At 38.9% G+C, this 143,054-nt stretch overlaps 2 protein-coding genes across 2 annotated transcripts; both read left to right on the top strand.

The window, feature by feature from the left end:
- Positions 1-5,114: 5,114 nt before the first annotated feature.
- On the top strand, positions 5,115-79,899 carry LOC139739847 (huntingtin-like). The gene is made up of 58 exons (XM_071650442.1): positions 5,115-5,298; positions 9,289-9,372; positions 10,333-10,453; positions 14,514-14,573; positions 15,100-15,246; positions 15,773-15,844; positions 16,310-16,451; positions 16,826-17,007; positions 17,899-18,109; positions 18,679-19,218; positions 19,778-20,002; positions 20,782-20,946; positions 21,784-21,878; positions 22,525-22,664; positions 23,528-23,588; positions 24,021-24,118; positions 26,116-26,389; positions 26,986-27,155; positions 28,089-28,249; positions 28,912-29,123; positions 30,100-30,229; positions 30,828-30,946; positions 31,360-31,467; positions 32,465-32,542; positions 33,753-33,973; positions 34,568-34,637; positions 34,982-35,143; positions 35,560-35,615; positions 36,475-36,623; positions 37,547-37,683; positions 38,156-38,272; positions 38,876-38,998; positions 39,726-39,934; positions 41,425-41,579; positions 42,684-42,829; positions 43,332-43,523; positions 44,945-45,048; positions 45,967-46,100; positions 46,811-47,009; positions 47,962-48,088; positions 48,549-48,674; positions 49,487-49,939; positions 59,629-59,806; positions 60,106-60,177; positions 60,816-61,136; positions 62,772-62,863; positions 63,801-64,024; positions 64,433-64,547; positions 66,090-66,344; positions 68,635-68,790; positions 69,833-70,020; positions 70,733-70,850; positions 72,289-72,434; positions 73,718-73,900; positions 75,618-75,780; positions 76,664-76,824; positions 77,250-77,340; positions 78,422-79,899. Exons 1-58 carry the CDS (start codon positions 5,183-5,185, stop codon positions 78,506-78,508), a joined length of 9,141 nt encoding a protein of 3,046 aa, XP_071506543.1. The 5' UTR covers positions 5,115-5,182; the 3' UTR covers positions 78,509-79,899.
- Positions 54,147-58,701, top strand: LOC139739903 (uncharacterized). Its single transcript, XM_071650503.1, has one exon. It carries the CDS (start codon positions 54,147-54,149, stop codon positions 55,524-55,526), a length of 1,380 nt encoding a protein of 459 aa, XP_071506604.1. The 3' UTR covers positions 55,527-58,701.
- Positions 79,900-143,054: the final 63,155 nt, after the last annotated feature.

A 143,054-nucleotide genomic window follows, 5' to 3' on the forward strand; every position in this document is an offset into this window, starting at 1 on the left:
AAGCAATGTTTCACCACCATCGCCTGGTTTAACATCTTTCTTTTAAATTCTCGCTCGCTTGCACTGATTATCAACACCTAGGATATCGTCAGATAGTTTCGTCTTTTGTATAAAAGTTCAAAGTAAAATGTCACAGCGCCACATTAAGTAGTGTAAAATCAAACAATCAGAACCAAGAAATTTGCTCGATCTCAAAAACTCATAAAGATTGAATTTTCAAGATCCTCATTTTTTGATGGTAAAATATTGACGTTGGTCAAAACAGCACATTACTAGTATGCAAATTAGCTGAGTTAACGACGTTACCTCGAACGCCTCTCTCTCTCATTGATTTGTCCTTAAACTCCCATGAAACATACCCTGCAGCGGTCATTGATTTAGCAACTATATGATACAACCGCCCTCCCTCGTATAATGTCATCATTGTTAGCTTATTAATCATTATGGCTATGATATTGTCATCTACAAGAAAAAATCAACTGGTAAATAATAATCATCCCACCAAATAAATATAGAAGAGAATTAACTTAAAAACAGTCAATAACTTTGTGATTTCATTTCCGTGTTCTGTTTGTTGGATTTCACTCTATTCCTTTTTAAAGACAATATTCTATCACGCATATTATGCAGCGTTATGATAACACTATAACTTATACAAACAAGCGTTAAATCAATATTGACTTCTTACAGTAGGCTTACACTGCAAAAAGTCCGGTGTTAAATAGTGATCACCGAGCTGGTGTTAAATTTTCGGTGCTCATTTATGGTGTTAAATTAACACCTCCGGGTGTCATTTCCAAATTTTAAACTGTTTTTTGAAGAGTTTCTTAGTAACTGCACTTCTCGTTGATTTTTTATTTAAAGAAGACGATCAAGAATTTTACATTAAATTACTAGATTTTTGAAAAAATGTGAAAATAAATTTACACCAAAGTAACACCAGCTGGTGTGGTCTCTTATTTAAGCTGGACGGGTGTTAAACCATTGATATTAACACCAATGAATATCAAATCAACACCATGTGGTGTCATTGTTTAATTAACACCAGTACAGTGTCAAAATAACACCAGGTAGAGTGTCAAATTAACACCACGAAGTGTCAGGTGAACACTTTTCAACACCATCACAGTGCATTTTTAACACCTGTGGGTGTGGTCCGATATTGAAGTTTGATCGGTGTTATATCAATATTGACTTCTTACAGTAGGCTTACGATTGGTATTACAAATTGCCCTCAATGCTGAACCCATTAAGCATTGCTGATCATTTTGAAGTGGAATGATATTCTGATAATCAGAAAGAGTTGATAAAAGAAATTGTCCCTTTAACTCTGTTAGCTAAACCGTCATGTCTAAAAATCAAATTGAAGCAAACCGAACATTAAACTTGTTTGCTTGTTTGTGTATTTGTTTTTTATTATTAGAGATAAGGTTTCACTTATATTTTGGAGTAGGCACCTATATCATAACCCCATGATAAGAAGATTTGCACCAGTTTTGATTAAAAGTATCAAGTGAAAATGAGCATGCGATCACATTCAATTCAAGTTACGCACACATTACATCAAAATAAACACAAAAATAGCATCGTACATTGAAACAATTTTTTACTTCTGTATTTTCCTGTGAATGATCTTTCCAAAATTCTTCAAAAACATCGACACTTGATTATAAATTACTGTACATAAATGTATCTTTATGTATACATTGTACTGTTTGTGTATGTAGGTGTGTGTGTGTATATGGGGTGGTATGTGTGTGTCCGTCACTGGTGTGTCTGTGTATAGCAGGTCTAAGGGCATTATGGATTACGCTTTTCATGCGGAAGAGTTAAAATATATAATTTTGGGTGTTTGTGTCTGTTTGCCTGACTATCTGTCTGTCTATCTGTCTAAGTGTGCGGAAAGGAGGTAGGATAGGAAGACGTATACAGGCTGTGCAAGCTTGCCGGTTCTTCTAAAGAAAATATAACATCATACACTTTAGTGTACAAACAGGTTCCGAAATGCATATAGAACAGCAGGATAAAAAGATATACAGTATGAATGGAAGGTAAAAACTGATCAGTTCGAGATAATCTAATATTGTAAATGCGTCACGCTTAGACACAATGATAGCGCGCTTTATGCAGACTGAGGATTCAAATTATCCATAAAGAGCTGGGATCAGGAAAGGGCTTGTCCGGAGACTATTATACAGATATGCCAAGTATTTTACTAGTCGCAATATGAGGCTACTTGATAGCAGCAATGCTAATCTAAATAATGGTGATTATTTTTAATTGTACTGTTAGTATTACCACTAATATTAATAACCATTATAATGGTAATGAAAATAATGATAATAACTCAAAATGCACTACGAAAAGTGATAACGATGCTATAATGACAATGGTGATGGTAATGAGACTAATAATAATGATAATAATGAAAAGATAGTTATAGAAACAATATAATGATAATAAGAACAATATAGTTATAATTGTACCCATATCATTAATTATCATTATCATCATCAGGGGCGGAGCCAGGAATTCCGTAATTCAGGGGGAGATCATAGCTCCAATTTATGAAATCCCCCGTACGAGTCGGTGGTCGGGACGCCAGGGTTATTATAATAGCGCCCTCTAGTGGACCACAGCCAACATTGAAGAGACTGCCATAGGTAAAGAGATCTTAAAATAATTCAAATCAGTTTAATTCAATAACAATTGTCCTAGTTTCAACAGTACGACAAATCAGATATTTTGGACATATCGAAGTGAAATGGGTGAAAACGACAAGACCTTGAAAAGCACAGCTTATGTGTAAAGGTCCATCATACAAGCAACAAAATTTCAACACTTAAAATCGGGAAAACAAAACCACTGTAAGCAGTAATGACATAAAATCAGCCAGCATATTCACACAAGAATATCAATGATTAGCTAAGTACAGGCTATATGTAAATAATGGTATTTAATACACATAAAGAAGTAAATTGACTGACAAAGGAAGAGAAGTTTGAAGTTTGAAGTTTTTATTAGCAACAACATTTTGAACATGTACATATAAGAATCATAACACACTTGTATCTACGTACATATGTGAAAAAATATATACTTATCTGTTACTCCTTTACAATAACATGATTAAATGATGATATTGAGAGTTAAATATGATACATGTAACATAATTCTACAAAGTTATTGTTGTTAACAAGGAAACCAAAAGTTAGCACAAGTGCTAGTCGTGATTGGTCACCTTGATCTTCATTCTAAAAGCTAAATACAAAAGAAAAATTATTACATGGTTAGTTGAAATGACTGTGAATATTTATACAATGTACATCATTAATTTTCTAACATAGAAAACTAATAATACTTGATCCAGTATAATATCTATTAGAGTAGGAAATCTTCGAGGCATTTACGAAATGTAGATCTTTTGCTTTATTCACGCATTTCTCGTGGCAATGTGTTCCAAAGTTTTGGTCCTAAGTAAGAAATCGAAAATTGTCCCTGTGTGGTTTTAAATTTTGGTAAGTACAACATTCTTTTTTCATTTGTTCTTGTCCTGTAAGTATGATGCACAATTTGGCAATAGTCATACAGAGGGTGCAGAATAGTTCCATTACAGAGATCGTATATAAATGTTAAAACTGAGAACTTATGTAACCTAACAACATCTAGAAGTCTGAATCGTTGGAACAATGGTTCTGAATGTGTTCGTAAAGACGAAAATGTTATAGCTCTCAGAGCCATTTTTTGAGAAATATGTATACAATTTAAATGAGATTTATAAGTACTGCCCCATACCTCAATACCATAATATGTGTGGTTGTATCAAAGATTCATACAAAAGCACAAGAATGCGCTGCGGAACATACCGTCTTAATTTATACAATACACCTACTTTCCTTCGAACACATTTATTTACCAATTGAGAGAACTGGAATGGGAGAGGAAAATGGAGAATGTGAGCTAAAAATTATTATGTCGCTGACTACAATCTTTATACTGACAGACGTGCCAACAAGATATGCAAACATTTAATGTAACCAAAATTTAATGAAGCAAAACATATCTTTGAATAAAATTGGACATTAAATTTGCGTTCAAATACAGACAGACTCGTGGGCGCTTGAGCAAAACTTGAATCAAGAGAGTTTAAGTATCTTAGTCCAGTAAATGCTAATGACTATTACTGTCCATTATTCCTACTTCTCAGGTGCACAGGTATTATCAACATTATTCATATTCCGCACATACTATGGCAGGCAGAACACCGTGTGATCATCTTGAATTGAAAGGTCACCATAGCCGCTCATTCTCAAAGCTTGGCAAGGTCCAAAACACCCTCAGGTTATATAGCTGAGCACGTATTTCTTCTTGGTTCACGTGACTCATGGCTGTTCACTCTTTGGCAAGGTAAATGTGTCATAATTCCGCTTTGTACAATTTATTTAATCTGTACCAATATAATGCTGCTGCTGCTGCTAACAACTGCTGATGTTGATGATAATGATGATGATGATGATGATGATGATGATGATGATGATGATGATGATGGTGATGATGATGGTGATGATGATGATGATGATGATGATTTATAAGCATAATAGGCCTAATCTGTAACATTGGTGATAATGATAATGATGAAAATGTGATTAACGAAAATGTTATTATCTGACTCTTGGACAATGATTTCATTATCAAATGAGGTTGTTTGGCTTTTTGTTTTGTTGTTGTTGCTTTTTTTTTTACAGGCCCTAATCATCTTGAGCAGTGATTGAAGTAGGCCCCTACGTCGTACTTATTGATTTTCTGCGTTGAATAAATCATATTTACTGCATATGATATCAATCATTGTTATCATTTTTCTTCTTCAGTCTGATTTGAGTATTCTTGTTTTGAATGACCATGTCATTTCATCGATTTATTTCTTCCTGTATGTGTGGTACATGACATTTATATTCAAGAAAGGCAAAAACAAACCTGACATCACTCACTCGTAAATATTGTATACAACTTACTACTCAGAGTTCCCCGTCTAGCTCGAGTCTCGATGTCTCGCGTGCTGCCGCCCTCTAACGACGCAACATAACTAGTAAATTGATAGTCTTCTCGCTGTACGGATTTGTGAAGCCAGCTACTATCATGGATTTCGTAGTGCTTTTGCTATTTTAGATAGTAATCACACAAGATGAACCGAACGGTCAGTGTATCCAACATGGAGAAACTGGCCAGATCATTTGAAGCTCTCAAAAATCATCAACAGAGCTCGACCACATCCGAAGATGCAGCCGCCAAAGATGCCAAGTGAGTTGTGTGTTATCGCACCGTAAACCATCGTGAATCAATGGGCCCATAGAGTTGCGTGTATTATGTCTGTGTTAATGTATAAAGAGATTTACATTGTGCTACATACATGTGTGTGTGTCTGACCCAGTAATAGGGGCATGGGGGTGGATCGTCAGCTCAGGGGAACAGAATCCTTTCAGGGCATCTATTTCCAGGAATCTGAAACCGCATTTCCAGCACTCGCACCACAGATGGGCGTAACTCGAGCTATACTTGAACTTGTACTTGTCATGACAATTATCTTTGTGGGTAATCACAGACATACCGGTACATATTGTACAATACAAATGTGAAGTACGAGAACACATTTTGTTCTACACTCAACTACAGCTAGTACTGTATACAGGCTAGAATCTAGTAGTAGTATTCGGTAGTAGTACAGTAACACTTGTCTTAACACTAAACAGAGTACTATCTGCTCTGACTGGTCAACACTTGTCACCAGAGCAGAAGTAGATCTAGTACTATAAACTAGGGGTAGTATATGTAGGGTGCCTACTTGTACGTGTAGCAGAGCTACCAAGTCTCACGCATTCTGCGTGAGACTAGATCCTAGCATTTTATGGGCCATCTCACGATCTCACACATGATGCCCATTTTTCTCACGCATCGGGCGAAGTCTGCAACTTGGGCCTATAAGTATGATAATGAGCATAGCTCAAAAGATTATAGTAATAGTTGCAATTGAAGGTATATTTCCCTTTTGTCTTTCAAAATAAGTAAAAAATAGTCACTTAAGTATGCACCTGATCGCACCATTAGGAGCTAAAAATTGAAAAAGCTCCCTACCGTGGGAGGAGACAGGGGGGGGAAACCCCTCCCATACCCTTGCTCGCGCGCACATTTGCATGCCGAGATGCAGAGTCATCAAAATCTCACGCATAATTTTTTTTTGAACTTGGCATCCCTGTTGTAGCGCTATCTACAGTACAACAGATTACATCTGAAAAGAATCTTAGCTGACAATGCATGTAAAGTGCTATCATTCCTTAATAATTTGTCTTCTTTAATCATGAGAGAAATGTGTTCCCTGAATCATGCCGATTGCTCTTTGTACATTGGCTGTAGGGAATGTTCTGAAAATTTGATGGGTTTGTGTGTGTGTGTATGTGTGTGTGTTTGTGTGTGTGTTTAAATATCCACATCACTGTTTTTATTCTAAGTAGAAATACACTTGTACTATACACTCAGTTTAGTGACTGTACCATCACCAACTGTGACAGCACATCCCATCAACTGATCATCCCAGTTTAGCTTGGGAAGAACTGCTTCAGGAATTATCTCATCAAGGTTCAAGATAAAGATTTAAAAACACCATTCATGGTTACATTCTGATACTCATAATCATGCTAAGGCCGCAGGTGGGGATATGGCTCAGTTGCTAGTGCGCATATGCCTTGCAATCCAAATGGGTTCAATTCCCAGTGAATCTGGCAGAGCAATGCTGAATCTGATTATGGTGTACACTGTAGGTCATCCCCTCTGCTATCTAGTAGGAGGCAAAAACACTATCTCTTGGATAGAATATTTTTGGATGTCCCTTGTGTTTGTGTGTTTGTTTATTTATTTACCATAAAATCACAAAGTAACAATGATACTGTACAACTGGAATATATATGAAGATAAACGGATGGATTGACCTGCTCAGCTCTGCCTTCATGTTCGTGCTGGTCTTCCGAGGGGTCCAACTTCACATGAATAATCACATTAATTGAAACTCCATACAATGAAACTAATTATACACACACACATCTAGACATCATACAAACACAGAATTGATACATCAGTACACATGTACATCAACTACAAAACAAGGGAATCATGACTCGTGCATGTATAGTAAAAGATCCCACACTTCATTCATTCATCGCAAAGAGCAGGGTGCTAATCTATCAAAATGGTCAACACATGATTATACCTACACCAGAAAATGGGAAATGATGCTGACTCCTCGTGGTTTGCCCCATGTGACTGGCAATGGTCAGCAAAAAAAAAAAAAACAGTACAAAGAAGAAGAAGAACACGTTGGCACACTGTACATGTAGTTGGGTCCAGGAATACAGTGCACTCCTGTTATAACGAACACGATTATAACAAAATTTTAGTTACAATGAAGTAAAAATTTAGGCCCCAGCATCTTCTTCTTCTCGAGTCACTACGCAGAAAGGAATGTTAGATTCTTCCAATCCAGTGTTGGATGCACTGCCTGGCACAGGGCGTTAGAGCTGCCAGATCTTCCTTTGTGCAAGGCTCTGGTAGAAGTGGACAGACCAGGAGATGTTGCATAGTCTGCTCCTCTCCACACAGGCAGGTGGTGTCATCATTCTCACTATACCCCCACTTTGCTAGGTTAGATTTGCTGCGGCCGACAGCACTTCTTAGGCGATTGCAGCAAGACCAGAAAGGCCATGCCTCACTAGCGCCTGATGGTGTAGTTTCCTTAGGGCCGGTAGTAGACACTGTATGCGGTGTATGGCCCCAGCATTATCCACTCTATGTTTTTTATTGTTTATTTGTTCGGTTATAATGAGATTTCAATATAGCGAAAGAAAACTGCCGTTCCTTAGGACTCCGTTATAACGGGAGTCCACTGTACTTTTTGTAAGAGCACAACAACAATAACAAAAAGATGCTAACGAAACCACAGTGTGTGGATGGGTCATAATATAGCTAATGTATACCTACATATATACAATGTGTATTAAAGATGCATGTGTGTGGCCTGTGTTGTATACTGTACACGTGTGCTATTATCGATACAATGGACCTGATAATTTAGAAGCAATAAGGATTGAATTCATGCAAGCATATCTTGCATATCATTAAGCACAGCATTTATTCAGTTGAAAAATTTTATGAACACCATCAATTATTTGTTTGCTTTTTCTTCACAGCATGCTACAGATATTTTTTCCATGTGTTTTTATTGCAAAAGGATGTCATTTATATTTCTAAAACAGAAGTCTCCCTTAGCCTCTTGGTCCACTATAACCCACTCACTCTGAGCTGGGTGCATTTTGTTGTGTATTGACTTATATTAAGAATTACGATGTCTTTGTAGCAATCAATTGAGATTTGAATGCTTTACACGCAAAACAGAGATTATATTTGATTTGTACCTATAGAAATATTATCAAAGGTATCCCATATTCCTGTTGGCTAGTAGAAATGACAAATACAGCCAACTACATAGATTTCTTCTTGTATGACAAAATATTATACATGTGTATAAATGTGACACTACAGAAGTCAAGAGTTGATTATAGCCATTGACAACATTTGCAAACAGATAAATGACTTTCCACAGAAGATAGAACTGTCTCCATGTGTAGAATTATTCCATACAATGTCGTAATGTTTGGCTATCATGTATCATAGTATAAAGCTTAGAATCAAAAGCTGAATACCTGGCAGTGCAAAATTGTAGTTACTGTTTTAAAACATGTTTTTAACCCGTTGAGGACGAGTTCCGAGTATGCTCCGGCAGGTGTCTATGGGAAATGCGTGTTGTAGCAAAATCAGTCCACCCTCAACAGGTTAAAGTGGGCTGCTATTGTTTTGTGAGGTTTTAGTGTATGTTGCATGCATACAGTATTTCTACAACAAAAATGGCATTATACAAATGCTGTGGATCATCATCATATTGAAGATAATTCAGCATTAATCTTGCTAAGGTGTAATCCTCCTTTAGGAAGAAAAGTAATCCCCTGAATAGTGTCGAATAGTGTATCACGCACAAAGAATGTGATGATTATCTCCCTTTCTGATTTCATGCATATTTGGCTTGAAAAATAAAATGATGTGCTGATGTGCTGATGTGCCATGTTTTTAACCTTCCTTCCAGATGTAATCAAAATGTAGATGTGCTGGTTTGAATTTCTATGTATGTTAATGTCCATTCGGCATGTTTTCATGCAAGTTTACAAAATTTTAATGTTTGTTCTACAGGAAAAAGGATACAACTCTAACAAAAAAGGATTACATTGCCAATCTGACCATAATCGCAGATGGAATATCAACGGCAAATTTCCGGTGAGTTATCTTTCTGAATCATTTGCTATGAAGAAAAATAGGAAAGACATGGATTTTTGTGGTTTATTATGCCAAATACATTTTCTTGATCTGGATCTGGATGTTTATGATGCAGGGTTCTTCTGGCACAAATGCATTAGTTGAAGCATAAACACATATTTGTCAGTTTTCTCAATATTCTAGTGTTTGTTCACCTATAAAATAAATTTGAGAATAGTTACACTACATGTACTTTTATTCAATGTACATGCCTTTGATGAGGTTGCATAGTGAGAAAGATATAAATATAAAATGAGATAAAACAGTCTGTGTTTTGCTATTTTAAGTATTTGTCACTTAAGCTGTTTAGGATTGAATGTGTGATGTCACAATATCCCTTATATCTCATGTAATAGTAATATCATTTGTGTGACATACTGTATTATATTTCTCAATGTCTGTTACTGTCACATTGGGACAAGTACTGGAAATTGAAATCAAAATGTGCTGGTTTTGCTTTATAGACAGTATACATGTTTGGATGTATCTTTGGAGTAGTCAGTCATGATGTTCTTGCTAACAGGTGACTACATTTACTATTGAAAGTGTCACAAAATGATGAGGCAGCAGCACAAAGAAGTGGATGGAATCTCTCAAAGTCTACATCATATTTTGAGCCTTAATCCAATGTAGAAACTGCCAGATAAAGATACATTGTGTATGAGAGCAAAGATATTGCAGAGAATTAATTGCATTACTGTATGTTAAAGATATTGCCTACATGATCTACAAGCATGACCTATAAGAAAGTACAGATTATAAGGTTGTTACAGGATTTGTCACATCAAACATTTCATGTTCTCTTTCATACTAACACAGAATGTAGTGTATACTCATGTTCTTTGAATATGTATTTTTTTTAAATGGCAGTTTACAAAATTATACAGAATTTTGATTATATAATATCATGTTGCTCTCTAGTTCCCTCAGTGAGTTCCCCAAGTTTCTGGGGATCGCCATGGAGATCTTTCTGTTGGCATGTAATGACAATGAGTCTGACATTCGACTGAAGACCGATGAATGTCTCAACAAAGTAATCAAGGTAATGCCATGCATAATTACCCATTATATTGTTGTTGTTGAACATTGTTATTACTATTGTTATAATTATTATTATTATTATTATCATTATTGTTATTATTATTATTATATTTATTATTATTATCATTATTATTATTATTATTATTATTATTATTGTCATTATTGTTATTATTATGATTAATTACCTCCGCCAAGGGAGGAGGTTATGTTTTTGTTACCGTTGGTTTGTTTGTTTGTTTGTTTGTTAGTTCGTCCGTGTGCAAAATAACTCAAAAAGAAGTTAACGGATTCGGATGAAACTTACAGGAAAGGTTTAGAATGATACAAGTAACAGATGATTAAATTTTGGTAGTGATGCGAGAATTTTTTGGGAATTTATGGAGGATTTTTGATATTTTGGCAGGTAGGGTCAATGAACTTGGGAGTTCAGGCTGCGCATATTTGAGGTTTGCATGGGTGCACTAAAGTGCGTGCTCTAGTTTCTGCTAGGGCGAGGTGCGCCGCTCAGCTGAGGGTTTATGACGTAACAAAGGCTTCTATATATTGGGAAATCAGACAATTTTTCAGCATGCATACGTATGGGTGGAAATCACTGATCTCTATGGAAGAGCCCAAAGAGCTTTTCTCCAGTGGTGGAGAGGAGAAAAAAATCTCTTTGGGAAGAGCAAGATCATCGGTGGAAATTTGTAGCTGCTTGGTGGAGGTCTGCGCTCTCAGAGTGCTTTTCTAGTTATTATTATTATTATTATTATTATTATTATTATTATTATTATTATTATTATTATTATTATAGATTGTGATACAATTAATTGGGCTACCGGGGCAAGGAAAGGTAAACTTTATTACCTTTCACCCCATCAACTATGTCAAAATCTGTACACAAAATAGTAAATAACAGTCACAAATGAAACATGAAGTCATATGTCCAGGAAAAAAGGGAGATGGGAAGGGCAAAATATATTATATATGAGCATCATTATGTTAATCTTTATCACTGTATTATCAAATACCAGTAAGAGATTGCTGGTAATAATTTATGTCATTGGCACCTAAATATGTTTGTCCTTTATGTACACTGTGTCTGTGGATGGGAGGTTTTTTTTTTGTTTTTGTTTTTTTGAGAGTGACTCCCATGTGGGGGCTTGATGGATTATAAACTGTAGTTCAAGAGGTGCTTTGACTTGACAATGAATGATTTAGCAAACATCATATTATATGTTAATTTGATAGTCTCATAAACAGAAAAAAGAGCCTTTATGTTTACAAAGGAAGGATATATTACCCACAATCAGAAATTTCTCCATAGATGGCATTTGTGACTTTTTGAACTACTGTTTAGAATATAACCAAAACAACTCTTTAGTTTTTTGGTTTTGTTTTGTTTTGTTGTTTGCTGATAAAAAACTTCATACACAAGACCAAACAAAGGTACTTAGTGAGATATTTAAAGAACACACACACACACACACACACACTCACACACACACATATTTGATACTGTACTCTTTTTATTTGACAGGCACACATACTTTATAAGCTGTTATTTTTGCGTACCAATATTTTTGTGAATTAGGAGGTCACAGACATTTTTGCGAGATGCTGTTTTCGCGAATTGACACCGACATTATCTTACATGCATTGTTACCTTAGTCCACGGTGACATTTTTGTGTGTTGTTAAATTTGCGATCCAACTGTGATTTGCAAAATTCGCAAAAATTAAACCCTCGTGAAAATAACTGCTTATAAAGTGTAGTTAGGGCTGCACTTGTAATCATGCAAGTGGCATGCGCAATTCTTATTGATAGTATTGCTCATTATGTTGCTGGAGCCTGCCTTCTTTGACACTTCAATTGAGACTTAATAACATCCCTCAGGGTCACGATAGTTCTAATGATGCACCTGTGCCACACATGCATCAATTACTCAGTTGCGCTCTGTTGATGTGGAATGCTGCACTCATACCTTTCATTTAGAGTATTTTTGTAATATGAAGATATTTCATGCAGAATAAGCAAATTGAGTTACATGTGAAATGGAATGGAACCCTGTAGAAAGATTAGTCATTACCTGGTACTCCTTCTTTTCCATCGTACACGAGTATGGTGTGTGCTGTACTTTGAGGTAATGTTTGGCTATGTGTAGATGCTGTGGTAGTTACGCATAAAACTACCAGTAGATTTTTAGACCTGTCTGTATTATTGCACTGTTGCAATGCATTTCAGTGCAGTCGTGTGTAATTGCACTATTGATGATGGAATATGGTTCAACTCAATTTGGTTTAGGATGTTCTTGCACTGAATTTTATTAACCTAGAGCAATGCTCACATGATCAGCAAAAAGTCTTTAATCACAAAGTATGTGTAGGTGAAAAGGAAAATGACTTTTATCATGAAGCTGTTATACAAATTGCAAATGCCCACTCCAAAATAAGAAGTTGTCCTTTTTAAGAGCACGAATGATAGCTAGGCAAGTACAAAAGGATCCAGAAATCAAGACATGTAGAGTATCCTTTAGAAAGTCAAATTTGCTGTATTTGTCTAGTTAAGTAGTTATTGCTATGCGAGGAGAGGGTTATAAAAACTGTTAAATCTATTAATTGGTAGTACATGTATGTTGACTGAAGTTGATGTGGATGAAGCCATTCTTGTTTGCTTGGTTGGTGTAAAGGCTCCCCTTTCGTAGGATCTTATTTGCATATGAATGAACATTATATTGATTACAGTGTATGGCTGAGTCATTGACTTGGCTGTGGTAATCAGTGTGTGGGATCTCACAAAGAGCGATTCAATAGCTATGTCAGTGTGTGTGTGTGTGTGTGTGTTTGTGTGGGTCTGTGTATCCATGTACAAATTATGTGTGTATGTGTGTGTGTGTGTGTACATGTGTGCAAACAATGAAACCACACAAGTAGAACAGGTACCGGTAGTAATTGTTATTGTTAAAGGTTTTAAGATGCTCAAAAGGAATTGCTAAGAAGCAGACTGCACCAGAGTAATGCAGTATTTAGATACATGAGATGACTGTGTTCACAGATCTTGTACATGTAGTGTACTGGGTTTGCACTTTTTGCCCTCAGTTATCTATCATTCCATCACCATTGTGATAAATCCCAAGCATTGCAATTTAAAGAGAAAATTAATCATCATTTACATTCAATAAATAGCACAAATATTTAGTAGTAACTTGTAAGAGAGCAAATTGAAAGTCTAATATAGGTCAGAATGAAGGAATCATGTTTTGACACCTGACGTCTATGTAGAGTGTTTTTTGTTGTTGTTTTTTTTAGATGCGCAGCATGAATGAATGAGATGCTTTTTTAATGAGAAAGTGTTTATACAAGTTTTTGGTTGTTTTTTTTTTAGTATGTTTTTGCCTGATTCACCTCGATTTAACTCCAATGAAAACATGATAGAATTTGTGTGAGAGCCATGGCTTACATGTAAGAGGGTTGTTGTCATTATATTATGTGTGTGTATCACAACCATCAGTAAATCGTAACCATGGCCCAGGTCAACCTCAAGCAAGTGGGCACATTATAGTCTACGTTTGTATGGAGACAAGTTGAAGTAAGTATTTGTAGCCTCGAATATCACTCTTCATGGGTTGATGCACTTTCTGGAGATCTGTTGCATCTGATTTGAGTGAGAGTGGATAGTATCTGCCTGTTGGACCCCTGTATTTTTGTATTTCAGCAGCCATTATAAACTAATGATAGCACCACTTACTGATGGTTTTTCAGAAACTCACCAGTGAAAAGTAATAAGATGTGTACAGCATAAAATGCAAATATATACATAGTGTACCAATATGTATCATTATCTGTAAGAATATGTACCCATCAACCAAAGTCATTTTATGGTAAATTCCAGTACCAAGAATATTCATCAACTGCCTTGATGCAGCAGGAAAATATTAAGCTTTTGTTGTCTGATGTACAATGTAGATGAAAAGTTATCAATTATGCATGTATATCATAGTCATCTAAAATCTTCTTTTTTGTCTCATAAGTGCTGTGTATGTTATCATTTTTGTTTTTAATGTCTACTTTTTAATAATGTAGGCATGTATGGAGAGCAGCCTTGGTAGGCTTCAATTGGAGCTGTACAAAGAAATCAAGAAGGTATGATTTTTTTTCCCCTTGTATGTATGTGTGTTTACCAAGTTCTTTATGCCTGCTTCATGTGTCACAGCCATCAATATAAAGCAAACATGGACCAGGTCAACTTCACAAACATAAAGACATTTGCATGGCCTGTTTGTATTCATAGTGGCAAGTGGAAAACAGCAACTGCACTGTTAGATTTTACTTTCATAGGTTGATACACTTTCTGTTGTTCCTGTGCATTTCATTAAGGGTTATTATCAACTCTCAGAGAGTTGTCATTTTTACATGTGTACATTACAGCTTTTAAAGTGATCACTGTCGATTTCTGATTGTAGAGTAGTTTGAAAAGATTTCTATAATTGTCATACAGCTCTCTGATGCTCCTAGTGTGAAATGCATCCCTTAAATGCCTGTATTGTTGTTATTGTTATTGATTTAAAACAGAAGAAAAATCCCAAACTGCATAGAAATGTAGATAGTACAAAAACATAATTGCAACCTGTTACTGACATTATTTACGATAACTCTTACTTGAACTCAGAATGGCCCTTCTCGAAGTCTTCGTGCAGCTCTCTGGCGTTTTGCAGAGATGGCCCACCTGATTCGCCCCCAGAAATGTCGGCCGTACGTCATCAACCTCCTTCCCAGCATCGCAAGGATATCCAGACGGCCCGAAGACATTGTCCAAGTTCGTACCCAGTTTTCCTTTTGTCTCATTTATGACTAGTGCATGATATATTCATTCTTTCATGACCAACTTTAATTCTTTGGAAGACATTGATCAAGTTTGTACCCTGTTTGTTTGTTTCTTTATAGGTGTATATATATATATATATATATTTTTTTTTTTTTTTTTGGGGGGGGGGAGTGTGGGTGGGGGGCTTGTTTATGAATGTTTGTGATAGATTCAATTCCTTCATGTCCAGCTTTGACTCCTCTGAAATATTTAAGGATCTCTGGTCAGGCGGTTGTTGAGTTTGAATTAAAGAAAAAAAAAGAGTCGTAGTCAGCTTACATCCAATTTCTGTTCAGAATGTTGTGTAGGAAACATATGATTACTATATTTATACAGGGAGGTGGAAGAAAGGATTCCACCTCCCTGATTTATATAACCTCAAAACCTATAAGGATATTACACTTTTATGCACACTCTTTCTTTGTAAATGTATTTTTCACCTTTCTTACTCATTGATATATTTCTGTTTCTGTTGTAGGAAGCTCTGATGACATTTCTGGTCAAGACTCTTCCAGTGCTGGGTTCATTCCTCACAGACACGGAGGTCAAGGTACAGTAGCTTTAGTAATCCACCCACATGCCTGCGTGTTTTGCTTTCATTATCCATTGTGTCAGACTAGCAGTTATCTCCTCAAAAACATTGTTTGTATAAACGGTATGTATGTTTGTTGAATTACAATTGTATTAGTGTTTTTATTATTATTGTTGTTGTTGTTATTATTATTATTATCATCTTTATTATTATTATATTATTATTATATTGTTATTATTATTATTATTATTATTATTATTATTATTATTATTATTATTATTATTATTATTATTATTATTATTATTATTGTCATCATCATCATCATTATCATTACTTTTGCTATATACCAATCTATGCATTCTGATTCAAAATCTTACCTGCTTTGTTTATGCGAAGTATTATCCAATTGCTCTCTGTATAACCAAAAAAGATAAATTGAATATGAGTTGTGTGTATGTCGTATTTGGTTTTCCGTGGCCTTAGAACCTGATGAAAGTCCTGTTCCCAAACCTGAAGCACACATCGGCCACAACCAGGAGGACTGCTGCACGCTGCATCGTTCTCATCTGTCAGCACGGACGCAAGCCCGCCCTCTACTTCTCGTGGCTTGTACAAGCTCTCCTCAGTGAGTCCAGACGTGATGCTTCTGGCATTGCAGTTCACAAAATGCAGACATTTTTTATTCAAATTCGCCACTCTTCCCACTTCTAAGAAATACATGTAGTATGAATCACGTTACAATTGTTTAACAGAGTACAGAAAAAAACAGTGACATATGAAGAGGCTAAATAGTTGCGTGCAGATGTCTTCCACCCTTGTCTGTGAGAAGAATAATAAGTGTTTTAAAATTCATATCAGCATTGAGTAATTCATGCATCATCTGTACTGACTTAGAGGAACTCTAAGTTTTGTAGTATCAGTGACAGGATGTGAGCTAAAAATAGTGATGAAAGACATATCCATTCTTAGACATTAATATCAGTTTTATCTGTCTTCCAGTGTTTGTGATCCCTGTCAAGGACAGTTTTGCTGTCCAGATCCACCTGGGTGTCCTACTGTGTCTGCGCTACACCATCCCCCACCTGGTCATCCAGAAGTCCAAGGAGCAAGGGTTAAAGGGCAGCTTTGGGGTCACCAAGAAAGAAGAAGAGACGGGAGTCAGAGATGAGCAGCTTGTCAAGGTAAGCAGAACTTTTCTAGGAAACACTTTCTTGTAGCCCTTTAAAGGGATGGTATAGTTTTGTTTGAGATGGGAATTCGGGTTTTCACTTTTTGCAAGATGATTAGAAACCACTAATGAAATATGGAAGAGCATATGATTCTTAAAGAAATTCAAAGTTTATTTGATGAAATTTGGTTTTTAAATGGCTGAGATATTCAAAAACAAATAGGTTGTAATGAAAGGTGGCACCCACCTTTTATAAGGACCACTTTGTGTTGTTTTGCTTTTGGATATCTCAATCATTGCATAGCCAATTTTCATCAAATAAACTTCAAATTTCTTTTAGAATTGGATGCTCTTTAATATTTTGTATAAATGGTTTCTGATTATCTCACAAAAAATGTTAGAACCTGAATCCCCATTTCAATCAAAACTATACCCTCTCTTTTAACTTTTAGTGTGCTTTGTTCCGCCATTTGGCATGCATGCTGGAGTGCTTCTTTTGCCGCTTGGCACTAATGTCTTGAAAATTTAGTTGCCTGACTAAAGTCACCAAGAATAAATTCTGTTTTGGGGATTCCCTATAAGAGCAACAATTTTGAAGGAATGCTGTGGGAGAGTGGGCTCAAATCTTGCTTGGTTTGTTCGTCTCTAAACAAAATATTTTGCTGACAATATTCCTTTTGACCCAAGTATATAAAAAGTGGATACTTTCCAATACTAGTACAGGAATTATAGTTGCAGAGACCGTGGTATACCAGTGTTAACACTGAAGAGAATACCCTGACTATCACAAGTGTAGTAAGACCATATTATTTCCATGGCAGGTATTTCTTGTTTGTTCTGGTGTGTGGCTGTGAAGTGCGTGATTTAGAAAAGCTCAAAAAGATTTTTGTACATACTTTCACAGATCTATGAGTACCTGGTCCACTGCACTCGGCACGCTGACCACAATGTGGTGACCGCCACGCTGGAAGCACTGCAGCAGCTGCTGAGAGAGCCTCCCAGACCACTCCTGGACATTCTGATGTCCAGCAAGGGCATAGCAAGGGTCAGCATCTATGAGGAGAAAGGGAAAGAATCACCCAAGGAGGGAGATGGTCCAGCAGGCACTACCACTGGTGAGATCTGGGTGGACTGGTGCTAGCAAAATTTATTAAAACATAGATAAATATGTAAAAGAAAGAAAGACTGAATGAATGAATGGATGAATGAATGAATGAATGAAAATGAATGAATGAATGAATGAATGAATGCATGAACAAAGGAACGAATGGAAATGGAATGGAAATTGAAATTGGTAGCTTGTGATACCAGGAGCAAAAGGGTATCAAATATGTCAGAATCTGGTAGACTGTAATGATCGGCTTTTTAACCAACAAATTATTGTTGTATGATTTAAAGGTAAAATGTGATGAAAGCACTGGTGTACTGATATACACTTTTTTGTCATTCACAGATTATTTGATATGATTATTACAATTTACTCTGTAATGAGAGTGCATTGATTTCAGGTAACGATTATTGTTTAAGCCAATGTATATTTAGTTTTAGGCTTTGACCTCAGAGGCAAAGGAAATCTATGGGTCACAGCTGGATGCATGGGTATAGAAAGGGTCATGGTCATTCCTATAATGAAGAATAATGCCGTTGATATAAACACACTGTTTTTAAACTGTGTGTCAAATAGATTCTGAGGAGAGTGCAAACTTTGCTCCCGACTCTGGTCTTGAGGAAGATCAGTACTCGACATCCGTTCAGTCCACGTCTTCTGAGACATCATCTGGACTGGTCTCAACCCCCACCTCTGCCGGCTACTCTACCGGTAGCTTGGAGTCACTCCCCGCCTCTCTCTACTCGGAGACGTCACAGCAGGACAGATCCTCCCGCGATCTGTCCGGATTTGGCGACTCGAGAACGACCAGCTTTGCGGAAACAGAGACCTCAGAGATAGTGGTTGATGATGGCACGTCAGAATACACGAACGTTGCCATCGGGGGCGTGGAAGAAGATGGCGCCTACGTTCCCGAGAGTGGTTTCAAGGCGGAGGAGGACCAGAAAGATGCGGTGCAAGAGGAGGAGGATGGGTACATGGCCACGTCGCCCTCTAGTGATGAGGTTTTGGACAGTCCTGAGGGAAGGGAGGATGTCAGTCCCCTGCGTGAGAGAACAGTCACGGTGGATGAAGGAACACCAGACATGGAAGTGAAATATAGGGTTGGCGACGTTGGTGAGTCTGGGCAGAGCCAGAATCGCCCTGAATTAATGAATGCTACCTCTTCATTTCTTTGCATTTTAACATCATTTGCTTTCATCAGTATTTAACTATTGTCTGATTTCATAAGAGATGGTGGATTTTTTTTTTTTTTTTTTTGTACATAGAAGACTGAAAAGGTTTTTGTAGGTCATAAATATTTTTTTCCTTGCATGTGATAGTTAGCAATTCTGTCTGCTGGAAAGGTATATTTATCGGGGTAATATTATTGTAATAATCTTCATTGCTGCATTGTAGGTTATGAACCAAGTTGAGAGGGGCATACCTTTTTTTTTCAATTCAATTCATTTATTTTTCATTCTTCTTTTTCCAACAAAACATAACACAAAATAAATCAGGAATTACATCATTAACACAAACATTTGCTTTTGCAAAAGATAAATGATACCTTAAGAGCACTTCAGAGCCACTTTGACTGTTCATACAAAGTGTAGGCCACTACAGGAGTGCTCCTGGAGTGCTTTCAATGTCCTGTACAATATGAATGGGGTATCTATTTCCCTCCTTCTACCAGGATCCTACACCGATGAGGACCTCCCGCTACGCCACCTCCTGCGCCTCCTTGCCGGCTCCTTCCTCCTGACTGGCTACCGGGGGTGTCTCGTCCCCGACCGGAAGACGCGGGTTAGTGTGAAGGTGCTGGCCATGGGCTGTGCGGGTCACATCGTGGGCATGTACCCAAGGGTGTTCTTTGACAGGCTCTTCAAGGAGGCAGCGGAAGGAGAGGAGGGTGTGGCAGGTGAGGCTCTCTTGACCCAACTTGACCACCTGAGCGGCTTGACCCTGGCTTGACCCCGGCTTGACCCAGGCTTGACCCGGCTTGACCCCAGCTTGACCCTATTTGATTGGCAGCATAGAATATCAGATACCAGCTTGAGCTTCTCTCAATGTTTTTTCTTTGCAGTAGTTTGACCATTCTGTTTTTACTCTGTGAGAAAAAAAAAAAGGACTAGAGATATTGATTCTTCCACAGTGAGTGCCGTGGGCAGTGGTCAAGCATTTGCATTTTTGATGAGTGTTTTAATGTTGATGATGCATATATGAATTTTTATGCTTTGTGAACTCGTGATATAATAGTGTAACACGCTGAAGCTGGAATGATATTTTGAGTCTTACTGTAAAGGTGCAACCAGCTTGTTCCACAAGTAAATTTCTAATTTCAAACTTATTCTTTAATTAATGCATCATTTTTCATGTATACTTGTTTGCTGCTTATGCCATATTTCTACAGTTCACATTGTGGAGTACAACATTTAACAAGTGTCGTTATAAGCTGTTTTAGTGACCATCTACCTAATGTGGTCAAGTGATTTATTATGTTCTTACAGGGAATCAGTTGAGCATGATGAAGACCCTGTATATAGTGGCCATTTTGTGTTATGCTGAATATCGGCCACTTTATACATTGTACATACTTTATACCTCACATGGTTCAAATTTCCTTCACTGAGAGTGGTACCTGTAGGCAGATCTGACTCTCGGTATTAATTCGCCGCAATCTTTCATTTCTTCCTGCAGACGAGCAGTTCCTTCGAGACCTCCTGCTGTACATTGACCACTCGGACCCCCAGCTGAGGGGACAGACCCTTCTGCTGGCTGGTCAGCTCGTCAGAGCATCGCTGATGGAGTCCGACTATGAATTCAGTGACTGGTGCTGGCAGTTGTGTCAGGAAACAAACTCAGGTGAGTCCACAAAACTTACTACCTTCTGTCACAATTATCCTGATATTGCTAGTTTGCTTCCTAATCATTCACATATATGGTGGACTCTCGTTATAAGGAAGTCCTAGGGGCCAGAAGTTTCTTTCGCTGTATGAAAATTTTGTTATAACCAAACAAATAAACAATAAAAAAACAGAGTGGATGATGTTGCGGCCTGAATTATTACTTTGTATTAACCAGAATTTCATTATAAGCTTGTTCGTTATAACGGGGGTGCACTGTATTTTTTTTTTCCAGCTTTCTGAATTTCGACATGTTGATCAAACAACACAAATATATACATGCAGTTTTTAACTTGTTTATAAATATTTGCTGTCATACCCACATACATGTGCATACACACATATTATAACATTAAAAAGGGTGCTTGGATTTGCATACTTGCATTTATCAATGGTTGTAGTTTAGTGAATGTGACTTGTTTAGTAGATAAAGTGATACAGTAGATATTGCCTGCAATAATTCATTCAGTTAGTTTGTGATCTTTTATAAGAACATCTGAGGCCTCATTAATGTGATCCTAAAGGTGATTTCACCTCCAAGAAAACAATGATATGGTGATAGCAATTAAAGGAATAAAATTAGAGATCTAGATCTGTGAAACCATGAAAATGTAATTGAACAAAAAATAACAAAACAATTAAATTTGCATATTCATATTCATATTTATTTCCCTGAAGGAAAACTGAAGTCTTATAAACAACTGCCACCAGAACAAAGGCATTTAAATCAAGAGTTAAATTTAGATTATGATAACCCATGTTTTCTTGATCATCTCTAATTTTTTTGTTGTGACAGAGCCGATGAGTATAGACTACCTGGTGTCCCTCATCTCATCAGCTGTCACTGATGAGTCTTCTGTCACGGCAAGAACTCTCTGTCAAGCAGCCAAGGTAAAGCAGTGCTATGCCACAGTTATATGCCGTCGTAACTTTTTTCTTGCTATTGCTACGTTTTCGCCATGTTTTGGCGGCCACGACAGGCCCTGTTCACCAGAAACATTGTGCACCTTTGGCAAGTGAGAAATTCTCCTTTTTTTTCCTCTCTCTGTGTTCTTGTTTTGTTATGAGGGTATCCTCACTCCAGTGAACATATAGCTATCAGACACGTACTGTTCTCACGGTGTCTGGTCAGACTAGACTACGCATACTTCCTGTCGCGTCCCACTACACACTGCCTCAAAGTTTTGTTATGGCCTACTTCCCAACAGCACCTTGACTGCTGTGGCAAATTTTTTGACAGTTTAAAAATCTGACACAGCATCCACGGCAATCACGGCTTGTCACATTTGCCCATCCCATCATCCTGCATTGTCTCACATACATCCTGTTTTGTCCATGGTGGCCTGAAAAGTGATTGCCATGGCAACCGGGAACATGGTGTACATATAGCATTAATTGCAACTACTGGTATATCATTCCTGGGGTTACAAAGACTGGTACGATGTATCTCCATTGACAAACATTAAAAGTCAGTAATTAATCATTCCTGTGAACAGTTCATTTTAACAGCACCTTTATATTTCACTACCCTCATCAGCTTTGTCTTCAAGAGCTATGCAAGAGTTGCCACGGTAACCTTGGCCTTGCCTTGACCTACGAACTAATGAAACTCACCAGGACGACGTATTGGCTGGTTCAGGTTGAACTGCTAGACCTCATCAGTACTTTTGATTTCAAGTGAGTATCAAGCTTCAGTTTGGGATCCAAATGAATATTACAAATCCATGTAATATAGGCTTCTCCGGCTGTCCCTTTGGCTGTTTGAAACGATATAGTTCATGAATGGTTAGTCATTGTTGAGTATATTTTCTTTGACACTGAATGACGTGATAAATATTTGCTTTATTTAGGTCTCTGTTCAATTTACAGGAAATTTGGTGCATGGAGATTCAAGTGTTGTCATTTATTGTAAAGTAAATTCTTACCACCACAATGTTTGTGAACCTCAGGAATATTCACATATCTTTATAGCACTTTTCTGTAATTGGAAATACTAGTACATTGGACCTACCTGGTGTACTTTCAAGGATGTCCTGCATGTTGAACCAGTAGAAGCTTCAATAGCAGTTTCAAAACTGAGCAAGAGAGAGCTTTTATATTGAAAGGTTTTGAAAGTCGGTGAACAACCGCAAATGATTTAAAATGGTACCCTATTTAATAAAATGATGTGTTCAAGACATGTGGTGTTCACCTGAAAAGTAGAAGACATGACTAAAAATCGGGATATTCCTTGATGTATATATGGTAATAGATATGCTTCTGTTCTCCACTTTTCATGTTAACCTGTTGAAGACGAGTCCTGAGTATACTCAGTACTCGAGCAGGTGTCTATGGGAAATGTGTGTTGTAGAAAAATCAGCTCAGCCTCAACGGTTCAATTTGCTCAGTAACATTAGGGTTTGTTTGACAGCAAGGTGGCATAAAGAGGTATAGTTTGTAATTCAGGTTTCTAACTTCCTATATTGCAATATATCTCTATCTTATAAGATGCCTAGATTATTGCTTGGACTAAACATGCACGTTTTTCTTAAATGATACAGATTGCTTCACTTCCTTGAGACACGCCAGGCTGAGCAAGAAAAGAAGGGTTTTGTCTTCAAGGTAAACACCTAGAGTCGTCTCTAAAATCTAATCTCTCAATCTCAATTTCATTGCATCACAGTGCGTTATAATTATTAAGTGATCATGATTTAGATACAAAATCTAGAAATATTGCAAGGGCAAAATGGCATGACAAAGATTTTGATATACCAGGTATGCCTTTGTTTATAAGAATTTAATATTGTGGATAGCATGTCCTTTTATGGTCCTTTTATGGCTGTATTGCAGAGGTACATGTAGATGGAAGAACAAAATGCACTGTTCTGTGAAGATGCTTTTGCATAACTCAATACACTGCATTTGATTAAATGGCCATGCATTGTCTCTTTTTGTATTGATTATTGCTGTCCTCGTGTTGGGTCCTCCCTCTCATTTATGTCATTCTTATTCAAATCCTATTCTATCTCATCAAAATAATGACGACAACAACAGAAGGATGATGTACAGAAGACAGTCCTGGAGATTCTGCTCAGGTTTCTGTCGAGTGAGGACGGCAGAGTGAGGACAGCAGCCAGTGATGCTTTAGTCAAGTAAGTGTGAGGGCTTGATATAGGATTGTTAACATTTGCACCGTAATGGTCATACATTTCTTTCTCATTTCTGCTTTGGACTGACTTTTATAAGTACAGTATTCATCGCATAATCGGGCATCTGATAATCGGGATCCTCGCTTAAATGATATACGCTTCCCAGAAACATTTCCAACGCACGTTATTTTCATTGGATAATCGGGCGGGGACCTCTGATAAACGTGACAGTTTTTCTTCAAGCGATCTTTGATTTTGTTAATATTTTACACAAAAAATCTACCAAAATACCACAACAATATTTCAAAGATTCCGTATCAGTTGTCGTTTACAACAAACTTACAAAGCAAGCTTCGGATTGGTGTGTTTTGACCTCCGTCCATCCAGTACACGTACATGCATAGCCACGAAAGCGCCGTGTATAAGTATCCATGCCATTGCAAAGCACATGCCTTCGCGAACATTCTTCTCCCCTACATAAGCAAAGCCATGTGCTCGCACTCGCTTGCAATTCCTACTCGATTCACATCCAATAAAAAACATGCCTCACTCATACAGCCCAGGCTGTGTGCGTTGTTTAATCTCAGTCATACACTCTGAGGGCAAAGTCCATTGTTATCGCGTGCCTTCGTATCTTGTTATCTACTGTCTTTGGTTTCAACTTTCAATACAGCTGTACACTGTGATCTGTGTGTACGTCACAATCTTCCTCAGTTGTGACTGGGCAAAAGTTACGTGATTGAAATGAGGGCTATGAACAGTTACGTATTCAGTGAAATGAGGGAGAGAATGGGAGGGAGAGCGTGAAAGATGAGAAGGGTTCAATGTATGTGCGAATACGTAACGTTTTATGAATCTAGACTATGAGCTGACATTGATTACGTGTACACGCGTGTTTGACAGAAGAAGAATCGAACCCGGTTGCGATTACTCTACATCATTGCGAGAATGCAGGGAGAGCTGGAGGGTCGCACCGAGGGGTAGCGTGTTGTGTATTCATGTACATGTACAGTACGTCAGTATGCATGTGTGTGTGTGTGTGTGTGTGTGTGTGTGCACTACATGTACATGTCGTATGCCGTTAGTGTATGGTGAGTACTCATCGCGAAATCGGGCACCTCGCTTAAAGGGGCCGTGTTTGCTACTCCCAACCTGTCCCGATTATGCGATGAATACTGTACTAGACAAGTATTAGCCCTTCAGATTGTCCTTCAATTCAGTGTGGTGCAAAATAATGAAACATCAACTATATTAATGGCGTTTTATCGTTTCACTACTGTAGTGGTAGATTCACACAGTAGGGAGCTTTAGATTTGACACATGGTTTTAGATGCCGATTGCGTTGGCCGTTCTCCTCTCTCCCTGCATCGTGTTGTAAAGTAGCTTTAGATTTCATGAAGACGCAGCCTATACAAATGGCGCCCCCATATGATCATTGCATCAAGTAGCTCTCTGCGTCATGGATTGAGCAGATGCAAAATAGCCCAGAACCGACCGTAAAGACTCAGACGATTTGAGATTGATTTTGATTAGCAATTTTACACTTTTCTTTTGCAATTTTTTCCCTCTGAATGTCCGTGTTGCGAAAATCTTAAGCTCCCTTATAAACTAAATATTCTTACCAGGCTTTTCTGGTCAATGGGATGTACTGTATCCTTTCTACTTGTTATGAAGTATCTTGTCTACAGCACACTTGTATTGCAACTGATTGACAAATTGCCCTACATCAACGTAAATAAGTTTATGTACACAAGTATATTTAGTTCGTACAAAATAGATTTGTCAATCAGTTGCAATAAAAACATCTTGATGGAAGAATTTCATGAATTTGAACACTTTTATTTGTTTTCTGACACATATCTGCTGACTGTATTCTAATAAGTACATTAAAGTTTAATTAGTAAACTGCTCTTAGACAAGCATTTAGTGGAGGTATGGCAAATTGTGGAGTAGGAAAATCAGTCATACCTTTCCTTCTGTGTCCCCACTTTCCCCTGTAGGCTGATCCCCAGGCTGTTCTATCCAGTGGACCACCCCCACCAGGGCTCCATCTCAGCCCTGGCCAGGGAGCATGTGGCCCGCTACCTGGAGCCAGTGATGAGGGAACCGCAGCCCTACACTCCGGCCATCACGGCCACCATGGAGGAACTGACCGTCTTCCAGAAGTGGCCGCTCCAGGAGGGGGCGGCGGGGTCCTTCTCTGAGTCGGCCCTGTCCAGGATGGTGGCGGTCGTCTTCGACACGATGAGCAACTCAAACTCGCGTCACAAGACAGTGAGTGGATGTCGGAATATTGGAGTTCGATTTTGAAGCTTGCCAACAGTCTGTCATAGCATGAGCTTACTCTTAAACCAAACTGCCGAGTACAAGGTGTAACTTTCACTCATTCCACTTGCATTTACCGGTGCTCCAAATCTTTCTGCATATATAGGTTGCGTTGGTCTTTCTTTTTCTGAAAAAAAATATATTCTGCATTTACACAAACACTTCATCAGACTATTGAGTTTCTCCAAGAGAAGAAAGATCTTTCCTATATGTGATTTGTGATGACATGATACTAAGCGTGGAAGGGAGATTTTGCCATCTGTCGAAATTGTTACTCTCCAGTTCGCTTTTGCTCAATTTTTTTTCTTCTCACCATCACCCTATTTGCTGATTTTCTTTTTCTTTCCAGTAAGATATTTGTTTCGATGATGTTAACAGATGGAATGAAGTTTTGAAGGTCTTTCCATTTCTCTTAAACAGCTCTGAGCAAAGATAGTATATCTTTCTTCTAATATTGGCAGTAAAAGAACAGGTAATACCCACAATATGAAGATTACCCTCCCCCCATCTTTTTGTTCTAATTTGCCTGTGTTCTCTCCCTCCAGTATGGTTGTGTGCGTGCTCTGGCATGCCTATCCGTGGCGTTCCCCATAACAAGCCATCCGAACGCATGGGGCTGCTCGCAGAACCTGTCCACCCTCTCAACTCAAGAGGGCTCCCATCCTAAGCTGCAGCGACAGAGTAGTCTCAATTACAAGAGCGGCTCTGGAACAAGGTAAAAATATGGTGTCTTCTTATCATAATAGCCAAGATACCTACCTGGCAACCTTTCCCATGTAGAGGAAGTTGAATGAACAAGCTACTCTGGCATTTGACAGCAAGGATTGCAGCCTTGTTATTGAATGCTAAAGTGTAGAAGAAATATTCGTGTATCAATATCAACAACTGAAGTTTAATGTGATGAACGTCAGTGTGAATATTTACACAATGATATAGCAAGGCTGAACAATCACTTTTTTTTTCTTTTTTTTTTGCAGGTGGCTCATTTAAATGGGCCACCAAAATTATGAAAGTTAATTTTTTGGTGGCTTGACAATGAAATTGGTGGCCTGTAAAAGTCAAGACAAACATAAGAAAGTTGATCTTTAAACAAAGCTTAGAATTAGTGCAATAAACAATGATATTTATGGGATACTTGGCCAGTATGATAAAGTGCTTCAAATGCCACATATTACTGAGGCTAAGAAGTAAGAAAGAAAAACATCAAGATGAAGTAATTCAATAAGACATGAAAATGATCATAAACCTGATAATTATGTGGAAACTGGCAGGTATGATAAAGGGCTTCAAATTCTATATACTGTTACTATAATGACAGTTTGTAAGTTAAACAAAGTCAATACTGAATTGAGGCATAAACATAATTTCCATGACACTATGTATTCATAAAAGGATTATACTTAATGTAGGGGAATATCTACTTTTAATATTTTATTGAACAGATAAAATTTAGCAGTGAACTTTTGCCATGAAAAAAGCAGTTTGGCTGAAGTTGGCTGTAGAATAGACCAAAGTTGGTGTTGAAGACTATAGCTTCCATCCTGAAGCAACAACAATATACACACTCAAAAATTTTTGGTAGCCCGATATGGAGTCGAGTATAGTGGAGTATCTTTATTTGTCCTTGCACGCTGACCCGGTCAAGCAGTATTGGGAGCACGGGGAGTGGGGTCAGTGCAGAGGAGCTGGCCGGAGGGACAGGCTGTGGCAGTCTACCGATCATCACTTCGCTGCTGACTTCCTCCGTCACCATGCTGGATATGGCAGTGCATCATGACATGCTTCAACTCGCAACCAACATGCTTCTAGGTGAGCCCCTGTTGACCACAATATATTATCCACATTTTGAAGGGTAAATTTGCCACATTCTCAAACAATATGATTAAGAATATCTAAAGAAAGTGGTAAAATTTTTGAAGGGGTAACTATTCAAACAGAATTTGACAACTCTGTGATGCAGCATGTTAGCTCACCTTTCATTAGCCCTGTGCATAAAATTCTATTAAGTCTTTGTTATTTCTTTGGTTATTGGTGACAGAATATATTCCTTGATGCAGAGTTTGTATAGAAAAATGTATACAATAATTTATAACTGAAAACTTCCGTGATGGAAAAATGAACATTCCTTATTCAAATGAGCATTCCTTATTCTATAGTACAGAAGAAATGGGGTGAGCTCACATGTGACTTCACAAAATTGCCAATTTGTGTTTGATTGGTCACCGTTTCAGAAAAAAAAAAAGTCATATCTTTCTTAGTTGTGATCACAGTGTGTTCAAACTTTCACTGTCCTGTTCCTCTAATTTTCTGCTTCTATTGACACAAACTAATTTTCAGGGTGTACTTCCCCTTTAACCCTCAGATTCCTCAAGTCACCCTCTGACATAGCAGATTTACACAAACATGATGATTAGGGTAATGCGATGGGTGAAAGTGAACCAGAGCACTGTTATTAATCTACATCCGTACAGGTGCTGCTGCCAACTCACTCAAGAGCAACTCCGGAGTCAAGCGTTCCATGCCTTCTTCCCAGGAGGCGGAGTCCGGTGGGGAGAGCTGGCAGTGTCTCCGCAATCGCCTCCTGGTCCCTCTCGTGGACCAGGTGGTCCTCCACATTGTGCGCCTCATTAGCATATTCAGTCATGTGATCGAAGGCAACCAACCAGGTCCGCCCAAATCTCAGGTAGTGTGTGTTTTCATGTTTTGTCTGAGGTTTCTTTTATCTCCAATGTTTCTAATGTTGTGTGTCATTAGTTATATAATAAGTGTTCAAAGCATGTCTATATCTTTCTAATAGGACAGGAATTATCTATTGCATACTGATGATTTTAAAAAATACAACTCAAGGATATTGAGAAAATCATTTTGTAGTCATTTAGTGTTCCGGTCTTATTTTTAATACATGATTCAAAATGATGACTTTTAGTTCAATTCAAATTTGTTCACAGATTACTGTTAGTGCAGCATGATGAAGGAAATGTTGTTGCCAAAGTACTAGTAGATAAACTACGACATACTATTTACTTTTTTTAATGTGGTCAATATTTTAAGATTTTTAAAACCTAATGTAGACACAGGCTTCTGGACATGATGCCATTGATGTAGTATATTCCCTTGTCTTGTTTGTATATGTTTGAGACTTTATTCATTATTTATCATTCAATAAGCAAATGGTGTATCACTGTTATATATTTAACTATATTTTTTTATCATTTTGATTTGCCTTATCATGTGGCTCAGACAGTAGTGCATCTGCCTTGCAGTTCATAGCTCGTGTCAGATTCCCAGTGAGTCTTTCTGAACAATGTTGTGTGTAATCATGGCATCCCCTCGAGTAAGAGGCAAAGACACTCCATCCCTCAGATAGGACATTAAGTGGAGGTCCTGTGTGTGAAGGAATCATGACTCATGCACATAAAAGAACCCACTGTTTTCATTCGAATGGTCCAGCCACATATCCCGCACAAGAAAAAGGGCAGATGATGCTGACCCTTTGTGGTTCGCACCAGGTGACTAGCAATAGTCAGCAGGCGGTATTGACCAGGCACATCATGCCATACGAAGAGGGAGAATATGTATTCCAAATCTCTGCAGTTGTTCTGTAGCATTAAATCCTAGTGCATTGGTTTTATTCCATGTTTCTTTCCACGTCACAACAGACTGCCCTGCCTTCCCTGCCAGCTGGCCCCTCCCTCAGCCCCATCAAGAGGAAGAGCAAGCTGGGTAGAGACAAGGACACGCCCGACCAGTCCCCGGCCACGCCCCAAAACCCCAGCAAACCAACTCCAGGTAAGACATTAAGTAGTCATTTCCAATAACACATAGTGATCAATCTGTCCCATGCCTTGTTTAAAGAAAGAAGGACCCCCTCCCCCCCCCAAAAAAAAAAACCCAAATAAACAAACAAACAAACAAACAAACAAACAAACAAACAAACAAACAAAACGAAACAAAGCAAAAGTAGGTGTTTTTGAATGCAGATAGAATGTAAAATGCAAATTCCCAAATGTTTTGTTCTGACTTGTCGCTTGCTGTATATTAGTTCATTCATGACACGTATATTATAAGAGCTCTATTTTTGTCCTCATTTGTGCTTTGTACTTTTGTATGATCATGAATTTAATCTCGACTTGCACGAAATTAAGACTTGCTGAAGTACTACAGTACAGTACAGTACAGTACAGTACAGTACAGTACAGTACAGTACAGTACTGAATGCATTGTTCTGATGTGTCAAGTCAAACAGGACTGTCAAATGATACAGTTTCATATTTAACCCAACTGCTGTCATTCCTATATTCATACTGCAAAATCTTCCATACGCATTAGCACTTGTCTCTGTGTCTGACTTTATTGATGATTTAATTTTTTGTGCATTATTTTCCAGACAAGACAGAGGCTGCTGAGGAGAAGAAATCCACCAAGTCAAGCTTTGCCTCCTTCTACCAGCAGGCTCATTATATGAGGATCTATGAGGTCTTGAGGGGAGCCTACAAAAACTACAAGGTATTATGGGTAGAAATGAACCGCCAGATTCTCTTTCCTGCTCCGGTTTATCTAGACACGGCTTTTTCCTTGGGAAGGCAGTGTTACTGGCTAGTTAGGAGTCTTAGAAACCCAGAATGACATATTAAAATGAATGAACTAAACTAGATATCTCTGTGTGGGAAATTTTCAAAGAGGGCTTGCACAATGTAATTTTTCATGATGAAACGTTATGCTTTCTCTCAGATCGAAAAATGTAGTGTGTTTGTATCAGATATCTGTCATTGTTAGTCCTTATTTTATATTTCTTATTAACAGGTCACAGCCTTACATCTTGCCTCACTCTAAAGATTAAACAAACAGTGCAGCTTTTGTATGTTGGATTTTGGCATTGTTAAACTTTTGAATTCTTTTTCCGTCTTACCAACAAACAGGTCACACTGGAGCTAAGTAGGCCAGACAAATTCTGCTCACTCCTGAAAATGGCTCTCTCATGTCTAGGGCAAGTGCTGGAGTTAGCATCCATCAATGAAGTTGGGCAGGTAAGCTCATATCTGCAGAGCCTGTTTCATAATTGGAGAAGTTAGAATAAATGTAATGACCTCTGCAGTGACTTTTCTACAAGGCTAATTTTCATGAGGCAAATCTCTCGTTTGAAGAAGCTACACCCCTGTAGACAATGCCAGTGTATATCTTGGCAATCAAGGACTTAAAAACCAAAGATATAAAACACCTGTTTCTTGACCCTGGCCTAATCGAAGCATCAGTCACCGCCACAGGGGGGGGGCACCCGCGAGAGGAGGAGATTGTTTTGGTTTTGGCATGGGCTATGTAGCTCCATGGTGCGTGTGTGTGTCGATAAACTTCTACAATGCTCTCCTCCTTATTCCTGTATTTTTGTTAATTATGGGTCAAATTTTTTCGTTCGAAATTCAAAATGGATGACTATAGAATTTCTCAATAGAATATAAAATCTAAAACTTTAGAAAGAATAGAGAAAATTGAGTGCACTTTGAATGGTCTGCCACAGGCAGATATCCTTATCATGCTCTTACGTAATATGACAGCTGTTGCGGTCATTAAACCCTGGCTTGGCCTCCAGGTTTGCCACGCCTGAGTAGAAAGTTATTTTGCAGTGGGCAAGTACATCAACTCCCAACCCTCAAACGACAAATCGTTAGGGGGGTATAGCACCCCATCAGCTTCGTTTGGTTATGGGGTCTCGCCTCAAACGGGGGTTTGACGGCATGTGCTCTTCAAACCCAAGAATATGACATGCAGTTAGTTTCAAGGTTTTGTGACTGAGTACAGATTATATCAGGAAGATAACAGCACTCGTTAGTGAACTCTAAAAAACAAGATGGATAATAAACAGCATCAGATTTTCATTAATATTCTATATAAATCATCAGTAATGTTACTTTACTAATTTGTGAAATGTGTTTGTTTTCAGGAATGTATTAAAATAATGCATCTTTCTTTGTGTGACTCATTTTAGTGCTTGGATATCTTGATATGATTTCATAACTCTTGTTTCAGTATGTGGAGGAAATCCTGGGATACCTCAAGTCCTGTGTGACCATAGAACCCACGATGACCATCTTGTGTGTAGAACAGGTGAGTATCCAACCCTGCTAATGATGTACAGCAGCAAACACACTCATTCACTCAAAGAACTGAGTTTTACCCACTGTGTACACCATATTATGTGTGAATTCAGTGTTCATGTGCATTTTTAGTCTGAAGATGATCAATATATGACAGAATGAAGATTAGATTTGGCCGTATGATTTGCTTCTTCCCTATTAAAAGTATCAATCAGTGATCAACCGTATGATATAACTTCTGAGTATTGCCATCATCACAACTTAATAAGTAGGGGAAAAAGATTTTTTAAGAGAGCATGAGAGCAAGATGTATTCCTGATGGAAGTTACAATACCCTCAACATTTCGCGCCACGATTCCGCGATGCGCAAAGATTTTGCCACGTCGTTTCATGACTTTTTGCATTGAAGTCTCGCATATTTTAAGACCAAATTTGGGACGTCCGGGTACATTGTTCTGAAGTTACGTGATGTTTTGCATATGCATGTCAACCCGAAAACAGCTCAAATTCATGATATCGTGTGCAAATCTGTGTGTTTTTGTTTTTTTTTAATTGATATGAATTAGATTATTTCAACTTTTAATCATAGAAATTAATCAATTCTAATGTAGATAAGCTTGAAAAAGTCCCTGCAACAAATTTTGGCAAAAAACAATAGAAAACAAAAGGTCAAAAAAACAATAGAAAACAGAAGGTCGAAAAAACAATAAAATACATAAGAAATTAACAAAACGATAAAAAACAAAAGAATTTGATTTTTGATTGTGCTATTTTTTTACAAGAAAATTGTTTGATATGTCTTGACGAATTCTGACACAAAACTTTAGCAATCCTTCAGCCTTTTTGATGGAGTTAAAGGTGAAACAATGAGTTCATGCATAAATTTGCATAATTAATTTACTAAAAATAGAAAGTCGATATTTTTCTATTGTATGATCATGTAATCTTGTAGATGACATCCAGCTTTATGTTCAGGCAAAATTTTATCTGCAACTTTTCACTTCACATCATACACAGAGATTCATGTCAATCTGCATCTGAGCCAAGAAACCTCATTAAAATGAGAAGTAAGTAAACCCTTTCTGTGCAAGAGACTTTGGACAGAGTGTACAATGCTATGGGTTTTTCTGTGACAACCTGAATTCGAAGCACACAAAGGGTTTAAAGTTATGATGAACGAAAAGTGAAAGGTAATGATCAATGTGTTGTTGCCTCCACAGCTGCTGAAGGCCCTGTTCTTCACTAACCTGGCCAGCCTCCCAGAGTTCTCCTCCCCACACCTGTCCAGGAAGCCGGGCAAGGCGGCCCGTCTCACCTCCAACATGAAGCCAGGCCTCTACCACGACTGCTTCATCGCTCCTTACACTCAGTACACCCAATGTCTGGCCTCCATGGGGCCCAAGCTCACCACCACCCCCGATGTAGAGAGTGAAGTCTCAGGGTAAATACTCCATATTGGCATCTGAATGTATTAATAAAGACACAAATACAGGATATGCAATATTTCCATTAATAATCTTTAGCATTCCTTTATAGCATGTATCACCTTCATTTTTCCTTTGATTTCTTTGAACATTCTGACTTGCTGGGTGTGAGTGCATTATAAATGGAGTTAAGATAATCCTTTTATCTTTGTAAGTTGCAGTTTTTGCAATGGTAGTGCTAAAAGTAGGAGCCATTGTACCATTTATAATGTGAACTGTAATAGCAAGTTGTTGTTCTTAAGGGTTAATGAACAGTGATATGTAGTGGAATGCATTGATGGTATTACAAAGATCTGTACAATTTAAGAAAGGCAAGTAAAATCATGGAATCATTTCTCATAAGGCACTTTATAGCTTGGGATACTCCTCTCCTGTTGCACTCTTCGATCAATTTGATAACTCAGATATGAAGTCATGAAGATAAACTTTATAGAACATCAGAGAATAGATTATATTGATATTAGGAAATAGTATCTTATCAGTAGATATAGTTGCTATTGAATCTAGCCAATATTGTGATGATCTGTTGGAAAAAACATTTCTCTTTTAAGGATCTTTGGCTGGATCAGGACACGGGCTGATCGGAGGGCCAGCATGTCCTCCAAGAGTAGCAAAGACAAGGTGAGCCATGTTTGAATGCCATGATAAATGGTTTGTTGATAGACATTAATTTCCTGTTTTCCTTGCATTATGTGTGTACATTTTATTAAATGTTTCATTAATGGCCCTGATATTTCTTGTGCTTGTAATATCTGCAATCTGTCTTTGGTTTTTCTTTTTCCTTTTAATGAATTGATATTAAGAGATGAAGGCAACATAGTCATTACATTGAAGTGAATGCATCTGTTCTTCAAGTATTGACACTGAAAGAATAACTAGGATTCAGCCAAATTCTTACATTCTTGTGGCAAGTAGATGCCTTTGAGTCACACTGCTTGTTCCTGATTCTTGTCTTCCTTTGGCAGACTGCAGTGCAGAACTACATCCGGCTCTTTGAGCCGCTGGTAATCCGAGCCCTGAAGCAGTACACCGTTAGCAGCTGTGTGGTCCTTCAGCAGCAGGTGCTGCACCTCTTAGCCCAGCTGGTCCAGCTACGGGTCAACTACTGCCTACTGGACTCCGATCAGGTATGGTTTCTATCAGTTACACTTTGGTATTGTGTCATACACTGACGGTAAATCAGTTCTAAGAGTCCAGAAAGTTACAGTGTCCAGTAGTTCTGTTTCAATATTGTAAAGCCCTTTTATAAATGGGAGTCTCATCAGGTTATGTTAAAGCCCTTTTTACATTCTTGTTTCATTTTCTGCTGTTCAGTAAAATTGATAGCAAATACAGAGTGCAGGTATCCATAGCAACCGCCAGTCGTAGGAAGTCATTTGTACCTTTGCCTGAATTGTTCAGAATTATTGGAATTATTCAAAGTAGATCTATGTATATGAAGTGAAACCCACATATTGAGATCTTGTACTGATGTAAGTTGTACTGTGAGTTGTAACTGTGCTTTCTCTTCAATTTCTTTTTGATGTTGTTGTTCTCGATGCAGATATTCCTCAACTTTGTGATCAAGCAGTTTGAGTATCTCGAAGAAGGACTCGTCAAGTGAGTTGATATTCTTGTTTCCTGACCACAGTAAATTTTGTGTAGCCATACTTGCACTCAATTTTTTGTTGTTAAGCAAATGCAGTGAAAGAAGTGAAGTATGGAAATCTACAAGTTTACTTCAGCAAATAACATTGCAGCAAACTTTGTTTGAAGTTGTCATATATTCTTACACTTGTTAATACTACAATAGTCACTATCTGAGTAATCATCTGGTTTATTTTTGCTTTCTAAACTTTAGACCAACAGTCTCTTCTGCTTCATCAGTATTAATCATCATATCTATTATCATTAAAACTTCAAGCTCCAGAAATGAAATTTCTGTAATTTGAAGCTCTGTGTTTGTATTACAAAATTGTATAATTGTTGCCAGTCATTGTTAACATTTCATGATGGAGAAGAAAATCTTCTTATTAAATGTAGCGTTATTTTGGTCACCTACCATTTTCATGTTTGTTGCACAATTATCAAACACTATTAAATCAGAAAATTGATAACTCATCCTGAAATTAGCAACACTATTTTTTTTTTACATGCTGGATGCAAAAATTATCAAACACTGGTAAATCATAACATTTATAACTCATCCTGAAATTGACAACACATTTTTGAAAATTAAAGTTAGTGTTTTTGTTTTAAACTGGCATTTATAAAGATATATTCTGTAATTTTATGAAGATATCTTATGCAATTATGTAGTTCAACCAATCTTTCTCCATTATAAGCCATGCAGTAAAAATCAGAATTGGCATTGTAGTAATGACAAGCTGATGATTTGTGTAGTAAAAATGCCTCCAATATTTGATGAGTTAAATGCTCATCAGTAGAATTCTCTTTGCTTGCGTCGTCTGCCAATCAGGGGCTACGAGGTCCTGATCCCACACATCTTCAACTTCCTCGTCCTGCTGTCGTACGAGAGATTCCACAGCAAGCCGGTCATCGCCATGCCAAAGATTATCCAGCTCTGTGATGGGATTATGGCTAGCGGTCAGCAGGCGTCCACACACAGTGAGTTGGCTCTCTGTTTTAGGCTCCAATAAGACACAGTACTGTAAAATGAGGAATGTTTGTGTGCATTTTAATTTTGTGAATTTTGGGTGAGCCGAGTTTCGTGAAATTAAAATGCACACTAAAGATCTTCTCTAAACTATATGCATTGAATGTTAGAGGCAACTTGCGAAAATTTTGAGCTGCGAATAAGCCTGTCAGCTCCCATTCATGAAAATTTCATGTCAAGAAAATATTGTGTTTTACAGTATTTGGTATCTGGGTGTAGCAGCCAAAGAATTCACCATATTGTTGAATTGGGGTATTACTCTTTTTTTTTAGCGCTGTGCAATGGGTTATCAAAGAATGGGGGAAGTCAGTGCTTTCTGAAAATTGATTTTGTTATGTTGATGATCATATTCAACACAACAGTAAATGAATGATTATACATCAAATAAATTGTGTATTTTTTTTCTCTCTCTGATTATGGTACCAAACAGTATAATGCTACAGGCAGTGCATGCTTGTGCAGCTCAACATCAGCGCTCAACAGCACCTCCAATACTCCTGCACTAGGCTGAGTTTATGGCTTTAGATGGAGTTGATATCTAAGCTTTTTCTTTGAAATCATTAAAAAAAAAATGTTGTATTGTCATTACATTAAACACCTCGAAACAGGGATAAATTGCTATTTGTGGTTTTTTAATGTACCCCAATAGGCAGCGAATGAAGATTGATTCAGCTTAGCCACCCGTGAGTCCCCACATTACCAGGTCCATACAGCCTGGCATAAATTGACTAAGACTTGAGCTCACAGTCAACAGACACATCAAACTAAATAATCAAATTTTTTGGCATGGAACATTCTCATGTAATTCTTAGTGTGAAATTGTTTGTGAACGTTTGCCTCGATTGTGATCTTTTTCCTATCACTATGTCTTCAGTTGTTCCTGCTCTCAAGCCCCTCGTCCATGACATGTTCATCTTGAGAGCCAGCAACAAGTCGGAATCAGCCAAGGAGCTGGAGACACAGAGAGAGGTGTTGGTATCCATGCTGCTCCGTCTCATCCATTACTACCAGGTAGGTGGGGCTGCGAGGAGGGCGACCCCGCCCTCGTCCCCTCCGTTCAATGTTCCTCTCATTAAATTGCATCGAGGTTAACGGTATAATTGTTTACCATTGGGAGCAGCAATTTAAAAAATATTTGAGTTATCACATTTTGATGCATATGTGTACAATGCAGGTCAGTTGTTTCACAAAACATCCTACCATATAAATTTTACAGTAAAGCCTAGAATATAAGGAGATGTCACTATTTTACACACAAGTGTACTAGGGCAAGTGTCTATTGGAAATGCGTGTTGTAGCAAAATCAGTCTGTCCTCAACAGGTTGATTTCACAAATCTTGGCTCTCGCAAAATTTGTGAAATTGAAATGCATACGAACATTTCTGGTTTCACAGTCTACATTCATTGGTCAGCCTGTCTGCATATTATTTGCTGCTTATCATCTACCTACAAATGTGTAAATACACATTTCTGTTATCTTCAGGTTCTAGAGATGTTCACGGCAGTCTTACAACAAGCTCACCGCGAGAGCGAGGAAAAATGGAAGAGGTTATCAAGGCAGGTTGTCGATATGATCCTACCCTTGCTGGCCAGACAACAGGTAAGTCCTGTACTATGTTTAGTATAACTAGAATGGTATTACCTTGATCTCTGACCATTTCCTTTCATATAATACTCTGAAAGTTATCGCTAGTGATGAGACTATTGCCATTATATTGTGAGAATATCAGTCTTTGCAAGTTGGCCCTTTGTTACACTGTATATTATCATGCAGTAAGTTCTCGCCTGGCATTTATGTTTTCATTTTGACTGAAAATAATGTTCCACAATGACTATTAAATGAGTGTTTTTGTAATCTAGTATTTACAAGTTTCCTGGTATTGAGTCCCCTGGTTGCGATGGCTTGGCCCCTAGGCAAGGCATATGATCCTCATTGCCTGACCCTTTGATAGGAAATTTAAGATGTCAGTCCACTGGTTGCTGGCTTACAAGCATTCAATGCTTCCATAGTAGGCATGTAAAACTAATTGAATCAAATTAAAAAGAGTTTCAAGTTTTTATCATTTTCTGTAAATATATGGGACATACTCTTTATAAAGTTGGCATATGGGTACTGAAATAAGTTTTAATGTGTCAATGATTTGTTCTCACATATCTCTCTCTCTCTCTCTCTCTTCTTGTGTCGATACTGCTTGTGTCACAGCTAAATCTGGACAGCCTAGAGGCCCTGGACACCCTCCACCACCTCCTGGGGACAGTAGCCCCTAGCTCACTCCGTCCTGTTGACATCCTGCTCAAAGCTCTTCTCCTGGTTCCCTACGATCAAGTAAAAATTTCAAAAATTTGAAATGACTTTTTTTTTACCAGTATTTTCATGTTACTGACATTTACCAATGTTAAATTTGAAAGCAATCGTGTGACTTTGTGATAGCAAGGAAATTGACTAATAATGATTGGATGATAATAGAAATAATCAGATGATAATAAAAATAATGCTGAGTAATTTCAAACCTAACAATTTCCACTTCTGTACTCATTACTTGGAAAATCGCAAGCACGCTCACTTTGTTATTATTAAATGTGATTCTGTTTTTTTAAATTTTTTTTAATGAGATTCAATGCTGCACTGCATCACCTGTATGGGATATTTTATATTAACTTACCCTCTGCTTGTTCACAAAATGTGTGCAAGTAATCAGGGTCTGATGCCATATATTCCATGAGGCCAGAAGCCAAGTTCATAATTGCTGCTTTCTGCTAGCAAGTTATAATAGAGTGTAACAATTCAAGTGTGGGCAGTTGCGATGCATGCATATATCAAGAACTATGCACAACATGAAATATACTGTACAGGGCAATGACCTCATTCACAAAATACAGGAAACATTCAGTGGATGGTTGTTGACCTAGGAGATTACAGAATTCATGATCAATAAGAAATGAAACATTGATCCCATTTGCATGAAATTGTTCACCAAAACACTTATTCGCCAAGCCCCATTTAACCTTTTTTATCTGTCTTATCCCCCCCCCCCCCCCCCCCCCCCCCTCAGACCAGTGTGATCTCAATGCAGCGCTGGTTAGCCATGGCCCTGGCCCTCCTAGGAGTCCTCACCACCCAGTCCAAAGAGGAGACCATCCTCTCTAGACTCCAGGAGCTGGGTTTGACCGCTGACCTCTTCATCTGTGTCCTGGACGCCCAACACACCAAGGAGGATGCCCTCAATGCCAACCTCATCGCACCTGAGGAAGTCCTTGCCAGGTAATGTATTCACCGTATTTCTATATTTCATTGTTAATTTCTACGAATTTCTCGGGTCAGGTACTATTCGTGAATTTAACAGTACTAAAAGATATTAACTTTGATCCGACATGAGTACTGTAAAACATGATATATTCGTGGCATGAATTTTTCGCGAATTGGAGCCGATGGTCTTTCTTGCGGCATGAAATTTTCTGCCACTGGCATTCAATGCACATAGTGTAAACAAGAACTTTCACATGCATTTTAATTTCGCGAATCTTGGCACTCGCGAAATTTGCGAAATTAAACAGCACGCAAACGTTCCTCGTTTTACAGTATGCCATTCATGCGTACATTTCTCCGTCCATTGCTGTACTCCATGATTTCGAATTTAACCTATCACGAAATTGTTGGGAAGTCCAGATTCGCAGAAAGCTGCTAGATATATTCTGTATACAGTATTCGAGTTATGTTTCATGAAGAGGTATGCTACTGTATCTGCGCAAGTTTTATAGTGCCATCTGCTTTGTAATATGACAATATTCTGTCGTGGATTCATCAGTGAGGATGTGTAATTCTCACAAAGCTTATAACCAACCATTTATTCACCTGCTGCAGTGTGCATGAGGTCTAGATTGTCTTGTAGGGTCCTTGTATAAAAAGGCACTGTTTAACGATGCTTCCCGTTTGAAAAATTTGAGCTGGATGCATATAAATGCTATCAAAGTCTCTGGTATCGTGTAAATATGAAGATATGAAATATAATATTGAAAATAAATGCTCTGTGCTTCAAATAATTTAATATCTGTTAGCAAGCAGATTTCCCATACTCAATGTTGCTCATAGAAAGTGTTGTTAAACCATTCAGTTGATGGTTTATTAACATGGTGATATTTGGTCATAGATGTCTTGATCATGACTACGTAATTTTCAAAGTTGTTGGACATCAGGAGGTCATAGGTTCGAATCCTGCTCGAGTACATACACCCATGATCTTTTCTATCATGGCTACTACGAAAACACTGATCAATTCGGTGCTTATTTACGTCGATGTGAGGCAATTTGTCAATCAGTTGCCGTGCTAAAGTGCTTTTTTCATGCATTTGAATATCATCATACAGTTCAGTCAGCAAAGTTTGAAAAGTTCTGAAATTAACCTGTTGAGGACGGACTGATTTTGCTACAACATGCATTTCCCATAGACACCTGCCTGAGTGTACGCGGGACTCGTCCTCAATGGGTTAAACCACAACAGTCTTACCCCTTTCTGTGCTAGGGACTTTGAACAGTGTGTACAATGCTATGGGGTTTACTGTGTCAATAAGCACTCACAGCACCAAAAGGGTTATATACGGTGTCTTTGATTCCTAATAATTGTTGCTGAAAGCGATGCACATCAGAAGAGACCATAGCAAGCATCAGGAGTTTGACTACTACCAAAGTGCATTATGGGAACTGCCTCTGGTATGATCACATGCTCCCCATGATCCTCTTTCTCCTCCACCCAGGTTCCTTCTCCAAGTTGTGGGATTCACAGTCACCGCAGTACAGAATATACGAGCCAAGAGCTCCATACAGGCATTGTCAGGTGACATGTCACATGACTACCTTCCCCAGGAGCTGTCCAGACTCCTCCTATCCATGACACACATGTTCAAATCAGGTCAGTGTACTTTTAACTTCTATAGAGTATCAAAGTAATGATGTCACAGTCTTTTGTTTAATAGCTTAGTACTCTTTCCAAATAAGACATCCATGCACAAGGCTGCTGGCAGTGGTTGGAACAGGGGATGAACGTGATGGCAACTGTTCTGTGTTCACAGATATTCAGACTAAATGAGGTTGTTTAGAATCAGTTTCCATGGCGATAAATGCCTATGACTCCATGTAACAGTGATACTCAGCAACAGCACTATGTGGCATTTCATTTCAGTTACATTCTATTTCTGAGTTCCATTTTCAATATGATGTAACAAAATTTAAGAAAGCATCAGCATAACGTCATCATATATATTTTTTTGCATCACTACACACTGGCCCGAATTCACGAAGGTGGTACAAATGAAACCATGGTTTAAACTATGGACAAAAACCGTAGAGCGCCAAGTGTTGCATGGAATATTTCGTTACAAAATCAGTCATTTCGTCAATGAAATGATTAATCATTTTGTAACGAAATGACAACATTTTGTAACTAAATGAACATTTCGTCCACGAAATGATAATTTCGTCAACAAAACGGTCATTTTGTCGACGAAATGACCAATTTCGTAACAAAATATTCCATGTGACACTTGGCGCTCCATGGTTTTTGTCCGTGGTTTAAACCATGGTTTCATTTGTACCACCTTCATGAATTCGGGCCACTATGTAGTACAATTTGATACAGCTTTCTGTACTATTATGTGTTGTTTGCTCCAGTATCAGCAGGGCAGTGATTACTGAGGAAATGAGTGATTCCATTGTGTACTACAATGAATTTTGGCTACCTGACATTTGATAGCTTTAATCTGCTGTAGTGCTATATTCCATAGGCATTTAGTGAACGGTGATATTTCTCTGTGTAGTATTTCAGTGTTTAGCGTAAGTGATTTTGTTAAATGCAAAACAGTAAAGTCATTTTCTGTAATGTCCAGTCCTTCAAGGGCTAAAAAGTGATGTGAGCAAATTAATTGTCTGTTTTGCAAGCAGATAACTGCTCTGGAAGTCTAGAAATGTTAACCCTGTTCATGACATGTGTGCTCTTGTTTTGGTTTTGTTCCTCCAGGGGCATTTAGAAAGGTTGGCATGGTGATGACTAGCCTCATCTCAAGACCCCAGCAGTCCAAATGCTGGTTCTCTCTGGACCAACTCAACCAGGCATTCCACTCACTGATTCAGACAGACCCAGTACTAGTGCTACAATGGTGTCAGGTGGGTGAGATCATGGAGTGATACCTAGCAATCAGAGGTAGCTTCTCATATTAAAGCTCTGTCTCCGTCCGTTAGATGATTACTTGCAAATATGTAAGTCTTTCTTCTCTTCTCTCTCTCTCCATATGGCTCATATGATAATAGGGGAAAGGGATATCCATGATTTACATCATGATTATGTTCGTGATGGGATGCTGTTGATGTGAGCGAGAAATTTAACATTCCAAATTGTGTTCTAAGTGGTATGTTTGGGTTAATGTTTTCATTTTATGTGTTTTTATTGTTTATTTAAAACTCATATATCTTCTTTTCTTAACCAGTGTTTGCTAATAAAACCCCTCACATATTCTTTTGTATCACATGACTGATTTGATAGGACTTGTGCAATGTGAACTCATTCGAGGCACCCCAGCCCCCTCCCCCACCAAAAATAGATAAATAGATAAATAATAAATAAAGTAGGGGAGTATCTCTGACTCTCCTTTCATCCTAACCTCTGCAGCTGCTGCTGTTGCTAAATTTTGACTCAACGGAGTGGTGGACCCAGATCCTGCACACCCCCAAGAGACCCCCTCTCTCCAAGTCCCTCTCCTCGGGCAGTCTGGACAACCTGGAGACCAGTCCAGAGCTCCCGCTGTCCAGCTCCGAGGAGGTGGTCAAGCAGGGAGCCTTGGTCCTCTTCTGTGACTATGTGGTGAGTGTGGATGACCGCTTGACCAAGGCATCAAGTTCAGAGATTTAGGCTTATGTGCTCGACACGCACCTGCCTGTGGGAACTGATAGTTTGATACAGTTCAGGATTTTCAGAAAAACTGGCATTTAAAAATGTGATGCATGTTGAACAAAATGACATCACAAAAGGAAAGGGTTTGTAGATGTCTTTGCCATGACAAAGTAGAAATCTTAGATACCTGTATACATGATGTCATCGTACTGAGTGATATGTTGTATATGGGCAGGTATTCAATTCAATTCAATTTATTTCACATCTTTCAAAAAAACCAAAATGATAGACATATGTATAAAATGTACAGAACAGAACACAGAAATATACACAAAACAAAGCATAAGCAGTACAAGGACAGTTACAGTGAAGTATAAACACAGTAAAAACGGTAAGATCTGCAGCAGATGTGTGGAAATGACAAAAGGCCATTGGCCTGTCAAAGGTCAAACCCTTGATGGACTGCATCTTACAAGTTTGCATTTTAAAAATTGTGTGTAAATCACAGAACATAAACGGAGACAAAAAGAAAGACAGTAGAGAACATGGCAAGAATAAGATAGAGAGAAGTAATGACAAGATTTACATGTGATAAACTCAAAAGACAAATACAAACAAGCTAATGAGCTACAACAATAACAAACAATACATGAACAAACAACAGGCAATCAATAAAACTTGAAGATACCTCATAATATATTGTATATTATTTTTTCTGTAATAAATAAAATTTATACTTCCTTTTAAAATCACTTAAAGTGGAACACTGTTTGAACTTATCTAACATATTATTCCAAAGTACAGGACCTTTATAAGAAATCACTGTTCTTGAGAATTTATATCTATAAAAAGGAATATACATTTTAAGGGAATTTCTAGTAACATACATATTCACATCAAAATTATAAATGAAATAATCATTAAAAGCATATTAAGGTAATAACTCTTTGGTGAAGGAATACATAAAAGAAGCAATCTGAAATTCATTAATACTATAAATATCCAGGTAGGGATCATGTATGTCTCTTTTATGCATTGCAATGTGAGAATATGATCAAATTCAAGGGCATATTACAGTTTATAGAAATACATTGTATTACTGCAGCAGATCTCTTGCTTAGTGTGAACAATATTTAATTCGCATCATTCATGTTTAATAGCAGTGAGATATCACTTTCTTTTTCTTCTATCATTATTTTGATAGCATACAAATTAAGTGGTTATATTTTAGTGGTTTAGAATTTGCCCCTTCTCTCTACTCCTGTTTTTTTTTATTTTTTTTTTCAAACTAGTGCATGGCATTAATATGTCAATCTCCCATGTTTAATTCTTTGTTTGTTTGTTTGTTTGTTTGTTTGTTTGTTTGTTTGTTTGTTCGTTTGTGTACATAGTGTGAGAATCAAGCAGATGCCGAGCCTCTCACCTGGTTGGTGGTGAATCATGTCAATGACATCGTCCAGCTGTCCTATGAACTTCCAGTCCAGGATCTTGTAAGGTACTTAAAATAATTTTTTTACAAATTCCTATTTTAACTATCTTTATGTGTCTACCAGATCTAGCAATGCAACTAAAATAAATCTACAGTGTAGAAACAGGTAAGTTATCAAGTTACTGTGAGTCGGTTGATAAGCCCATGGACTCATAAGTCATAAGGTCACTAGTTCAAGTCTCCTGGCAGCAACAGTTGTGCCCCTAGGCAAGGCTCTTTATCCCCATTCTCTTGTCCTTTGGAGGATACCGGTATCTACAGTTTCGAAGGGAGTAAAGGCCGTGGATCCCATGGCAGCTTGCTCAAAGCCATTTATGTGTTTCCTTTGTAGCCATCTTAGATTTACCCCAATTTATTGAAACACTACAGTACACAACAGTGATGTCAGCACCTGATTTTAACAGGATTGTTTTGACGAGATGCATTCTCCTTCCGAAGTTGGAAGCCATAAAAATGTTTTTTATGACTCACGTTGGTCATGACGCAGTCAGGAACTTCATCAAATATCTGTGGGATCTTTGACAAGAGATTCTCTCTGGAAATTCATGTCCTCCTCGACTTAACTGAATACCATGTCGGGACAGTTTGGTGTTTCACATTTCTCTTTAAACCCGTTCCTTACGGGAACCTGGTATGCCAGGTTCCCGTGGCGGCAACTGATATATGGGAACCTAGAATACCAAGTTCCAAAAGTGTAGACAAGAGTGCCTGCATTCGTTGCCTAAATTCATGATTATGTGTGTTATATGCCTGGAAAAATGGCTATGATAGAAAGATTAGAGTTTCTTCCATCAGCATTTGTTCTCTTTCTGTAGTAAAACTGTCTATATTACAGTATTATTTACCTTTTTCTGATATAGTTAATATTATCTATTACACCCACCTCTTATCATGCCTCTCATTTGTGCATATTTTCCTACACAGTGCAATTCATCGCAACTCAGCTGCCAGCGGCCTCTTCCTGCGTGCAATAAACATCCGCTTCAGCCACATGAACAACCCCTGCCTGGTCAGGCAGACACTAAGATTACTTGAGGGCATTCACCTCACACAGTCTGGTGAGTTCAACGAACTGAAGCACATTGGAATGTCAACAGAGCAGAATGTGTCCTATTTCTAAGATGAGATTTTTTGTGTGTTTGAATTTGTAATAATAGAAAGAGGATCATTACAATAGTATTGCTTTTAACTTTTTTTTAGTGAGAAATTGTGGGTTTTGTGAAATAGTGAGGACTGAAGGACCAAGTATTTACTGATGAATTGACCTTTATATTTCCGAGAAAATTATACACAATTGAAAAAAAGGTATTATATGTCTGTCAGAGTCATTTTTCCAAGTGTAAGTCTGTTCATTTGTTTCATATCATTTTCATTACTGAAATGACCAAATTTTTATTCAACCAAAAAGTATTCTTGTCATCTTGAGCTCCCAGAGAGTTCGCAAGTTATTGGAATAGGAGACTGTCTACCATTACATGTCTTCTTTTATGTGTGTGTTTCTGTATTTACCTCCTTAAGTAGTTTTTCAATCTTTCTCTCACTCTTGCTTACTCCATATGCCTGTATGTCTGCCTGTCTTTCTTTCTATCTGTTTGTCTGTCCATCCATCTGTCTGTCTGTCTGTCAGTCTCTATCTCTCTGATTACCTGTGTGTCACATCTAATCATTGGCCATATCTCTTGCACTTCCACTGTATCACTTTATCAATAATGATATGAGTCCCCTTCAAGTTTCTCTCTCTCCACGTCAAATCTCTGGCTGTGTGTAGGCATGCTGCTCACCCTGCTGGTGGAGAAGTTCCTCCACACCCACTGGCAGTCCGTGGCCCGGGTGACCGGCGGTCTGGCCTGCCAGCGGGTGGAGATGCTGCTGGCCGAGAGAGTGGACGCCAGCTGCCGCGGTCAGCTCAGCCACGAGGATGTGGCCAAGCTGGAGCAGTTCATGATGACCAACAGGATAGCCCCAAAGTAAGTTTGCTACCTCATTAAACTTACAGAGATATTGCAATTACATTTTATCCAATGTACTGTAAAACCAGACATATTCACGCCATGAAATTTTAGCAAATTGCCACTGGCATTCAATGTATAATAGTGTAGACAAGAACTGTTGTGTGCACTTCAATTTTGCAAATCATGGCTCTTTGCAAACTTTGCGATCATTTCATGCACACAAAAATTTATAGTTTTACAGTTCTTTCACTCAAGTGCAGAGTTTATGTAGCTAAAATGTCTAGGTATTGTGACTCAAAGGCGTGCATATAGATATTTTGGGATATTTTTGCAGCAAGACACACCAAAAAATTAATTGAATTGTGGTCAATTAGTTAAACTTATGTATAAGGCTGACTTTGTATTCCCATTTTTTTACATAAATGAATTCCTACCAAATCTGAGTGGAAATAACTTATACCAAAGTCAACGGTGAGCCAGTAATTGCAGTGGATTTTTTTTTTCACTCATTCATTTTTATGAACCTGGTAATAAAACTTGTTATCAACTATTAAGAATATTTATTAACTTGCCTCTGTCTGCATTTACTTGTTTGTTTTTATTCTGTCTCGACTTGCTGTTAAAAGAACCAACATCAGTCTAAGGCTGTAACTTGCTGTGACACGGATTGAAAGATATTGACAGAGTACAAAAACAAAAATAACAGTCAAATTAAACAATATTACAGCATAGAAAACACTTGAAGAAAATAATGTTAAAGAAAAGAAAAATACAAATCCTATAGGGCAAATGTACGTGTAATACTGACATTACACCAAAGAGTTGGACTAATTGTGGTATTAGATACACTACATGACTGATGCTGATGCGTGTAGCACTTATTTGGATGGGATTTAAATACCCAAAGATTAAAGCTAATTGTCTCAGTATTTCATGAGTGTTCTGTCTGATCATATACCATGTGTAGATACCAGAGACTAATGTCACTGCTGAACCGGCTGAAGTTTGACCTGACAGTGGAGGAGCCCTCCCCTTCACCCCCTGACCTCCCCAGTGACCTGCCAAAAGATCTGAATGAAGTCGTCCTAGACAAGGTAAGAAGACAGTAACCAGGATGCATGCATTGTAATCTGTGGGAACTCTTCTATTCTAAGCAAATGGATGCCATCAGATGATAAATGAATTATATAACCTGAGCTCTATTGCGTTAAAGTTGAAATCAAACGTAAGTCAAAACAAATCAAACGTAAGTCTTTGAATGCTCAATTGTAATTGGCTGATGTCTTACTTATGTTTGATTTTCTGACTTAAACTTGATTTCATATTTTTTATGCAACAGGGCCCTGCTCTCGTTTCAATACCATGAAAAGCTTACTGCAATTTTTGCAAGTTGATCACAAGGTATAAACATTAAGATGTCAAAAAAGTGCTGTCCACATCTTGTCTTTCACTGTTAAAAATGTGGTAGTAATTTCCAACACCATTTCTTTTTGAACGATATGGAGCAGAACTGAAGTGATGTAATCTTGACGTTTCAATCATGCTCTTTGGTAGGAGTGGTTCCTGTCTATAGTGCAATCCTGTTGCTATGGCAACACCATGACGACATCAGCCAGGGAGTGTGCTAGTCTGCTGTCAAGGCTGGGGTACGATGACATCATGGCTATAATGACTAATGAGGTGAGCGGAACCTGCAAAGCGATGTCTAACCGATAATCGCAGGTTTATGTTTCCCAAGAGGTTCTTCTAAAAAAGATGTAGATAAATAGAAAGATTGAGGCTGCAGTGGTTTTAAAGCTACCTGAGCATGTCTCATGGTTTTGTTGTGAATTTGTTTTCATTAAAGCCGGGATGATACGGCACGATAGTATTCTCTCACATTTTAAAAATGACAGATCAGAATAAATTGTTATATTCCACTGGACTTTGTGAGAGATCTTAAGTATAAATAAAATATGACATTTGTATCGTAGGTGCTTTTATGTACATGATTCCACTTGAAATAGACTTCTTTGCTGCATGAGTGCTGCAGTCGTGAGCATTGGGTCATGATTATGTTGACTCGTATTTTGTATGCAAGACCCATTTCATTCAGAGGTTTGCACTTTTTGGTAAGTTGCGAGTGTAGATACAATAGTTATATATGAAATACTCACAGCTGATTGCCTGTCTCCACCTTCTACAATGTAAACTGCAATTTTGTATTTTGAAATATCAATAAGGGCTCATCGAAATGGGGCCCAGAACTTATAATGAAACTTATCTTTCAGTCAGTGTCACTCAATGTGATATGCAGCTATCAATTGTATCATAGATTGATAAAAAAAATGATTCATGTATAAAATATGTGTGCTGACTATACGCTGAATATGCTGAATGTGGTATGCAAGTATCGGTTATATTATAGTTTGATAAAAAGATAATTAATGCGTAAAAATATATTAATATTTCCACTGGTCCAAAATAAGTAGGAATACCTGATTTGTTGGCAGGAATTTGACCACACCCTGTTGGCAGACTGCATCAGCTTGGGCGTGGCACGCACCCAAGTGGGTGCCCCAGATCACCTACCCTCCCAAACTCCGTCCGAGGAGTCCACCCCTGCTGGCGTGGCTCCGTTGCCAGGCGGCGACCGCCCTCTCCAGCAGGCCTCCGTGGACCCGCTGCTGCGGGCGGCTGCTGAGGTGCTCCTCTTGCACGTGAAGGAGTTTGCCGCCCTCGTGCCGCAGCCGCACCAGGTCCTGGAGCCCGATGCAGAGAGCCGCGCCGCGCGGGATTACCACGCCAAGATGATGGAGTGCTTCCGGGACAGCGACTGGTGCGACCAACTGAACGACGTCGTGGCCGCCCTCGTGCAGTACTTTGTTGCCAGCCGGACGCTGAAGATAGAAGTAAACAAGGGGGCCATGGATAGCATCCTTTGCCTTGCGATTACGTCATTGGAGGTTAGTGAGCACACATTTAGGATGCTCAGTAATAAGGTCTTAAATACAAACTTAACCCTTCGTGTGCCTTTAGTGCTGATCAGCACAGAAACCTATATAGTTTTGTACTTACTGTCCAAAATCCATAGCACAGAAAAAGTTTGAGGTCATTTGCCAGCATTATGTACACTTACAAGTAATAACATGAGACAAATGATTTATCACTAATTACCAGGTGTGTGTCATGATTGTATTGACTCATTATATTTTGTACCCAAGACTCATTTCATGCAAAGGTGTTCAGTTTTTGGCAAGTTCAGAGAGTTTATATACTACAAATACATCTGAAATACTCGATCAGGCTTCACTATCAATGTTGTATCGATGTTAATATTCAGATGTAGAGAAACCAAGCAGATCAAAGCTACAAGTTTTTTCAACTCATTACAGAGTAATCTCTCTGGAATTATTATTTTTTTCTTCTTGCAATACAGATTGCGAGTGACTTTGTATACTGCACAAGAGCCAGTTCTTAGTTTTGCACATTTCACCTCTACAGTCCACTATAAAACAACATTCATATTAAAAGGATGGTACAGTATTGGTGGAGATGAGAATTGGGCTTTTAACTTTTTGCGAGATTCCAAGAAAACACTTATGAAATGGTACAGAGCATACCATTTTAAGAGGAATTCAAAGTTTATTTGATGAAAATCGGGTTTGGAATGCCTGAAACATCCAAAAACAAAGTAAAACAAAGCGATCATAACAAAAGATGGGTTTCACACTTATTAGAATCGCACTGTTTTGGATATCTCAGCCATTTCAAAACCAATTTTCCATCAAACAAACATTGAATTCCTCATGGAATTACATGCTCTTTCATATTTTATAAGAGGTTTCTCATTATCTCACCAAAAAATGTTAGAAACCTGAAATTAGGTCTCAACCAAAACTATACGATCTAGTCTAGCGGATATAGACCACATATAGGGTGAATCATGCACATTATGGTAAAAGCACCATACTTGGTACACATGTACATGATGCCAATACAAGTCATTTCTGATATGGAAGCCACTCTGATTCTGCCTGTGGCGGCCGTGGCGGCCATTTTTCAAAATGGCCGCCATGTGATATAGCAATGCTGTGTATTTTGGAAACTGTAAGTCCGATTGTCGTGATTCTTGTACCAAAATATAGGTTTTGAGGGTCAAGGATTCCAATAAAATAATTTTTGAGAGGATAAAACCATGGCAACCTACTTATTGGCGGCCATTTTGAAAAAAATATGGCCACCATGCTAGATATAACATATCCTTAAAACGTATGGACCAAGGGTCATGACTCTGGTACCAACTTATATGTTTTTGGGGTCAAGGATTCTGATAAATTCAACTGTAAGTGAATATGAATCGTTCCATCCTACGTTTTGGCAGCCATTTTAATAAATATGGCTGCCATACAACAGATAATGAATATTGTATATCTTCGAACTCAAAAGATATATAATCACGATTCAAGTGTAAAAGTATAGTTTTTGGGTGAAGGTTTTCAATAATGATGTTTTAGCAAAGTGAATAGGTTCATCACATCCTTTGTTTTGGCGGCCATTTAATAAATATGGCCTCCCTCCAGTTAAACATGGCTGCCGCTCTACATTCTATTCATATATCTTTAAAACCAATGGATGCATCTTCATGATTCTGGAACAAAAATACGTTTTTGAGGTTCATTTATTTAAATGGATACATCTTTTCGTGTATACAACCATCGCATCCTATGTTTTGGCTGCCATTTTAAAACATGGCCACCGCAATATATACTTTACTGTACGTCTTTGAAACTAATTGGGGTCAATGATTTTAAACAAGCATTTGTTGATGAATAGAACTAACACATTTCGTTTTCATGTCCATTTTGATAAATATGATTGGGGCACTGCACTACTTAGAGTATGCACACACACACACACACACACATATATTATATACAGTGTGGCCTAGAATTAACGGAAACGCGAGTTTTCGCAAATATCTGCACATTTGCATTACTTTGATGCCAAAATGAATGACATAGAGTTGTAGAGAATTTATCTAGAAGAAGAATGACACCAAAATCATTCGATTTGGTTGAGTAGTTTCATTCTACAGATGTTTTTGTAAAGACGGGTCGAGCGTAAATTTCTTAGCTCAATTCAACAAATTTCAGCATCGAACAAAAGCCACTGCCTTGGGAGACTAACAAAGAATTGAGGCCGCACATCACAATGTGGAATGCTTGAATAGGATTATTGTCGAAAATAGACCTTCAATTGTTGGGTAGTCTCCGTTGCTGAGCTTTGATAAAATAAAGTAAGAAATTAATGATTAACAAAAACATGTCTAGAAAGAAAAGTACTCAACCAAATTGGACAATTTCGTTTTGGTTTTGAAAAAAATATTCGTTTCCATTTTCTGAGGGGCCAACCTGTAGTGTATATATTACATATACACCCTCACTTGCCATATGTATTGTCCCATTGACAAGAATCGTTCACCTATTATTGGTAAATGAACCTCCTATGTTGTTGCGGCGTTTAGTTCTTTATTGTTCATTGATTGTTGTTGATTGACCATACCTCTATCACATTCATTATTCAAGTAGGTATTGAACATCACATAAGTACAATTGTTGCATACCTGGAATACTAAAGATAATTATGTTGAATATCAAAGGTAGAATGAAATGGTGAGAATGGAATAGAAGACTTTCCCCCCAATTTTGGATGCATAGACAGGAGAGTACAATTAGTGTACTGTCATAGTTTCCAGCCACAAAGACATGATAATTGCAGTCTTATATGACCTACTGATTTCTAAAGTTTTTTTCAGTTCTTGATCATTATTTCATAGTATGACCCTTGTCAAAATTGTTACACAACATTATGAGAAATCATATGAAGGAATCGAATTAGCTCTGACAATCCAAAACAATTATTGTTCCTGATCATCCATTGATGAGCGGTGATGAACGTGAATGCATATATAGATGCAGGTGCGCTTTAGAGAACTTCTTCATTATTTCTACTGGTGCCGGTAAGTAAGATCGATTTACTGAATATCTTATTCTGCAGTTTTATCTTTCAATAATTATGAACCTAAAAATTTGTATTTCTTTGAGGTTTTCCTTAAATTCATAAATTAGCATAATTTTTCTTGTAAAGTGTAGTTTATATTTTGCTAGTAGACTCATGTGGAGCTGCAAATGACAATTAGATGTAAACCTATAAAGATGTATTGTATAATACCTATTATATTTGCCGGAGAGATGATGAACTACAACACCTAACCGCCTTAGGGGTTCCGCTCCGGATTTGGATAAGGTTTACTCCCTAGCCTTTGATTAACCAAAAAACTGCCCGCAAGGCAGCGGGAGACTCGTGGAGGGCGGGGACGTCTCTCTACCCGTACAGGACCAGAAGTCCTGCCCACTGCCACTATTTACTTTATCGTTCGATGTATGAGATTCAGTGTAGTTATAAGTATCAGAACAGCCTGGTCAATCATGGATTTTATAGACATACATATAGTGTGTTTACATTTGATGTAAGTGACCCAAGAAGTTTTAGAAGTTTTCTCACACTTAGTGTCATGTTTCCAAAGAAAACAGATATACTATATTGGTTGGAAACTATGATTTTCATTCCATAGTCCAGGGACCAGAGAAAGCGAGAGTCTATATTTCTAGAAAATGTATAATCTTGATTAAAATGTACTTCAGACATGAAATTGTGAAGATCATGTTTTTCACATGCACTGTCATACACACAGAAATCCTATAAAGGAAGTTGAGCATATTTTCCAAAATGCTTACAAGTTAAATATGCCCAGATGTTCCACATTAGAATACTTAAAATGAGTGAACAAGTAATTGTTGACCCCTCAAACAAACGTTTACACCAGAATCAATCCAAAATGGGCATCCCGCTTTCATAACACTCGTACGCTATCTATTAAATGGCCGTCAAAACAAAGGATGTGATGAACCTATTCACTTTGCTAAAACATCATTTTATTACGTAAGTCTCCGATCGAGACTACATGTCTCATCGGGTGTAATATGAGATCCCGCTGGTCACGTGTGTGGCAATTCGTTGGCGCGTTTTGTGTGTGTGAAAAGGATTTTTCACAACCCTCGAATATTCAAGAATTTCGCGGAAATTCTTCCTTTCGGACTTATCAGAATAATGAAAGAACAGAAGGATAGAAGATCCGCTGGCGTGGCCGCGGAAAAAGAAAACAAAGAGAAGAAAACTGACCGCGCAGCGGCAGAATCTTCGGGCGAAAACAGAGCAGCAATGGAGTCACAACAGGCGGTGAGTGCTAGCCAAGCTGACCGCGCAGCGGCAGCGAAAGGTACGGCTGCCAACACGGGCCGTGGACGGGGAGTACTGGCGGTGATGGAGGCTGGCGACCGCGCGGCGGTAGCGGCGACTCGGCCTCGGATTGCTACGAAATCCAACTCGTCAAAGTTGACAAATGATAACTTTGGGACCGTAAACAGTCGTCTTGATAGACTCGAAGGCTTGCTCTGTCAGTTCATGGAGGCTCTTCCCAGTAAAAGGGAAGGGGTGGCAGGCATGGGACATGCACAGCCAGACCGACATCTTGATCGCAGTGGAAGTGATTCAGCCTCTGCTTCAACTTCTAGCGTTAGTGCAGATTATGACTTGGCACATACAGAAGAAATGGATATTGAGGATGATGACATGGTGCATGCCTTGAGTGCAGGGCATAGCTCAGAGCTGGAGTCGTGCGTGGATAGGGCAGAAGCACAGACAGTACCAGCTTTTGCTGCTAAATTTGCGGTGGCATCAGATATTGGACAGCCTCTTGATGAGGAGCTAGCAAGCTCTGTCAACTACTTGATGAGCCATCATCTGGAAGAGAAAGTGCTCGATGAGACAAGTAGCAAATACCCAGTGCCGTCGAACTGTCGAGGGATCGACACCCCGAAAGTGAATCAGACGATCTGGGACAACCTCTCTGCCCCTGTTCGTACGAAGGATGTGAAACTTCAGAGGGTCCAAAAATCCCTAACAAGAGGTATCTCGGCTTATGTCAGCCTGCTCGATCCAAGCAACATATCTCCCGAACAGCAAGACGTTCTAGCTTTGTTGTGCAACGCAAACTTTGAGATGAATGCTCTTCGTAAAGAATTGATCAAGCCGGACCTGAACACGAAATTTACTCATCTCTGCAAACCAACAAACCCTGTAACCAAGTATCTCTTTGGGGATGACTTGGGCAAGCAAGTAAAGGACTTGCAAGACCAGCACAAAGCGGCGGCCGGAGTGATGAGAGGCGGGTTTAAAAGACCCAAGCCGGCCTATCACCCCTACCCAAGCCAAGGGTCTCAACGCAGATACAAGGAAGCTGGTTGGGTGTCGCGGACATCCTACGCGGATTCATCAGGGAGCACATCTAGGCCTTTTTTAGGCCAACGAAACCAGTGGAGGAAGAGGACCCCACAAGCTCCCCATACGTTTACCCCGACAGCGTCTCGAGAGGGACGCCAAGCCCCACAGTACCGGAAGCTCGGCCAAGGGCAGGGCAGGATGAAATAGAGCAACTCCCAAACAGTGATGAGGTAAGGGAGACAATAACATCTAATGTCAATGATATTGCAGTCGGAGGTCGACTGAAGCTACATATGCACAACTGGGGAGAGCTTACATCTGATACATATATTTTGCAAGCTGTACAGGGCTACAAGCTTGAATTTGACCCAGCTAAATATCCCCCTTGTAGGGAAAAACCCCTTCATGAATTCAAAAGAAATTCTGAGGAAATGGCCTCGATTCAGGAAGAAATCAACAAGCTGGTTGAGAAAAATGTCATAGAAGCATGTGAACATGTAGAAGGGGAATTCATATCAAATATTTTCACAAGGCCAAAGAAGAATGGCGGCCTCAGGGTCATCTTGGATTTGACAGAATTAAACAAGAGTATTTTGTATCAGCATTTTAAGATGGATAATATCAAGACAGCTCTACCGCTTATTTCTCCGGGAGATTATTTAGCTTCAGTCGATCTCCGAGACGCATACTTCACGGTTCCTATCCACCCAGATTCTCGAAAATTCCTGAGATTTACATGGCAGGGAAGGTTATGGCAATTTCAAGCACTTCCCAATGGGCTTAGTTCAGCACCAAGGCTCTTTACAAAACTGCTAAAGCCTGTTTTGGCAACGCTCAGGGAGCAGGGCCACATTGTAATTGCATATCTAGATGATACACTTATCATTGCAAAAACTGCCGAGGAAATGCAGGCAGCAGTGAGCGCAACTACTAAGTTGCTATCAAATTTGGGGTTTATTGTTCACCCTGAAAAATCAGTTTTAGAGCCTACTCATGAGATTACCTTTCTGGGTTTCAATCTGAACACTCTGGATATGAGTGTTAGGCTTCCAAAAGAAAAACAGGAGAACATAAAGCAGTCTTGTAAAGAACTGTTGGCTACTGAGAAACCTGTCATCAGAACAGTTGCAAAGGTTATTGGACAACTAGTGGCATCATTCCCAGCAGTACAATATGGCCCTCTCTATTATAGAGCCTTAGAGAAAGACAAGATTCTTGCCCTTGCAAGGAACAAGGGACATTTCGATAGGCATATGACCTTGTCAAGAGAAAGCATCCATGAAATTCAGTGGTGGATATGGAACCTTGAGTCACAGTTTAGCCCAATGCAGAGGGCAAAACCAGATGTGGAAATCCACACAGATGCCAGTGGTAAAGGCTGGGGGGCAACAAATCTGTGCACTTCAACAGGTGGCAGATGGAATAGTGATGAGTTGAAAGAGGCAAATCAGAATAAAATTAACCTGCTAGAAATGGTAGCAGTTAGTCATGGGCTAAAAGCCTTTTGCTCAGAGAAAAGGAGCAATCATGTACTTGTTAGAGCAGATAACATAACGGCTGTCGCATATCTGAACAATATGGGTGGCACAAAATCTCCTGAATGTAATCAAATGGCCATTGATATTTGGGAATGGTGTATTAGTAAGGACATCTGGCTTACAGCTGCTCACCTACCTGGGCGATTGAATATTGAAGCAGATCGCATGTCTCGAAAATTCTCGGACAGCACAGAATGGATGTTGAATAAGAGCATATTTCAACGAATAATCAGGAGATTTGGTGTGCCTGAAATTGACATGTTTGCCTCCCGCCTAAATAAACAGGTAGACCGATATATTTCTTGGAGGCCTGAACCAGAGGCCTGGGCAGTAGATGCCTTCACAGTTGATTGGAGTCAGTGGGAGTTTTATGCCTTTCCCCCATTCAATCTAGTGCCAATGTGCTTGCAGAAAATTCAGAAGGATAAGGCATGTGGGATTTTAGTGGTGCCCAATTGGCCAACACAGGTTTGGTACCCTATCCTTAAGAGTATGCTGGTTGAGGAACCCATGTTAATTCGAAAGAGTAAGACATTATTATGTCAGCCAGTTTCAGGCACCCCACATCCTTTGAATAATCACTTGTCTCTATTATGTTGCAGGCTTGGAAGGGACTTTACGTAGAGCAGGGCCTCACACAAAGGACAATAGACATCATAGCTGCGTCGTGGAAAGGATCCACTAAAGCACAGTACCAGGTGTACATCAGAAAATGGAAAAGATTTTGTGCAGAGAGACACATTAATTATTTGAATGTCCAAGTTTGTGATGTCCTTGCATTTCTTACAAATATGTTAGACAAAGAAAAAGTTGGATACAGTAGCCTGAATACAGCCAGGAGTGCCCTTTCCACGTTTCTCATAGTTGATGGTGGACGACAGCCTCTTGGGTCGCACCCACTTGTAAATAGGTTTATGAAAGGAGTTTTTCATTTAAAGCCGCCTGCTCCTCGCTACTCTTCTATCTGGGATGTTAAAGTCGTCTTGGACTACCTCAGAAAGCTGTCTCCATCCAAGGCACTTAATCTGAAGCAACTTACTCAGAAATTGACTATGCTGATAGCACTTGTTTCTGCACAAAGGGTGCAGTCTCTTCATGTTATCCACCTGGACAGGATGAGGTGGAAAAAATCATCTGTTGAGATTTCTTTTGAGAACACACTGAAACAAAACAAGCCTGGAAATACGGGATTCAGTGTCACACTAAATGCGTACCCTCCAGATAGGAGATTGTGCATAGTGAATTATATGAAAGAGTATGTGCAGCGGACACAGAATCTAAGAGGGATGGAGAGACATTTGTTAGTAGCTTATAAGAAGCCTCACCGTCGTGCATCAAAGCAAACAATTGCACGTTGGATTAAGACTGTCCTACATGACGCTGGTGTCGATACACAGATCTTCAGTGCTCACTCCACAAGGGCGGCCTCTACGTCAGCAGCACAAAGGAGTGAGGTGCCTGTGTCAGAAATCCTCTCAAGGGCTGGATGGGTGGCTGAGAAGACATTCCGCAAGTTTTATTGCAAGCCCTTACAAGATACTAACCAATTTGCCCAGGCTTTACTGAAAATGTGACTTGGCAACTTCAGTCTGCATATGGAATGGCAGTCTGCACAGAGTGCACAGGTATGTCTGTCTGTAGTGATGCCGTTGATGGCTTACAGATGTATTGTTCTGTACGTGACTACAGGGCTTTGAAATCTCATATTACACCCGATGAGACATGTAGTCTCGATCGGAGACTTACGTAATAAAATAGGAAGATTAAATGAGAACTTACCTGTTTGAAATTTAATCTTGATTTTATAAGTAAGTCGTAGAGAAGAGACTACATCCCTCCTCTTCCCACCCTGCGACTTACATAGCCTTATGCAGGTAAAGTTCTCAACATCTTCATCTTCCTATCAATATATCCTGTAGTCTCGTACAGCTTTAAAAGATTGCCACACACGTGACCAGCGGGATCTCATATTACACCCGATGAGACATGTAGTCTCTTCTCTACGACTTACTTATAAAATCAAGATTAAATTTCAAACAGGTAAGTTCTCATTTAATCTTCCTATTATATTGAAAACCTTCACCCAAAAACTATACTTTTACACTTGAATCGTGATTATATATCTTTTGAGTTCGAAGATATACAATATTCATTATCTGTTGTATGGCAGCCATATTTATTAAAATGGCCGCCAAAACGTAGGATGAAACGATTCATATTCACTTACAGTTGAATTTATCAGAATCCTTGACCCCAAAAACATATAAGTTGGTACCAGAGTCATGACCCTTTGTCCATACGTTTTAAGGATATGTTATATCTAGCATGGTGGCCATATTTTTTCAAAATGGCCGCCAATAAGTAGGTTTCTATGGTTTCATCCTCTCAAAAATTATTTTATTGGAATCCTTGACCCTCAAAACCTATACTTTGGTACAAGAATCACGACAATCAGACTTATAGTTTCCAAAATACACAGCATTGCTATATCATGACAACATGGCGGCCATATTGAAAAATGGCCGCGAATGCCGCCAAAGGGAGAATCAGAGTGGCTTCCATATCAGAAATGACTTGTATTGGCATCATGTACATGTGTACCAAGTATGGTGCTTTTACCATTAAGTGCCTGATTTTTTCTATATCCGCTGGACTAATCCCTTTAATGGCTGAAATGAAAGTGATGATAAAAAGTAGCAATAGCAGACCAGTCCAAAGTCCCTGGCACAGATAGGATTACTGTGTTTGCCTCCATCCTCTGTCACACACAGTTGGTAAGCTGGAGTATATTGGAGGGTAAAACAATCTTCTCTACACAAGTCCTGCATTCCATTGAGTGTGTCGCTGAGGTCCTCCAGCAGACCGACTTCTTCTCTGTGATTGGTGAAGCAGATCACATGACTTGGGTCTGCTCTGCCATTGGCTGCCTGTATCACCTCATACAATCAGGTGAGTACACTAAAGTAAAACTCTAAACAATATTTTCATTCGTCAGCAATTAAATGGACCAAGATGAAATCAATTTTCAACTACAATGAAAATTGAAAAAGGCATTTGCCAAAGTATGTATATCATGAAGAATACATTTGCAGCACTGCCAAAACCAAATTCTCGTCTTTCAGATTATAATGTCCTTTTCGACTGTCGAAAATCAAGTTCTTATCTACTTTAGATTACAGTATATTCGCTTTGTTCATTTTCTCATGCCATTGTTGAGCAGTCTTTCTTTTTGAAATTATTTATTGAAGGAAAAGTCTGGAAAGAAGACCATGAAGAGGTCGACCTGCCGATATCAGAGAAGAAACAGGAACTAAGCCCAGGTAAGTGATATTGACAGAAATTTTGTTTCATTGAATTGATCATTGTTGTAAGGGGAAGGATGTAGCCTTTACTTTATCACTCATTATTAAAAAGTCAGGCATAGAATTGATATGCAAATGCCATGAAACCTGTTTCTTTCATCTTGTAGGAAAGAATTGAGTCTTGACTTATCCATTTCTCTTTGCTGTTATTTTTTAAGATATAATTTACCAGATTACATATGCAGTTTCCTTTTTGTGGGCATAAAAAACATTGTCGAACGTGAAAGCTTCCGTATTAGAATTGGATGAAACAAGTATATGGACAAAATTAGGTTTCTTGATTTCGATAATGTGCCTGATGACAGTGTTAAAAGCATTGGTATGTCTGTATTGTCATGATTTGTAAGTTTTTCCAAGTTCATTGATGAAACTGTCTCTCATGTATCATGACATTCAAAATCAACTTTTCATGTAGTACTAGCTAGTACATCATTGTCATCTGCAAAGGCTTGATGGTACGTTGTTGTCTGCCAAAAGTCATCCAGCTTTCATACACTGATGAGGAATATTGAAATAAACCCTTGTTCCCTCACTCAAGAGATGCTGATGTCATCTTAAAAATGTCTCCATCTCCCCCCCCCCCCCCCCCCAACCAGGATTCGACCACCGTCTCCGGGCGTGTCAGGTCATCTCGGAGCTGCTGGAGCTGCTCAGCGGAGACTCCTCCCACAGGGGCCACCAGGCTCTCTTGTCCAGGACGCCGCAGTTCCTCCACCAACCCCTGCAGAGGGCCATGGTGGGCCTCGCCCGCCTGCCCATGGTCAATGGCTTCGCCCGTACCCCGCCTTTCATCTGGAAGATGGGTTGGTCCCCCAGCCCCCTGGAGCGCTCCCAGACCGACCTGCCTCCGATCCCCCTAGACTTCCTGAAGGAGAAAACAGTACTCAGGAGCTTCATCCAAAGATTCAACCTCATTGGTAGGAAAGCAGAAGTGATTGTTTTCACCTTTCATACCTTTCCCTTTACAAGGAACCTCAATGGTATAAAAATGAATGATTGTTTGCACCTTACCCTTTCCTAGTCCATGGGCCAGGCCAGATATTGGTACCATCTGAGGTGGCAAAATCTTTTTGGTGTCATTTTGTTTGTCGGGCATAGATATGCTTATTAAGCTATGATAGCATTTCCAAATGAGTAGCTTAGTCATAGTAAATGAATTTTTAACCAATTTGGTCTCGTTGTTATATCCCTATACTTCTGAATCGAAACTAACCGCTATACAAAGAAGAGCACTGTCTTCTGTATGTTCCATAGAGCTGTAAAATGCAGCTCTATGGTATGTTCACAGGTGTTCTATTGTAAACGCGGTGCGCTTAGTCTTTATTCAAGGCAGCGAAGGGAATATCCAAAGGTTATGATGTCCACAGCGCTTAGTCTTTATTCTAGACTGCGAAGGGAATATTCAAAGCGTATGATACAGTGTGTATCCTTTTATCTAAAAACAACAACAACAACAAAAGCAATTCCTCGTGAATTTTACCGTATCTTTCAATTATTTATCATTTTCCGGCGAAAACGCTACGGTGAAAACGCTGATACCACGCAAATGTCGCTTTATTTCCCTCCAACAATATAAGATATGCAAAAACAATGTACCGGTACACTACAATACATTATAATGAATGATATTGTAAATGAACAGAGTGATTTTTGTTTAAAACTGATGTATTTGTTGATAGGGTAGTATAAAAACAGTATAGATAATCCCTTTTATGAGGAACTTTAGATATGATAACTGTACATTGGTCTAGATAAAGACTAAGCGCACCGTGTGACAGCTGTGGACATCATAACCTTTTGGATATTCCCTTCGCTGCCTTGAATAAAAACTAAGCGCACCGCGTTTACAACAGAACACCTGTGGACATACAGAAGGCAGTGCTCTTCTTTGTATAGCGGTTTAGTTTCGATTCAGAAGTATAGGGATATAAAAACGAGACCAAATTGGTTAAAAATTCATTTATTATGACTAAGCTACTCATTTGGAAATGCTATCATAGCTTGATAAGCATATCTATGCCCGACAAACAAACTGATCTATGCCCGACAAACAAACTGACACCAAAAAGGTTGTGCCACCTCAGATGGTACCAACAACCCATTTTTCGGGTCTTGGCCCATGGACTATTCCCCTCTACAAGGAAGATGTGTATCAACCACACTGGTGAAAGTGAGGATGATTATTTTCATCTTTAGTTTTGCCTCTGTAAGCAAGATGCATTTCAGTCAAACAAGAGCAGTGGCTCACTAAATTTGGAATTTCCCTCCAGATTATGCCACTTTCTGCCTTGCATGAAGACATTGCTGTAGATGTAACTCCAAGCAAGCCGACCGTAGTTTTACGTTGACTATTAGCACTGATCCTGCAAAACAAGACTATGTAGCTTAGTGAAAAGAATTACCCAGACTGCGATCAAAGAGCATTCTATTGTGCTTTATTTTCTACATTTTCATTTCCGTGACAATTCTCTTGGTGCTATATCCAGAAGAATTCTGTATGTAACTGTGAAGATCAGTAAAGTTTTGATTGATGTCATGACCTCATCACTTAGGATGGACGAGTCGCTGCCAGTTTGAAGAGACCTGGGCATCCCTGCTTGGACTTCTCAACCCAGCAGAGATCCCCGAGGAAGTCATGCGGGAGGTAAGTTGTGGCTTTCTGCAATGAGAGAGGAATAATCCAAGCATCCTGCAGGCATGGGATGGATATTATATGGCAGTATTTCATAATTGTGTGATTTGTCACCGTGTGATGGTAAAACAGGCACAGATATAAAAACTGAGAAAACTGCTTATTGAGGTAGTCTGGCTGAATCTTGAGATATTTGGTATTGATTTTAAAAAAATGAAGTTTGATATTTTAACTGCTACCTGACAAAAAGGATATTGGAGCTGATTTTCATGATCTTTTGACATTTTCATCTTCTTGAAAACATGTTTCTTCAGTTTGTCCAAACTTTGCGGGAATCATCTGTTGGGGGAGGGGGTTATAGTGTGCACAGACAGTGGTTACGCCCCCACAGGGGGTGCTAAGGTGTGGCCCAAATACCCCAAATAGTTAATTTGCATAATTTTTGATATTTTTGTTGTCTTCATGAAACTGGTGGCTGGCTGGATTTTGACCAAACTTTGAAGGAATTATCAATGAGGGAGGGGTAATAGTTTGTACAAATAATGGTTGTGCCCCCAGGGGACACTATAGGGAGGTCCCAAATACCCCAAATTAGGAGGATGTTGCCCAAGGGGCCTCCTGCAATCCCTGAATCTCAGGACTTACAAAATAGTTTGCCTCAGGTGGGGTGATATAGCAAAGTGTGCTGTTCTAGTGAGCACTAGACCCGGAGGTCTCTTGTGCATTTGTTTTGAGAGATTGCATTACAAAGTTGAAGTCAAGATGAATGGAATATATTTTTTTTATTCCTAGATATGTCATCATCAGATCTTCTGAGACAAGAATACTCTGTTTGTACAGAAAGTCAGTTTGTAATCTGGAGTTGATGCTGTCGCTGATATTGTTGTCGTCATGTTTGCTGAGGAAACAGAAAATATTTGCCAATTTTTTGTGATTGTGAATTTTGCAGGAGGAAATTGAGCAAAGTGAACTCATTTGCCTGGCTGTGAGAGGAATCACCTCACTCCTTCTCAACACCATCCTCCGCCCGACGGCTGGCAACCCCATGACCAGCCGACCCCTCTGCATTCCCCGCCACGACAGCTTGCCCTTCCTGGCTACCCAGAAAGGTCAAAGGTTGGCTCGTCTGAGGGTGTTGGTGGACAGAGAGATGCAGTCCATGCAAGCAGCAAGGTTTGTCACGGTTTACGGTTTCACCATGTAGATACTGAATGAGCTGTTATTTCTCAATGGTTTAATTTTCGCGAATTTCGCATATAATGTTTGGCCCATGAATTTAACAACACACAAAAATATTGCGACCTCATCTTGATCACATTAGATTTACAGACAGACATTGGTGCACTTAGGATAGCCTCGGTGTCAATCATGAAAACAGCCTGACTTCCTTATTTGCAAAAATATCTGTACACGAAAATAACAGCTTTTACAGTTAACCCCTAGTCTTTGTAAGAACCAGAGAGACAAAATGAGTAAAGTGAAAAAGAAAAGTAGGAGAGGGAGGGTAGTGTTCAGTGTGCTTTTGCTTGAAATTGACACTTTCCTAGCAGTTAACCATCCTCTCTGTTTTAATATGTCCAGGACTGGGCAGTCGTTACAACCAGCCACCAGTACTGCCATGGAGGGACCGTTTGACGAGATGCTGACCGCTAACATGGAAAATGTGGGCAACCAGGGCCAGTTCACACTGGGACAAGTGAGAATGCTCTTTGATAGTTGTCTTTATACTGTAAAAGTGAATATTTTTGTGCGAGTAGTTTTTCGGGCTCTGCCAAGTAAGATGGATTTTTAAAATTCTGTGCAATCAGGATATTACATAGTGGCACATACACTGTGTATAACAAGCAAAAATATTTACATACTTTAATTTTTCGTGCTAGTTTGTGGTCACATGAAATGCACAAAAATTTCTGCTTTTACAGTATTTCATTTGTGGACTTTGTAGTCATATTTCATGAAGGCCAATATTCAACACTCTATTTCAATTTCCTTCTATCCAAAGTGATGGCAGCATATTTTTTCTTCTTTTTTTCATTTATTATTTCCTCTCTTGCAATACAGGATAAAAATTTTTGTTTTCAAAGAATGATTGGTCATGCCTGTTAGGCTGTATTGTGTATTTTGCTCAGTGCTGTATTCTCTGAGACAACTATATTTGATTGCTATGGATGACAATTTTTAGTTTCAGAAACTTTTAGGGTGTTCTCCAGTATAAACATAGATGTCTATCTGTCTGTAGATGCATGGTGGGACAGATACTTTGACAAACAGACAGATGGATATGTAGATTGATAGGCATTTTATAAATGTGTATGTGTTTGATGGGAATTTAGGGAAATCCCACAATCTTGTGTTAAATAAAGCTTTAACCCTAAAAAGACTGGGCTATTTTGGTAGCTCGAAAGACGGGGGGGGGGGGGGCCTAAAGGGCCCCCCCTTAAGATCTCGGCCGTGGATCGCGCGATCGCCGCGGAAATTTGCACAATGGTAGTGTGCGATGTAATCTACAAGATCGTATATCTAAATTTTCCAAAATAGTCTTCTTTTATTTTATTTTGATTATTTATGCTAATTTATGCGAGAAATCAGACTTTTTAATCTAAATCAGTAAATAAAGCTCCAAAAGTGCTCATTTTTGGTCTAGATATTCTTTGTAGCATTCTTAGCAAATGTACTTGAAAAAAAAATCGGTATCAAAATTATTTCTTATTTATTTTATTGTTTTATGAATTTCTTATGTATTTCTTTGTTTTTTCGACCTTTTGTTTTTGTTTTTTTTTTAAGCAAAATTTGTGGCAGACCCTTTTTGAAGCATAATACTACTAAAACAAATTGATTTTAACCATTGAGAGTAAAAATAAGCATATTTATATGAACCATGTGATAAAACTCAATTTGTATTGACTTTGTACACAAAATCACATTTCTGAGCCATTTTCGGTCTCACGTGCATGTACAAAAAGTTATGTAACTTCAGAACCGTACCCCTGGGCGTCACAAATTTGGTGTCAAAATGTGCGAGAAACTCGAAAGAAAAAAGTCATAGAGCATCGCGGCGAGAGCGTCGCATGTTGCTGAGTAATCGCACGAAATGTCGAGGGGGGGGCCTTTTAGGCCCCCCCCCCCAGTCTTTTTAGGGTTAATACATCGGTAACAGATTGATTTTGCACAAATTGTTAATCTAATGGATAAACTGGAAGATGTTCATTACCTGCCTCTATTCCTCCCATGACCCTAGATCTCTGTCCATGGGATCTGGGCCATCAACAGCATGATTCTTCCCCTGGTGGAAGACCAGAGCCAGGGCGGGGCCGAGGCCGCCAGCATCGTGCCCATGAGCCGGACGGCCATACCGGCCGCCCTGGGCCGGACCCCAACCAACCTGGACGTCCACTCCTGCCTGGTGCTGCTGCTGGAGGTCTACGGCCAGTGGCTGGCCCCTGGGGCGGCCAGACGCACCTCACTCATGCTGCTCTGTGAGACCATCAAGTCTGTGAGTTCACGGCTGTGTGTTAACCCTTTGTATGCTTTGAGGGCCAATTGGCACTGAAAACCCCACATTATCCAAAGTTCCTGGCATAGAAAGGGTTAACCCTTTGAATAGTATGATTTTTCTTTTTTCGGATCAGTAATGATGTTTTGACAACTCCTGATGGTTAACGATAGGCGGTATCAGGGCAAGTTGCAGATAAATATTGTCAGGGATATCAGAAGGAGATAAGTTGCTTTATTGCAAGAAAAGAGACAATAAGATCCGATGGACTTATCTCTTGACATATTTCATATTGATTTTTTCATTTTTTATTTAATTTTTATTTATTTTACCATGGTAAAAAGCCTGCTGTCAGCTTATAAGCTGCTTATCAGCAAGGGTGTGCATAAAAAGTTGCAAAACTGAATCAAGAACAAAGAGTAACAGGTACAAGAATGAAAAAAAAAGAAGAAACAACAAACAAGCAAACAAAGTTATTTTGCCACCTTGAGCCTTTCCTGAAAATGAATATACAGTAAACCTCGGATAAGTCGACGTCGAGTGAGTCGAAAATCACTTAACTCGAAGCAAAATAAAAAGTCCCGATTTTTCCCTATGTATTTTCTCTAAGAAATATTTGGATAAGCCGAAGTACGAGAGTCGAATTTCGGCTGTGTCGAAGTAAAACATTCAGTCCCTTTTGTACAAAATACACGTAGTTTACATCACTTGAGCCGAAGAAGATTTGTCTGGCATTCTCATTACATTTAGAGGAGAACAAAAAAATCGGCATGTCGCTGACCTGCTGCAGGTAAGCATGCACACTCACCGTAACGCTCCGCACGCATGTCGAATACATACACAATAGATGTATACATGTATACACACAGCACATTGATCCATACTTTATCCATACACACAGCACATCCATACTTCATTCATGTCAAGCCAGAACTCCTTGGTCAACCAATTCGCTGCTTTAATATTTTAGTGACAGGCCAAGTGGGCTGGCTGTATACTAGTAGTTTTGTTGAATGGAGGTGGGATGGGCCTGGGAGAGTGTTTGTCTCAGGGTAGGTTGACAGAGATGGCTACCCATGTTGTAGCCCCGGAGACCGCGCCGCCAGGCGCGGTCCTGGCGGCTTCCCCCCAGTTTCGCTAATGTGAGAGCTCCCCTATTCTGTGTGCTTGTGCGAGTGATTGTGAATTCTGTGAACATCGGTGAGCTGCTTATAAGACATCATTTTGTGCATCACAAGCAATGAAATGCCTCAAACAGTCGCCGATGATAGTCATTTAGGTTTCATCGACCCATGTAAGTATTCCTAGTAGTTTCTGTTGAAAATTTAAGGAAATATAGCGCCGCAAAGGCACCCGTTTGTTCAACATGAAGATCTGAAATGGGAGCACGGCGCAGCCGCCACACTGCGTGTGGCGGCTGTCGCAGTTACCCATGTTGCACCATAGACATAGCACATGCACATTGCCACATTAGCGCAGACATTCTCAGAACTACGTTTACTAGTAACTACTAGTATTGATACAAATTCCATGTTCAATTTAGAACAAAATAAGAACATTATCTTCAAGAACAGACAAATTAAATTGAATGCAACACACACACGCACGCACACACACACATTCAATTCAATTCAATCAATTCATATTTATTCGTCCAATAAAAAGTATTACAGGAAACTCATCGCGGGATTTTCACATATAAATGACAAAGCATAACAAATACAATATATACATAAAAAAGAACAACATACACACACATGCATGCAAATGTACATGTACATAACTGTGAGTCGAAAAAAAAGTCGACTCTCGCGAGAGTCGAAGTTCACTTAAGTCGACGCATTTTCGTCAGTCCCGAGAGCTTCGACTCATGCGAGGTTTACTGTATTTCTTAATGTCCCTATAAGAGAATATGAAAATCTCCCTGAGTCAGGAAGGCAGGTGTCTTCCTGATTGCTCTTTTGAACCTGTATCTGATTTTTATGGGTGAATGCAGGTAGCTGTATGATTTATCATGTTATGAGTATTCCAGGTGTGTTCTTTTGCATGTGCATATGTGTGTGTGTGCGTCTGTGTCTGTACCTACTGCGTGTATGATTTGCAGTATTTATGTGTATTTGTTGCATACAATCATATGTTTACAGTGTGTTTTGGGATTTGCGATATGCCTGTTCATGATCATGCGCTTCCCTATGTGTTTGTTTATGATGTGTGTTAGGATTTTTGGTGTGCCTTTGTCCGTGTACCAATCCGTGGTCTGTATGTCTGTCTTTGTCCCCTTGGAATGCAGGTGCTGTTGATATCAGACATCTTCACAGAAAGAGCCCAGTTTGAGTGGATGTATGAAACTCTCCTGGAACTGAACAAGATTCACCCGGTGGAGGATGAGTTGGTCTCTCAATATGTCATCCCGGGCATCTGCAAGGCTGCCTCCGTCCTTGGAATGGTGAGCCAGTCTATAAAGTACCATAGTGATTATGTCACTGTCTTTTGTATAGCTTGGGTTGGGACCAGGTGCAAGAATGGATAGAAACAATAGGTTTCACATGAGAGCTTGTGGGTAAGGTTATTTAGAACCAATTTCCATGGTGACGAATGGCTGTGACATCACACTTTGGTTCTCTATTAACCCTAGCTAGGCCGCGACATTTCGTGACTTTTTTCTTTTGAGTCTCCCGCATCTTTTGACACCAAATTTGCGATGCCCCGGCATGTGGTTCCAAAGTTGCGCATAAATATGTACGTGCATGTCAGAACAAAAATTGCTCAAAAACGTGAATTCGTGTACAATTTCAATGCAAACTGTGCTTGCAGGCAAATTTCATGAAAGCATGATTATTTGGTGGTTTTATTGATTAAAATCAATTGATAATATATATTCTTGTTCGGAACAATGTCACGGACAAGTTTTAATGAAAAAACAATAGAAAACTAAAGTAAAAAAACAAAGAAATACATAAGAAATTCAAAAAACAATAAAATACTTAAGAAATTTTTCCTGATGGCACAATTTTTTTCTCTTATATTTGCTCAGGACATTAATAAGAATATTTACACAAAAAATGTGCCCATTTTGAGCTTTATTTAGTGATTTATACCATATTGCCTGATTTCATGTATTATTATGCATGAATTAGCATAATTTAGCATAAATGATTATTTTTTAAAAATTTAACTTTATGGTACTTTAGATGACGGCCGAGATCCCCCCCCCCCCCCCCCCCCCCCCCCCCCCCCCCCCCCAGCTCTATGATCTACCTAAATATCCCGGCCTAGTTAGGGTCAAGCTGCTGCTAAACACTAGAGACATTTTTTTAAGCATATACTGGAATTTGTTCACTTTCAGCTCGTCTAAACAAAAAAAAAAAGGGGGAATCTTGCACTTGTTTTACAAAGAGAAATGAAATGTCAAACAAAAAATTTTGCTGAAGTCTCTAGCTTTGTTGCTAACTCTCAGTGTTTCTTTCTCTCAAATCTCAACATGGTAGGACAAAGATGTCTCTGAGAAGGTCAGCAAACTTTTAGAGGTCACACTTCGCAGTACTCACCTCCCCAGCAGGGTGGGGGCGCTCTACGGAGTGCTTTATATCCTGGAGTCTGATGCGGTGGAGGATATTGAAGTCTTTGTTCCCATGGTAACAGACTACATCATCAGAAACATCAAGGCAGTGTCAACGTAAGTGCATCAAAATGTTATGTCCATGAATGTATGAGCCTTATATTTCCTTAATTGTGACTTGTGAGACACTCCTATGGGGGCTGAATTTGCAATGGTGGATTGCAAGGAAGGAATGAGAGATATCATATTCCCCTTTTCAAGAGAAAATGAGTAATTTCCCACCTGTGAAAAAATGAACATTGCAGTTCTGTCACAGAAGATGATATATTGTGAATCCTAGTCAACTGATCATATTTTTGAAATTGAAAATACCACAGAATATGTGGTGTATACAGTAGTTGGTAAGCCTTTAGATACCTGTATTCATAAACACTTGCAGCATGCCAAGTCTATCTGTAAGTCAAGGAAACACTAGCATCATTCTCTTAAAGTCTGTTTGAGTTATATCATGGTATTGCCTTTATAATCCAGAAGAGTGTTGTTTGACTCTTATATCTATTTATACACTTGCTTCATATTGAACCAAGGCTACTGTCGTAGACCTAGACTTAACATTTTCATCAACTCTGTCACATGACTTCAATCATGGCCTCAAAATAAATCTACCTTTAAGAAGTAGTGTTGAGTAAAATAATGTGTTTGCAAGGAGGAGGGGTGGGGGATACTACCAGAATATAGAAAGCACCCATTTAGACTGTCCAAATTTCTCTTTAATGCTGACAGTTTTTACGAGATGTGTCTTGTCCTTTGATACTGATGATCTTTGTAGAAACAGCAGTGGGGCCAGCCAGAAGCATGTCTTGGTGATGCTGTCTGTAGCATTCTACATAATGGAGTACTACTCCGACCTCACGGCGGGAACAGAGTTCACCAAAGTTATTCTGCAGGTAAGAGACACACTGCCAACTTTTCAGTGGGATGACACAGATTCTGTACCTCTGGATTCCAAAACATGGCATCAATAGCAGAAGTGTTCATGAGAAAAGCAAAGTTGTTGATGTTGATGTTAATCATTAGATTGTTTTCAGCAAGGTAGAGGCTCTGTTGATGATATGATTATGATATGAAGTGACCTGCTTACTCCTGAGTTTTCAGTTTTCAGATTAGAGCCAGACAGGCATTCAATCTTTTGCCTGTATGATAAATAATAAAATTTCACATCTTTCAGTATCTGTCTGTCAACCTACGTGTACTGTGAAAGTGGACATTTTCACGGTGTTGAAATTGTTTGTGTATTTCGTGCAACCAGAAACTAGCACGAAAATAAAAGCACGCAAATATTTTTGCTCTCTATACCTACCACTATGTTAAGTCTCAATTCTGTGGAATTAAAAACATGTGAAATTCATTTTACTCGGCAGAGGACGAAAAATTTGAATTTTTACTGTTTATCTTGCCATAGCATAGATACAGACATACTGTGAAGTGGATAGATTGGCAGATGGATAGAGACGTGAATTAACCTATGGATTGAGGAGTGCCAGTAGATTAATAGATGGTTGAATGCATGGATGTACAGATGGATTGATAATGGATAGAAAGATGAACTGATGTGTGGATAGAAGAATGGATGAATGGATGGATAGATAGATGACCCCTCAGTCAGTGAAAATTATCAATTGGAAGTGCTGGAGGAGTGTGCTGTCTAACATTATTTCGGATATCAATTGACTCTGCAACTATGCAAGATATGGCAACCAGATTTTGTCTGATTTCAGAAATACAGATAAAAGATAAACATTTAAAAAAGAAAAGAAAAAAGAATGCCTTGATTTCATCATGGGCAATATGACTGGAATTTACAAATGTGTTGTAAATTTAGCCCATAGATTGTGCAGATTCTGTCTGTGTCTGTGATACATTGCATATGCCAACTGACATCCAATGATGAATGTACACTGATACATGCACAGGGAATAATTTTCCTGGTATTGCATCGTAATTTGCTATGCATTTTTTACACCACTGCTACACAAACTAACTTTTGTGTCGCAGTTTTCTTCCATAGAAATGTACAGGATACCATTTGAAATATTGTACATCAGCTGAAATTGCTAATCAGATTTGAGTTGGAAAATTATTCCCTGATGCATGTGAGAGGTATGCTTATTGAGTGCTTGTTTTAGTCCATGTACAAAATTCAAACCTTGGATTTGACTTTTAACTTCTTTGTGTTATGAGTTTGGGCTTATGTGTCCTGATAGTCCCAATTTATTTAAAATTATGATGTGTGATACCAGATGCCAAAATCTCAGCTTATTCCATGACACCCCATTCCCTTTTACCTAAATCATGGATTCTCTTTGTCTCTTTACACCCCTCCAGCAATGCATCACCATGGTACTGATGAGTGATGAGTCGACATCGTGGCTGGTCTACGAGGCCATCATGGTGGGATTTGAGAGGCTCCTGGTGGCCCGTGCACTCAGCTCACAGGAGAGGGACATGCTGAAGAAACTCGGCGTCGACAGGTGTGTTACCAGCTGTCTCTTATACACTTCTCTAGCGACATAAGAGTATACGTTAGGAAGTTATGGGGAAGGCCAAAGTTATATAACATTCGATGTCTGGAAATTGGAGCAGCCAAGACTGTATGGCACACTCTGAAAGAAAGATTTGAAAAAAAAAGAACAACAACAACAACAATGTTATCATTTGGAAATGAAATCAGTCATGAACAAACAGCATAATATGTATTAAGAAATGGTACCATTGAAATTAAGTAGCTTAGAAAAATAAGTAAATGAAGGAGGACACTGTCCCATTGCAAGCAAAGATTTTAACCTTAGTCAACCCATTCTATGCCCATGTAGTACTTAATTGATACTAACTTACTCATTTACTGTTTAGTATTTACTACCCATGTAAGTGTAATAGTTTGATATTCCTACAAGAACTCCATTGTGATGCACTAGGAATTAGGATTATGCAAGGCTCATCCACTCATTTTGTGCATGGACCCTCAACAGTTGAACAGCTGTGTTGTGTAGGTTCAGCTGAGTAGACAATCCAACTGCGTTGTCATATCTTATGTTCAGTTTATGCACACTGATCTTGTTGTTTTTTATGTAGAAAATGAATACTGTAAAACATAATATATTTGCGGCATGAAATTTTCACAACTTAGAGCCGACGGCCTTTTTTGTGGCATAAAATTTTCTTGAATTGCCACTGGCATTCAATGCGTAAAGTGTAGACAGGAACTTTCGTGTGCATTTTATTTTTGCGAATCTTGGCGCTCGCAAACTTTGCGAAATTAAAATGCTCTTGAACATTCCTCGTTTTACAGTAGATACAAAAATATAAACACTAGTACTCAGAATTTTACTGTTTCTATGTCGATTGGTGAAAAAGCTTTCCTGGAGATCAACAAAGAGTGTGCAGTGAGGGTTACATACACTTTTGTAGGTCCTTCTCTGTGAGTGATATCTTTTCATTAACCTTTACGATGCTTTATCCACCGATTGTCATGCATGCTACAGTGATTTCCTCACCAATTGGCATAGTAGTCTTGAAACTAATTATCAATGAATAGAGATTACCTGATCCCCCTTTTGTGTCACCATGGCCTTCCTGTTGGACTGAGGCACATTGCTACACCTGGGTGGGCTCACTAACTGTACAAATAGGTCAACTTTGGATAGATGGATTACTGAGTACTGATTAAAAAGCTGGGCAAGTCCAGCTAAGCACCTAAGCACTCAAAGGGTTAACTTAATATTCTTGTTTCCATTCACACCTGCTGTCTCCCCAGGCTGTGCCTACCCTCCCCCATGCATGCCCTCTCTGCCCTAGGGGTGCTCCTCACCAGCATGTACACCGCCGGGGAGGGGCGGGGCTCCGGTAGCGAGGAGGAGGGGGAGGGGCACGAGACTCCGCCCCACGACCCGGAGGAGATGCTGCAGGCCATGGAGAGAGTGTCCGTCATGTTTGACAGGTCAGTGGTGTTGATTTCGCTGGTCAGCAGCAAACATAAGCATGTATAGGAATGCACCTGTAGTGCAGCAAAGGTCCCTAAAACTGTTTCCCCTTGTAGCACAACTCTCATTTGTAGGCATTAATTACGGAATCTGCTGTATTTGTACATAGATTACCAAATGGAAATCTGTTCCTCCCAAGGAAACTGTTTTTCAAATTTTTTCAACATATTTAAACAAGAATCATGTCATTATACATCTGTACCTCTTACCCTTGTAGTACAACTGTATATCATATTATTCCACAATATTTCAAAGTATGTAAAACTGCAGTAAAATCTGCATAAGTCATCTTTGTGTTCTGATAAAGGAAGAGCATTTTTAAGAGTTAAGATATCATGAAAATGTAAAGAAATTCTTGACGTGTGTTCATAATATAAATCAACAGCATGTATACAGATGTATTCTTTGGAAATATGGCAACAGTGCTGCCTAAGCTGCATCACGATCTTCATTACTGAGAAAAAAAAAAGATGCAATAGAATGTTATTTCAATCAAAACTTTTGTTTGTGTGATATATGCAGGGTAGGTTATTGTTTGTGCTGCTCTTTGTGTTCAAGACTTTGTTCTATATGTGACCCTGCACCTCAAAACAAACAAAAAGTCGCCAGACATGAATTTTTAGTTAAGACCATATTCTGAAAGAGCAGACATTAAGCTTTAAAATGATGTATAACTCAAATCAAATGGACTCTCCTAACCTATCTAAATATTGGAAAGAAAGCACAAACTCAGGAAAAGTGTGAACTGAGAAAAGAGGCTCTGAAGTACAGTGTCTATTCAAGCGCTTAATCTTTACCAAACCGTGCTGGCTGTGCGATGAATGGTACAAAAAACAGGAAGTAAACCACCAGAGTAACAACAATGAAGGGATTATCAGATCAAGCTGAAATCAAGTATGCCTCATTAATACATTCTGTCCATAATTAATGCCAACTTTCAAAGCAGTGGCACTATCCTTTCAAAATTCATTAGAGTTGAAAGTGAAGAGTGTGGACAAGGTTTTTCAGAAATGAAAAAGGGATTCTAAAGACACACCTAATCACACTATTCTACCAAAAATATTCGAGATAAACTGCTATTAAAGAAAACACACTTTCCTGCCCGTTTTATGACACCAAATTTTAGCATAATGTAAAAGAAGACCCGCTCTTTCAGAAAATATGAAAAAGTCAAGTTCGGCTAAGTTGACCCATTTCACTTATTTTCAGTCCTCACGCAAAATCAGTGTGTGCGACTTTATGTTCGTTTTGAGGTGCACGGTCACATATATCAACGAAATTGGGACAGAAACAGCAATTAGTAGCTGATGACAAAAAAACAAACAAACAAACAGTTGGTCTTTTGATTGCAGAAATAGCATTGTCTGTAAGTTGATTAATTTATTGGATGTTACAGAGTTTTTCATTGGCACACTTAGTAGTCCCATATATTACTATGTCTGTTGGTTAAGCAGGTGATTCACTGGGTTGGAAGACAATGATTTGGTTATGGTAGCATACAGGACACATCCCATATTGACTGCTTTACTTCTTGTAAAAGCAGCGCGGCCTTATCGATAACCAATAAGGTATTTACTCAAGAAAACTGAGGTAAGGTAGCCTAACATCAAACTTATCATTCAGAAGCATCACAGCTTTGCTTCCTCTCATTCTTGTGTCACCATCCACATGAAGGATACGAAAGGGTTACCCCTCGGAGGCGCGGGCCGTGGCCTTCATCCTCCCTCCGTTCCTCAACGACTTCTTCCCACCCCAGGACATCATGAACAAGGTGATTGGTGAATTCCTGTCCAATCAGCAGCCTCATCCGCAGCTCATGGCTACTGTCGTCTTCAAGGTGAGTACAGGGTCAGTGGCGGATCTAGGCGGGCTCCCCCCCCCTTATTTTTTGTTAAAACAAAAGAAATTAAAAGAAAAAAATGGAGGTGGTGTGTGCGCTTCCTTTTAATTTTGTAAAGGTCCCCCCCCCCCTTTACGAAATTCCTGGATCTGCCCCTGAGGGTCCTGTCACATGTTGATTATGGGATATATTGTCCAGATTCATGTACATGTATAGAAGAAGGAATTTACTGCACCTCTGGTGGCATGGGGCACTGGGGAAATCATCTTAAAACTGTTGCATTTTGATATCAGGTCAGAGAAATTAATAGATTATCAACTGTCCAGAGTAGAAACTGGGATTAACATTGAAGTATACAATGTACCATGTGTTTAGAGACTTGCATTCATTCTGCAGCTATTGCTGGTATTGACATGGTCCCAAACTTAGCCACAAGACTAGCAGCAGTCCGTGTGCAGTGGCCAGAAATGTTAAACCCAGAACTCTGTGACTGATGAACAAGCTTGGGTGAATTTTCCAGAGCCCCCAGGGTTTTTTGTTCAACATTCTGTCTCTTTTTTTTTTTTTTTTTTTTTTGTTGTGATAAAAACATACAAGCAAGCAATCGTGTAGCACAAATTTAACCCATCAAGGACGAGTCCCTAGTATGTATACTCCGGCACGTGTCTATGGGAAATGCATGTTGTAGCAAAATCAGCCCGCCCTCAATGGGTTAAGAACCAGAGAATATCTTTTTGAGCCACTCAGCAAGAACATTTTATTGTGCAAAAAGAAAGACATTTACAATCGGTAGCAGAGCCTGAAATCTCAAATTTACCTCTTCCTTTAAAAAACAAACAAACAAACAAATAAACAAACTTACCTCTTTTTCATGCTACAGGTGTTTGGCAATCTCCATCATCACGGACAGACTCAGTCAGTGCGAGACTGGGTGATGCTGTCCCTCTCAAACTTCACCCAGAGGACACCCGTTGCCATGGCAATCTGGAGTCTGACCTGTTTCTTCATCAGTGCCTCAACAAACAAGTGGATCAGGGCATTGTATCCTTTGCTTATCATCCCGAGCATTAGGAGGAGATAAGATGACAATATTAAAAATAACTGCCATGGTTGCATAATCAATTGATACAAGAAAAATAAGAATCCATTATTTGCTTACTGTACTTACCTGGGTACTTAAATTTCTTTAGTCTGCTCATGTCCCAACTTGACTGCAATTATGTGATTTCAAAACACAGTTATCCTGAATTCTGTGATTGATGCGACTGATCTTTTGGCTCACCCTACATTTGCATAAAGTTCTTAATATGGGGTAACCCATTTTTGTAACCAGCCTCTTTAGATCACACATGTATTTTGATTCAAAACTGTGTTGCTGCGTAGCTTTATTCTTTAACTGTTATGCCACAAGGTGCCATCCCCACCCTATCCCCCCCCCATTATTTCTCCTTGACCTCTGACCTCAGATTGAGTCACGTGATCAGCAGGATGGGCAAGTTGGAACCCATGGACCGCAAGTACTTTGTGCTGGTGGCCAAGGATTTCTACAACACCCAGGTCAGTGCTAGCATCTGCGGTGCCCAATAACCGCAGTCACACTAAGCAACACTGCCTGTAGATAGCTTCGTGATAACTTCCAGAAGTTTGAGCATGTGGTCAAACTATAGACAAAACTATGCATAGTTTCAGTGATGCAAAACTACCTTTAGTTTCAGTCTGTAACACACATGCTCCACATAGGCAGAAACCACACATCCTTTTCAGGTTAAAAAAAAAGCAAATGTACAACAGTGTAAAAACACATGCACAATGTGCATAGGCAACTTGACAGTGGATCTTACATTTAATCAAGTGACAAACTTCTTGACGTGTTAGCTGTGCATGGACACACTACACAAAACTGTGTAGTTTTAACGACATGTAAAAAAACTGCCAAAGTGCATTCAGTGAAAGTTTTGTGGGAAGTTTTGCTGGAAACTTCCAAAAAAGTTTGCGGTCACACTGCCAAAAACTATATGAAGTAGAATATGGAGCAATGAAACTACTCATAGTTTGACTTAGCGTGACCATGGTTATTGTACTCAAATTGCTTCCATTCAGGCATATTTCTGCAAAATGAGAAATGCCCAGGTGCCCTGGTGAATAAAGAGAATGGACATGTGTTATACCCTGTTCTTATTTCTGATGAGCATTAGAATATGTGCACATCTCTGGAAATGTGGCAATCACGCCAAACAGGTTTTTATGTCGATGGATGCCAGGGGCATTGGTTTTATGGGGTTGTGCAGTTGTTTGTCCGTCCCTCTGTATCACATCTCATGATAGCAATGTGAGAGAAAACACTCAAATTAATTTTCTTGGTCCCCAGCCCAGGTATAATACATGATGTGTTGGTGTACCAGTTAGACTTGGGGCCAAATCTCTCTAGGTCATTGGTCATAGGTCAAGAAAAAAATAGCATATCTCAGATTAAACTTCTTCTAGGAATGTCCAGTGGTAATATCATTGGGTAGGAAGAAGCAGTAAAAACAAAGACATCCAAATCGAATCTGTGCAGAGGTCGAATTTCTATCCTTTTTTTTTTCCAAAATAGTATATCTTGCGAAATAACTGAAAGCATATCTGTTTGCCTCCATAGGTGATGGACGAAGCCAGCCGGAGGGCATTCAAGGCCACCTTCCAGGCTGTCAGTGCCACGGATGCTGCCTATGCACTTCTGGTCTAGACCTCCCCTCCCCATCCCAATACCCCTGTCATCATAATCACTTCCCCCCGACCCCCCAAGAAGTGTGAGTCTCAGCCAGACTGTTGATATTCAACACGGAGAAAATGGTTCACTCCCCTACTGAGTAGTATGTGAATGCTAAGGAAACCCTATCTATGTGAAACTCAGTATTTCATCTTCTAGAGAGGACTTCTGAACATACGTGAGCATGAATATTCATTATTATCATGAATAATGAATAATGATCATTAGTAATGTATCCCTCAGCATCAAATGCGGTCAGAGGAAATTAATATTCGTTGAATCTTATAAACTCATTTACCCACATTAGGCATGCCGTGATGACTATGCATATGAAAATGACAGTCAACTACATTTTAACTGCAAATATTCATGTTCATCATTTAGAGACAGTCTAAATCAATTGAAAATTCATGAATCGGGACTCTTGCCTGGCACATCAAAGATTATGTGTTTCCACGGAAACTTGTGATCACATGTGTGAAAAAAGTTACGAGAGCGTCAGTAATTATATAGCTTTAGGGGAAAAATTACATAATTGATTTATGGACGTACATGGCTGTGTAAAGAGCTCAGTTCATGTGCCATTGCACAGTTGACATGATGAAATGTATAAGTTACACATTATTCCTGTATATTCAGGAAATTTTTCCACATGGGTTTCACTGCTCCCGATGTGATTATGAATGTGAATGTATTGTGTAAGTTACACATGATTCCCATACATTGCAATTCAGGGAATCTTGCTGCTTGGACTTCGCTGCTCCCGATGTGCTTTGAAAGCATGCATGACGGATGAAGGCAAGCCAACTTCAGCCAACGGATATTCAAAGATTTTGATGTATGAATCAGTGTGTCCTGTATTGTTCATCAGAAACAGTAGGGTCAGGGTTATACACGGGGTTATGGCTTATGCATGAAGTTGCAACCATGTCCATATTGATATTTAAAAACAACCAGGTTTTAAGGTCTCCAATGTTTGCAATTGTTAATTTTTATATAAATTAGAGACTTGCCAAGTATTATACCTCTAGGAGTGTACTCATGTAGAACATAATATGTACAGTGACTAAAGAGAATGGTATTATAATGAAATTAAAGATGGTGTGTCATCATCCTATCATAAGATCATTCAAGGATGACATGTGGCAAAGAGGGGGCAAAATTTGCATCCAAAGAAATCAAATTTCTGTGCAGAAATTATTCAGTGTCTAATATGCTCTTGTGTGTTTATATCATGAGACCAAAGTTTAAAGACAAAAGAAACTGTCATAGGAATGAAATGAAATGGAAATATGAAAAAAAAAAAGATTTTCACAATGTAATCAGAGTCACTGTATACTGGTGTGCTTTTTATGGAAAAGCATTTAAACAAGACATATATACAGTCAAACCTGCCTTAGCGGCCACCTGTCTATAGCGGCCACCTGTCTATAGCGGCCACTGCAAAATCCCCCCGAGAGAAAAGCCCTGTTTAAGACCCTGTGTATAGCGGCCACCTCTCTAACGCGGCCAGCGGCCACAAAGTTTGTTTCCCGGGGGAGATATTAACCTGTCTATAGCGGCCAAAAACCCAATGGAGCCGTAGCCAAGCCGATAATTCAGCGTGTTTTTCTGTTCGGTAGCCGTGCGGGCAACGTTCAGTGATCGCCACCGCTGCATTCATCCCTCATTCAGTCATAATAATGCACGATTCTTCACGACAATAAACATGCTACTATGCAACAATTTCATATACACCGGCATGGTTAAATGCATGAAACACACTACACGGTGTATGCATACGTACACACACACATGTACATGTAAGGATACAACGATGATACACGTACATGTAAGCAATGCACACACAGTTGGATTACCTGTCTATAGCGGCCACCTGTCTATAACGGCCACTTTTTCCGTCTCCCTTGGGTGGCCGCTATAGACAGGTTTGACTGTAGTATGAATGTTATGACTGCTAATTGCAGTAATTGTACGTTTGTATGCTGTGTTATATTGCTTATTATGCTTGGGAGAGAGCTGTCAGTTTGGATCCAGGACAGCAATTACAATAATGTGATGATACCTGACTGTTAACAGTACTTCTCCTATAGTATTTTTGACAAAAATGGCATTCAGGTAAGAGACGTGAGTGCATGGATTCAAGATATGCCATAACAACAGAGGAAGGGTGAGCATTGCAAAATCCAGACACCCATGTATGTATTGTAGTGAGGTTTTGTCTTTCGTAGCAACTAAAATCCTTCATGCTTGATAATCAGTGGAACAAGCTGCTCTGCAGATGAGCTATGGGACGACAATTTATAGAACATATGGAGCTGAGGGACAAAGTTGTGAGTGAGCACAACACACTTCTTTCAGTGAGGCTGATTGCATGTGCACTGCTTTTATACTTCATGGGATGCAGTCCGTGGGTTTGCCCTGCCACTCATAGATACATACAATTCCTGCTGATAATCTTAGTTATAGAGGCTTGTCATTTAGTCCAACACCATTACCGTTTGTTTGTGTTTTTGTTGTTTTTTTTTGTTGGGGGGGGGGGGGCATTTGATATTAAGTGTTATGTCTTGATATTCACATCACCAAGGACATCATTCACAAGATTGGTGCTTTACAGGAAAAAAACAAATACCAGTAGCAAAGTGGCCTGTGCAGAATCCTTTCCCCGCACAATTTCTCCTTAAGACAGTTTCCTTCCCTAACAAGCCATCTCAACCCCCTCCCCCCCCCCCAACACACACAGGCTCACACAAACACCCTTCTGGTGAAAATGGAGGTTTCTACCGTAGAGATAGGCTTCACAGGAGTGCTTTAAATTCAAGATAAATGAGTTGACGTGCTAGAAACTTCAGAGGTTGGCATTTTTAGCTCACAGCAGATTCCTTCATTTCTTCTTTCCCATCAACAGCAAAGATAATTTCATAATGCATACGTAAAATGAAAAACACAGTTTTCATATGAATGCATAGACTGTTGATTTTTGCTCTAAAATGAGCAAGGCATATGCTTCAAGAGATGTGTGAAATGATGCTGTTATAACACAATTTCATTTTGGCAACGCCAAAAATGCAATATATCACCCCAAAAGTATTGCAGTCTCAGAGCATACAGCTGTACCTGATCATGGTTACTACGTAATGTTTTATAAATGAAGTACACCAATTGCATATATCGGGCCATAGTAATATCCATCACACGAAAGTGAATGACATACAGCCAGTGAAGTGAATTGCAAGCAGCATGTTAGCTGCATGTGATTTAATATTACTGCTGTGACCTGATTCAGTCATCACGCACTAGTGATGTTCTACTTACCCACTACTGAACGGGGAGGGTGATTCAGGAATAAACATATTTTAATCTCAAAATGCTGGTACTTCAAAACAACTCAAAATCCAGGCAAATTGCTCCGGCCAGACAAGTTTTGTGGTAGACTCTTCTGATATATTGCAAGCAGATTCCAAGTAGTGGAAGATGAATACTGAGTCTATCTTAGAACTATGTTTTAGCTCTGGCAGATACTAAATATATGATAAGAGTGTTTCATTTCCAAGCCCTTATGCTCTCATATGTTCTGCACTTTCTTTACCGATTCACATGCTGAGCTTGCTTATTTCTTTATTTATATGTGTATATTCATTTACTTTATATACATATGTCTCTCTGTCATTTGATTATTCCTTTGTATACTTACATGTCTGAATTAAATATCCCATGTAATCTTTTTTTTGAGACCTTTGTTACAAAACTTATTTACCAAAGTGTCATCGCTATACAAATTACAATGTAGTACAAACAGTGGCAAGAAAGGGTTTTTGTTTGTTTGTTTCAGGACACTCATATTTTGTAATCATGTCCCAGTATGCAGTTCTGCAGTCTTGATGGTGTTAAGTGTGATTTCTGGGTATTTTTAAAATCAAACATAAGTAATTCCAAATAGAAACTGTGAGAATACATTTCGTGATCCTCATCAACAGTGATGGAATTAATTGGCATTTGAAAAAAAAAAATGGGTGAAATGGCACTGAACTAATTTTTTTTTTCTCCCAAGGGAATCATGAAATGACTTGACATGCTTACTCAGGAAGCTCGTCCAATCGGTTTGATGACATCTTTCTTTAATGAATGATGTGTGATGCATGAAAGGGCTTTTCTTTGGGAGCTGCCATTTTTTCCTCATTAATAATGACTTTGACCTGTTATCGTGATTGGTCCAAAGCAATTCTCACAAATGGTGAATCAAATATTTCTGCTAACTGCAATCAAATATTTCTGCTAACTGCAGTATGCCATGGACGTTATTTACTGCTGTGCAGAGTTGAAAAGTTTCATTTTCCTGGGAGTGGCAAGACCTCATTTTTCAAAGTCATGAATTTTCTGGAGAATAATGACCACAAAAAAAAAAAAAAAAATCATTTTTGCAACAGTTTCCCAAAATAAGCGTGAATTTTACTATCGAATTAAGTAGAAACATTCTTTTGGACTTTATTATCAACTGTCAGCATGCGTTTATGGGTGGAAATGAGCTGCTTTGGGGAGGTCTGCACTTTCCAAGTGCTTTTCTAGTTTATATATTTTATGCTGTGAAAATACTGTAGCTGTGTTTCACTCTATAGTCATAAACCAGTGTTTGAGAGGTGGCGATACATCATCATGTAAGCCTCGTTCGCCTATTTCTTGGAGAGTTATTTTTCCTGTCATAGTTTTTGTTTTGTGTCACTCTTTGATCAGAACTATGAATATTAAATGGTCTACAGAAATACTGGCTTCTGATTGGTCATAACGCAATCATATGAGGATGCAGCAGGGGGACCAGGATCAATTACAATATCAATCGCATTTGACAACCAGGATTGTCATATTGTGAGCAGGTTAAATTATTCAAGAATTTGACTGCCTGCCAATGGAGCTGGAATAGAATGACCTGTATTTACGTAGACCATATAAGAATGTTGCCTTGTCTATTGTCGTAGTATAACACTTGACAGTCCCTTCAGAGTTACATTTTTTCCCCTGGATATAATACTTTTACCCGGGAAGACTTAACTCCTGCAAGGGGGGTGGGGGAGGGGGGGGGGGGGGATGGGGGAAGTTAACCCATGGAGGATGGACTGATTTTGCTACAACACGCATTTCCCATAGACAGCAGCCCAAGTAATGTATACACAGGACTCATCTTCAACGGGTTAAGTGTTACATTACACTTTTAAAAAGGTAATATCAGTCTTTTATAAAACAAGTTTAAGAATATAACCAATTATTATCACTGAAATGAGTCATTTGTGCTGTCTGTGTGGCAAAAAGGCATAAGTGCATGGCGTGTTAATCCTACGACAGATTACCATCTGCTCCGTGCATGTACAACTACAGTAGCTGTGCGCATGGCAAGAAATATTAGTTCCCCCCCCCCCCCATCCCCCTCCCCCTTTACAGAATAATTCCTGGATCCGCTCCTGCAGAGTGTTGCTTTATCTGCTCAGGGACCACGATAAATTCCACAATTCTATCCATGGCACTATCAATTTATGTGCTGGAATGATGTGAAATAATATCAAATTACCTGGAATGCCCCCTATATCTAGTTTTGGTCAGTTGATTTTATCTTAGGAGGAGGTGATATGGCCTCGGAAGTGTATCTGGTCTTGATTAACAACTTTCAGCTTGTGTGTCATCCTATGTTTTGTTTTGTTTGGAGTTGTTTTTTGTTTGTTTCTTGGTTTTAACCAAGTAGCTGACAGGAGGTGACAATGTCTCTGGTATAAGGGAGATGCTGTGTGGATGCCAACATGCAAAAATAGGATACAATATATCACTCTGTGGGAACTGTGTGGACTTTGCAAAAACATATGTGCCACAAGCAAGGTTGCTGATTTTGTGATATTTTATGTATAAGTATTAGCTGCAAGTCTAGATTTGATACTGGTTTGGTTCGTTTGTTTGACTGACGACGATAATTATTATAGTAAACAGTACACAAATTCGTGTCGAATAGAATTTTTCTTGTAGTCGGTCAAAATAGAATGTAACAACTGAGATTATGATTGTCATGTTTATGAAATACTATCGCCCATATGTGAAGGTTTCAACCAAACCTTGTAATCATGAATGCATATATTCAAAATTTATGTGAATATTGAATAAATTGTATATGTTGATAACATATACATCAATAATGATAGATGTTGTCCATATTTTCCTTTTTTTTTTTCCTTTACTTTGTATTTTGTGCTGACATACGTGTAACCTTTTTTTTTTCAGACCTCTCTCTTTAAAATCTAGCTAGGTCAGTAAATTTATTCATGCAGACGTAGTAAGAGTCAGGAAGTTGTTGATTTGTCACAGAGTCATTATACTCCCACCCACACATAGTGTGTAAGGGGGTATATGGGAATCACTCTGAGGTCGGATGGCCGGGTGGTTGGTTAGTCGGTCGGTCGGTCGGGTGGTCGGTCCGTTGCAAAATCTTGTGGATCAAACTACTCTCTCATTATACCCGTTATGCACTAGTGTAGGAACAACGTTTGGTAGGTCGGTCGGGCGGTTTGTTGCAAATCTTGCATCGCGAACTCCTACAGATAAGAAGCAAATTTGATGAAACATGGGTTACATGATGATATTTAAGTGTAGATAATGCAACACATTTTTTTTCTGTTTGTCAGAGAAAGCGTTGCCGTGATAACCTCAATTTCCCCAAAACCTTGTGGAACGAACTACTTCCACAGTGTTTAAGCAATTTATTTCAAATTCATTATGTAGGGCCTATAATGGTCTATAGGTGTAGTTATGCAAGACACTGTGTTTGTACTTGACAAGGAGTTGCCATGGTAACTGTATATTTTCTTCAAATCTTGTGGAGTGAACTACTTCCACAATTGTGAAGCAGTCAAACTCACCAGGTACTCACAAGGTATTACACACATGTATACACACAGCCAGACAGACAGACAGACAGACAGACAGACACACACACACACACACACACACACACACACACACATAACCTTTTATCAAACCCAAGTTCAAATCTTTTTATAGGAATCTGGGCTGCGGGAGTGGTGTTATCAATCACCTTTAGTGATACTTCTAGTTTTTTGAGCAATTGGCACCAAATTTTGCATGTGTAACCGCTATCTAAGGTAGATGTGCAAAACACCATTACTTTGTTAGTATCGCTTAATGCAGCATTACCATGGCACCGACAAATTTTCCTCGAATTGTGTGTGGATTGAACTACTCTCATATTTTGAGCAATTAGCCCCAAATTTGGCATGTGTCACCGCTTTCAAAAGTAAATGTATAAGACACCTTTTCTTTAGTATTGCGTAATGCATTGCCATAGCAATGGCAAATCTTTATAAAAATCTTATAACATTTTGTGGATCAAACACTCTCCGTTTTACAGCAATTCAGTCAAAAGTTGGCATTTACACTCAACGAAAATTGAAAGTGAATGCTTTTTATGCCTCCACCCGAAGGGTGCCGGAGGCATTATGTTTTCGGGTTGTCCGTCCGTCCGTACGTCCGTACGTCCGTCCACATTTGTTTACGTGATACCTTGAGTAATATTGAGTGGATTTGTACCAATCTTGGTCCAAGTATAAAGTATATGATAGGGCATTTACTTGATAAAATTTTGGGTGAAATCGGGCTAAGGTCAAAGGTCAAGATCAAATCATGAAATTGTATCCGTCTGTGCAATAACTGGAATAGCCCTAAGCAAATTTCACCAAACTTTGTCCAAAGATGACTTATGATGGGGCAATGACTAGTACTCGCATAGTTTTTAAGTGAAATCGGCCAGAGGTCAATGGTCAAAGGTCAAGGTCAAATCTCTAATTTATCCGTTTACACAATAACTCAAGACTAGATGAAGCAAATTTAACCGAACTTGGTTCAAGGATGACGTGTGGTGGGGGTAATTAATTAACTTGTTTTTGAGTGAAATCAGCAAGAGGTCAAAGGTCAAAACGTTAAGGTCAAATGCTCAAAATTTCATTTTTCCCCCATATCTATTCAATGCCTGAAAGTATTTTCTTGAAACCTAGTGTATACATGAACTACCAAGTAGAGACTCTCCAGGGAGTTTCAGGTCACGAGGTCAAAGTTCAAAAGGTCAAAAGTCAGATGAAAATGTTAACATTTCACTTTTTTTCCATATCTCGCAAATGGTTCAAGGTATCTCCCCCGCGTTCACATTGGTCCCCGCGACGCGGGGAAAGTCCCGAGCTGTGGGACTTTCTCCTCCAAAACTATAATGTGAACGCTCACTGGGACTTGTCCCCCCGTCCCCGCCAAGCAAGTCGGGTACGGGGACAAGTTTTGGAGGGGAGAGTGACCTTGGGGCGAAATTGATAGCGTCCAGCTGTGGTCATCAAATGTGCGCATGCGCTATGCCTGGCAGAGCTCGCCCCAAGCCCCAATTGCCCCCACAGCTCGGGGACAGATGAGATACCAATGTGAACGGTCAGTCGTAAAAAAGATAAGATCTCTTATGGCTGTCCCCGCGTCGCGGGGACCAATGTGAACGCGGGGTCCATGAAACTTGGTACATATGCACTGACTGACAGGGATTATCTAGGGAATTTAAGGGGTAGGGGTCAAAGGTCAGGGGTCAAAGGTCAAGGTCAACCCCTCAAAATTGTATTATTTCTCTCATATTAAAGGGGTCAAAAGTCAAGTAGAAATCCTCAAATTTCCAAGTACGTGTACCTGCACTCTTAGACAATATAGCAAACCTAGTTCAAGGAAAGTGAACATTCAACACATTTGTGACAAACCTGTCATTTTAATATTTTGACAGTTATTAGTATCCTAATAAGAATTGATAATTAATATATACACACACACACACACACACACACATATACTGTATATATATATATATATATGCATGAGTGGACGAAGTGGTGCCTATCAACTTTTCGATGCAAATGCTCAAGGTCAAAGGTCAAGGTCAAATGCTCAAAATTTCACTATTTCCCCCATTATGCTATGCCTCGAGGTATTTCCCTGAATCTTACTACATACACAAATTACCAGAGGAAGATTCTTTAAAGAAAGTTTCTGGACCTTAGGTCCAAAGTCATGTGCTAAAATTTCACTTCTTTCTCCATATCCCTGGAATGGTTCAAGGTATCCTCATGGTTGTGCATGTACTGCATGACAATGATTCTCTTTGAATTTGGGGGTCAAAGGTCAAGGTCTACTCCTTAAAATTTCACTATTTCTTTCATATCTATGTAATGTTCTGCTGGATTTTTCTTGAAACTCAATGTATACATGTACACGTGTATTTTTACCAAAATAGAAATTCTCTGGGAAAGTTTTTGGCCAAAAGTGCAAATGTCAAAAGGTTAAAGGTCAAGTGAAAAGGCTAAATTTCACTTCTTCTTCCATACATCTCGGAAGTAGCTGAAGGTACAGTGTATCATCATGAAACTTAGTACATAGGCTTTGAATGAAAAGCGTCCCTTTTGCAGTTAGCATTTGATATGATACTTCATCAATAATCAAAGGGCTTACCAAAGAAGCATTTCGGTGATCAAGAGTTTTGGGAAAGTTTTAGCTTTATTCAACAATTGAGACGTTGAATCCACTAAGAATGTTACAAACTTAGTAATGTATGGTCGACTGTTGTTTGTCTTCATTCGAAAAAAGGAAAACGTATCAGAAGGGGTTCATATCCTGAATGCATTTACAATCAACTAACCATTCAGTGTGAAGGCATTTAATAAACGTCATTCAGATGACAAAGATAATCAGCTCATTCGGGCAAGCTAATGCCATCCAATCTCAGTTGATCTACCATGGAACTTACAACACACCCGTTGTAGCTCCATGATGTCACAGTGCAACGGCTTCGGATACGAGTAGGACTCCTGCGAGATGTGAAAGTATCCTCCGGTCCAGTCCACGAGTCCGCTAAGTGTAATTAGATTTCACTTTTACACTGCGTCACCGATCGGCAGACGCACAACGTCGGAAATCCGATTCGCGGGAAGGCTCTCTCGACAAGGCTGTGGGCATCTTTGATACCAGGTGACTTCTCCCATAATCTGAAAATCACATCGTGCCCGTGAGAGGCAGTAGGCCCTACTGCTCACGAATCGTTGTAGCAAGAACCTGAGGCAGCAAGTCTGAGAGAGGTGGAGAAAATGTGGTGGATAATATTCTTTTTCAATCTTTTGACTGGATTCATCATACCGACGTTTGGAAACGGTGAGTCGAGAACATAATCAACACATCATCAGTGCGGTGTCGCCTCTAAGATCCTGTTGCGATTTCTTTTTAAATTATCAGAGTTGAAGTTGCATTTTTTTTTTTTGGGGGGGGGGGGGAAATTGATATGCCTGATTCTGTTTTCCAGTGATCGAGATTAGAATTTTTATGGTATGCAACTTGTATCGAGGATAACTCAAGATCCGCCGTCAAAATATAATACGCCATGTTAAGATAAAAATCCTTTCAGGAACATTTGAATGCCGTTTGTCTTCCGAAGCAGGGAAATAACGCTGCACTTTCGTCATTATTAGTAGAGATTGCGTGTATTTTCGTGTGGGCTTTCCTGTTTTGCCTGGGGAATTTGTTTCAGACAGAGGTAGTAACAAACAAATGATACAATTCCCCAAATTCGGTGTGATTTAAAAAAAAAGGCCCGAGGGAAAAGATGAAGGATTTCTTTATTTTGCCGCATGAAATACGAAGATGAAGGAAGCAGCGACAAAGTACAGGACAGATTATTCCTAAATCTTCTGTATGATAAGATCAGGCTAGTTCAGCGTAACCTATGTCTGCTCGTTCTCCTTGCCTGGTTATATCAAATAATTGTAGCAATAAAACAAGTGTGCTCGTGAAGACCCAGAAATTTTCATTTCATAATAACTGTAGTAGAAAGAGTGTTTATCATCATTGAAAAAAAAAAATGTTTTGTCAACTACCGTTTACCTGTGCTTTTGGTGTGTGCGTGCATGATTTGTATTATACTCGTTTATATTTGGCATTTTTTTCTTTGTCTTTTCGAAAATGAAGATTACATCTGTCCCATTGGCTGGTGGAAACGAGAAAATCGTTGCTATCGGTTTGCTTCCGGACTCGCCTTCACACGAGACGAGGCTGCCGCCCTCTGTGCCGGCTCGCAGCTCTTCGTTCCCTCGTCCGACGAGGAATTTCAAGCTGTCAAGGAGTTCATGAGCAATCATGAACCATTCCCACGACCCAACAGTACTGATATTCCAGTCTGGTCTGCCTGGATAGGTTGCAACGACGAGGTCACCGATAACGTCTTCGAATGCGACGACGGCACTCAGTTTACCCCTGCCAGTAAGTCAACCTGTACTGTAAAGCGTTGTAACCCTTGCCAAGGCTCGTAGCTAATCGGCAGGATTGGGGTTGCAGGGGTGCGATTGAATCCCAACAATCCCTCCCCTTCTGTAGGGTTTCTATTGAGATTTTTATCCAAAAAGTAATTGCATATGAATTCATGCAATCATATTATATACTATAGATATATCATAAGTACATCCGCGCACGTATTAGGGTGCTCTCGGCAGTGTCATGATCGCACAGCTGATACTGTTAGCCTTTACCAGCCATATTGTAATTAAATGAGACCTCCGGATGATTTTGAGACTGTTACATCTGGGCCCTGTTGCATAAAAGTTATGATCAAACGCAAGACAAGAAAATCATACGCAACTTGATTTTCAACCAATCAGAATGAAGCATTTGGGACTTACGTTTGATCTTCTTGACTTACGTTTGATCGTAACTTTTATGCAACGGGGCCCTGAACAACTATAAGTTAGTTTGAGTGCAGAGTTTCGGAATTTATAGTGTTTGGGATGAGTGATAAGAATGTTTTAAAAATGTATAAAAAATCACAATGAACAAGGATGATGACAGTATGGCAGTCTCACTGTAAGAATGCATGAGTGGGGTCTCACGGACACAGAACAAAAGAAGAAAGCATACATCAATTCTACACAGGTGACCTTGTTAAGCAAGCGGTATTGTAATGGAATTACACTGCTACATGTCTGAAGTATTTGAGCCTCCTATGTCATCATCATTGTCCAGTGTTATTTGTTTAAAGTTTTTCAGAGTATTGGTTTCGCTGCTTTAGAACCACAATTAATTCCCAAAATCTATACATGGAATTGTCGATTTATGTGCTATGATGTGACATTATGAAAATCGTCTGAAATGCCCCCGCATTTAATTTTGTGCACAGTGAGAACCATAATGAACACTACTACATTCCTACAACTTCTCTACGTCTTCTGCTTTTTCTGCCTCTACTTTATGCCAGCACTACTACTACTACTAATATTTGAACTACTAAGTACTTCTTTGATTAGTATAACTCGAAATGTCAAAATGACGTCATAAAATATATATCCTTGACCAAATACACTGAAATGAATGAAAATTGGTAGCACATTAGCACTATAAATTGCCATTATCGCAAACGAGGAATTTCAAATTAGACGGGCATGTACATCATACACAGATGTCATATCACGTCGGATAGACTTGAAATTTGGTGAACATATTTTCATGTTTATTAACAATCTCCGTAAACTTCATGATTCCATGCATAGAATGTTATTTATGCTTTAATTATGCGCATATGAGTGCAAATGACGCGTGCGCGGAAATGTTTGAATGTTCAAATGGGCTGAAAAATATGCAAAATCATAGATCACTAACTGGAGCAATTTCAAATTATCGCGCACGCTTGCATACACATCACACTAATGCCCGTCAGGACATTTTTTATTTATACATACATCACGACATGAAATTGAAATATCCTAGGTTTCATTACCAAATAACATTTAGTACTGGAATTAAATGTATAAACAAAGTGATTTTAGAAAATGGCGTCGCACCAACGTCATGGTTGACTGATCACTTTGACAAACAAGATTTTCATTCGTTGAGACATAATATCTATTCGGCATCAATGCCGTGTTTCAGGTTATTTTCCACTGTACTTATGAGAAAACGTTTACACAAGGTTTGACAGAAAGAACGAAAGGGGGAAGGAATTCGTATGGAAACAAAAGAGGAACCTTGCTCACACACGGATCACCTACCTACTTGAATCCTCCATAATTATTTTTTTTTTCTAACGTCAGGCACGACGTCATGGTGGGCATTTGGCGAGCCGGATAACGCGGGCCAACCTGGTTCGGGTCCCGTAAACTGTGTCCTCTACAGAGTATGGTCAGGAAACCTTTACGAAGTAGGTTGTAGTGACATTGGTCAAGCGCTATGCGAAGGTAAGCGAGCCTACTATGCAGTGTCTAATAAAGTTCTCAAATCCTCTCGTTATGTTCAGTGCTCTACACAGCGATGTTGAAAATGGGGGTGGAATTCTGTGTTATTCTTTTAATAATCCGAAGATATTTCTCTCCGACCATCTCATCAGGTATTCTTTTAGAGTAGAAAGAGGGAGGAGGGAGGAATGAACGCCTTTATTTCATTCACAGAAAAATAAATGTATTCATTTATTTTGTTGCTGTTTCCCCTGACCTCATGCTCTTTCAGTGACATTTTATGATAATATTGGCCCGCTTAACTATATGGGCATAAAACACGTACGTTTAGAATGGCTTTCTACCCAATCGTCCAAATGCTCATTCTCACATCAATGACAATCAAACATCACAAAATATCAGAACAAACGAATATCAAGATAGTAGACACTAAATATACTGATATTCAACAGGAATGTAGATGACGACATTGGTAAATTCTTGAAAAAATGTGATAGATTAGCCGTCAGATACATACTTTTTTTTCTGCTCTTGCTTCCTTTAACATTTTTGCTTTCTTTTATTTCTTTTGTTTTTTGTACAGCCCCTGCCATCAATCGTAAGCGGTCGAAGGTGTACACCTTAACTCGGTCTCCCGATGGTAGGTTTGTCACGGGCTGGTGTCTCGCCAATCACACCCATCGCACCATATCAAGCGATAGCAAAATCCACTGCGCGTCAATCTGTATGACCGATGAGGCCTGCAGCTCTTTCAACCACCATGATTTAGTCTGCGAGTTGAACAACAGCACCCGCGGAGCTGTGGATGAGCGGTACTTTCAGAGGAGGGAGGGCTGTAACTATTACGAGTGACGATTCTCTTCTCCCAACCCCGGCAAATTCAAGAAAATGGTATACTCTTTTAGTAAATTACAGCATGGACCTACTACACACACGGACTATGAAAGGAGGTCTTTCTTTGATCCGACCTCACCGCCACCTTATGTGCATCTTGATGAGTGCATTCAGATGTTTGGACAATGACGATTGTGTAATTCCCTCATTTCGGTTTTATCTCGCTGAGGTGCCTTTTCAGACTTAACTGGCAACTGCCTTTTCAGACTTAACTGGCAACTGCCTTTGGAAAATCGACAATGATGGGGGCAGCAAACCTCAAAACATGACAAAATTTTGTGTCACAAAATTAGTAATTACAGAATTGGCCGCTTGTGGACGCGCGTGTAACGTTGCTTAATGGTAAGACATACATGTCGTCTACCATTACTGTCCATGTTTACTCTAAAACAATGGGCGAAAAGTGTGAAAAATTAGGTTACAAATTACAACCAACCTGTCGAAATACTTGCTTTCTCTCGTAATGCACGTGCATTTCGAAAATGATATTAACTGAGCGACGATTTCCCAATGTATATTATAACTGGCAATGCATTTTTCTTGATTTAAGAGAGTTTTTTACTCCAGTGCTGGCTTCGGTGATGCACGATGAGATCAAAGCACAAAAGCATCTTTAAAATGTTATTGTGACGCTTTTCACAGAAACAGGTGTTTGAATTAATAAAACAGCGATGTATGCCCATGTGTAGTAGGTCCATAATTACAGTGACAGTGGTCGAAAACGAGGAATGTTCGCGTGCATTTTAATTATGCGAATTTCGCGAGAGCCATGCAAGATTCGCGAAATTAAAATGCATGTGAAAGTTCTTGTCTACACTATGCGCAATGAATGTTAGAGGCAACTCGCGAAAAATTCATGCCACGAAAAAGGCTGTCTGCTCCAATTCGCGAAAATTTCATTCCGCGAAAATATCGTGTCTTAAAGTAGGTTTAAATCATATAGAGTTGGATTGTTAATATCGCATAATACAGCTCTATGATTTAAATCTATTTGATCATAAAGAGCGCCCTCTAAAAGTAAGGTTTACCCTGCGTCAACTGAGATGAATCTTAGTTTTAAGAGTGAATGGTCTGTAGTTTCCATTCCTCCCTCGTTTCCATTGCAGCTTGATTTGAACAAAAGAAGACCAAAGCATTAATTAGACATAGAGAACATCCATGTTTCTCAACCGAAACTGCACCATCCCGTCAACCCTCTCACCCCTTATAATAAGCATCTTTGGGTTGTGTAAATGCATTTACTTTTGCAAAATAAAGGTAACAGCATGCTCCTACCATGGATGGTATAGTTTTGGTTGAGATGAGGATTTAGATTTTTAACTTTTTTTTGCAAATAGTTAGAAAACATTAATATAAAATATTGAAGTATACAATTAGAAGAGGAATTAAAAGTTTACTTGAAAAACGGTTTTAAAATGGATGAGATACCTTAGAGACAGCCAATCCCTTTTGCATGCAAATTTTTGAAAAATTGGTGAGAACTCTAGTCTTAGGTATTGAAGAAAACACTATTTGGAAACCTCCTGTAAATTTTGAACTCAAGAGGGTCTTTATTTGTTTAGTTAGATTGACCGTTAAGATATGAATAATTTTTGCGAACTTCGCAAAATCTAAATACTAGTCTAGTTTTACAGACCTGTGTGATGCACTTAGTTGTACATGTAGTTCATGTAAGTGGTGTGTTGTTATTTGCCATTGATAACAAAGTAAGAGAAGCTAGTGAATTCTTCTTTTCTGACAGCTTTAACATGCATACCTGTTGTTCGAAATAACAACCTTCAAATATCACATAAATGTTATAGATTTACAATAGTCTTGTCATTCTGGTGGAATATATCATGTTCTGTGCTATTTGGGAAGGAATGCAAAAGAGAAGGGCCATCTTTAAAACAAAGCGGTCATAATAAATGGTGGGACCCACCTTTATTCAGACCAGCCTGTTTTGTTTCAAAACCAATATTCATCAATCAAACTTTTAATTCCTCTTAGAATCGGCCTATTAGAATTGCATGCTTTATAATAATAGTATTCATACAAATAGGTTTTGAAAAAAAGTTAAAACCTAAATCCCCATCTCAATCCAAATTATACCATCCCTCTTGATGTGAAGTGGACACCATAAAGCGATCAGCTGTAGCTAATGATAAACTGTATACCAGTCTCCCCAGACACGTATTAGTTTTTTATCCCAACATAGACCCATTGGGTTTGTTTCATTCAGTAACATTAATGTATGTTGTAGTCTTTTCGAGCATAACTGGAATGAAGGAGTATATTAATTTTGTTCATTTAATCTCAACTTATATTAATGTGTACTCGTATATAATAGTGCATTAGAGGTTTTAGGAGCAAGTGTAGATAAGTTCATGGACAGACAAAGATGAAAATAGACTAGTAGTTGGCCAAGGAGTCCCTGTTGGTGGATTCTTGTTTAGAAACTCGCCACAGAAGACTGGAGTTTTCCTCACTTCCTCACTTTTCTCTTTGCTCCTCACTTGGGAAAGAAAACTGTATATCCGCTGTAAAGCGGGTGAATGAAATCAAACAATGGAGCAGCCTTTTGACAAGGCTCTCTCGCTATATATGATGGCTATAACTTTCAAGCGAAGCGTTCACACCCATTCGCTCACCACCACACAGCGAGAGGTCCTTGGCAAAAGACTATCAATGGAGCTACTAAGCACAAAGCTCCATCTTTAAACTGAGGGCGACGATTTTGATATCTTGTGTTCAGTGCCATAAATAATTATAATTAAAAGTTAAAGGGAATTATAAGTCAGATTGAATACCTTTTATAGTACACAGAGGCATTGGATTCCTTTCATTTACAACTTACATCATTCTAATCACTGAACAGAGTAGATGTATTGTATTGTGTGAAATTAACCGAGACGATTAATAGTATTGTTGGTTAATATAGCATGGTGTATTATTCAGTAGACCAGTAGATTTATCATGTGTGGTAATTCCAGAATTGTTGGTGTTTAAATTTTATGTCATGCATAGACTAGCAAAAGGGTTCACACGGAATATGATTACCTTGAAATAAATGTGGTTTGATAAAACATGGTTGATAATTATGTGTGTCATGTTATATCATGAAAATAATCTCAGCAGACATTATGCTTTGAAAATTTAGTTCAACATGACAGTAGTTGTAATATCTTAATTCTTTTGGTTGTTAAAGAGTTATGATGACTTGGATTGATATCAAAACCATCTGACACATATTTTGTAACATCATAACTAAGTTTACATAAAATGTAGTGACATGTTGAATGGTTATCATATTTAGTGCTTCAGTATGATTATTCTGATCAAAGCAGATTTAAGTGTTATTGTAAAATGATAGCAATCTTATTCTTATATGAATCAATTGGTTATTAATAAGGGTAAGTTTTAGTGTGTATGTTTTCATCAATCATAGTTTTACCATAGAAGATAAAACAAACATATTATGTTAGTTTAATAGATGTAGTTGGTCAAGTAAAAGTAGAAAAAATGTTATTCGAAATGGAGTAATTATTGTAAGATTTGGTATTGTTAGTACATTGATATTACATAGAATATGAGATAAAAATGAGAATGTACAAGAAAGCATTATGGAACAGAAAACAATGAATGATTCTGAATAAAAGACCATTTTTGATTGCTGCTGGACATGCCCACTCAACCCACTAAGTCTTGTCTGCTCCCTTCTGTTGTCAAGTTTACTGAGAACTACAACTATAAACAAGCCACCTCTCTGCGCATGTGCTATACAATAATGATGATGATGATAATAATAATATAGAAAATGATGATGATGATGATAATAATAATGATAATAACAATAATAACTATTATTGCTATTATTATTGATTATTATAATTGATAATAATTATGATGATAATCATAATCATAATATAATAATAATGATAATAATAATAAGAAGAAATATTATTATTATTATTATTATTATTATTATTATTATTATTATTATCATCATTATCATTAATGATAATGCCAATAATATATTAGAGACAGCGCTGTTCCCGGTTGCTACTAAATGGGTGAAAGCAATTTGCGACAAATTTATGCAAAATAAAAATGTAGCACTCACTCATGCACAGAAAACTCCTCAAAATTCCTTCATACAAATTAAAATTGGGTCTCCCGTGCAGTGTACATTGGAAATTGTCAAAAATAGAATGATAAGTATCAGTTTCTTTTGTATAATACAATATTGCTATAATTAAAGTGTGTGTCTCTTTTGCAATCCTTTTAAAATCCTGTAGCATTAACAAGTTTGTTTGTTGTTTGCTTGTTGTTGTTGTTGTTTGTTTGTTTTTTTTGTAATCGCTGACATCTTGTAGGTAAAGATCAGATATTTAACATGTACCACTTCTTGCACAGATCAACTAAATGAGCTGGGACTGAGGTGATCGTCTCACCTCCCTGATCTAACAAACACGAGATGGCGCTACACAATCCCCTAACCAGTGCCGTGCCACATCCATTATAATAATGTCGATTGCGATATGAGTTTTTGTCACCCCAGATACAGTGTCTGATAATTAGGGAGCTTTATATTGCGACGCGGACGTTTAAGGCGACGATTGCGTTGGCCATTCTCCTCTCCCCTAACTATACACAGCCCAGTCGCTGTAGATCGCGTTGAGTTTTGATACTTTTTTTAATTCATTATTATTAGGTGTTGTTGTTTTTTTTTTTCCAGCGACTGGGCTGTATATAGTTACCTCTCTCCCTGTGTCGTGTTACAACGTAGCTTTAGATTACGTTAGTCGTGAGGACGCAACCGTATAAAAAGTGAAATGGCGCCCCAATGATCGCTGCCAGGTATAGCTCTCTACGTCGTGAATTGACGTAAAATGGCCCAGAACGCGTAGGGAAAATTCAGACGACGAGATCGAGCTATAAATAGATTGATAGATCGCAGAATATCTTTTTGGCCTGAATGACGTCGCAAAAACTTAAAGCTCCCTAAAATATGGAGCACCTGGAAGAACCACAGAGAATGTCAGAAGCATTCACTGTACCTCGCCATGGGGAAAAATACGTACAGTTTGCAGAATGATAAAGATTTGTTTATTGTGTGTTTTCTGAATATATTTTTTTCTGTCATACTGTGAAATCATACTGTAGCTGTGTTTCCCTCTGTAGTTGTACACCAGAGTCCGACAGGTGGAGATGAATCACCATGTACATGTTGCCTTCATGCTCGGAGGGCGTCTCTCCTGTCACAGTTTTTGTTTTGTTTCACTCTTTGATCATAATTACGAATATTAAATGGTCTACAGAAATACTGGCTGGTGATTGGTCATAACACAATCATGTGACAAAATGCAGCGAGAATCGGAATTGTCATGTCGCGAGAAGGTAAAATGATTCAAGAATTTGACTGGCTGACTGGCTGTATTTACAAATGTAGACCATAGTGATATAACGAATGTTGCCTTGTCTATCGTCGTAATAACCTTTGTGACAGTCCCTTGGGAGTTATATTTTATTTTTATTCCCATTGCTAACATATTTTTGCTTGAAAAAAACAAACTGTAGGCCTATCTCCTGCTGGGCTGTCGAGTGCTTCTTAAAAGGCAATATCTGTATGTTTTAAAATGAGTTGAAGAATGTAGCCAATCATTAGCGCTGACTTGAGTCAAATGTGCTCTCTCCATTTTGTTTTCGCTAATCCAAAAACAGTAGCGAATACCCATTACTGCATGGTGTGTTATCCTACGACAGATTACCATCGATTACCATCTACTCCATTTATGTGCAACTACAGTAGCTGTGCGCATGGCAAGAACCCATACAAACAATCGCTGTGACTCAGTCATCTGCACAACCAATCGGAGAGAAACCCCATTGTATTGAAATAAGAAAGTTTTACCAGTTTATGCCGTACGTCAAAGACCCATTTTATAAAACAAATAATGCACAGGTTTATGTTTGTGATGTTAGTGGAGATGTGACTCACTCTCAGGTTTTCACATTGTCATGCATTTTACACCATTGTAAAGACCCTCAAGTGCGCTGAATCTCCACTACCATAATTATGTCCCAAAAAATGACAACAGGATCCTCTGCAATGATAACTTTGAAGCTAATGAATCAATCCAAATACAATTTCAGGGTATGAAACTCTAACTTATTACCCACATCTTACAGAAAACCCCTCCCATTTTGCTTCAGTGGTCAAAGAGAAATGAGGATCTTTGTAGAGCATGTCAGGAATTCCTTCCCTCCAAGTTCTGTCTATTGCATTCACACGTTATGCAGTTTCAAGAGCATGATCCAAGTGCTAAACTTGGAAGAATAAAACCTGACATGCTTTACAACAATTCACAAAATCTGCGACTAATCAAAATGAATGGGGTTTTCTGCAAAGTGTAGCTAAGATGTTTTATTTTAAGACCCTGAAGTAGTATTTAGACAGTTCAATCATATTGGAAGTAATTAATACAAAAATCCGATTGTTATTATTTTTTTTTTTGGGGGGGGGGGGGGGCGGGGGCATATACTGTATAACACACACTCGCCTCACACCTGCATTATTTACATTTAATATTTCACACTCTCTCATGTTGATGGTATGACAATGCAGGCTTATGGTTGATAGGTATACAGTGATTATATATTTACGTCGATGTAGGGCAATTTGTCAATCAGTTGCAATGAAAACATCTCGACGGAAGAAATTCATGAATTTGAATAACAAAGCAGAACCCGCTGCATGCTATAAGGATTAGAACCAACACTTGCTTTCGGGCGAAAGCTCGGTGGTCTAGTGGAGATGACGCCTGTCCGGTGATCAGGAGGTCGTAGGTTCGAATCCTGCTCGAGTATGTACGCCCATGATTTTTTATCATGGCTACTACTAAAACACTGATCAATTCAGTGCTTATTTACGTCGATGTAGGGCAATTTGTCAATCAGTTGCAAAGGTATACAGTGATACTGATGCCCTGTCTTGATACCCGCACTTCAGGCCATGACTTCATAATGACTTAGGGGGATGGCTAGTAACTGATCAGTGGGAATCAGTGGGAATACTGGGGGATGATTGTTTCAATCCTTGTGGGATTCATTTAAGAGCATAATTATATATCTGTTGTTGTGTGAAAGTTATTTGCTTCACAATGGTCTCATATTCAAGTAATGTGCAGTTTAATGTTTCCAGGTTAGCATGCCTGTATAGTGACGGGGCGATCGCTAACGATTAACTGCACATTACTTGAATATGAGACCATTCTGAAGCAAATAATTTTCACACAACAATAGATATATAATGTACTCTTAATAATGAATCCCACAAGGATTGGAACAATCATCCCCCAGCATTCCCACTGATTCCCACTGATCAGTTACTAGCCATCCCCTTTAAACTCAGTGGTCTGAGATGGTAGGCCTATATAGCATTCCATGTAGCAGAGTTAAAAGCTATAAACCTGCATAACTGTTGTATTGTTGTACAATGCACCACATGTTTCTTTGTTTGTTTGTTTTTTGGCTAACATATTACATCATAGTGTGCAAGTCTGTGATATGATATGTACAATGCAGCCCCTTTCCCCCAGTATATCACCGAGTTAGATGGTGTTTGAACAAGCAGCTGCCACTGTAGCACTGGTCTTTTCAGACGTGAACCCATGAGATATTCATGAGTACAATTAAATTTTCAGAGAATTACTTTGAGATTATTGGTATTCTGAAAGTCATTAGTCGTCAGTGTGTCTCAAAGGATATGCTATTGAATACTGTACACTGCAACTGTTTCATTTTTGTCAAGTAAATTGCTGCTTTTTATTTTGTTTTTGTTTTTTTTTTTACTGACATGATATGGTGCTTTGATTTATTAACCGCTCACAAAATACATCTCTGTGCAAATGGGTAATTTTTTTTTTGGTAACAACAATGACAGGATTTCAGTGCTATCTTTAGAGTTTGCGAGCTCAACTAAATGAGCATTAACATTATTATCTGCCCTTGTAAAGTGGGCTTTGTATGGATATGCATGGTTGGCATTGCAAAAAAGCAGCGGTGTAAAATAGATGTCTGGGTAATGGCCATGTGAATCATGTATAAGACCTAAAGGTTGTTGAATTGATTGGTATCAATTTGAAAGGTTGTCAGATATTTTTTATACACTATCGCATCGTGCATCAAGATGCGCATTAATTGTTTTAATGGCTAGGAATATTTTTGAATACAATACCGAACTTCGAGAGAGATTTTGATATTCTATATTCTTCTTTTCCGTTTTATTTTTTATCATGAGCATATTTGTTGATGTTTTCTCTTTCAGTCGATGCTAAAAGTGTCGAAAACTGACAAGAATACGCGTTCTACAGGGAATTATTCATGAACTAGATATATCGCTACGGCTACTGATATGCCTCCGCCATAATGCATGGTTCTCCTAATAGGTCTATAGTACAATGTCTTGACAATGTGTGATGACAGTTTCACACAATTGGCAAAATATTAAAATGACAGGTTTGACACAAATGTGCTGAATGTTCACTTTTTCTAGAACTAGGTTCAATTGGATGAATGATTAAAATGTCAGAGTGCAGGTATTTGGGGAACTGATGATTTTTACTTGACTTTTGACCCTTTTATAAGTCTATGCATTGAGTAATTTTCAAGGTATTGAGAAAAAGCATAATTTCAGTATCAAATGGGAAAATAGCATTATCTAAACCTGGCCTTTGACCTTTGATCTCACAGTTCCAAAGAGAATCACTGTTAGGTTGAACATGCATAAATATGTAAGTTTCATGACGATACCTTGAGTTACTTTCGAGATATGGAGGAAAAAGTGCAATTTAGCACTTTCACTTGACCTTTTACCTTTTGACCTTTGACCTTTTGGCAAGAAACTTCCCCCAAAATATATATTAGGTAATACATGCCATACATCAAGTTTGAAAAAAAAAACCCTTCAGGCATATTGCATTTTAAGGAAAGTAGCGATATTTTGAGGAGTTGACCTTGACCTTTGACCCCCTGACCTTTGACCCATGACCCCAACTTCCCTAGATAATCACTGCCCATCGGTACAAGCATATATACTAAGTTCCATGAAGATACCTTGAACCATTTGCGAGATATGGAGAAAAACATGAAATTTCAATTTTTTTTCACAAAATAACCTGTGACCTTTGACCTTTGACCCTGTGACCTTAAAATCCACACAAAGTATCATCCCCCAAGGATATACCCTCATACCAAGTTTGATGTAAAACCACCACACGGTTCTTGAGATATCGACAAAAACAAAACGGGACGGACGGACGGACGGACGGACGACCCGAAAACATAATGCCTCCGGCCACTTCGTTGCGGAGGCATAAAAATCACAATGTATCCGCTCATTACGTATGAAAGCACCGCTCAGCCGGTTGTATGCATTCGACTTGAATAAATTACGTGCGATTTTGCTCGCGCTGCGGACTGACTGCGGTCTTTTCAGATGTTAACTCATGAGATAGTCATGAGTACAACTAAATTTTCAGAGAATTAGATGATTGCCATTCTAAAGGTCATTAGTCGTCAGTGCCGCCGCAAAGAATATGCTATTGAACACGTGCACTGCAAGTGATGGAAATGCTTTCATTTTTTGCCAGTTAAATTGCTGCCTTTTTTTTTTGTTTGTTTGTTTGTTGTTGTTTTTCCCTTTTTTTACTGATTAACCGCACTCAAAGTACATCTCTGTATAAATGGATGGGGTTTTTTGTATTAAAGGACAATGACAGGATTTCATTGCTATTGTTAGAGTTTGTGAGCTCGACTAAATGAGCATTAATATTATTATCTGCCCTTTTAAAGTGGCCTTTGTATGGACATGCATGGTTCGCATTGCAAAAAAGCAGCAGTGCAAAATTGATGTCTGAGTAATGGCCATGATGTGAATTATGTATAAGACCTCCAGGTTGTTGAATTAATTGCAATCAGTTTGAAAGGTTGTCCGATATTTTTATGCACTATCGCATAATGCATCAAGATTGGCATTAATTGTTTTAATGACTTGGCAAAAGCAGTATACGATGGACAAACTACCCAAGTTTTTAAACGGTGTGTACAGATCTGGTCGAGGTGAGGATTTAGCTTTTAACGTTTTGCGAGATATTCAGAAACCATTTTATGAGATGACAAAGAGCATGCAATTCTAAGGGGTATCAAAAGTTTAGTGGCAGAGATATCAAAAAACAATGTGAAACAAAGATGTCCTAATAAAGTTGTGGCCTGTAGTCTTTTATTATTATCACTTTTTTGGATATCTCAGCCATTTGAAAACCAATTTTCGTCAAATAAACGTTGAATCCTTCTCAAAATTACATGCTTTTTCATATTTCATAAGAGATTTCTCATTATCTCACTTAGGAATGTAAAAAACATGAATCCCCACCTCAACCAACTGTACAGCCCCTAATGACCTGAAAGCTTTAAGGTTACATGTGGGATGTTTGTGTTTGGTGGTGTGTGGTGGGTATCGGTATGAAAGACAAGTTAGTGACATATTTTGCCAGTTCCCTCAAGCATTCTCAAAAAGTCTCTGGAATAAAAAAATAACATGTTCAATTCTCTTGCATCTCCCCTGAGACCAAGTTAATCTCTAGTAGGAGACGTTGCAAAGGCATCTTTTCGACCAACGAGACTGAAATTGCCACCAGGTTGCGACCTAATCTCTGCTGCAATTAGATTCAAACTTTGGACATGATAGCAGTGGCAAGTTCCCTCCATTAATGCTTGCGCATCCCCCCCCCCCCCACACACACACAAAAGATATCGATGATTACAATCCCTTTAGCACCGTGGTGTAGGGATTCTTCGTGTATAGTTTTTGCAATATTGACTCTAGGGCTCTTAAGCCCTTTTTACACTTGCCAATAAATCCCGTACTAAGATCTAGTCCTGGGCTAAAGAGAAAACTGACCTTTTTACACACCTATTGGTCCAGTACTTTGTGTGGTTTGGGCTTCCTCTCCGTCGCTTAGCCCCGGATTACTAGAGTATTTCTTCGCTCTGTTTACACTCGCTTGCTTGGCACCGCAATTGCGGTGCTACCCCCGCTATGGTACAAACAAGTGTAAACAGAAAGTGAGCTGAGGAAAGTGCAATACCAACGGTGGGGCTAAGTACCGTGCCCCACCCAGGGGGCCCCAGGGGGGCCCAAACCCCCAAAATTAAGGAATCTTTAAATACATGTATCTTCTTCTCTAGAACCAGAAGTGATAGAGCTAAGTTAATACCATGAGTTAGTACTTGTAGATTGTAGTTTTAAGTTTGTTCATGGTGGAATCAGAGGTGCCCCCCTTGAGACCCAAGGGATGGGGGTGGGGGTGGGGGGTCCTAATGGGGCCTAAACTGTACATTTTCATCTTCCTCTTGAGAACCCTATTATCATATGACCGATTTTCACCAAACTTGACTGGTAGTATCCTTAGGTGGTTAGGATCTCAATTTATTAAAATGGGCACCATTCCCCAACCAAGACCATGAAAGCATATATTCAAAATTTATGTGAAAATTGAATAAATTGTATATCTAGATAACATAATATACGTCAATAATGACAGGTGTTGTCAATATTTTCCTATTTTTTCTTTCCTTTGAATTGTATTTTGTGCTGGCATACCTGTAATTTTTTTTCTTCAGATTTCTGTCTTTAACTCAGCTTGGTCAGTATATTATATTCATATATACAGATGTAGTAAGAGTCAATAGGTTGATGCTTTGTCACAGAGTAATAATACCTCCACCCACACATAGTGCATAATTATGGGGGTATATAGGAATACCTGAGTTTATGCTCTGCCCATTTTTATACCCCCACCCACACATAATGTGTATCATGGGCGTAAATCCGGGGGATGGGGGAAGACCTGTATAATCACAACCCCCCCCCCCCCGAAATTTGAGAAAATGGAAGAAAAACAAAGGTGAGTGTATTAATTTTTGCATATTACATGTTGTTCTTACGCCCGGCTTGAGAGAGGTAAACAGAACTTAACAGTATTCTATCTTTTAGGATTTGTATACATAATTTTCTCAAGCACTCGCTCGCGAAAATAGTAATATCAACATAAGGCATGGTCCAAGGATGTTGAAAACGTCAGATAATAGACGCGCCCAACTCGGGACCATCTGCAATTCGCATACGAAAAAAAAAATCGACATAATTGAACACCCCCCCCCCCCCCCCCATTTCTTTAGTCACTGACCTAACGATGATAACTCAGTCAGGATATACATGTATCCAGGTATGGGTATACGGGCATACACAGAGATGATCAGGGGCGTTATCATACCGGGGGGGGGGGGGGGCATTTGCCCCTTATTCATCCAGGGTAGCCTCTTCAGTGTTACCATTGCTCTAAGGGAGGGCCCTGCCATTATTATTACCTAGCGTTGCCAGGTACCCATTTATACACCTGGGTCGAGAGAACATGGTGGGTAAAAACATCTTGTCGAAGGACGTAAGCACTGGGCTGGATTCGAACTCGGGTCCTCCGATTAGGAGTCGGGAGTCTTATCCATTATATCACAGCCAAAACTTTTCTCACAGAAACAAAACAAATATATATATATATATATATATATATATATATATATATATATATATAACATATCTCTCAGTTCTGGCCGCTGCCCAAACTCACTGAAAATCGCAAAAGTGATTCCCATCCATAAAAAAGACAATCACATACAACTAAAAAAATACCGCCCATTATCCCTTCTCCCAAGCATATCAAAAATTATAGAGAATTTTTTTTTATAAAAGACTATTTTCATTTTTTAAATGAAAATGAAATTTTTAATTCCGAATCAATTCGGATTTAGGAAAAATCACTCTACAGATTACGATATTAACAACTTTGTGATAAGATAATTGAAGCTTTTATCAATAAGGAACATATTGTTGGAGTTTTATGGACCTGAGTAAGGCATTTGATACTATTGATCGCAAAATTCTTATTCGCAAATTAAAACACACACTATGGAATTCGAGAAATACCTCTGCTGTGGTTCACCGATTATTTATCTAACCGTGAGCAATATGTTGAATTTGATTCATGTTCCTCCAGGAGATTAAAAATCAATTGTGGAGTACCACAAGGGTCTATTTTAGGCCCTCTGTTATTTCTTATTTATGTTAATGATATAATTAATGTTTCACCAATATTAACTTACATTTTGTTTGCAGATGATACAAATATATCTTATTCACATAAAGATCCACAGATACTTATCCGCACCCTTAATTTTCAATTAGGTAAAGTTTCTTCTTGGTTTAAATGTAATGAACTATCTTTAAATATTGATAAAACTAGTTTTATATATTTCAAAAATGTTTATTCTTCTGATATTGAATGTAATTTATACATTGATGGGTTACCCTTTGTAGAAAAAAATTCTAGTAAATTTCTTGGTTTAATTATTGATGCTAATCTTACCTGGAATTAACATGTAAATAATGTTAGTAATATTGTAACGAGAAACATAGGTATATTGTTCAAACTGAAAGATTTTTTGATAGAAAAGTTTCTTTTTATTTTATATAATGCATTGATTTTACCATACATCACATACTGCAATATGGCATGGGAAAATTCTAACATGACAAAAATTCAATCAGTTCACCTTCTCTACAAAAGAGCACTCCGCATTTGTACCAACTCACATTATCTTGCAAATTCTGAACCATTATTTTTAAATTGAAAACTCTGAAAATCAACGATATTCATACATTATAATGCGCAATATTCATGTACGAACACAAACCCAACACCCTCCCTTCCTCGTTCCACAACCTATTCACTGTGAACTCCAGCGTCCACGCTTACCCAACTCGTCATTCCAAAGATTATCACCTCCACAATCCCAAGTTAATGATAGCTCACAAGTCAATTAGACACCATGGACCTGACGTTTGGAATAATCTCCCTGAGCAAATTAAGACAACCACCAAAATTATATACTTTTGAGGCACTTATGAAAACATATCTTTTATCGAAATATAATGAAGTATGAGTGATACGAAGTTTTGGGTTTTAACGTTCATACTAACAGTTTATATTGATATGGTATTAGTTTTAGTAATTTGCTGCACATTAAAATTGTTGATATTTTGTACGCAAGTATGTAGAAGACATACATGCGACTCAAAGAATAAACCAGAATCAATTCAATCAGGTATATATACCCAAACGTTAGAACAAAATTGTATTTCATCGCAGGCACAGCTCAGCACAGCACAGCACAGCACAGCACTCACCTCAGCACAGTATTATGGTAAAGAATGCCTATTGATAACAAATAAGTGAAAACTATTTTGAATTTCCCCTTTATTTTTGATTTCATAAATTACTATGATATTCTGGATTTGACTATTGATTCTATTTTGTAGACACGTCCGTCATACAGATATGTAAATTGATTTTAAGTCTCGAATTTTACCCCGAGGCCTCGATCCATGTCAAGCTGCTACTTATGATCGCGGTATCCTGCTTTTCTGTTATTATAATAACCAAAAATGTTTGATTTTAAAAATCAATTCATACAAATCTCCCTCTGTTATACTGTTTTTTTCTAAAATTCGTTTATTGAAACGACATGATATACTCTGAATGAATAATCAATTATTATCTACATAGTCTACAACTCTTGATTCAATGATTCGCCTCTGAACATTTTTTTGTGAATGATATGTTACACGTCTTATACATCGAATACTGTCATGTTCATCGTGTGTGTGTATACGTACTTTGAATTAATTTGCAAGACAGTATATGGTTGATTATATGTCGTGTAATGTTAATTTCTAAATATGTGTATTCTTTTGTTATGTGTGATTTGGAAAAAGGCAGAAATAAAATAAAATCAATCAATCAATCAATCAATCAATCAATCAATCAATCAATCAATGATAATAAAAGCCAAAACAAAAATATCTCACCAAAATTGTGTACCGTATTTCTGAATTTCAGGTCTAAAAATGCAAATTCTCCCTTGTGTTTGAGGGGGCCTATCCCCTCCCATATCCTTTCACAACACATATTCCTGAATACGAACGTTTCTTGCTAATTTGACAAGCAAAACTCGAATATTTCACAAAAATCTATGCATTTATAGATCCCTGAAGTACAGGTCTTAAATTGCAAAGTCTCCCTTATGTTGGAAAGGGTAACTCCTTCCCCAGGGGCGTCAATCCTTGGGGGCAGGAGGTAGTTGCCCCCCCCCACCCCCCCCCCCACCCCCCACCCCAATATTTCCGACATGAAAAAATGTTCTTCCTTTGTTGATAGAAAATTGTCCAAATATTTCACCCAAAATGTGCACCAGATAGCTGAATATTTTAATTCCGAAAATGAAAAATCTCTCTTACCTTCCCACATTCGGTCCTGTTCCTATAATAGACTAAGTACACTTTTAGAGTGACAGATTTCAAAATGTTTCATCAAACGTGTACACCAGGTCTGCCACTTCAGTTAAAAGAAAAAAAAAATCGGGTTGGAAGGGATATCTCCTTTCAATTAACTCTTTCCCCGCTTGGTTTCCCTTTATAGATTTTGTTCATTTGGGGCATTGACAGCCTCCCGAATTCCATCAAAAATTATGTTTAGGAGATATTTTCAGTTGAATTATAAACGTAGGTCCATGCTCGTATGAAGGGGCGTCTATCCTGGAGGACGGGGTTGTAATCGTGATTGTGTGATAACCATCGCCGATCATCCCCCCACTCCTCGTTACGGATTTACCCCGGTGGTAGGTATGGGAGTTTAATGCTCTGTCCATTTTAATACCCCACCCACATATAGTGTGTATGGGGGTATATAGGAATCACTCTGAGGTCGGGTGGCCGGTCGGTTGGTCGGTCGGTCGGGCGGTCAGTCCATTACAAAATCTTCATGGATAGAACTATTTTTCGTTAGCAATTGACCCCAAATTTGGCATGTGTAACCGCGATCTAAGGTAGATGTGCAAGTACCATTTTCGTTAGTATCGCACAATGCGTTACCATGGCAACGGCAAATTTTCTTAAAAGTATTGTGGATCGAACTACTCTCATTTTTTTTTGGAGCAATTAAACCCAAATTTGGCATGTGTCACCGCTATCAAAGGAAGATGTGCAAGGCACCGTTTTCTTTAGTATTGCATAACATACGTTGCCATGGCAACGGCAAATCCTTATAAAAATCTTAGAAATATCGATTAAACTGCTCTCAGTTTTAAAACAATTCAGTCGAAATTTGGCATAAGATCAATGTATAATGTGTAGTCGTGCAAAACAGCAACTTTTTATACCAATCACACAAAAAATATGTGGATTGATCTAACTAACTCCCTGAGTTTTTGAGCATCTGACTTGAATTTTGGCACATTTTACCGCTACAACAGGCCTATAAGATGTGCAGAACACATCTTCTGTCGGCGTTAAACAATTTGTTGTCATGGTAACAGCATTTTTTTTCACCAAAAAGCATCCAAAAATATTGTGGATTCAGCTAACTCCCTCAGTCTTTGAGTATTTAGCTTGAAATTTGGCACATGTGACTGAATGGTACGAAGATGTGCAAACTTTAATAATCTTTCGTCATTGTTGTACAATGTATTGCCACGTTGACAGCATGTTATTTTGAATGAACAAAAAATATAAAGACAATATGAATTCAGCTATTTCCCTCAGTCTTTGAGCATTTGGCTTGAAATTTGGAACATGTGACCGCTATGGTACATATGTGCAACTTATTCTTTTGTCATTGTTGACCAATACGTTGTCATGGTAACAGCATATTTTGAATGAAAATTATACAAAAATGCCGTCGATTCAGTTAACTCCCTTAGTCGTTGAGCATTTAGCTTGAAATCTAGCGCATGTGACCAATCTAGTGTGAAGATGTGCAAACTTTGTCATGGTTGAAAAATGTGTTGCCATGGTGACAGCATACTGTAAATGAATATGATACAAAAAAATTGTAGATTCAGCTAACTCGATCCCTCATTTTTTATTTTTTAAATTTGACTTGAAATTTGGAACATGTGACCGCTACAGTACAAAGATGTGCAAACTTCATCGTTTGTCATTGTTGAACAATGTGTTGCTATGATAACAGCAAATTTTGAATAAAAATCATAAAAAAATATTGTGAATTCTCCTAGCTCCCTCAGCTTTTGAGCATTTGGCTTGAAATTTGGTACGTGTGACTGCTGTGGTATGTAGTTGTGCATACTTCATCTTTTGTTAATGTTAAACATTGTGCTGCCATGATAACGGCATTTTCAATGAAAATCATAGAATTGCAGGTTTATTAATCTGACTCAGTTTTTGAGCACTTGACTTGAGATATTGTGCATGTGACCAAAAATGAGCACCACGCATCCTTATTCAATGTTGGGCATTGTGTTGCCAATCACATTGAGTGGTAAAGTTCTAGTTTTCTCTTGTTTGTAACCATTCAGAAATAAGATATCAAATCACTTTCCCTTCATGACGTCGCATGCACCTTTTTTTTTATTTTCGTTATCCGTTTTCTTTATTTGTTCTGCCCGGTTTTGCTTTTGTTGTTGGGAGAAGGGAAGCAGTATTCTTCTATCCTATCCTCATCGTACAATGACATAAGCCTTGCTCCCCTTGTCTACTGGCACTGTGCTTATGCATCAAAATGGTACAAGATTATTTCAGTGCTTTTGATTTCACATCAAGAATATTTTACTATCTAATACATGTAATTTCTAATTTTCTAACCATAAAACTTTCCAAGCAATATTATGCTGAAATTTTTGCTGTCTCCGAGCTAAGGAATAGCTCATCGAACCCAAAATTGATAACTTAGACGAGTGATTCGTGTAACTTGGAAAGGCTGAAAAAACAAAAGTGAGAAGCATTTATACACTAAAATATATTTCAGTGAATGAAAATACATGCACATATTTAAGGGAGGAAATACCAAGCTAACACCACCCTTAGTGGATCGTATACGATAATGAAGGCAGGGGCTGATCCAGAAATTCCGTAAAGGGAGGGGAGGAGGGTGGGGATTCTGGTGTCACTTCCAGGTTAAATCAGCTGACAAGCCAAAAAAAAAAAAAAAAAAAAAAAAAAAAAAAAGGCTCCCGTGCAGGGATTTTTTTTTTTCGTTTTTCGCGCCACTTCTGGGTTTCATCGGCTAACAAGCAAAAAAAAAAAATAATAAATAAATAAATAAATAAAAAAAGGGGGCACTGCGCAGCACTTTCATTTTTTCTCTTTCTTTTTTTGAGAAAAATTAACGGTGGGTCGGCCCTTGTGAAAGAATAAGCAGAAAATCGCACGAGAGAAAGACGATCCTCGTACGAGCTGTCAAATGGGTTTGTTTGATTAAAAAGCGTCCCACATTGCCGACTAGCAAGCACTTGGCATGATACTTCATCAATAATCAAAGGGCTTTTTATACCAAAGAGAGCCGTTCGGTGGACAATGGTTTGGGGGAAAAGACACTGAATCCAATAAGAATTTAATATAGGAGGCCTACTTAGTAAATCATAGTCGATTGTTATTTGTCTTCATTAGAAAAAAAAAAGCGGGGGAAGTATACATTAGAAGGGGTTCACATCCTAAATGCATTTACAATCAATTAACCATTCAGTCTGAAGGAATTTGATAGACGTCATTCAGATGACAAAGATATCAAACTCATCTGGGCAAGCTAATGCCATCCAATCTGATGAATCAAATAATCTACCATGGAGCTCACAACACAACCGTCGTGGCTCCATGATGCTACTGTGCAACGCCTTTGGATACGAGTAGGACTCCTGCGTGATGTGAAATCCTCCGGTCCAGCCCACGAGTTCGCTAAATGTAATTGGATTTCACCTTTACACTGCGTCTATGGCGCGCCGTTTGACCAATAATGCCGATAAACACTATTTATCATTGAAAAACACTGTTTATCGGCGATAAACAGTATTTATCGAGCGAAAAACATTGTTTATCAAGTGATAAACAGTGTTTATCGAGAAAAACCATGTTTATCGACCAACAGAGTTTTGAGTGATAAACACTGTTTATCGACGATAAACAGTGTTTATCGAGAAAAACGCTGTTTATCAAGTGATAAACAGTGTTTATCGAGAAAAACTCAGTTTATCGACCGATAAACAGAGTTTTTCGTGATAAACACTGTTTCTCGAGCGATAAACTCTGTTTATCAAGTGATAAACAGTGTTTATCAAGATGAAGCTCTGTTTATCAACTGATAAACAGAGTTTTTCGCGATAAACAGTGTTTATCGGCGATAAACATTGTTTATCGTCGTATAGTTTTTCTCGATAAACAGTGTTTATCGGCATTATTTGTCAAACGGCGCGCCATATGCGTCACCGATCGGCGGACGCACAACATCGGAAATCCCATTTGCGGGAAGGCTCTCTCGACAAGGCTGTGGGCATCTTTGAAACAAGGTGACTTCTCCCATAATCTGAAAATCCCGTCGTCCCCGTGAGAGGCAGTAGGCCCTACTGCTCACGAATCGTTACCTGAGGCAGCAAGTCTGAGAGAGGTGGAGAAAATGTGGTGGATAATATTCTTTTTCAATCTTTTGACTGGATTCATTTTACCGACGTTTGGAAATGGTAAGTCGAGAACATCATTAACACATCATCAGTGCGGTGTCGTCTCAAAGATCCTGTTGTGATTTCTATTTGTATTACCAGAGTTCAAGTTGCCTTTTTATGGGAATCAATATGCCTAATTATTTTTTTTCTTCAATGATTGAGATTAGATTTTTTATGCAAATTTGTTGTATCGAGGATAGTTGATCGAGGATAGTTCAAGATCCGCCGTAAGATTACACCATTTTAGGATACAAATCCTTTTACAGGAACATTTTAATGTTGTTTGTCTTTCGAAGGGTTTCGAAGTAGGAAAATATCGCTGCACTTTCGACATCATTAGAAGAGATAGCATGTATTTTCTTGCAGGCTTTCCTGTTTTGCATGGGGAGCCAGGAGCTTGTTGGAGACGGAGAAAAGTAACATCAATGCAAAACAGTAACAAACAAAGGATGCAAATTTGGTATGATAAAAAAAAGACGGAGGAAAAAGAAGGAAGATTTCTTTGCTTTGCCGCATGTAATTCGAAGAAGTAGCCACAAAGTACAGCACAAAATATTCCCAAGTCTTCCGTATGATAACATCAGGCTAGTTCAACGTAACCAATGTCTGCTCGTTCTCCCTGCCTGGTTATATCAAATAATATGTAGCAATAAAACAAGTGTGCTCGTGAAGAGCCAGAAACGTTCATGTCATATTATTAACTGTCGTAGAAAGCATGTTTATCATCATAAAAAAATTGTTTTGTCACTTATCGTATACAGTGCTTTTGGCATGTGTGCGTGCATGAATTGTATTCGTACTCCTTTGTATTTCGTATTTCTTTCTTCGACTGTCTTTCCAAAAATGAAGATTACACCTGCCCCGCTGGCTGGTGGAAACGAGAAAACCGTTGCTATCGGTTTGCTTCCGCATATTCCTTCACTCGAGATGATGCTGCCGCCCTCTGTGGCGGCTCGCAGCTCTTCGTCCCCTCGTCCGACGAGGAATTTCAAGCTGTCAAGGAGTTCATGAGCAATCATGAACCATTCCCACGACCCAACAGTACTGATATTCCAGTCTGGTCTGCCTGGATAGGTTGCAACGACGAGGTCACCGATAACGTCTTCGAATGCGACGACGGCACTCAGTTAATTCCTCCTAGTAAGTCAACCTGTATTGGGACGTTGTAACACAGGCCCGTGCCCAAGCCCGTATCATATAAGGTGGCCACAGGGTGCGAATGTATCCCAACCCCCCTCCCCCGCCCCTTTGCTGGCGAAAAGGTGCCTACAGGATTTCTAATTAAATAGAAAATGTTTCCAAAATATTCCAGCCAAATGACCACGATCTATTAATTTTGGTCGGTAAAATAAAAATAAAAAAATCCCCTTTTTCCGAGTATGATTTTAGAACAATCTATACTCTTTTATTTCATCAAGACCTTTCATCTTCTGTTGATATTCGATCTATGGGTGAAAGAAGTGTGTCTTTTAGTGGGAATATATAGTGAATAAACGTTTTGTCCGTAAACAAGATAAGTGGAAAGGTAAAAACTCCAATCTGGTCCTCTCTGGACCTAAAATAAGAAACCTTACGTGAAGACCAGGTCTAGTTGTTACCTGGGTAAGTTGTCACGTGATCATTTTCTCAAAATCTGAACAAGAAACGGCGTCAAAGCTATATCATATTAGACATAATTTCCTTAAACGATCTCTACATGCGAAATTAAATCATGCCTGATCGTCCTATGGAGAAGTTAGGTGAAAAAGAAAAGTTTTCCCCTCTCCGAGTATGATTTTAGAATAATCGATATTATTTTATTCCATCAAAACCTACCATCTTCTGTTAATAATGGGTGTGTGGGTGAAAGAGGTGTGTCTTTTGGTGGGTGTAGCGCCGTCGGATGTTTGAGTGTTTATCGAACACTCTTGTTAATCCGGTTATTAAAACACGCACAGGGTCAAGTGGTTACATTTTAACTTGTCCAATCTGTTGAACATTATTGAGGTGTGAATACAACTTATCCCAATTAATCTTTTAGTTGGATTCTGCTTTGTTACTTACAGAAAGACTGATTTGAAATACAATGTGGTTTTCGTACCTTATGCTTGAGATGATTGCGCAAAAATCTTGACCGGTGATATTATTCAGATGTTACGTAACTTTTATTTGAGCATTTATGAGGAAATACAGTGCGTATAAAAAAAAAGTAATCCAGTTTTGGAGGGCTGCCGTTGGTCAGCTGAGGATAATGTTTGAGGAAACAAGAACTCTTCCTCTTTCCATTGATACTTAATTATGTCGACAAATGTCATGCATGACTGAGCACATAAACTTCTGAGACAACAATGACAAATTGCCCTTATTTTCATAGTTTTTGTCACATGAAGGAACAATGAATGTCTCACTGAATGAATGGGATCTGTCGATGAAAGTGGTCAAATTAACAGGCCAGCCTGAATGACTGCAGGTGTGTGTTTAGGGTTTTTTCTAAAACCTTCTATATGGTCCATAAACTTCAACGTGGCCGCTGTTGTTGATAACTTGGTCACTCCCATGAGACTATAAAACCACTATCCATTTTCTCTCTTCATATTTAAGACATGGTTTGTCGCAGCGAGCTACGTGTCGAATACGCACAGAGAAAAATGGACTGTGTGGATTGACTTTATAGTGGGAGTACCACGCTATCGGACAGGCGGCCATGTTAAACGCTATATATGGACCATAAAGTGTAAGAAGAAACTTTAAACACAAACCCTAAACACAAATCTGCGTTCGTACAGGCTGGCCTGTTTATTTGGCCACTTTCATTGACAGATCCCATTCATTCAGTGAGACATTCATTGTTTCTTTATATGACACTCAAACTTGGAAAAAGTGCAATTTGTCATTGTTGTCTTTAAAGTTCATGTGCTCAGTCATAGGCCTACATGATATTTGTCAACATAATTAGGTATCAATGGAAAGAGGAAGAGTTCTTCTTTCCTCACAACCAACATTGTGCTCTCCATAGCTGAGAATTATGAAATAGTAGCCCTCCAAATTTGGATTAGCTAGGTTGTTTTTTTTTTTTTGATACGCACTGTACAATATGCACAAGCCCGCACGCACACTCACAGGAAGGCAGGTATTTTTTTTTCGATAATTCTTTATTCGAATTTCGTTCAATTTCATATCACAGAAACAGAAACGTTCACAGAAACAAAAGCAATCCAAAATGCCCGCAAAACGGGGACATAATAGATATTTTGCTCAAAACAAATGGGGCATATTCCATTGCTTCTCAAAGCAAAAAAAGAAAAAAAGAAAAAAAAAAAGAAATCGAGGCCATTTGCGAGAAAACCCCATCCCGGTAGGGATTTTTTAAAAAAGTCCACATGATATGCTTTTTCAAGCACTTAAAAGGGGTCTTTTGAGGGTGATTTATATGTAATAAATTTTGATAAATTTTGGCGAGCGAGCGCAACGAGCGAGCCGAAAATTTTTGTATTTCAGCTTACTAAACATGGAATTCTTGTCATTTTTTGGTTATTAAATCTTACAATTCTAATTAAGATATAGTGACGGCCTTAAACGATTTATACCAGCAACAGACCGAGGAATTGAAAAAATACTCTAAATTAGTACGGGCAAGTGAGCCGAAATTTGCATATTTCTGTGTCGGAAACACTGCTATAGTTCGTTGTACTTGTAAATCATACAATGCTGGCACACTCATGGTGGCTTGCCCGGTAACAGATCATGCGACAATTGAATCCCCAAAGTTTGCGAAAACTTACAAATCAGTGTGAGCATTTCCTGAACATGTTCGTATATAGGGGTCTTTTTAGGGTGATTTCAATGACTTTGGAATAATCTAGATAATAGCTTAAAAGATTCACCCTCATTCCTCACATTTAAATACAAATTCAGAAAACGCTTACTATCTACTTACAATTCTAGATAATCTGAATGCATGATGAGGTTTCACCTGTCCTGATGTCGCAGCACTTGGCGTGTTCTGTATGCAGACCTCTCCTCTTCTCCCTTCTTTCTTCTTTCATCTTCCTTTCCTGTCTTTTGTTCCTCGTAGACTTGTATTGTTACTGTCTTCCCTCTTCTCGGTGCTGTCTCGCGTCTTATATGTGTGTGGGTAACTGAATGTATGTACGAGTGTATTGTCCTTCATATTTTCCTGGTACACGCAGTTCAACGATTACTGTCTGGGCATTAGCATTGATATTCCATTCTTATTTTTTATTACTGCCGAAGCCAGCTTATCTCCAAATAACTATAGTTTTCCAAATGACTTAAGTAATCTATATTTAATACACTAGCTGTCAAAAAAAACCTTGAATATTGTTTACTCATTATTTATGTAGCGATCCACGTCCCACAAGCTTTGCTTTTTAGTGGATCGCTATTTTCCGTGATTGAAGTTATTTTCCGAACACTCACGAAGTATACATGCATTGTTCCTCGTAATCATTGTACATTATGTTGTTATGTATAATTTATTTCATATACTACATGAATCTTTTGTGAACGTCTGGACAATTTCATTTCATGACATGTATACTTTGTATTATGTTTATGATCTTCGTTGATTGGAAATAAACTATGATTGAATTGAATTGAATTGAATTGAATGTAATAAATGTTGAAAAAATGGCAAGCGAGCGCAGCGAGCGAGCTGAAAATTTTTGTATTTTAGCTTACAAAACATTGAATTCTTGTCATTTTTTTTTTTTGTTATTAAATTTTACAATTGTAATCGAGATATAGTATAGATAATGATTTATACCAACAAACTGAGGACATGAAAATATACGCTAAATTTGTACGAGCGAGTAAGCCGAAATTTGTATATTTCTGTGTAGGAAACATTGCACTTATCTCATAGTTCGTTTTACTCGTAAATCATACAATGCTGGCACACTGTTATATGGTGGCTTGCCCTGTATATAAAAATTATAACAGATCATGCGACATTATTGAATCCAAAAGCTTTCTAAAACTAACAAATCAGTGTGAGCATTTTCTGAACATGTTTGTATCGCATCATTTTTCTGTCGTATTTGGAGCTTTGGGAAGAAGTTTTCACTTGTTTTTGTTCAAGCGGACCCTGCTCGCTAGCGGGGGGGGGGGGGGGGGGGAGGGGTGTTCGTTCGAACCCCCTGAATACCCCCCCCCCCCTCCCCCTAGTTACGGGACTGATGTTTTATATTTCCACTTGAACAAATGCATTCCTACTGTTCCTCTTTTAATCGCTATCTTATTTTCTTTACACATCCTAAAATACTTCATATAAACATCTTTAAACTTTGGTACTTCCCCTTCTGATCTCGCTAGATATAAAATATATTCAATTATCAATATAACTGTATTCTATCCTTTGACATTTAACGAGTTTCCGAAAATACCTATATAAACAACTTCCCAATTCATATTTCCCAGTTCTTCTAAATTCAATTTCTGAATAATACTTTGCCCCAATTCCTGCACTTCAATACACTCCCAAAATAAATGTGAATATGTCTCAGTGCTTTTACTGCAAAAAGAAAAGAGAAAATCCGAAACAAACCCAAATCTCAACAGATTAACTTTTGTATAAAGTGCACCATGAAGAAGTTTAAACTGAAATTCCCTACGCTTTCGAATAAGAGTCCTGACTCTGGGTCGGAGAAAAATATCTTGGGTTACTTTTGGTGAGAAGGCGAAATTACTCTGTCGATCAGTTAAAAAAATGCTTGTAAATCTTTCTCGAAAGTATGTTCTTTTCCATATAATTTTAACTAAATATCATAAACCTGAAAAAGTTTAGTACTGACTCACGACAAACTAAACCGTCCACTTTTCAAAATTACATCACAAATCCTCCATACATATTCAATTTCCTCACTGCATAACCCTGCCTAATGAAAATAAGTAATCGGCCGTATACCTTTTCCATCAAAATAATGACATAATCTATAATTTTTTTTCTAAAAATGTCTAAATATTTTTAAGGTATATAGACGGACAGACAAACACACACACATACACACGCACACACGCACACACACACACACACATAACATACGCATACGCATGTACGAACCTGCACACACAGACAGGTAAACAAAATTCATTGACTGTTTATGTGCCGTGGTGTAAACCCCCTGTGTGCCGCATTCAGAGACAGCAACGTAGTCATACTTTGTGTAAACATTTTATTTTTTAATCGACGTACCTATCTTATAAGTTTTTGTTACCCTGGACATGCAATGAGTAAAGTTGTAGAGAAACTGCCAGGCTCTCCTTTGATGGAAATTGTATGACAAATCTATGATTGTTTTTCTTTCAAATGTCCAGTAGCTACCCTACATTATTGTCGAGGCATGAATTTTACACACGAAACAATGACAGAGCCTTAGAATTTACTCACAAATCCATAAAGGAACTTCGCTTAACCCAACAGCGGGGAAAGTCTTTTTCAATCTTTTTTATATTCATCACTTCCGTAATTTTAGCTTGACTGTCTACGTTTTTAGTGTTTAAATCAATAGAGAGTCTAAGCTATTCTTACAGACAAAATGGAATAAATTTCTGGGTTTTTTTTACTCAATAGACCACAAAAGGTAAAATTGGTAACAACTGTGACAAAATTGGTATAGAGACACCCCTCTCAAGATAATGGACCAACCCAGGGTGTGCAGTGTGTGTGCACACGAAAGTGTGTACGGGGTATAGACGATGTCAAGGGACACACGCAGCGGGTACAAAGGTCTAAGTGCAAGAGGTATAAAACGACCCTGCTCGGAGAGGGAAGAGGGAGATAGATAGTTGGAGAGTTAGAGTTAGAGTAGTAGACAGAGAAAGTAGATCCTAGCCAGCGAGCTGTAGGGAGAAGGGCTCTGCCCTGGGGTGTAGATAGGGCTGTTTGGGAGATCTGTTTTCTAAACTTTCTGGTGGCTTGGTTTGCTATCGCACACATTGCTTGTATCTTTGCTTGTAATACCGCCTTCTCGGAGGACGACTGCACAGGCTCTGCTTAATAAACACACAGTAACGGTACGTTATTCTCCATGACTCAGTCTTTGATGTCAACTTTGTAGTTGTAAGCACTGTCGCTGATTGTCTGCTGTGCGATGTTTGTGATGGGTGTTTATGGTTAGTGATGTGCGGAGTGCAGAGTGAGGGTGTGATGGTAATGTGCAAGATCACAATATATTTTTGTGAAAACGAGCCTACAATCAACCTCGTAAGGCCAAAATTCGCTACAAATGGTGGCAGCGGTGGGATCTTTATACATTACTGATATGCTCGAAATGTACCTCAGCTCATTTCGACCAGGATATGATATGGAATTGGAAGTGCTCAGAAGTGAAGCAAAGTGCTCTGAAAGATGCCTATAGATGGCTCTAATTGATGCAATATCACAAGCGATATGTAGAGTGAGCTACCCCCAACGTCAGAGCTCAGTTTGTGAGCTAGCTCGTTTGAATAGTTCGAAGTGCAACAGTGATTATTTGTGAGCTTATTTGGCAGCCCAATTTGTGAGCCGGAGTGATTAGCTCAAATGGTGAGCTCATTTTGCAGCTCAAATGGTGAGCTCATTTTGCAGCTCAAATTGTGAGCTCATTTCGCGGCTCAAATTGTGAGCTCATTTTGCAGCTCAAATTGTGAGCTCATTTCACAGCTCAAATTGTGAGCGGGATCCCATAGCTCAAAATTTGAGCTGGCTCAATTTGTGAGCTGGATGGCAAAGCTCAATATGCAGGCTCAATTTGTCTGCTCGTTTTGACAAGCTCAATTTGTGAGCTCGATTTGTGAGCTTGATCAAGGAGTTCGACTTGCGAGCTCAATTTGTGACCTCAATTTGTCAGCTTAATTTGCGAGCTGAAATAGGGAGCTGGAATTATGAGCTCGATTTGCTAGCTCATTGTGCAAGCTTGATTTTCAATTTTGATTTACGGGATCAAATTACTGACAGCTTGTTGTCTAGTGAGTAGTGTGCAAAGTGTGGTGCGCTAAATCCCCTAATGGACACCAATGAATTTGGAAGTGTTGGTTATGTTTTGATTATTGGATGGATGCCAAAATGCGTTTATCAATGTAAATCGGTAAAAGTTGACACTGTGTGATAACCAATAATTTACTTGCTTGATGTGTTTCAAAGTTATACATGTTGTAAAGTTCATATGACTTGAAACAAACATGGACAAGAAAACGGGGCATATGGAGGAGCTTGAGAGGGAATTGGCTGAACTAAAAGAAAAGATCAGTCAGTGTCGACTTGAAAAAGAACTGCTGGAGTGGCAGAAAGTGCAAGCTCAGGAGTTGGGAAGGAAAGGTGGTACTGAAATGAACCCAGAGTGTTCAGGAGGAACCGTGGGAAGTCCACGAAGGCTTGACACGTTGACACAGGTTCAGTGTCATGACACGGACTCTGAGGTTAGATTCAATGTACCTGGTACTCCCAATGCTCAAAGAGAAACTGTTGGACTTGATTCAAATGCGTCGACAGTTCCAATGGGTAGGAATGTTACTTTTGCACCACAGCAACAGCAGTTGTTCCCTATTTCATCGACTCCCCAAGATTTGCACGCAGCGCAATTGGGCCTGAACAAATCAATGCTGCCTGAATTCAATCCGCACCCAATGTCGACCATGATGTCACATGCAACTCCACATGGCATGCAAGGACATGTTAAACCACAGCGACTTTTCTTGGTACCAGATAGGTACAACGGAAAAGCGGCATGGATGGATTACCAACATCGCTTCGAAGCGTGCAAGGAAGTGAATGGATGGAATGACTTCGAGGCAGCCTCATTTTTGATGGCAAGTTTGCAGGGCGAGGCTCTCCGATGTGTTAGTGGTGTGAACAGTAGAGTGAGATGTTCATACCATGAGCTGCTGCGAATACTGGGTCGCAGATTTGGCACAGGTCAGCAAGCCGAGAATTTCTTGGCCGAACTAAGACATCGAAGGCAAGGCGCAAGAGAAACCTTGCAAGTACTGGGACAGGCAATGCATGAACTTGCCATAAAAGCATACCCAGAACTTCCAGCAAACTCAAGAGAAAGGTTGGAGAGAAATCACTATATTGACGCGGTGGAGAGTCAAACAATCCGCGAAGGAATCCACACAGCGCGACCATCTAATTTAGATGAAGCCATCCAAGCAGCGCTTGAAACTGAGAATTTTGAAAGGATTGAAATGCAAAGGAGGAACGAGCGTCTCAGGTCTGGAAGATATACCCGAGGCCTGGGAAATGAGGAAGATGTACGCCTTCAGCAATTGGAGGAGATGATGATGCAGCGAATGAATCGCATGCAAGATCAAATGATGGGATTGTTTGCCAGTGTGAACTTGAACGCCCCACAGAAGAGCTGGGGCAGGAACCAATCAGCCACCCTCCCCTTCAACGAACGGAAATTCGGATAACCTCCAGTGGAGAGAAGGGAGGAGATGCTTTAAGTGTGGAGAGATAGGGCATCTCATTTGCTACTGTCCTCATAAGACTCAAAGACAAGACAAGGCGCAGGGAAACGGAGAACAGCCCGCCGGGAGGCCCGATGGCAGGCTAGAAAACCCTCAGGGCCAGCAGAAAACAAACCCAACAATGGAAAACAGCCAATAAACAAAGATCCAAGCAACATTATCCCGAACATAGTATCTAGTGCCAAGCAGGGATTGTATGTCAGTGGAACAATAAGGTCAACAAAATGCAGGTTTTTGATTGATACCGGTTCTACAGACACTATCATAAGTGCCTGCATTTACCATCAAATGGACAAGAAATGCCAGTCAGAGCTTTTTCCATTCACAGGAAGAATCCAGCAAGTGGATGGCAGTGCACTACATGTTTTGGGTTCTGCATGGGTAGATATCAGAATCGGAACAACAATTCAATCAGTTAAAGTGTTATTTGCAGACATTAAGAGCGAAGGAATCCTGGGGATGGATTTCCTCCTTCCATCTCAAGGTATCTTGGACTTCAATCGACGCATCCTTCAAATACACGGCGAAGAGATACAATGCACCACGCAGAGAGGCGAAACCTTTGTTGCACGAGTTAAAGTGGCAAGCACCACAACCATCCCTGCAGGACATGAGGCCATTGTCCCTGGACGGATAATTGATAAGGGTTTGAGCATGGCAGGAACGGCTGTTATTGAACCATTAGAGAATGGTGGAGAAGTTGCATCGAAGGGAGTGACAATTGGCAGGACCCTGGTGGATGCATGGAAAGATATCATTCCGGTAAGAGTTTTCAATCCTGGGGACTCAACGTGTGAAGTCCAAGAAGGACTTACAGTTGGAATGATAACATCTGCGGATGTGGAACATGTGCAAACCCAAGGCTGTGACTCTGATGAACTTCCTCCCCATGTACAGGACCTATATGAGCGAAGCATCGAAAATCTACATCCACAATACCAGCAGCAAGTGAAAATGTGTCTTGTGGAGAATGCAGACGTGTTCTCAAAGAACAGTCAGGACATCGGTCGCACAGACATTGTGCAACACAGTATCAAAACGGGGGACGCAAAGCCAATGAAACAGAAAACAAGGAGGTTCCCGCTGTGCAACCAGCAGGAAATAGAAAGGCAAGTGCAAGACCTGTTAGACCGTGGAGTGATTGAGCCATCAGAGAGTCCTTGGGCAGCGAACATCGTGCTAGTAAAGAAGAAGGATGGATCAAAAAGGTTGTGTATCGACTACCGCGATTTGAACGAGGTGACGATCAAAGACGCCTATCCTATACCCCGAATAGACGAAACATTGGATGCATTAGGCTCTGCCAAGTGGTTCTCTACACTTGACCTCTCTTCAGGGTACTGGCAGGTAGCGCTAGACCCCGATGCACAAGACAAGACATCATTCATTGTACGAAATGGACTGTATAAATGGAAAGTGATGCCGTTTGGGCTCACCAATGCTCCAGCTACGTTCGAGCGCCTCATGGAGAAAGTGATGAAAGGACTCCAGTGGGAGATACTTCTAATCTACTTGGATGATGTCATTGTGTATGGCCGAACTGTAGAAGAGGAGATTCAGCGTCTGAATGTGACATTCTCAAGGCTGAGAGGTGCCCATTTGAAACTAAAGCCCAGCAAGTGTCATTTGTTCTGCAAGTCAGTGATGTACTTAGGTCACGTGGTATCAGCCGATGGAGTTTCAACAGACCCTGCAAAGGTGCAAGCCATAGTTGACTGGCCTCGACCACAGTGCAAAAAGGAAGTGAGGAGTTTCATAGGACTGGCTTCGTACTATCGACGTTTTGTTAAGGGATTTGCAGAAGTGGCAGCCCCCCTGCACAAACTTACAGCGAAGTCAGCCAGGTTCGAATGGAATGAAGGTTGTGAGAGTTCGTTTCAGGATTTGAAGCGACGACTGCAGAGTGCGCCGATATTGACTTTCCCCACCCCAGAGGATGACTTCGTGCTAGATACAGATGCTAGCTCAGAGGCGCTTGGAGCTGTGTTGTCCCAAGCAAGGGCGTACCGAGGGGGGGTGTTTTGGGTGTTCAAACACCCCCCTTTGCCAAAAGGGGGGTGTTTGAGGTGTTCAAACACCTCCCTTGGGCAAAAGGGAGGTGTTTGAGCTATTCAACACCCCTCTTCAGCAATGTTTAGATGTTGACAAATGAAACAAAAACTGTCTTTACCGCTTTTATTTCCGTTTTGAATTCCGCCTTTCCTTTCTTTTGCGTTCATTTTCTCTCTCTCTCTCTCTCTCTCTCTTCCTAGTTTTAATGTTTGTGTGGATGATGATACATTATGGAGTTACAAAATATTACACGCACTAAAGAACTCGTGTACAGTACGTGTTAATACTACGTTACTGCACCGCACGCGAAGCTGACGCGCAAACAGTAGACATTCCCGATCCCTGCTTTGCTTTCTGACCGAATCGCGAAGATACATTGCGCATAATGTTCACCGTTTACCGGTATTATACCGTACGCGGTTCCGTAAATTGTGTATGATGCATAATATTATGTGTGTACAATGCATGCTGCGCTGCAGCCTATTATAGGCACATTGCATGCTAAGTTAGTAGTATCAACTACCAACAGTGGCGTATCTGGGGGGGGGGGGGCAAGGGGGGCTCGTAAAAAAAAAACGAGAATAAAGAAAGAAGAAGGAGAAAAAAAAAAAAACCTCGCCCGGATTTTGTAACGCTGAAATATAAACATTTTCGGCTCGCTCGCTGCGCCCGCTCGCCAAAATTTATAAAAAAAAAAATAAGAAGAACAAAACGTAATGATGACGTGGAAATATAAAAATTTCGGCTCACTCACTAGTAGTAATTTAGAGTATTTTTCCAAGTCCTTGGTTTGTTGGCATAAATCGTTATCTATGAAGCCGTCACTATATCTTGATTAGAATTGTAAGATTTAATAACCAAAAAAATGACAAGAATTCCATGTTTTGTAAGGTGAAATACAAAAATTGTCGGCTCGCTCGCTGCGCTCGCTCGCCAAAATTTATCAAAATTTATCAGATTTTATATCACCCTCAGAAAACCCCATTTAAGTGCTCGAAAAAGCAAATCAAGTGGACTTTTTTGAAGTCCCTACCGGGATGGGATTGGGGTTGAACACTGTTGGTATAAATCGTTATCTATAAGACCGTCACTATACATCTTGATTAGAATTGTCATTCGAAGATTTAATAACCAAAAATGACAAGAATTCCATGTTTTGTAAGCTGAAACACAAACATTTTCGGCTCGCTCGCTGCACTCGCTCGCCAAAATTCTTCAATATCTATTACATTTAAATCACCCTCAAAAGACCCCTTCTAAGTGCTTGAAAAAGCATATCATGTGGACTTTTTTTAAGTCCCTACCGGGATGGGGTTGGACACTGTTGGTATAAATCGTTATCTATATAGGGCCGTCACTATGATTAGAATTGTAATTCGAAGATTTAATAATCAAAAATGACAAGAATTTCCATGTTATGTATAAAGCTGAAATATAGAAATTTTCGGCTCGCTTCCTGCGCTCGCTCGCCAAAATATATCAAAATTTAGGGTTGCCTATTACATTTAAATCACCCTCAAAAGACCCCTCTTAAGTGCTTCAAAAAGCATATCATGAGGACTTTTTTAAAGTCCCTACCGGGATGGGGTTGGGGTTGAACACTTTTTCAGAAATTAGGGGCGCAATTTTCGCGCTTGCCATGGGCGCCGTTTTCCCTAGATACGCCACTGACTACCAAGTACAGTCAGTATAGTAGCCTACTGGAAGCAGCAAGCTCTGGAAGCTCTGGGAGTGGCAAGTTACTTGCTACTCAATGTAATTAGTAATAGCACATGGACTTGGTAATCTTTAGTAATAGTAGATATGAATTTTTTCAGTGACTGAAAGTTAAAACTGAAAGATAACTGAGTGTGAGTTTACAAATTGTGGTTCGATGACTTGATTGCGCCTAAAATTCACTAGATATCTAGGTCTAGGAACAGTGGCGTAACTACGGGGGCATGGGGGGGGTACGAAAATGGTAATTCAAGGGTTAGTAAACTGCTTTTGAAATCGACATGAAAGGATGATCAAGAAAAAAAGATATTTTTGTAAGATTTCTTTTAACCACATGATTAAAGAGGTATAACATTGTTCAAAAAGCCCGGAGACGACAAAAGATTGTGATTCAGCGTGATTCCTGGTTGGCATTCTGAATATAAGCAGGATGTGCGCAGTGTACTCAGAATATCAGAATGGCAAAAAGAGTCGCTGCAATGTTGCGCAATGTTTGATAGGTTGTACACATTTGCTATCAAAGCTTGATCATTGATTTTGCAGTGTTGCTTTACATACTAGTCTATATTAAAATGCCTTGCATTGCCAATAATAAGACTTGACCTTGGCTATTTCCTAACTTTTCCATCTATATGAAACACACACACTCACAAACACAAATTAGGGGATGCTCTATATAAAGTGCAGATTTTGGACATCCTTCTCCCGCTTGGTCACTTCGACGCCCCCTCGCTGGTCATACCTCCCCCAATCATGAACATAAACCGACACCCTTGACTACCAGTGGCGGATCCAGGGGGCGCACCGGGCGCCCCCTCCCTCCAATGCGAAAAAAATAATTATAATGTAGCTACAAACGACAGTTTTTGAACGGTAAAATGTCAAAATTTTCAAGCTCGCTCGCTTCGCTCGCTCGCATTTAACCGTTATATGCCATTCTCCTGATGTTACTGCCAGTAATTGCCAGCAGTTGCGCCCGGTGCGCCCCCCCCCCCCCGAATTTCCAAAGCGAAAAAATATAAACGGCAGTTTGGGGACTGTAAAATGTCAAAATTTTCAAGCTCGCTCGCTTCGCTCGCTCGCATTTAATCGTTATGCAATTCTCCTGATGTTGCTGTCAGTAACTGCCAGCAGTTGCGCCCGGTGCGCCCCCTCCCCTTAATTTCCAAAGCGAAAAAATATAGCTACAAACGGCAGTTTTGGGACTGTAAAATGTCAAAATTTTCAAGCTCGCTCGCATTTAATTGTACAGTTATGCAATTCTGATGTTGCTTCCATGAGGTGCGCCCCCCCCCCCCCCAATGTCTTGACCCACGGTGCGCCACTGAACACCCCCCTCTAAAAAATCCTGGGTACGCCTATGGTCCCAAGTACAGGGTGGGCAGGAAAAAGTCATAGCGTATTTCAGCAGGAAGCTCAATAAAGCTGAAAGAAACTACTGTGTAACCAGGCAGGAGCTGTTAGCCCTCATAACTGGTCTGAAACAATTCAGACAGTATCTGTATGGCAGGAAGGTGAAAGTACGGACTGACCATGCCTCTCTCAAATGGCTCCTTCACTTTCGTAACCCAGAAGGGCAATTGGCTAGATGGATTGAACAGATCGCCGAGTATGACATTCATATCGAACACAGACCAGGCAGGAACCACTCCAATGCGGATGGATTGTCTCGCATGAGATGTAAACAGTGCGGAAGACAGGAAGAGGAAGACGGTATTGGAATCCTGAACACTCAACTTGCAACTCCCTTGCAGGAGCAGGTAGGATCAAGTGTCAGAGGTATCGCTACTCAACCGTCTATGAGCACAGCCAACTTGCGAGAAGCTCAGCTTGCTGATGATTCCATGCACTGGATAATAGAACTGAAAGAAAACGACCAGGCCAGGCCAGAGTGGGGAGTGATTGCACAGAAATCAGCAGCAGTGAAAACATACTGGGCCCAGTGGAGCCAGCTAGAAGTTAAAGATGGGGTACTATGTCGTCGATGGGAATCAGACGACGGGAGAACCATCAAGAGGAAACTTGTTATGCCAGAGAAGCTCCGGATGGATGCTATTAGGGATGTGCATAACGGCCCGTTGGGTGCACACCTCGGGCAGAGGAAAACGCTGGCAAATTTGAAGAGTAGATTTTACTGGAGCGGTATGGCTGCTGATGTACGCTCGTTCATTAGAATGTGCAATTTGTGCGCAAGAAGGAAATCCCCTACGAAGCAACGCCGAGCGCCCCTGCAACAGAGTAGGGTGGGTGCGGCTATGGAGAGAATTGCACTTGATCTGATGGGACCATTGCCAAAGACAGAGGCAGGGAATCAGTGGATCCTTGTTGTGGGTGATTACCACACTAAATGGGTAGAAGCTTACGCTCTACCCGATACTAGGGCAGAAACGGTTGCCAAGAAGTTGGTAGAGGAATTTGTCTGCCGTTTTGGGATTCCACTTGAGATCCATTCGGACAAAGGTTCAAACTTTGAATCGCAGTTATTCAAGGAAGTGTGCCAACTCTTTGGTGTAAAGAAAACCCGCACAACGGCGTATAACCCCAAATCTGAAGGCATGATTGAACGCTTTAATCGCACTCTGGTCAACATGCTAGCCATCTCAATTGAGCAGGACTACTCTCAGAGAACGTGGGATGTGCAACTGCCTTATGCAACATCGGCGTACCGTTCTAGGCCTCATGAAACAACCGGTGAGAGCCCCAACATGATGATGTTGGGAAGGGAAGCAAGACTTCCCATCGACCTCACCACCATCACAGTGGGAGATGAGGATGAAAAGGAACCAGAGGATTATGCAGCTGTACTGCGCAGACGAATGAAGAGAGCTCATGACCGTGCAGAAGCATGCACAGGCAAAAGTGCAGTGCGTCAGAAAAGAAACTACGACCGAAGAACCAATTCCCCCGGACTAAAGGAAGGCGAATTTGTTTGGCTGTATGATCCTTCCAAAAGAAAAGGTGTTTCGCCTAAGCTACAACCGCGCTGGAAAGGTCCGTTTCTGATAATTACTCAGTTATCTGATGTAGTTTTTCGTATACAATCCTCCCCACAAGCAAAACCTTTAGTGGTTCACAGCGACCGACTCAAACCAAATGAAGGTGAGAAACTGACTGCATGGACTTGGGAAAGGCCTCAATCCGCCACTGAAAGAGACGAAGACAGGTCAGCTTCATCACCCCAACATGAGCTGGACACTGCCACTGAGATTCCGGAGGTCAATGAGATGCCAGAACTGTTGCAATCAAATACAGTCGACATTCTCTCTCACACTCCTTCCCAACCGAACAATGACAATGTTGATGAAAATCGTCGCTATCCAAAACGCCTCAGAAGAAGGCCGGAATATTTTAATACGAACGTAGACCAGTAATGTGAGCTACAGGCCTGTATGCGCAAATAGATTTTGTAAAATAGTAGGCTAAAGCCTTTGCAGTGACTGGCTAGTGACTGGAAGGAATTACTATTTGTTTATCCCTGTCAGATGGCTGACTATAATGATCACCGCCACATCGTAAGGGTGATTACCTGTCGCAAATGCGATAAAGTGTGCCGGAACAGGGAGGATTTGTATCGTCATTTGCGGCAATGCCACCACAATAAGGGTGGATATGACTGCCGTCAATGTAATTATTCATTAACTAAGTCCAGTAGTCTAAGGAGGCACATCCACCATGTGCATGAAGGTCTCCACAGCCGAGGCAGGAGCAGGTCCCCCCAATCACCACGGCGGACGCCACGACCAACCACCACCAGATTGCCAAGTGAGAAACAGAGCAGCCCGGTATCAATCTCTGTGGACTGCTCCCCCATTTCGACGTCGCCAACACTGACGGGAAAACCCCTAGCAATGATGCTTCACGAATTAAGTAGTGTGGAACCAGACCCAGGCAGCTCTTCCGACGAGGATGGCTCCCCACCACCAGCCTACCCAAGCCTACCGTCGACGACTCAACCAGCAACCAAATACCGGGTACAGATTCCTCGCCAGAACTAGATGATCGCCATGACAACGGGAAAACCGATGAAAATGCATGTGAGAATAAAATATTAGTATCCATTGTCGAACACAAAACAATCGAGTATTTTTCTGGCAATATTTGTATTAAGCAATTTGAAACAACTCATACATATCGAGTATGATCCAGCCGACTGGAATAAGTCGGTCCCATGCAATTATGGAATGAAAGATTAAGGGAATATTTTGTTGATTTTTTTTTGGTTGCATATAAGGATAAGGTCAGCAATCACTTGGTGATACATTTTTTAATATTTCAAGAAAGATAAGCACAAATAATGCTTGATGAGGTAGGTTAATCAAGAGTGCTTGTGTTTCATTTTCTTTACATAAAATCATGAAGAAAAAAAAGAAGAAGAAACAAATAAAGTTGTATTCATGCGTGTATGTTATATCAATATATTGGTACGACTGTCCAAGTGTGATAGGTATCATATTAATGACTTTGGCCAAAGTAGGCTATAGAGACAAGGAAATAGACATTGTCACTTATTTTGTACAAATTTGAGATTAATGAATGAAGTATGTTAATGTATACTTCTGCATATTGCTTGTTTTGATATGATTCAATTTATATGTTATTTCGCTTTGAACCTTGATGTTGTTTTCTTTGAAAGAGAACAAATATGATATTATACTGTGTTTTGATATATTTCAGTTTAGGTTGTTACCATGATGGGACGAATTCCTTGACAGTTAGACGCAGACTATTCATCTTACTGACACAGTGTGTGATTCAAAGCGTGGTATTCACAGTATGCCATTGTACAGTACATAAAATTCTTTGACCAAAGTATATTTGCAACTTATGAGTGATGCAATTTTACACTGTAATGCTGATAGGCCATTTGTGGTATATCCTTGCAAAGAAAGTACAATGTATTTTGCCTATTATCATAACCAAATGAAATTGCAATACTTTCATTTAGTTAATCTGTGAACTTTATCTTGCCTTTGGTTATTATGACAATAGAAAAAAAATGCAATAACAGATGCTACTTGCCGTAAAAGGTTTACTATTAAAACATTCAATTTTATAACCGCGACAGTATTAAGGTTAAGAGACATATTACCTCAGATGTTCATAATTGCTGCCTTCATTATGTAAATAGATGAGTTCGAATTTTTGTTGTCATTGTGTTGTTTAAGTAACATGAGTAGTCATATCTACTTTTGCTTATTACCTCTTTTTCATGTAATCAATTGTACTTACGTACCAAGAATCATATTCGAAGAGGATTAGCGAGATGAAGGAAATTGCCCTTCGTATTGAGTCGCATGTCAGTACCTTTCTATAGAAGTAAAAGAATGGATAATGTTTGTGTATGTGCATGTTAAAATATATGCTTTATAGTCTATTACACGTACAAGTTATACGTTGCACAACACTGGATTTTGTTCTTCAAAACCGTTATGCTTCTGTATTATTAGGTGCTTTATATTTAAGTGTAACTCTTGGTGATATAAATTTAGAAGCTCTTGCCAAAGACATTTCTTAGCCTCGGAGTACTTGCCATAATACTCGTCAATTTTGAAAATGGTATATGTTATATAACTTCTACTTATCATTTTACAGATAAGAAGTGCGGAAGAAAGGAGACGTAAATAGCCTTTTGTTTTCTTCCGTTTTGTTGCGTATAACGTTCTCAATTTTGTCTTTAATAATTTTTGTATTTCTTTGAAACAGGGACGTTTCAAATTTGGTTGGGGGTAATGTGACAAAATTGGTATAGAGACACCCCTCTCAAGATAATGGACCAACCCAGGGTGTGCAGTGTGTGTGCACACGAAAGTGTGTACGGGGTATAGACGATGTCAAGGGACACACGCAGCGGGTACAAAGGTCTAAGTGCAAGAGGTATAAAACGACCCTGCTCGGAGAGGGAAGAGGGAGATAGATAGTTGGAGAGTTAGAGTTAGAGTAGTAGACAGAGAAAGTAGATCCTAGCCAGCGAGCTGTAGGGAGAAGGGCTCTGCCCTGGGGTGTAGATAGGGCTGTTTGGGAGATCTGTTTTCTAAACTTTCTGGTGGCTTGGTTTGCTATCGCACACATTGCTTGTATCTTTGCTTGTAATACCGCCTTCTCGGAGGACGACTGCACAGGCTCTGCTTAATAAACACACAGTAACGGTATGTTATTCTCCATGACTCAGTCTTTGATGTCAACTTTGTAGTTGTAAGCACTGTCGCTGATTGTCTGCTGTGCGATGTTTGTGATGGGTGTTTATGGTTAGTGATGTGCGGAGTGCAGAGTGAGGGTGTGATGGTAATGTGCAAGATCACAATATATTTTTGTGAAAACGAGCCTACAATCAACCCCGTAAGGCCAAAATTCGCTACACAACTACACTAGACCCCCTACTGCAGGTATATCATACGCGCATGCGCGCACACATTATAGGACACTCTTGCCAGTGCTATGGTCATACAGCTGATGAACATCATTATATTCTTCGTGATATAATGCACTCTGTGAATTCTATGCGTATCAGTATTATTTTTACTTTCCCTACGCGCTTATAAGTGCAAGTGACGCATGTGAGGACGTGCGCGCTGGCAAAATTTTAAAATTTTCAAATGGTCTGAAAAGTAGGCCTATGCAAAATCGTTTATAGATCATTGAAGACATTCAAGATTTTGATGCACTAGCAGGGCATTTTTTTTAATTCAAACATAAATCATGACATGAATACAAGTTTCATTACAAAACAATATTTAGTCATAAAATTCTCAAGGCAATGTGATCTTGGGAAATGATGTCACGCTGACGTCATGGTTGACTGATCATGTTCACATTTTGTTTTTCCTATTATCAGGCATGACGTTATGGTGGGATTATGGCGAGCCGGGTAACAGTGGCTCACCTGGTTCGGGTCCCGTGAACTGTGTCCGATACAGCGTATCATCAGAAAAACTTGACGATGAAGGTTGTAATGCCATGTATCAACCTCTATGCGAAGGTAAGCGAGCCTATACAGCAGTTCTAAGATCCACTCGTTATGTTCGACGCTCTATACACTGCGATATTAAATTGGGATGATGTTTGTTATCCTAAGGTATTTCTCTCCAAACGTCTCATCAAGTTGACATTTCGATTGCCAGACCTGATTCTTCTCTACTGGAGACTATAGAAAGAGGAAGGATGGAGGAATAACTGCTTTTCTTTTATTTAAAGAAACGTTTCACAGTTCGATTTTCTGCAGTTTTCCCCCTGACCTCGTGATGCTCTTAGTGATACGAATATATTCTTTGTATATACATAATCTTGTTTATGAAATGTTTTTCAACCAAAATGCTAATAAATTTTGACATCAACGACAGTCAAATATCATATAGGGCCTATTATATTATACACTTAGAAGAGAAGTGCATCTAAATACATGTAACACTGATTCAGAGGAAAAATAGATGAAGGATCTTTTGAAATCATAAAATAAACGTGATTGATAAGCCGTTACAGATCCACAGTTTGAGTTTTGTTCTTGTTTTGTCAAAATCTCTTCCTTTTTCCCCGTTTTTTTTTCTTACAGCCCCTGCTGTAAATCGTAAGCGGTCGAAGGTGTACACCTTAACCCGGTCTCCCGACGGTAGGTTTGTCACGGGCTGGTGTCTCGCCAATCATACCCATCGCACCATCTCAAGCGATAGCAAAATCCACTGCGCGTCAATCTGTATGACCGATGAAGCCTGCAGCTCTTTCAACCACCATGATTTAGTCTGCGAGTTGAACAACAGCACCCGCGGAACAGTGGATGAGCGGTACTTTCAGAGGAGGGAGGGGTGTAACTATTATGAGTGACAATTCTCTTCTTTAAGACCCGATTAATTCAAACATATGATATACTCTTTTACTACATTACAGCATGGACCTACTACACACAAGGACTATGAACGGAGGTCTTTCTTTGATCCGACCTGCATCGCCGCCACCTGTTGTGCATCTTGATGAGTGCATTAAAGATGTTTGGACGATGACGATTGTGTAATCGTTCATCGTCACTGACAAAAGTAGCGTTCCCCTCATTTCGGTTTTATTTCCCTGAGGTGCCTTTTCAGACTTAACTGCCTTTGGAAAATCGAAAATGATGGGGAGCAGCAAACCTCAAAACATGACAAATTTTATGTCACAAAACTAGTAATTACCGAAGTGAACGCTTGTGGAAGCGCATGTAACGTTGCTTAATGGTAAGACATACATGTCGTCCACCATAAACTGTCCATGTTGACTCTGAAACAATGGGCGAAAAATGGGAAAAATTAGATTACAAATTACAACCAACCTGCTGAAATACTTGCTTTCTGTCGCAATGCACGTGCATTTCGAAAATGATATTAACTGAGCGATGATTTCCCAATATATACTACAACTGCACATGCATTTTTCTTGATTTAAGAGAGTTATCTTCTGCGCATGTAGTTTTTAGATATCTCAAAGCACCATCTTGTTTTTACTCCAGGCTGGCTGTCGGTGATGCACGATGAGATCAAAGCAGGAATTAAAGCACCTTTAAAATGTTATTGTGACGCTTTTCACAGAAACCAGTGTTTGAATTATAAAAGAGCGATGTATGCCCATGTGTAGTAGTGTCATGATTACAGTGACCGTAATCGAAAACGAGGAATGTTCGCGTGCATTTTAATTTCGCGAATTTCGCGAGACTCGAGCCAAGATTCGCGAAATTAAAATGCATGTGAAAGTTCTTGTCTACACTATGCGCATTGAATGTTAGAGGCAACTGGCGCGAAAACTTTATGCCACGATAAAGGCTGTCTGCTCCAATGCGCGAAAAATTCATGCCGAGAAAATATCGTGTTTTACAGTAGGTCTAAATCTACGTGATCATAAAGAGCGCCCTCTAAAAGTAAGGTTGACCATGCGTCGACTGAGGTGAATCTTAGTTTTCATCCCTCCCTCGTTTCCAATGCAGATTGATTTAAACAAATAAGACCAAAGCATTAATTAGACATAGAGAACATCCATGTTTCTCAACCGAAACTGCACCATCCCGTTAACCCTCTTACCCCTTGTAATAAGCATCTTCAGGTTGTGTAAATACATTATTTTACTGTGGCAAGGCAAAGGTAGCAGCATGCTCCTAATAAGGAAGGTGAGCTTAAAGGGATGTGGTATAGTTTTGGTTGAGATGAGAATTTAGATTTTGTAACTTTTTGCAAAATGATTAGAAACCATTAATATAAAATATCAAAGTGCATAATTTTAATGAGGAATTTTAATGAGGAATTAAAAGTGTACTTGATGAAAAACGGTTTTGAAATGATATAAGAGATACCCCAAAACAAAGCTGTCATAATAAATGGTGGGACCCACCTTTCTTAGGACCAGCCTGTTTTGCTTGGTTTTTGGATATCTCAGCCATTTCAAAACCAATCTTTATCAATCAAACTTTTAATTCCTCTTAGAATCGGCCTATTAGAATTGTATAATAATTCATATAAATGGGTTTTGAAAAAAAAAAGTTAAAACCTAAATCCCCATCTCAATCCAAATTAACCATCCCTCTTGATGTGAAAAGGACACTATAATGTGATCAGTTGTAAGTTGTAGCTAATGAGAAACTCTATACCAGTCTCCCCAGTCACGAATTAGTTTTACATCATAGACCCATTGGGCTTGTTTCTTTCAGTAACATTGATGTATGTTGTAGTCTTTTCACGCATAATTGGAATGAAGGAATGTTATTCATTTAATCTCAATTTGCATAATGTGTACTCGTAGTGTATTAGAGGTTTTAGGTGCAAGTGTAAATAAGTTTACGGATAGATAAGTCTGATACATAGACTATCCATTACTGCCACTAGAATACTCCTCCTCAGTGTCAGTGCTGTAGTTAGCCTTTTGTCGGGGTCCTCTCGCTTTATGGTGAAGAGAGCCCAGCTGAGTGGCTCGGCTGGGCTCTCTTCGCTCGCCCATTACAGCGAGAGGGCCCTGACAAAAAGGCTATGCTGTGGTTGGCCAAGGATTCTAGTTTAGAAACTCGCCACAGAAGACTGGAGTTTTCCTCACTTCCTCACTTTTCTCTTTGCTCCTCACTTGGAAAAGAAAACTGTATATCCGCTGTAAAGCGGGTGAATGAAATCAAAACGTCAAAACAAGGCCCTCTCGCTATATGATGGCTATAACTTTCAAGCGAAGCGTTCACACCCATTCGCTCACCATCACACAACGAGAGGTCCTTGGCGAAAGACTATCAATATAGCTACGAAGCACAAAGCTCCATCTTCAAACTGAGGGCGGCTATTCTGATATTTTGTTTTCGGTGCCTAGAATAATTATAATCAAAAGTTAAGGGGAATTAGTGAGATTGAATACCTTTTATAGTGCACAGAGGCATTGGATTCCTTTCATTTACAACTTACATCATTCTAATCATTGAGCAGAGTATAATAGATGTATTGTATTGTGTGAGATAAACCGAGACGATTATTAGTATTGTTAGTTAGTAGCATTGTGTATTGTTCAGTAGACCAGTAGATTTATCATGTGTGGTCATTTCAGAATTGTTGCTGTTTAAATTTCATGTCATGCATAGACTAGCAAAAGGGTTCACACGGAATATGGTTACCTTGAAATAAATGTGGTTTGATAAAACATGGTTGATAATTATGTTTGTCATGCTATATCATGAAAATAATCTGAGCAGCCATTATGCTTTGAAAATTTAGTTCAACATGACAGTAGGTGTAATGTCTTAATTCTTTTGGTTGTTAAGAAGTTAATTATGATGACTTGGACTCATTATCAAAACCATCTTACACATATTTTGTAACATCATAACTAAGTTTACATAAAATTTTAGATAAATATAGGTCGTGACAGGTTGAATGGTTATCCTATTCAGTGTATCGGTATGATTATTTGTTCTGATCAAAGCAGATTTAAGTGTTATTGTAAAAGGATAGCAATCTTATTCTTGTATCTTATCAATCAATTAATCAGATCAAGTTTTATTGTGTAATGTTTTCATCAATCATAGTTTCATTATAGAAGATAAAACAAACAAATGTTAGTTTAGTATGTAGTTAGTGTAGTAAATGTAGAGAAAGATGTTATTCGAAATGAAGTAATTATTGTAAGATTTGGTATTGTTAGTAGGCCTACATTAACATTGCATGAAATATGAGATAAGAAATGAGAATGTACAAGAAAGCGTTATGGAACAGATAACAATGAATGATTATGAATAAAAGACAATTTTTTTTTTATTGCTGTTTCTGCCCACACAATCCACTAAGTCTTGTCTTCTCCCTTCTTTTGTCAAGTTTACTGAGAACTACAACTAAACCAGCAACCTCTCTGCGCATGTGTTATGCAATAATGATAATGATGATGATGATGATAATAATAATAATAATAATTATTATTATTATTATTATTATTATTATTATAATGATAATAATAATAATAATAATAATAATAATAATAATAATAATAATAATTATAATAATAATAATAATAATAATAAATATTGTAGTAGAGAGACAGCGCTGTTCCCTGGGTTACCACGGAATGGGTGAAAGCAATTTACGACAAATTTATGCAAAAAAGAAAAAAATGTAGCACTCATTCATGCACAGAAAACTCCTCAAAATTCCTTCAGGGCCTATGAAAATTATACTTGGGTCTCCCAGTGTACATTGGAAATTGTCAAAAATAGAATAATGATAAGTATCATTTTCTTTTATATAATGCAATATTGCCATAATTAAAGTGTGTGTGTCTCTTTTGCAATCCCTTAAAATCCTGTAGCATTAACAAGTTTGTTTATTGTTTGCTTGTTTTTTGTTTTTTTTTTGTTCTTTGTAATTGATGACATCTTGTAGATAAAGATCAGATATTTAACATGTACCACTTCATGCACAGATTAACTAAATGAGCTGGGAGGTGATCATCTCACCTCCCTGATCTAACAAACATGAGATGGCGCTTCACAATGCCCTAACCAGTGCCGTGCCACGTATGATAATGTCGATTGCGATATGAGTTTTTGTCACCCCAGATATGATAATCAGGGAGTTTTAGGTTGCGAAGCGGACGTTTGAGGCGACGATTGCGTTGATCATTCTCCTCTCTCCAAACTATACTCAGTCCAGTCGCTGTAAAAAAACAAAAACAAAAACAAAAACAAAAACAAAAACAAAAACAAAAACAAAAACAAAAACAAAAAAACGCGACAGGGCTGTACCAGGGTGGTGCACAACAACAAAACAAACACACAGCGAACATGGCGATCGCGTTGAGTTTTTACACTTTTTATTCATTTATTATTTTTTTTTTACAGCGACTGGGCTGTGTACAGTTACCTCTCTCCCTGTGTCGTTTTACAAAGTAGCTTTAGATTACGTTAGTGGTGAGGACGCAACCGTATAAAAAGTGAAATGGCGCCCCCATATGATCACTGCCAGTAGCTGTCTTTGTCGTGAATTGATAAAGCCCAAGCTATTTTGACCCTTCCCAGGCCGTGATATTTTTTTCCAGTATGGGAAAGGCATTTATTTGTCTTGGTGACTACAGGCTAAAGGGGAGGGGGGGGGGGGGGGGCACATTGTGCCCCCTATATAACTTTGTTATTGTTTGATGTTTCATCGTCATATTTGGCATATGGGTAGAGCAACTCATGACCGCATACTTGAATTTTTTCAGGTCACCTGTAGAGGGCGCTATTTACCCAAATATAAGGAAACACAAAAGAAATATGCTAAAAACATGATTTTTCTGTATAATTTCTTTATCCCCAGTATATATGTCTTATCACAGACAAATATTTTTCATATTTGCCACAAATGATGTGGAAGTCAAAGCTCATTATTTGTTATGGTTGAAATTTCTCAAGGTCACCACATGGGGGCGCTATTCATAACAAAATAAAGAAATACATCATGAGACCTGTGATGTATTGTTTGGGATAGGTACACGCATAGTTATCATAATTCATATTCCCATAATATTGGAATTTTAAGTTTGCAGATTGATAATGTGATAAACAAATGATATTAGAGGTATAACTTGGGTTAAGGAATCAAAATGACACAAAATAGAACGGTAATCTTTGGAAAACACTGTTATTTTCAAGTATCTCTATTATATCTACTGTTTTATGCTGTTGTCACAGAAGAACAAAAGAAATAATAGGAAAAACATTTCAGGGCCATAATTACTTCACATTTTGCTTCTTCAGCAAATTTCAGCCAAGAAACGCCCATTTAATACATGATAATATTGTTAATTTTAATTGGAACAGAAAAATACGCAAAATCTGACTGACATGGTTGTCAGTTTATGGTTGCCATGGCAACCAGCAATATCAAATATAGCTAAATTATATATCAAAATGTTCGGAATAAGATTTTAGGAAAAGTCACCAAATTTGGTTAAAATTGGATTAAGGGCGAAGGAGTGGCGAATGAAAATCTGGTAGGGGGGCACAATGTGCCCCCCCCCCCTTGGGCTTTATAGGGTTAAAAATGGCCGAGAACGCGTAGGGAAAATTCAGACGACGAGAGCTATAAATACATCGATAGATTGCAGCATATCTTTTTGGTCTGAACGGCGTCGCAAAAACTTGAAGTTCCCTAAAATATGGAGCACCTGAAAGAACCACAGAGAATGTCAGAAGCATACACTGTACCTCGCCATGGGGAAAAATACGTATAGTTTGCAGAATGAGAAGGATTTGTTTATTGTTGTTGATAACATACATAAATTTGATAGGTGTTGTCATATTCTCATAGTTTTTCTTCCTTTCTGTATTTATTGAGCTGACATCTGTTACATATTTTTTTTTCCAGATCTCTGTCTTGGTCAGTGATTAGTTCGTGCAGACGACGTCAGTTTTTATAGAGCCAGGATGGTTTTACTTTAATTCAGTTCAATTTATTCCCATATTATCATTTGAAAAATACAAAGAATAGTGTCTACATAAAATATGATATAATTACATATCTTCCATATATTGCAAATACAAAGTATGAAGATCAATGTGTAATCTTGTAATACATGTACTATGTACACCCAAAATATGGATCGACAAACATAAATTGAAATAGCATTACAACAACTTAATAAACTTTGTCACAGAGTTATTGATTGATGGATTGACTTATTGATGGATGGATGGATGGATGGATATAGTTGATTGATTGATTGATTGATTGATTCATTCATTCATTCATTCATTCATTCATTCATTCATTCATTCATTCACTCCTTCATTCACTGAGTAATTGGAAATGGTTTGTTTTGATTTGAATTGCTACAATACATAACAGTGTCACGGCCATACCTAGTATTGTCCCCCCCCCCCCCACCAAAAAAAAAAATGCTAAAAATTATTTGCGCGTTAATTAAGTAGTGTCGCTTGTATACTTTTAATTTATAACCGATACATTTGATATACTTAATGGATTAGCAATTGATCGCCGTCCAGGGGCACTGAACAATACTGAATTAAGTACAGTTCGACCTCGATTATCCGGCCTCCTTTTATCCGGAAATCTCTATTAACCGGACGCGTTCACGCAGTGAAAGACTTTTTTTTTTTATTGAAAAATTGAGAAAAAACAGTGACTTTAAATTCAATTAAAATTTCTACAAAACTCACACGATTTACCTACAATATTCCCGACAGAACTAACATAAATTTACACCACATTATCATCGTAAAAGTAAGGGACTACAATTTTGTGCAGGCTAGCATAGATTACACCACCGTTGCGGGGTACGCTACCTGCCTAGCTGCCAGTGCACTGGGAAGGCAGCTTGGACGGCAGCTGTCCGGCCAATTCGCTTATCCAGATGAGCGCCGGTCCCGACATGGCCGGATAATTGAGGTCGCACTGTAATCAAATAAAACTTAAAGTTAAGATGAACTTGACGCGGGATCAGGGCAAAACAGCATTGATTTATCGCTGAGGTGAAAGAAAATAATAACGTCATCATATCTATAAAGCACAGAACATAATATGCGCATACATTCTTCTTTGCTGCAAGAGCTCCAAATACGATTAACAATGAAGAAACTACAGTTAATGTGAGTTGAGCCTTGACTAATAGACTGCCACAGTTGGGGATTTTCTTGTTTCTCATAGTAAGTTATTCCCAGTTTGGGAGCTACCAAGCAAATGCCAAGCCTCTTAATGCTAATTTTTTTTTATATGTTGGGAAAAGAAATATCTATAAGGAGAAGGAGAAAAGGAAGAGAGGAGATGATAGAGGAAGAGAGAAAGAGAGGGGGAGATAGAACACATCGGAGTATTCAAAACAAGGAGAGCGAGGTGGAAAGTTGTACTGCAAGTTGACTGCATGCATTTTCCATGAACGGCATAAGGGCCAGAGGAGCAAATTGATAAACATTACGACATAAAAATAAACAAACAAGGAAATCACGCAATTCCAAGCATCATCATATCAACAAGCTAATGAAGATATTAAGCTAACAGAGACTTCTTGATAAATATGTTCCACTTTGGTGCTGAATTTTGATTGAGATTGCACCAGGGCAAGTCACTACCAGATAATTCAAGGCTTCTTCTGATGCGTGGAAAAATAATTAGTAGAATGTGTTTCTTCGCTTTTGCGCCACGTGACCTTGTCGAAAGCCATTTATAAAAGTCACAAAGAGATAGATTCATTAATTACGATAATTCTGTTTGTCCTTCAGCAAGCTTTGGATTCCAAATGGATAAAAAAAAACCGAAGGTCTCTGAGAAACCTCAAACACAGCTAGTCAATGTAATTATTACGAAATTGTCGGCATGTGTGGAGGGACCTGTTCAATGAAAACACTTCAATATAATACCCTTATGTGTCATACTCTGCGTTCCAAATAAGACCTTACAACAATTTGTTTTACATAACGAACCAGTCAGAGTAAGCACCACAGAAATGGTGCACGTAGCTTCATGGATTTAGTACCTAAGACAAACAAAGAAACAAACTCAACAACATTGGCACGATTGGTGCATTGTGTAACAATGATGCAAAGGACATAGTGTAGGTTCCTGGGTTAGTTGTAGGTCTCAGTAAACTTGACAAAAGAAGGGAGGAGACACGACTTAGTGGGTTGTGTGGGCAGAAACAGCAATCAAAAAAGTGATCTTTTATTCATAACCATTCATTGTTATCTGTTCGATAACGTTTTCTTGTATATTCTCATATTTTATCATTTTATGTAATATCAATGTGCTAACAATACCAACTCTTACAATGATTACTCCAATTCGAATAACATTTTTTTTTTCTAAACTAACATTTGTTTGTTTTATCTTCTACAATAAAACCATGATTGATGGAAACATACACACTAAAACTTAACCTGATTAATAACCAACTACTTCATAAAATACAAGAATTAGAATGCTACATCCTCTTACAATAACACTTAAATCTGCTTTGATCAGAATATATCATACTGATGCACTGAATATGATGACCATTTAACGTGTCACAACTAACATTTTATGTAAACTTAGTTGTGATGTTACCAAATGTGTGTAAGATAGTTTTGATATCAATCCAAGTTATCATAACAACCAAAAGTATTAAGATATTACAACTACTATCACGTTGGACTAAATTCTCAAAGCATAAAGTCTGCTAAGATTATTTTCATGATATAACATGACAAACATAATTATCAACCATGTTTTATCAAACCACATCTATTTGCAGGTATGACCATATTTCGTTTGAACCCTTTTGCTAGTCTATTGTATGACAGAATTTAAACACCAACAATTCCGTAAGACCACGCAGGATGAATCTACTGGTCTACTGAATAATACATCATGCTACTAACTAACAATACTAATGATCATTTCAGTTAAATTCACACAGTACAATACATCCAATCTGCTCAATGATTAGAATGATGTAAGTTGTAAATGAAAGGAATCCAATGCCTGTGTACAATACAAAAGATATCCAACCTGACTAATAATTCCCTTTAACTTTGAATCATAATCATTTAAGGCACTGGACACAATATATCAAAAAGCTGCTCTCAGTTTGATAATGGAGCTTTGTGTTTTATAGTAGTTCCATGGGTAGTCTTTTGCCATGGCCCTCTCGCTGTATGGTGATGAGTGAATGAGTGGGAAAGCTTCGCTTGCCCGTTATAGCCATCACACAGCGCGAGGGCCTTGTCAAAAGGCTACTCCATGGTTTGATTCAATTCACACGCTTTACAGTGGATATACAGTTTTCTTTTCCAAGTGAGGAGCAAAGAGAAAAGTGAGGAAGTGAAGAAAACTCCAGTCTTCTGTGGCGAGTTTCTAAACTAAAATCTTGGGCCAACCACAGCACTGATGATGAGTATTCCAGTGGCAGTAATGGATAGTCTATGTTTCAGACTTGTTTATCAGTAAACTTGTTTACACTTGCTCTTAAAACCTCTAATTAATACACTATACATACGAGTACACATTAATACAAGTTGAGATTAAATGAGAAATACTCCTTCATTCCAGTTATGCTCGAACAGACTACAACAT

The sequence above is a fragment of the Diadema antillarum genome, unplaced genomic scaffold (genome assembly GCF_040938485.1).
Source record: "Diadema antillarum isolate AM-2024a unplaced genomic scaffold, OU_Dant_1.0 seq00000821_RagTag, whole genome shotgun sequence".
Classification (NCBI taxonomy): domain Eukaryota; kingdom Metazoa; phylum Echinodermata; class Echinoidea; order Diadematoida; family Diadematidae; genus Diadema; species Diadema antillarum.

Excerpts from the sequence above, each read along its gene's own strand:
- LOC139739847 (XM_071650442.1), top strand. The coding sequence starts at position 5,183 with ATGAACCGAACGGTCAGTGTATCCAACATGGAGAAACTGGCCAGATCA. Across the intron at positions 20,947-21,783 it reads GTGTCAGGAAACAAACTCAG|AGCCGATGAGTATAGACTAC; the intron begins GTGAGTCCACAA and ends TTGTTGTGACAG. Across the intron at positions 64,548-66,089 it reads GCCAGTTCACACTGGGACAA|ATCTCTGTCCATGGGATCTG; the intron begins GTGAGAATGCTC and ends CCATGACCCTAG.
- LOC139739903 (XM_071650503.1), top strand. The coding sequence starts at position 54,147 with ATGAAAGAACAGAAGGATAGAAGATCCGCTGGCGTGGCCGCGGAAAAA.